The sequence below is a fragment of the Pygocentrus nattereri genome, chromosome 11 (genome assembly GCF_015220715.1).
Source record: "Pygocentrus nattereri isolate fPygNat1 chromosome 11, fPygNat1.pri, whole genome shotgun sequence".
Taxonomy (NCBI): Eukaryota; Metazoa; Chordata; class Actinopteri; order Characiformes; family Serrasalmidae; genus Pygocentrus; species Pygocentrus nattereri.
The window spans coordinates 27,905,731-28,048,944 of NC_051221.1; the positions used below are offsets into that span (position 1 = coordinate 27,905,731).

Here is a 143,214-nt window from a genome sequence, read left to right on the forward strand (position 1 = left end):
GGGAACACCAGGATGGAAGCTGATCAGTCTGCAAGCACAAAGTGTGGTAAGTACTGCATATGTTTTTGCTTTCTAATTGATTGATTTTATTTATTTCTTTTTACTGTATGATTTCTTTTTTCTATTTATTTTTCTCCACCTTTTTTGCCAGGCCTGAATGTTAAGCCTCGAAATCTGAAGAAGACATTGGGTAATCCAGGTAAATTTTTTTTTTTTCATGACGTTTGACCCCCTAATTTGTATTGACATCTCATTTTTTCCTGTTACATTGTTAGGGGCTTGGTGTGTCAGCCCCAGGAGGAAAGGACATCTCAAGTCTACACTTGCCTCAGATGTCTCCGTGTCACTCTGCACATTTCAAGAATTTAAGAGAAGATATGACGAAAAGAAGCAGAGATTGCTTCCAAACACTACTTCAAGGAAACATAATGGGCTAGACATTAGTTGAGACATCAATAAAAATATTTTGTAATAATTCTGGATGCAGTATGTATATTTGATTCCCTCTACAGTCTAAATTAATTAATTTATACAAGAGTTGTAAAACTGCATTGCAGGACTGTTCTCTAAAGGAGTGGGTGAAGCAGGCTCCTCCAAACAGAAGAATGGAGGGTTCATGAAAGGTTGCTAGATCAGACAGCAACACAAACATCTGGGTGACCCAGAATCACGTCTGTTTAGGAGGACTCCCCCACATTCCTGAACTTTGAATCTCAGGATTTTTCAAAGTTCAGACCTTTGCTCAATATATTCTGGCCTGGAATCCAGAGGCAGATTTCACCAAGCTTTTAACTAAACTTGTGAAAGTTTTATAGACTGCACCAATACAGAATTGCCACCATTCAGTGGGGTTCATTTCAAGAAGTCTGGAGATATCAAGAACGAGGTTGTTATGAGAATCTATAACAAAATTAACCTTTTTAGATTTTACTGACAGTTCAGATATGGAGCCACAACACCCCCCAAGTGGTGAGAATGAGGCATACCACACCACCACCATGTGCTTATAAAAGAATCCAAGGAACTTGGGAGTGTCTGCTTGAGTATCAACATTTATATAATCTGTAAGCGATACTACTTGTTTATTAATATTGTTGTATGTATTACCTAAATAGTGCCTGTATCTCTTTTTACTGTTAAGTGCTAGAAATACATGGCGTCTGACTTAAATAACCGACAGAGACAACCACTTAATTGCAATGAGCTGGACCAATGATCAATATCCTGAATATGGTTCTCTTTTCTTTATTTCCTTTGTTCCTTTCCTTTCATTGTCATTATTATTTTTTCATACATTGGATAATATTCAGATATTATAGAAAAAGCATTACCTGTGTTCTTTAACATGAGTTGTGTATCAGGTACTGAAAGGGTTAACTCTGCTCTAAGCTGATTTTGCAGCAAGCATAACTTCTGTCCTTGGCAGTTTGCACAAACAACTTGTCCCTCTTATCATGAAAACATTCTGTCCAAAACCACTTGTTCCCTTTTGTGGGTAAGATTATCGTACACAGAGCAGAAGCACCCCTCCCTTGGGCAGTTCCTGTGGTCCGGGAGTCAGCAGGTGTTTCTGTCAGCTTAGCACTATGACTGTTAGACAAGTTATTGGGTCCACCCTGTTTGTTTGTACGCAACAGGGCAGGGCGTGTTTGTATAAAAGAAGGAGTGCCCTTCTTTCTGTGTGCAGAAGCCTGAATAAACTCTTTGATTGCCTATGACAGTGGTTCTGTCTTCCTGCACCGAGCGCGCTCGCTGAGACTGAGAGATTTTACTGGACAGGTGGTAGCAGCTCTCTGGTTCCTCTTCAACGATCGGACACGAATCTGTTGGTCCGTTCAGGTACAGAGGGTTAAAATGATGTTCATTTCTTGATTTTGAAAGTTAAATCAATTTGATGATATAAGAATGTTCCTTTTTCTTTGTTTAAAACTAACTGAAAGAAGGCAGTGATTCTGGGGAAGGCATTCCTAAAATTATGCACAACCAATCAAAGTTGGAAACAATGACTAGCTAATTAAGTGTTGGGTTAGGAAAACCTATCAGCACTCTGACTCCACCCCAATGGGAATGGCATGGAACTTTTAGAGTGTTTTAGAGTGTTGGAGTTAGCATTCTCAACCAGAAAATAGCTCAACTTCTAAGTTTGGGCCGGCCTTGGTCAGAGAGGCAGGTCAGAATTAGCTAGAATGCTCCAAGATCAGATCTGAAACCTTTGTTGTTTTTGTAATTGTCTGTTTGTCTACAGACCTTAAGTTTAAACCACCCTCAGAGGATGAAGGTAGATGTTTCTCGTCTGGTAAAGAGAGGTAGTTAGTTAAATTAGTGTCATCAGTGTCATCAGCCTCAGAACTCTGATTGCAGTCGGAACCTGGCCAATGAAGTAGAAGTCTCAGCACACGCGACGAGCCAGGCACTAATCTGTGAGCAGATTAACCAGCGAAAGGCTTCACCATTCACTGACGGAAAGGCGTGTGCCCGCACGCTGATGCAGCATCTGCGACCAGCGAGGACACAAACCAATGTGTGAGCTTCAGGCTTTGATCAAGCCGACCTTAAAGATGGCCCTCTGGAAGGCAGCCCGATTCCCACATAAACTGGTTCTATCAATCTGCAGTCAGGGCCCTGATGCCAATTTATTTAATAAGAAAACTTTTAATAGGTACTTCTAACTCAGCCCTATGTAGTTACTCCTGTCCAGACTAATTCTCTTTAGAGACTCTTTCAAGTTTGTTTCCCACGTCTCCCCAAGAACCACACTGCCCCATATCAGTTAACTGTGAAGCACTTTACGTGAGCTCTGTTGTCCTTTTAACGTTTATCCTTTTTGTAGTGTTTTTGTTTTATTTTCTTGTGTCTATCATTGAATGTATCAAGGGTAGTTTGATATTTAGCCAATAAACTCCATTTTTTAAAGCATCCTTGGTGTGAGCGTTTCTCTTAGACTTAGAATAAATCCAGGTTACACCACACCGTCATCTAAAGGTTTCCAGCAATAATAACAACATTAATATTGCTTAGACCACAACAGGCCTAAGTTAGACAGTATTTTGTTACCTTTTATATTTTTTGGTAAAATACTTTGAGAATATTTACCCACTAACTAAATGACATACAGTATTCAAAAGAGCCGCTTATTTAGGAACCATTTTAGAACCAGCGCACAACATGGCAAACATGCTTATTAGATTAGCTCTAAAGAGGACATCTTTACAAACAATGAAATACCTGCTAAACCCTAAATAGACTAATAAGTCGTGGACACTGCCAGATGAGAATCAGCTGGCGCTCATTAAGGGCAGCTGAGCACCAGAGGGAGAGAGCTAGCCGCTCCGCCTCCCCGTTACCGCCCCAGCTGTCATCTCATCCGCCTGGATCGAACGTAGCGGCCTCGCTGTGTAACAGTGGGTGGGGCCCGGGGTCCCGAGTTCGGGACTCGCTCCTTCCTCTGGAGTCTCCAGTGGTCGGCACCAGCGTCGTCCTCCTCCTCCCGTGACACGAGTCCGTCGGGGGAGCTCGGGCTTTTCGCTCTGCCCCCTCCACACTCGAGCTCTCTCCCCGGAGTCCTCACTGAGGTTCGTCACCGCTGAGTGTTCGGCCGCCTTCCTGCCGGCTCTCTGGGCCGTCATCGTCACAGTTCCTTACCTAGATCTATTGTAAATGTGTTAGGGATAATTATACCCTTCAGCATGAATGTCATTTGCTGTCATTGCAGTCCTATTAAAAATTAGCTGAGTGCAGTGTCTGGAGAGAAAGCAAGGCTGAGCTAACAAACCAGTCTGGTTTCCATATCCGCTTACCCCTACCAATGAACCAGCCCTGTCTCCCTATCACTCTACCCCTACCAATGAACCAGCCCTGTCTCCCTATCACTCTACCCCTACCAATGAACCTGCCCTTTCTTCCTAGCCCCATACCCACACAAATGAACCAGCCCTGTCTCCCCATCCCCATAACACTATAATGAACCAGCCCTGTCTCCCCATCCCCTTATCAAGGAACCAGCCCTGTCTCCAAATCCCCATATGCCTACCAATGGACCAGCCCTGTCTCATCGTTCCCCTACCCCACCAATGAACCAACCCTGTCTCATCATTCCCATACCCCTACCAACAAACCAGTCTGGTTTCCATATCCGCTTACCCCTACCAATGCAGCCCTGTCTCCCTATCACTCTATCCCTACCAATGAACCTGCCCTTTCTTCCTAGCCCCATACCCACACAAATGAACCAGCCCTGTCTCCCCATCCCCATACCCCTACTAATGAATCAGCCCTTTTTTCCTATCCCCAACTGAAGCGTTGTGCTGAATGACATGTCATGGCATAATTGCAGGAGATCTTTGTTGTCTACTCCCCATGCCATACACCTACCACTAAACCAACTGCACTCCCCATCCCCTACTAATAAATCATTCCTACTCCCCACCCCATACCTTGACCAATGAACCAGCCCTATATCCTCATCCCCATACCTGTACCAATGAACTAGCCCTGCCTCCCCATCCTTATACCCTCAGCAATGAACCAGTCTTGCTCCCCATTTCATACCCTGGCCAATAAACCAATCCTACTCCCCATCCCCAAACCCCTACCAACGAACCAGCTCTGTCTTCCCATACTCCTTCCAGTAAAACCAGTCCAGTTCCCTCTCCCTCTAACAATGAACCAGCCCTGTCTCTCCATCTCATACCTCTACCAGTGAACCTGCAATGTCTCCCCATCCCCTTACTGATTAACCAGCCCTGTTTCCCCAGCCCCATACCCCTTCTAATGACCCAGACTTTTCTCCTTATCCCCACCCTCAATTAACCAGTTGTTCCTATCCCTATACCTCTACCAACAAACCAGCCCTAATCCCCATCCTCATACCTCTACCAATGAAGCAGCCGTGTCTCCTCATACCTGTACCAATATTCCAGCCCTGTATCCCCATTCCCATATCCCTACCAATGACCAAGCCCTGTCTCCTGTTGAGTGCGCTCTACTATTTCTCCCTTGACAGCACTTGTGTGTTCGTTGGATCTGGTCACAAGGATCAAGAAAACAGACATGCAGTAAAGTTGAAGTTTCAGCAGCTTTATTAGCAGAGCTCTGGGGGCCTCGTCTGACATCTGAACATACACATGTCACAGCATGGGTAGGGAGCAGCAGTGATGTCATCACCAGGGAAACCCAGAGCCTGCAAGAAGAGTGGGAAATAACGCAATCTGAACATGCACATGAACACAAGATGTATGACTGTAGATTACGTGAAATCAGTTTTGCCTTCAGTAAACTATTATGGAACTACAACACATAACCATACTTTTTATTGTAGGACAATGAACTTATAACATGTTAAATTGGAATGGAACTGGAACCTGAACTTGAGAAGACATCAGCTTGTGAATGTTTCCATGTATTCTCATTTTCGATGAGCAGCCTTGAAGCAGTTTCGCTGGGGCACAAAGCACAAGTGGATGTTGCACTTGTCACAAAAGACATGTGTTTTTCCTGTACATTTTGGCATCTTGCATCTGGTAGCCTCTTTCTTTTCATCATAATTTGGCATGTGGTCAACCATGTCATACTGCACTTTAGGTAGAGGCCTTACATCCTGAAATGGTCTGCAAACTGGTCTCTGGGGGACATGCTGTGGTTCTGGAGACATACTGGGTCTTCCACGTTTTGCTGCCATTGTTTTATGGACTCTCACCAGACACTGGGCCACATTCATCTTGAAATGGAGGAGATCCTGGATGTCTTTGGTTTGGATATTGGCCCTCTTGGCATCCAGCCTGTACTCCAACCAACTGTTGACCACAGCCATGTCAAAGGCATGTTTTATCATTCTCAGGGTCCACTTTTTTGACCGAATTTCTGTACGGTACAGACTGACAAGTTGATCAAGCAGGTCATCACCACCCATTGCATCATTGTACAGCTTAACTACCTCTGGACGGGACACCATCACAAATTGGGCCTTCTTTTTGTCCCACCGCTGCACTTCATCCATTGTACCAACACCAACGAAGTTGGAGGCCATGAGAACTGGTCTGTTGTCATACCATTTGACCAGTGCAACCTTACCATCACGGCTTACAACTTCATCACAGCTTCCTCGAGGCTTTTTAGCCATCTCTTTGTCAGACTGTAGAGGAGGCCTGGCAAAACGAGAGACCCTTGCTGTCCCAGCGGCATGAATTTTACTCTAAGCTAGCAGCTCCAGAAGATTGTACGTTGTGAAATAGTTGTCAAAATACAACTTGTGGTTTGCCTCAGTGATTCGCTGGCTAAGATGGTACACCACTCCCACTCCAAGTCCCAGCTGCTTCCTGTGCTGTTGTGATAGCTCCATTGTAGTACCTTGGTGCAGCAGGAAGTCATGGGCCATGCCACTTTTCCCACACAGGAAGTATATTTTCACCCCCCATGGGTGTGGCTTGCCTTTGATGAATTGCTTGACAGACAGAGTTCCGCGAAATGGCACCATTTGTTCATCAATGCAAAGGTTCTCCTCTAGTGGAAGCTCCAAGCATCTACTGCGTATAGCATCATAGAGAGGACGTACCTTGAAAAACACATCATTGTTCTCTGCTGGCTTCTCCAAATTATTGACCAAATGCAAATGTGACCGAAGCTGGAAGAATCTGTAACGGGGCATGGTGTTTTGAAAAATACCAATGTCCATCCCAGCTTCCCAGTACATGGAGACTCTTGGCATTTTCATCACTCCCATAGCAAGGTGGAGACCAATTAAGGTTCTGATTTCTCCTGAACTTGTTGGTTTGAAACATCGTGTAGCACTTTGCAAGGCATAAACATTTGTGTTGTCAGCCATCAAATTGAAGATCTCATCTAGTATATACTGATTGAAGTATTCAAAGGGTCTCATGGGATGATCCTCATGAATTGGAGGATTCTCAAAGGAAGTGTCAATGATTGTAGTGAACGGCCTGTGACGCCACTTGATTTCTTCCTTCCTGGTTACTGTCATCTCCTCCTGTCCTCCTCTATCCTCCTCTGTCCTCTTGCTATTCGCCTCTGTCCCTGCACTGTCTGTCTCCTCTATCTCAACCTCATCTACCACATCAAGTTCTTCTGGCATGCATGTAACCTCTCCATTGTCCCTCTCTAAATCTATTAACAAAACCATCAGATTTTAACTCATTTTATGTATTCTCACTATTGAACTGTTATGCATTCCATTTACACCTTACATATAAGACATTAAATATATGAAAACCACATAAAAATAATTAAATACACCTCTTAATTTCTTACCACCTTATCAACTTACCACCTATCTCAGTCCTGGTCCCATCCTCTTCATCTCCTGAATTCAAGGAGTCAAGTTCGGATAACTCTCCATTTACGAGACGTTCAAGGAAGTCTTCGACTCTATACTCCACAAGAACATTTTGTACAAAAAATATATATTTACAAATTTATAATCATGAATAAATATACTGTGACACCACACTTTACTTATGGAAAGCTTACAAGTATTTTGTTTCTGTATATACTGACACTAAACATATGAGTGTTAGCTAAGCTTGCCCAACTCCTGATGTCCATTGCAATGGACATTGCACTTTAAAAAAATCCTTTAAATTAATGATAATATATTTGTTCAAAATAACTTCAAATATTATCATTTGCAACAGTTACACATATGCTGACAGCAAATTTGTTAGGTTAGCATGAGCATAAATGTATATCTATCTGCAGTTGCTCCGCCATGCTTGTCTTGTCCGATGTCTGTGACTCTCTCAGAGCATGCTCAAAGTCATGACATGATTGTGATTGGATAATCAGGATCCAATCAGTAACCAGCATTACTGACATCATTCAAATACAGGGTATTTATTGGTTTAGAGACAGAAATATGTCATGTCCATTGCAATGAACGTTGGGTCCGAAGGGGTTAAATAGGAACATTTAGGTGCAGCTTATATGCACACACATATTCAGCTTCAGGGTATAAAATGAGTCAGAACACATTGGGAGGTCAGAGCTTACTTGGGAGATACATGATGCATGTTCTCTGTTTGTAACCTCTCCAGAATTCTGTAATAAAACTTTGTTTGTTTCACTTCAGTCTGATCTAATCGTCTCATATTTTGCATCAACGAACACGCAGGACTGTTTTCGTACACACTATGAACCAGCCCTGTCTCATCTCCATACCCCATACCAATGAACCAGCCCTGTCTCATCTCCATACCCCTACCAATGAATCAGCCCTGTCTGATCTCCATACCCCTACGAATGAACCAGTCCTGTCTCATCTCCATACCCCTACCAATGAACCAGCCCTGTCTGATCTGATTTACAGATAGTAAGTATGCACACTTGTGCTAAGTTTTTATGCTGCTGTTGTCATATATAATTAGCAAAATGTGTTATCTGATAATTTACCACAGTTGTGTTTGTCTTGAATATTTTGGCAGAATTTTGGCTTTAGTTAGTGGTCACACAACATGGCAGGGTCCAGTGTGATACTTTTCACGGAAGCCCAAATCCATGGTGGTGCTGCCAAGTGCAATTACCCCCAAACTGAGAGTCTTTCTTTAGTTTACTTAATAATGAAGTATTGTAGTGTCCTCCACAGATGGTGTGTGGTTTTGTTGTAATGTGTAGTTGTTTTTATTGAATTGTGTGTGTGTGTGTGTGTGTGTGTGTGTGTGTTTTCTACCCTCAAAATAAAAGAGCATTTGTCTGAACATGCACTGTTTTCTTGATTTCTTCTTCTCTAATTCTCAAATTCCCTAATGACAGGGTGAATTTTATTTGTGTTTCATTTGAAGGACCACCACTTACATTTCTATTCTAAATAAATAAACAAATAAAGCGCTGTCCGAAACATAACATTGTTCTTGTCTACTAACTTTTCACGATTACATATGAGTTTTTTGGGTTTTTTTTTTTTACAACTGATTTAACATTTGTTTTTTTGGGTTGTTGCTTTTTCACTCAACTTTTATTTTGAAATGACGTGAACGGAGGTCGATCCCACTGTTGCGCATACCCGCGATGTAACCAGTGTGGGTGTGTATAAACAAACCGATTGAAATAAGAAGAGTGGCTCCATCGTTTAAACTATTTAAACGGTTTAGGAATGTAGAAAAGGAAAATGCTTTCGCGCCAAAGACTTTGCGTGTCCGCTGTCTGACTTTAACATTACACCGTTCGTAGGGCTGTGAAACCGACAGGTTGGCGTGTAGAGTCAAGTTGACGTTAAATTCTCACTCTGATCTACATCAACACAACCTGGGTGGGACGTGATGGCAGCAACCGTGGATTCTCTTTTAAACCTGTGAGTTACTCTGCTCAGCTGATTTAAACGGACATCATTAGGCTTTGTAATGTTGGATAACGGAACTGCACAGATATGAGTTTCCTTGCCGAATCAAAACACATCTCTCCCCAGGAGCGCTGTGAGTGTGGCTCGGTATGCGGAGCAGTACAGCGACTGTATTAAAACGTTGCCTTGTAGCGCCAAAGACACGCTGGTTCGAATAATGACGGCTCAGGGCTCCGTCACTGACGCCAACATCAGCCAGGTAACCTCGCCGCTCCCTGCCGCAGTGAAGCTGGCCTGTAGTTAGCGATTCGGTTTTCTGTCAGCTGTAACTCCGGAATGAGTTTAATTAAGCAAAACTCGATTTGTGAGAACATTCACACATGAAGCTCAGTGTGTTTGATCGGAATAAACTCTCTGCCGTTGCAGTTGAATTCCACATACAAACATTATCAGTAACCTTGCAAATTCCCTTGTACATTTTACTTGATTTGGAAAAATATTCACAAACGAATTTTGTGATATTTTCTTGTTTTATACGGGTCTGTTTCCATTACCATGCAGACAAAATTGGATTTCTATCATTTACCCAAAAAGTGACACAGTAATATACATGTGAGGAAATGAAAACAGGCTAGAATTATTTGTCAGTCATTGAGTAAAAAGCTGTTGCTCAAAAAAAGCAGAAAAATGTGGCTTTAACTTTGGAACACAATTTTAAAAATATACACAATAATAATCCCACAGTTAAAGTCATGCAGTGTTGGTTATCATTTGATTTGTGAAAACTTTCACAAACATGGTTTTGGTATATTTTATTGATATATGCAGATCTACCCCCATTTTCACATGTAATAGTAGTAGTACACAAATACACCACCACCACGTCAGTGTTACTGCAGTGCTGAGAATGATCCCCCACTCAAAATATACCTGATCTCTGGTGGTCCTTTAGAGGGTCCTGACTATTGAAGAACAGGGTGAAAAAGGATAACAAAGTATGCAGAGAAACAGATGGACTACAGTCTGAAACTGTAGAACTACAACATTCTCCAACAAGGTAAGTGGGGCTGTTAAAATGGACAGTGACTGTAGATGTATGGAGGGGTATGGAGATGAATGTAGATGATCAGTTATTAAAAATATATGCACTAACATTTAATATTTGTTCCCAAAAGCTAAATTACTGTATTACTAAACTTGAAAATGGGAGTAGAGCTGCATAAATTACTCAAAGATACCAAACTGTGTTTGTGAAAGTTTTCACAAATCAGGTAACGGCTAAAACAAGTGAAATATCATTGCTGCTGTAAGAGTACATGGCATTTCAGAGTCAAGCCCTCCAAATATTCATTTTTGTTGTAAAAAACTGATAAAAGAATTACAGACATTCATGTATTTGTGAAATATTTCACAAATCAGAGAAATCAATATTAGTGTACTGTTTATATTTATACTTTTTCATTTATTAAAGTTATTTGCATTATTGCTCTATATTTGGCCCCAAAAGCTGAACTACTGTTATTACACATGAAAATGAGAGTAGAACTGCATAAATCATTCATATATATACCAAACCATGTTCGTGAAAGTTTTCACAAATCACATGATAACCAACACTGCATGACTTTAATAGTGCATGCATGCACAGCGGGATTATTATTGTGTATATATTTTAAATTGTGTTCCAAAGTTAAAATCTAATTTATCTGCTTTTTTCAGCTTTTTAATCAATGACTGACAAATAATTCTAGCCTGTTTTCATCTCCTCACATGTATATTACTGTGTCACTTTTTAGGTAAATGATAGAAATTTCCAATTTTGTCTGCATGGTAATGGAAACAGACCTGTATAACTGTACAAGGGAATTTGCAAGATTACTGATCATGTTTGTATGTGGAATTCAACTGCAACGTCAGATAGTTTATTCCGATCAAACACACTGAGCTCCATGTGTGAATTTTTTCACGAATCGAGTTTTGCTTAATTAAATATATTTGCATAGATTTTGACATCATTTGTGTTGAAAATCACCCGCCGAGGTCAAAAACTGCTTGTATTTCACTTACTTTCTCTTTCCGGGCTCCCGGTCTGCAAAGGCCATGGACAGGCAAAATAAGCGCTGTGAAATTGTTCACAAAGTGGCCTGGTCAGTCTGAGTCTGGTTTCATTCATCTGTGCGCTCGACTTCTGAAGTTATACACTTTAGAAAAATAAAACTCTGATGTGTAATATTGGCAGATTTTGGCAAGGAACATGACGCCACCTGAATTCACTAATCAGGTCTAACAAAGCCACCAGAGTTTGTGTAATGTACGTTCCTGCATTCCGGAGTTACAGCCAGTTGAAATCCGAATTGCTAACAACGCAACACAATTTTACTGCGGGCCGCTCCCTTACTGTGACTGCGCTGTGCTGCAGGAGGCATTCTGCTGATGACTAAGGCCCAATCCCATTTCACCCCTTGCCCCTAACACTTAGCCCTACCCCTCCGTTTTGCGCGTTCACGTCTAGGGGTCGGGTTGTCCCGATTGTTGTTGAGATGGAGGGGTAGGGTGAAGGGTTAGGGCTACATTTTTTTTAAAAACCAAGATTTTTCAGAGGCGCACTACAAACAGTGTTATGAGAAAATTCCCAGAATGCTCTGCGAATCATTGGCAAAATGGCTGCACAAGCGGCCAGAGAGACACATAAATGTAAGTATTTTCTTTGTTAAAAAGCCGTTGTAAAAACCATTGTAATAGTGTTCTATGGTCATATCCTTCATAACACGCATAAAAATCGGCAGTAAAATGCTGGTGTCTCGGTTGCTACCAGGCGAAATTTCCCGTTCTACCTTAAATAGTGCAGCAGTTACGTTCTGGTACGTGAGGTTGACTCACCATTTATGGTGGAACGGGAAATTGATCATGAAGCTGGTGATTAGAAAGCTAAGTTCAGCTTCATATCACCGAAGAAGTCTTGGTGGTGATAATAATTAATTGTCCCCCTCTTTGAAGGCAATCAAGGCTCTTTGCTGGAGCCTATCCCAGCGGTCATCGGGCGGAAGACAGGATACACCCTGGACAGGTCACCAGTCCATCGCAGGGCAGACAGACAGACACATTCACTCACACCTAGGGGCAATTTAGCAAGTCCAGTTGGCCTGACTGCATGTCTTTGGACTGTGAGAGGAAACCAGGGACCCAGAGGAAACCCACGCAGACACGGGGAGAACATGAGAGGACTCCACACAGAGAGGACCCCAATCGCCCGGCTGGGGAATTGAACCCAGGCCTTCCTCGCTGTGAGGAGACAGCGCTACCCACAGCAGGAAAACACGTCCTGGTTATTTTTACCAGGCTATTTTAAACATGATTCACCTGTCCTGTCATGTGACACACAAGTGAGATCACCACAGGTGGAGGCGGCACATTGGAAATGGCCAGAAAACCTTGTCTCATCTGTTTATGTAAAAGATGCTGACGACAATTGATGACTATTCCAGTTCTTGAAGGGTTGTCTCATTTCATAGGGGGAAGATTTCAACCACTACCCCTTGTAACTCAGTTTCAAGGGGGAGGGGTAAAAAATAAGAAATGGGATTGGGCCTAAGTCACCACTGTCACTTAACGATGAAATCAGATGATGCTGTTATCGCTGGTATCAGCAAATAATTGCTTAGTAAAATGTTCAGATTTGTCTGATATTTCTGATATTTTTGATTTCTTATGCTCTGGATGAGCAGAACATTGGAGCAAGGCTGGGCTACTGTGCTAAAATATCAGCATTTTTTACATTTTACTGCAATTGTAACCCTCTAGAAAAAATAATTTTGTATTTCGTCGTAATTCCAGGTAGATCCGTTTCTACATTTCATTAAAAAAATGATTTGCCTTTATTTATTATTCTTTATTATTTAGATTTTACTATTGACATTTTATTTATTATTTATTTTAATTCATTAATAGTTATATTTATTTATTATTGTCACTTTTCTTGTCTACTTATAGTCTTGTTAGTCTTAATTTGTTTTAACAAATTGATTAAATTTCATTTGAACTTTTTCAATACCTGTTTAAATTTGCTTGGCTACATTGTAAATGTGGGTCACCCACATTGTGGTTGGTTGATTAATCCATCGATTGATTGATTGAATTAATGTGTGTATTGTATGTGTATCAGAATCAGCCCACATTTCCCAAATTGATACAACCAGATTCATTTTCCATATGTGTATTTATTATTCATCTGTACTGCTCTGAAGCATCTTATCCTGTGTTTTCAGGTCCTGCATGCAGGAATCCGCACACTGGACTTGCAGAACTGCAAGATTTCAGACTCTGCACTCAAACAAATTTACTGTCCGCAACTAAGGACTATAATACTCAGAAGATGTGTTCACATCACTTCAGAGGGTACATAAAATTAATGACTGTAGGTTAATGAAGTGCAGAATTATGTTGATTCTTCAGTTCTAGGCACAAATTGGTGATGTTATATTTGCTCTAGGTCTGGAGGCCTTGGCATCCCACTGCCCCTGTCTTCAAGTTGTTGATCTTACTGGATGTTCAGCTGTGACTGACTCAGGAGTTCAGGCTCTGGCCCGAAGCTGCAAATGGCTTGAGGTCATTTCCCTCATGGAATGCTCTGCAGTCAGTGATGTAGCTTTGATTGAAATAGGGGCCAAGTGTAGGTTTCTGTACAGCATCTATTTTGGTGGGACGGAGGTAAGTTTGAGTTAAGATGTTTTGAATGGACTGGAATAAGACAGAGTTCTAATGATAGATTACCAAAATTCTATGCATTTATTTTCATGAATGTTTTACTGGGTACAAAATGACCTAAAGGTCACTTTGTATCTTCTGATGTAGAGGTGTTGAGCATCTGTGATTTGACACAATTGGACTTTCAGCGGTCTTTCAAATTAAGATGTATTCTGTCAGAGTTTGTCCAGTTTTGCTAGAATGACATTTTGTTAGAAACAGAATTGGCTTGACTTACTTTGACTGCGCTTTGGTATTGTAACCCTTGCTTGACTCAAAATGCTCCTAACAGGTCACTGATGCAGGTGTCATGGGTCTTTCAACTGGAGTATGCTGCCAAAGTTTAAAGGTAATGTATGTATTCATACAGTGTGTGTTTATTTAATGCATTTTAGCATTCTTGGCCACAGGCCCTTTAATCACTGAACAGCAAAAACTTTGAAAGTGGCTGATATTGTCCTTTAGTGTATTTCTGTCATTGCCAAATGAGAACATGTACTGGTCTTAGTAAGAAATGGGTGGAGGACATTATTGGCTGATTCCAGTATGTTAGTAGTATGATATAAATCCTGCTCTGAGAAATACCTTCTGAAGATAATGTTAGACTACACTCTCCACACAGGAGTTACAGATGGTACGATGTCGTAACTTGACAGACAATGCTGTGGCTGCTGTTCTGTCTAACTGTGCCAACATCAGAATATTCAATTTTCATGGATGTCCACGTATTACAGGTATGTTGTAGAATTTCTTAACATTTAACACTATCAGGAATGTATCTTCTTTAAAATTGAATCACCTGCAGTATGTTTTTGAATACAGGTCACTATAACATACTTATTTGAATTCTCATTTAGATAAATCTAGGGAGGCGCTTCATAATCTTATTGGGCCAAATAAGATCCAGCACGTCTCCTGGACTGTGTACTGAGTGAGCATCATCATTAGAATGCTGATGAAGTCAGATCTTTGTTGACATATGAACATTCATAGAGTCTGTTATGAGAAACAAATGATGTGTAAACTCTGCTTATCTTTCTAACAAGTCCGGATGAAGTCCGTGTAGATCTGATGTCATTTCCATGATGTGAATATACTTAATCTTTGTGACTTGGTAAAGCACTACATTTTTGTATATTTATTTACTTCACAATTCAGGTTGCTTAAAGCATATATTATTGTATGAATTTAATTATTATATATATATATATATATATATATATATATATATATATCTCTATCTTACTGGAATATCTGCATATATTATCCAAGAAAGGCCAGTAAAAATGTTGGACTATGGATTTTGTCTTGGATCTTACTTGGTGTATTATAAGGGCATGTGAGAGTTGAACTGTTCTGAACTGAGGTGGAAAGACAGCTGACCATATTTAGTTGCTCACTACTACACAAGCTGTAACTAAAAGAAGGCAAATGAAGCCACTTAATTTTAGCTGTCCTTTTATCTTGCATGTATTTTACTGGAAGATTTCTTTCCTTCCTTTGTTATGCTTTATATCCCCTCCTCAAAAGTAACAGAGAGATCCTGTTACTTTCAGAACCTTTTTTCAGAAAATTAAAAATGTTCTGCAGTTTTGTTCAAATTAAACAAATGTCAATAATTTCAGAAGCAGTGCACTTTATTCAATTTGGTTTGTTGTTTTATTCTTTAAAGTCAGCATGAATCAGAAATTATAATGCATCCTACTGGAAAAGATTGAATACAACACTGGCTGACTAGAGAGCTTGGAGCCCTCTTAAGAAGGTGATATAGGTAAGCAGACTGTATGCATTTCATTCTAATGTGGGTGAACGTCTGAGCTCACAGAAGGGAGCTGTACGAGATGACGCTTCAATTTATAGTTGAGGTAAACTCTTGTACGTATATGGAGAGTTACGCAAGATGACCCAGTAAGGAGGAAACAGTCTGATAAGAGTTAAACCAGAGTGGGTTTTTTAAAAAAAGAGACATCATATTTGTTTGGTTTTAAAGGTTTCCAAAAATGTGTAAGGTTAGGATATGATGGGGACTAAAATGTTATGGAATGGTGTGAAAGGGGTGGGGAGATTACCTCATCACCCCTGAGGGGAACAAAAAGGGATGTTTGGAGATGATATTGGCATTGTGGTCGACCAGGAACCACCTTGCCATTTGATGCTCAATAAAGCGAAATCCTTTTCCTTCCTTCTACAAGAACTCAGCAGCTGAAGCCATTTTCATTCCCTTTTATCCTTTTTTATTTTTGCTGATATTCTTTGATTCTTTTCATTCTTTTTGAAGAAGTGACATTACAGACAGTGATTAGGGCAATAGTATAGACAATATTAGAGTTACTTATAAATGTCCAGACCCTGGGCAAAAAGAGAGCTCTTGGCTGCGACCCTGCTGTAATGTGACATATTTCTGAGGGAAACACAATATTGGGTGTCTGAACTCTTGAGGTGGTGGTGGGGGTGGCATGCAAAACATGTTATTATTGGTTAATATTTTTTGTCTTGCCCCTGCTGCACGATGACAACTGTTCAAGTTGTTTCCATAAAAATGCATCCCTAAAGCTTCTCTCAAATTCCCACAAACTTACCAGTCTTTCATACTTTACATTACTGTTACCTATAAAAAATGAACAAAACCTCACTGCTAACGGTGGCTATTTCAGACACCACTAGGGCTGCTGTAGGACTTATCTTGAATAAGATTCCTGTGTATTTATGATGGCTATTATCACAAATATTCTTCTTATCAATACAATTATCGATCAGCAATTCTACATTTGAGGTGATTTAAATAGTATTTAGGAAACTTGTGTAAATTAGACTCAAAGGTTGTCTAAAGGTGGTGCCTGCAGTTTTGTCCATTGTTGTAGTTTATAGTAAGTCATACTGTATCCCAAACCACATGGGCAAATCTGTGCATCTTTAATGGAGATTTTGATGCGGTTTGAACGGGTTGAAAGAAGTTTGGTGACGGTGATGGTATTTTGGTCATTATTGAGTTGCAGCAATTTTAGCCTTACTGCATCAGCTCTAAACTGAAAAAAAGGAAAATTGTGTAAACTAGATTTTTTGATGAATCATTCCTGTCAGGTATTGTACAAAGTGTAAAATGGCAGAGAGATGAATGTATTCAGAAATACAGTGTTTCTGTGACCATTAACATCTCAGGCAGGCCTGTAACACCACACTGTGCTACTAGTCAGTCCATAATTCTCTTCTTTAACTGAGTCGGGTAATTCAAACTGAGCCTGTTCATGCAACAGTTTTTTGATGCTGTGGCTCTCAAACTGAGCTCGTCCTGGATCTCCAATAAGGATCTGCGTTCTATGAATCTTAATGCATGTGTGCAGCCAATTATGTAAGCAGTCTGCAAGAGTCTCATCATAGAACATGTCTCCCAACAAGATGAGGTCCCAGTTCTCTGGTTTAGAACCAATCATGTTCTCAGTCACACTTGGCAGCGGCTCCAGACCATTCAGTTCACAGTTCATTTGAGTGGCAATCGCAGCAACTACAACAAAGATTAGTGGTCATTAATGGTCATTTGGAAATTGAATGAACTTTTTTTTTTTTTTTAAGCTGTGCAAAATGTTTATGTCCAACATCCTAAAACTTACACAACATTATACACATAAAGAGTTCTTTATTATTGGTTGAGGAAATTTCCAGCATACCTCACCTGGATCAATGTCATTGGCCAACACATGAGTTGCACCGCTGAGTTTGGCAGCAATAGCTGAAGCTCCACAGCCACATCCAAGATCCAGCACTCTTTTACCTGCTGACACTTCTGGTTTGTTTAGAAGATACCTGAAAAACACAGTGAGATGCAGAGGTGGGTGATGAATAGTTACATGTGCACTTAAGTAAAATATTGATAGATTTGTACTTTCCTGATTATTTTCAGATGATACTTCTACTGAGGTTTTTCACTTAGTTACATTTCAGTCATTAACATTTACTTACAAATTCAGTATATGCAACATTTTTGTGTTTAATGTTATTATATTATGTTGGAGACGTGTCTCTTCTGCTTTGTGACTGGTCACAACTGTTTTAGAGGTTTTACTATTTCATTTTGACCAAGGGGATGTAACAGAGGATAACTGAACAAACTTTAGTTCCTGCGCTGGCACATGCTGGATGTACACTCTACGGCAAAATAAACAGTCCATGTAAATCAGAGCATGAAATTTAGTATGGTTAATTTAATAATATGAATAAAATGTTAAACAAGAGAAGACTGAAGTAAACTGCAACAAAGTCTTATGGCACACATTTCAATTTAGATGAAAACCATAGTTGTCTTTTGGCTAAACTTGCACACAGTATTTTACATACAGAAGCAACAGTGATGTATCATTCATTTTTACTGGCCTCCCACATTTGGTCAGCAGTGGAAAAACTTTAGTCCAGTTAATTAGTTTGTTAATGTAAGACCAGATGTTCTCAATGTAGTTGAAATCTGGACTTTGGAACAATTGTCATCTCTTGTGTGCAGGATCATTATCTTGATTAAAATATCTTCTAAATGGCCATCTTCTGGACATATTTTCCTTTCTGGAAAGTTGTTGATGCTCTGAGGTGGTGACACAGTACTGCCAAGAGAAACTGATCCATAAGGCCCAGGGCTACCTCCTTATTTCACTGAAGTAACAATAGTTTATCTTGTGTTAGCCAACTCTACCCACCTCTGGAAAGAACTGGGTGAATTTGCAAGCTTTTGGGTTGAGGTCCTGAAAAGTTTTTCTCTGTATTATAAAACTTAAACCGTTCAAAAAGCCCTGCAACACATTAGGGGCATAGAAATGTCTTAAATGTGCAGTAAGTAGACATGTGCGAAGCTGGCCGTATTACCTGGCGAGTGCTTGTCCCCCAGGCCAATATATAGCCCAAAAGGGCTCAGGAAACGGCCACAGTTCTGGTCTTTCAGTCCAAAAACGGCACTTTGGTGTAAAGAGTCTCAAGGAGATTTCTGGTGTTAAACTTTGACCTCTGACTATCTCAGTGTTTTCTGAGATAAAATGCATTATGTCCTGTCCTGATTTACAGTACTGTACATACTGCCGGACACAAAACCTCTTTCTGAGATGCGCGTCACTGAGGCGTAAAGACATAAACAGAGCTCGCTTCATGTCAGTAAACTCACAGATACTGCTGAGCGTGTTTAAGTAGCGAACTAGTAACACGAGCTAACACAATAACTCAGATACCAGAGCGGTTGTACATTTTTAGCTAAAGCTGTATGAAATACAACACACACTCATCTTATCTTTTGTCATGAGGGGACAGACGCAAGTCCGGGCTAAGTAAGCATGCGCAAAACCCACTGTCGCTACAGCCGAGCCAGGCGCGTTCACCTACAACGCTTCCTGCGCAGATTGGTCGAGCACTGACTGCGCCGCCTGCTGTAGCTGCTGCTAACTTTCTCAGTGCATACATAAGGTAGCATCCCAGCTGCATTGGATAAAAAAGGGGCCATTCAATTCCTATTTTTCCATTTTCTAATTTTATGTCTGGAAATATTATTCTTGTTAAAAGAATGTCTTCATTTAGCAGTGCCAGTAATTACAAAGCACACACTTTGGCTTTACCATACACTTTATTACATTTTCTTTTCAGTTCATTGTTTTCATCCCTCAAGTAGCTGACTTCAGCCTGCTATGTCTCTCATATCATATTGTAGCTACTGTTATCTTTCTCAGTGAATTCACAAAGTAGCTCATGAGCTAAATGGAATGAAAAAGGAGTCATTAAAAAATACTAACATGTATACACGCCAGACTCCATTTATTCACTGCAGACAATGTGAATAAATAAAACAGCGCACGCAACTTTTAACACAGTGAACGTGCAGTCGCTTCTGGATCTGCCAGTTCATTGTTAAAGCCTGTCCTGTCCACTATTACCCTGCATTTTTAGGGCAATGTGTTCTATATGGCACAAAAAATGGTTCTTTTACAACAGTGTGACCTTTTTGGTGCTAGACAGAACCTTTTTTAATTTTTTTTTTAAAGAACCATATGCAGCAGGTTTTTTCACCATGGAGAAGAACCATTTAACAATGCAAAGAACCATTTAGAGCATTCAGATGGTTCTTTGAGTTGTGCTGGTTGTATGTATAACCAACCCTCATTAAATAATAATAATAATAATAATAATAATCATCATCATCAGTTCAATTTATATAGCACCTTTCACAAACCCAAGGACGATTTACATCATTAAAAAAATGCTGAAAGAACCTTCTTTTTGAAGGGCATGTCATAAGTGACTTTAAGAAACAGCAGAAATCACTTCTTATTCTGGCTCTCAATTTCCTACATTCACATTTTAAAATCATGTCCGATTCATGGAATCTGTCATGGAGCTCCAGCCTATATCTAGTCTGTGACTAAATGTAAAAGCCTTGTGAGGGTTGTGAAGTGAACTGGTGAGACAGTCCTGGCAGTTATGTGTGGAACCCTGCCCTCTTACACCGTCAGTGTGCTGAGCTCACAAGCTTATTATTCACAAGGAAGGCTGGACACTCACTCTGTGTTCTGTATATGACCATCACCATGGATACCTGCCGCCTAGGCTGGAGCTGCACCAGCTTGTTTGCAGAATAAAGAGTGCGCAGCGACAGAGACAGAGAGAGAAAAGCTGTCATACCCAAAGACAGCAACAGTAAACACTAACCTGCTACTCAGGTTTGTTCATTTTCTCACAGGATATGGAAAATTGCCATTTTTGTCATTGTTTTATTGTTATTCATTTATATCATGTATTTTTGATTTAGGTTTGGCAACAGCAAAGTAGTTTCCACCTGGATTGACCTTTATCTGTCATGTAAGTCAACAGCCAGCTTCATGTCACTTATTCAAGACTGCTGACAGTTTTCTGTACAGAGACTATTGTGCACTTAACCTTGCTGGAGGAAGACAACAAACAAACAAGGTATTCTTTTAATACCATTGTGTTATCTTGCATGTTGGGTGTGAGAACTCTCTGGGTTGTGTGAAATACTACAGGGCAGAGATGCACTGGCAAAACAAGCAACCAACTTTCCAACTGCAATGACAACATCTTCCAGCATTCTTCAAACAGCTGCCTCTAAATATTCTACCAAGCACAGCATATCTTATTTTCATTCAGATCTTCGCCAAGTGGAGCGGTGTGAAAAGATCCTTTACCTTGATGGCAGCCAGGGACAACTGGGAATGGGACTACAGCCTGAATCCTCACAGCCTCCAGAATGCTTTCAGGTCATTAAGCCCTGAGTTTGATTTGTGGGGGAATGCCCTCTTTAAATCTCGGGTAAGTACAGAATATGCACCTGGACCTCTTGTTCAAAATCTGGACGTCTGATGTGTAGAAATTCGATATGTTTCCAATACAGGAACGGAATTTGTACACATGATATAAACAAAAACACAAATGGGAAAAATGCCCATAGTTTGTAATGTAAAAAAAGCTTTGTTATAGCCTTTCTCTAACCGAGTTCCATTGTTCTTTAAGTCCTCAGCATGGAGTTGTATGGGTTTATCTGGATCAGGTCACCGCTCCAAAATCAGCACCAGGTCAGCAATTTTGTCCTGTGATATCAAATAGAAAGCAACTTGATCAATTTCAACACCGTTGAAAGAACCTTTTTAAACTTTAAAAAACCTCTGCATAAAGTAGTTCTATGTCTGTGTCTATAGATCTACCTAAAACTGTAGAACTGTGGCACTCTTCATTTTTTAGAGTGTTCCTCCATCACTCGTTACATTATTTAACAAACCATCCTGTTGCTTTAGCTCTGTTGGCAGTCAGTTGGGGATGAAACAGAATGAATCGGCTGGCATGAGAAGATGGCAGTCTACCTCTCGTCTAGCGCCCGAGGGTGCTCCTCGAGCCTTCTCTACTCAGGGGGTTGAGCTGCGAGCTGCGCTGGAGGAGAGCAGCATGAAGAGGGCAGAGCTGGTCCAGAAGCTCCGGGAAGCTCATGAACATCTGGACACCCAGACTGACCTCCTGAAGGCTAAGGAGACTCAGCTTCTGCACAGCCAGAGCACCACTCACCTCCTGGAGCTTAAGCATAAGGTCAGTATTGGGCAGGCTGACTTTTACAAGACTTTAGTGCTAGAAAAAACACTACTTGTTTAAAGCTGATTCTCAGAAGTCCAGTACTGTCTATCTGGAAATAAATAAAAATCTGTCAGATTAAAAACTCATACCTTATTTTCTTTTTTCCATCATTTGAAAGCAGCAGATCTGCCTTTTACACTGTGTTTACATTTTACAATGAATGTATTAATAGAAATGGTCCTACATTTTACTGGGAAAAAAATGTTACATTAACTTATATTAAAAGTTAAGAATGGTACTGACACTATATACAGTGAAAAGGTTTACCTCTTTTAACCCCAAGAGCTCTTGTATGGGCCCACACTTTAGTTTCTACACAAATTACATTTTAAAGTATTTATGTTAAAATGGAAATTATGTCTTTGCTATTACTTGTTATCTTATAAGATCTTATAATCTTATATTGTCTTGTTTTAATATTCAAAATAATAGTAAGTCCAGGGTCCAAGATGAAATGTGCTAGTTGGTATTCACTCCCTTTGTGTAGGACCAGTGTGCACAGAGTACTTTTCAAGAATGTTTCATTAAATTCTTTAGCCTCTCATTTCTGTATGGCTTCTCCCCTACAGCAGCTGACAAAGGCACTGAGTGCTCTTGAGGAGGAGAAGGAGGCAGCTAAGCTCAGCCGCTTTGAGGAGAGCCGTCGACGGTCAGAACTGCAAGAAAAGTAAACAAGCTAAACATTAAAAGATAGTGTACTGCATTACCTCTATACTGAGCAACTGAATGACTTACAGTCCACATTGATAATATCCAGTGTCTTAGTTGCACTTATAGTAGTAATAGTAGTAGCATTAAATGACCCTTATTAGTCCCACAACAGGGAAATTTCACCTCCGCATTTAACCCATCCGTGAAGTGAAACACCACATACACTCTAGTGAGCACACACACACACACACACACACTTGCCTGGAGTGGTGGGCAGCCCAATTCACAGAGCCCGGGGAGCAGTTGGCGGTGAGGCGTCTTGCTGAAGGACACCTCAGTTATGTGCTGTCGGCTCTGGGGATTGAACCGGCGACCTTCTGGTCACGAGGCTAGTTCCCTAACCTCAGAAGTAGTAGCAGTGATGATAGAAGCAGTAGCAGTAGCAGTAGTAGTTGTTCAGCAGCTGTTCAAAAAAAGTTTGGTTTTTGTATGAATGTATGTTTGTAAAATGATGATTTATGTGTGTGTATGAATGAAGGGTGGTGCAGCTGGAGATGGACTTGTTGAAGATAAAATCTAGCATGGGGAGGAGGAACTCTGATCAAAGCTCAACCTCACAAACAAACCCACATCTCAACAAGACTATGCCTGTAACAAAAGATGACTTCCTCAGAGAGGTAAAGCTCTTCATCTGCTACTGAAAGAAAAGATATTAAAAAAATAAATAATAATTGATTAGTATTGTCCTCTTGGTGAATCCTATATCACAGCCAATGTGAAAACACTTTAAACATTTTTGGGGGGATTCATGATAATATCAGAATCAGATTTTTTGCTTAAAAATGATTGCCATTGGGCAGATGTTTAGATTTGATATTTCATATTTCAAACCTTTTTTTACATTTTTGAGTATATTTATTGTATTCTGGAACAGCGTATTTAGGCAACGCTGGGCTATTAAGCTAACATTGGTGCATTTTATTCATTCATTTTACTGTTTTTGTAACCGTACAGAAATAAATGTTATGTTTCTCTACAAAGCTAATACAAGTAGAGCTTTACATTTTATAAATATTTATGTATCAGCATCTGTATTAAAAGATATGTACATGAAAAATGTTGGAAACTTTGGCCCCCAATTCAGTATCAGTTCATCCCCAATATTTCATTTACATTACACATTTCCACATGTACAAAATACTCAAATGGTGCCTCTTGTCTTCCTAAATGGCTCTAAGAACTGTGTTGGGAAAGCCTTTATGATTTTATATGTAAAATTCTAATCAAATTTTGTATGTTCATGTTTGATCATTTGAATTGTGTGTGGAATGACAGGGACAGAAACACACAGGGAGGGAGATGAAGAAACTGAAAGAAGCTCTCAGGGAGGCTGAAGAGAGAGCCGAGACCTTGGAAGCTGAAAAGGATCATGCTTTAAAGCAACTCTATTCCTCTAAGGAGGTCAGTCAGTTATTTTTAAGGATACTATTTACTAGTGTAATTAGATGACTTAAAATGAAATGAAATGGCTTTTATTGGCAGTAAGGAGGAGAAACACATTCAATATAGAATATTTATAAAAAATATTATGTTTTTTTTTATTTTATAAAATAAAAATATGTGAACATCTCTGGTAATGGCTGTTTAATTCCTTCTCATTGTTTTTGTTGTAGGGTCACCGCAAGACATTGAACCAGGCTGAGCAGTTGAAGCAGAAGCTTAGCACATCTATGCAGGCCCAAAGTGAGCTGCAGGAACAGCTCAGTGAGAGCCAAAGCCGCCTGGGCCAGCTGGAACTGGTGAGATTCACACCCAAGCAACACATTTGTAAATGGTGTTTTATATTACACATACTTTCCCATCTATGTTTTAACACCTTTCCCCAGGAAAAAGCCCTGCTCTCCACCAAATCACTGCAATTAGAGGACAATCTAGAGGACCTGAAAGTGAAGCTGTCTGCAGCTTTAGCTGATAAAGACCGACTGGTGCAGGTACATCCAGTGCTTTTTAACATGGAGTTGCTTTAAGACTACACAGTAAGCACAGCTTCCCTTAAACATCATCATAGTGTGGCACTAAATGGTTAACAAGCTATTTTAGCTAGAAAATAGATACACAACCATTAATAAAACCATTTGATTTGAAGTAATATTTCTAATATGGTAGTCCTGTGCAGTCTCACAGATATTGTAGACAACAAAAAAATGCCCCAAAAACACACACAAAAGATTTATATGAAGAATTAAGTTAGAATAAATTAATATCCAAAATGCCTTGTATGTCACAGGTATTAATCAAATCTCAAGGCAGATTTGCATTATTTCATTATTCTACACAACCAAATACTTTTTTAAACTTCATTTCATAATTTCACATTCTTAAAATATTGAGTTCACCTAAAAAAATACCTGTTGCTATTATTATTAAATATAAATATAACTGTATGACTATGACAAGTGACTCCAAACTTTTGAACAGTAGTTTATGAGTGCGTCGTCTTTTTGCCATCAGTGAATGGCCAGCTGTGTTTCTCATGTGCCAAAAAGCATCAGCCACCACTGTTTTCTAGGCACATCGAGTTCTTGTTAAGGTAAATTATACATGGTTTAATAGATGGCTACATTTATCTACAATAGAAGCAGACCAGGCCTAGTTGGGAATCCATAACATCATCCACCATTATATCACAATCTCAAAACAAAAAGTGCTTTTGTACTGATGTGCATGTAGGAAAAGGCTGACCTGCATCAGAGGACCCAGAGTTTGAAGCTGCAGCTGCAGAGAGCCCAGCTGGGCAGAGAGGGATTCACTGAGCAGGTGTGTGAACTACACGCAGAGCTCAGTCAGGCCAAAAGCAAGACCAGCAGACAACAGCAGAGCACCTTACTAATGAAGGAAGAACTACATTCAGCCAAAGAGGTCAGTCCTCCACCAGACTCACCCCATATATACATACTGGCCTGTTCTTAAAGTGCCAGAGTGTCACGTTGATGGAAAAGTAGTTTTGCTTTGTGTGGAGCAACTTAAATTTCAGATCCTGAGTTCATTGATGGAACTCCTTCAAACACACAGACAGCAATTTTCGAAACTAAATAGTCAGCCATCGTTTCTTAAGAACATTAGCTTGGTGTATGTTCAGTCAGTGAGATGAGTCTTAGGACAAACCCATTTCACCCCTTGCCCCTAACACTTAGCCCTACCCCTCTGTTCCGTGCGTTCACGTCTAGGGGTCGGGTTGTCCCGATTGTTGTTGAGATGGAGGGGTAGGGTGAAGGGTTAAGGCTACTCGGCCCTTCAAACGGAGGTTTTTCAGAGGCGCAATACAAACAGAGGGTTGCGAGAAAATTCCCAAAATGCTATGCGAATCATCGGCAAGATGACTGCACAAGCGACCGAAGAAACACATAAATGTAAGTATTTTCTCTGTTAAAAAGCAGTTGCATTGTAAGAGAACCACTGTAATAGCGTTTTACGGTCATATCCTTCATAACACGGATAAAAATCGCTAGTAAAATGCTGGTGTCTCGGTCGCTACCTGGCGAAATTTCCCATTCTACCTTAAATAGTGCAGCAGTTACGTTCTGGTACGTGAGGTTGACTCACCCTTTAAGGTGGAACGGGAAATTGATCATGAAGCTGGTGATTAGAAAGCTAAGTTCAGCTTCATATCACCGAAGGATTCTTGGTGGTGATAATAATTAATTGCCCCCCTCTTTGAAGGCAAATGATGCCCTAAATGTATTTAAGCAGTGAGCTGAACTTTCCCCGCCTCTGCTGTCACTGCAGGCTGGCAGGGTCGCCTACAGAGCAGCGCGAGCAGCTGTTAATGAAGTCATGTAGTTTGTTATTTGTTCTCTTTTTTATTCGATGACTTGTTTGAATGATTTTTTGCTTGTGCTGTTTTTTATTTGTGACATGTTTGATTGATTGATGCGTAAAACTGAAGTGAATGAATCACGAGTGGCCATGCTTTTCAGTCTCCTTCGGATAAAAGGCAAATGTCAGTGTGATGTACCATTATTGCTATAGTATGGAGACAAAGCAGGAAAACACGTTGATATTTTAAGTACGATTCACCTGCCCTGTCATGTGACACACAAGTGAGATCACCACAGCTGGAGACGGCACATTGGAAATGGCTGGAAAACCTCGTCTCGTCTGTTTATGTAAAAGACGCTGACGACAATTGATGACGTATGCGGTTCTTGAAGGGTTGTCCCATTTCATAGGGGGAAGATTTCAACCACTACCCCTTATAACTTAAGTTAAGTTTCAAGGGGGATGGTTACACTGGAAAACAAGTGGTAGGGGTAAGAATAAGAAATTGGATGGGCCTTACTCACTCACTCATTCACTCATGTTTCTCAGGCTGAAGATTCTCCACAAGGGGGAGCTTCCAGCACCCAGATACCTTTTGGTGCGTCATAAGAGCAGTGCTTTGCATCAGTAGCTGCTTTCACATTTGAACTCTGGAAAATGTCCGGATAGTCGGGTCCGGATGTTATTCGGAGTTGCCCTTTCACACATGTAGGGTGTGGCCAGAGTTTTTATGTGTCAGACGCTTTCTCACTACAGGACATGTTTGGGTGGTTTAGGTGAAGTGCAGTGCCTGGGTATCATGTGCAGGGGGCACATTTTTGCATCAATATAATATTACATAAATTTAATAATAATGTCCCAGATGCCCACTGTAAATTCTCTGGAAAATTACCTGCTCTGTTCACATATGGCTTCACCTGGATATTTTCCGAACTTTGTACAAGGGGACTGGCAGGAAAATGCCCTATACAATTGATTCAAACATTTGCGTTCACATATACAGCTCCTCTAGGTAATGTCTTCAAAGGTTCTGAGTCACTGTGCATGTCTGAAAGGGGCAAATGATACTGTGTGTCCTTATGCAATGTGATGGACCGTCTTCCAAATCTTTAGTGCATTAGTGCTTGACTGAATCAACGTCTACTCAGGTGAGCAAGAAACTGTCAGCAGACCTGACTGCAGCCACAGAGAGGCTTCAGGTGACGCTAAAGCAGTTACATGAGCTGGAAGCGGAGAAGCTGATCCACACCAATCAGATCGCAGCTCTAGAGACTGAGCGCTTGCAGCTGATTGGAGAGAAGGAGGAGCTGATAGATGTATTTGATCAGGGGAATCAGGAAGAGCTCAGGGAACTGAGGGAAAGATGCTATCAGCTCAGGTGAGCTTAAGTCAGACTTACAAAGTTACAAAACAGTTGACTTTAACATACAACAGACTATGTAAATAATAACTTTTCATTTCATGTAAGTAGAGAATTAAAGGAAACTTTGGAGCATGAGAAGCAGGACCTTCAGACGCACTGCCAGGGCCTGGAAAAGAAAGTGCAGAACATGGAGGCAGAGCTTGGCTGTAAGGAGGATGAGCTACAGCGCATGGAGGTGGAGCTAGAAAAAGAGAAGGAGGAGCTGAAGAATGTGGCAACTCACTGGAATGAGCGATGGCTGGATGTGGCGATGACACTGCAGTCCACTCAGGTGCAACTAGAAGAGACCAAGAAACAACAGCAGCATACTGAGGCCGTAAGCACTGTTCACAGATTTAATTTTACCCAAGGCAGCAGGAAATTGAGGCTGTGTAAAGTCACAAGTGTCACATCATCAAAACATATTTAACCAAAATTCACTCTTTCAAAGCTCTGAAGATTTGCTTTCCACAGTTCAAAAGTCTCCTAATGTGTGTTCTCAGCTGAAGGAAGAGGCATCTGGAATGGCCAGCATGGTGGAGATACTTGAGACACAACTGAAGGACAGCCAGTGAGTGTTTATGTGAAGGATGTTGTAGTTGTCTCTGTGGGAAGTGAAGATGCATGTGTTTTCATTGACATTATATATGCTTCATAAGGGATGAGATCCAGAGCTTGCTTGAACAGAAAACACACTTGGAGACAGAGCTGTGCAGAGTGAAGGTAAGCAAACATAAGTGTATCATCACCATCCCAAAATGTATTTCTGTTTAAAATTTATTTTTAGTTTTCTACATCATCTGAAAACAGAAGCTGTCCTTTATATCGTGTGAACATTTTAAGATGAATGGACCAATAGAAATGCTCCATAATTATTTGGAATGTAATTCCTTTACATTAGCTTGCATTAAAAGTTAAGAATGTTCTTTGTACTTCTGTAAAGTTACCATTTTGGAGATTTTTATATATGTTATTTCAAGGGGTGAGAATCTCTGCTGTCACCATGTTATTCGAATATGATTTTGTAGGAAACACAAATCATGAAATATCGAAGTTTAATATGTTTGGGAATTATTATTTTAAAAAGACACTCTATACACAGTGGAACTGGAGAAACAATTAATATATTTGTAGAGTTGACAACAAAAAGTAGTTTTTTGTATGAATTGTACATGCAAAATCAATGTAGTTGAATCTCCACCCTCAGACTGATGCATTTGTATAATCAGTAGAATTTCCCATATGCCTATTTCTGGATTTTTCTATAAAATGTATGATATAAAACTGGAGCAGTTTGTGTGTTTCCATTCAGAAAGAAGCTGGTGCTTTGGAGCGAGTAGAACTAGATGCCTGCAGGCAGCAGCTAGATCTGGAGCGAAGCAGAAGCCAATGTCTACAGCAGAGACTGATGGGAAACCCTGTATGTTCTGCGCTTTTTCCTCATAAACACTACCAAAAGATACTGTCAGTTGCCAGAGAGATGTGCTGTCTTCATCACACTTTAACTTTACTGTCATTTACACCAGAACAGAATTACAAAAATTTCTCACTGTTTTCTTTCAGTTTTCTCCAGTGCAACGTGCAAAGTATAGGCAATAATACAAAAGTGCCAGATGGAACAATCTAGACAAGTGCATGACATACAGTTAAATCAGTACACACAGTAAAACACTGAACAGTCAGAACTATTAGAATAGTAGTACGAAGAATAATATATACATTACATGGAGTTGTGAAGTTAATGACGTTTGGAAGGAGAACCACACGTAGAGTTCTTCCTCCCTCTTTTATCCTTTTTTACGTTTTCCATAACAGAATTTTCGCACCCCATCACCTTCCCATTGGTTCCCTGATCTGCAGTCCAATCCCTTAGTTCTCCCTCAGTTCATGAAGGGGATGCCCAGTCTTTTTATTTGATGCACAAGCCACTGTATAACTCCAGCTAAAGTTGTGAATTCAAACAAGTGTATGTCAACTGTATGAAGTCATGGTGCAAATTTAGTAGTAGCGTGCTGGACACATTTTAAGAGTTTGTGGAACTGTAATGGTGGATGTAGGTGTCTCTGGAGGAGATGGATGGAGAGCTGGTGCAGGTGAAAGCTGAGCTGCAGAAAGTGTGGGACATGCTGAAGAGCCGAGACACTAAGCTGGAGGAGCAGCAGCAGGAGCTACAGTCTGCTCGGGGCCAGGTGAATGCTACCTACCTGCTCAGCCCCGTAATAAGGAGGATGTGGAATGTGTAAGTGAGAAAAATGTGCTGAATGTGGAAGTTATCTTGTAGTTCATCCTCTGTGTTATAATAGGTGACCCAGCAGAGCACTGAGGTACAAAGACTGGAGCAGCAACTGGCTGAGAGAGAGCACAAACTGAAAGAAAGGTGTGTACATATTGCCAGTGGTGTGCTGCTGGTGTACATATTGCCAGTGTTTCCGAATCCTCTCTCCAAGATATTTCCAACAATATATTCTGCAGAAATAGTGTGATATTTTATCACCCCTGGCATATTGTGCAGTCTATTTCTACAGCAGATATTTCCTATTATTTGTCTTTTGGTTTGCCTCCCAGGGATCTTACTCTAAAGAATCTGATGAGTCAGAAAGATGTAGAGAAAACTGAGGCACAAAACAAGATAACTGCTCTAGAGAAAGAGGTACAGTATTAACAATAATGTTTCCTCAGCTGAAAGACTAGCCTATCTAATAGTACCTAACAACATTAAGCTTATTCTTCATCTCTGTCCTCATCCAGCTTACTGGACTTAAAGCGCTGAAGATAGAACAGGCACTGTGCACTGATCAACCAGACACTCAGGGCATCAACTCCCAACTAGAGGGTAACTGTTCAGACTCCACTCTCATCAGACAGAAATAAGGCAAGGGTGGCACTCTAGACAGAAACAATGACTGTGATGTGGTTTGCATTATGGTGATAGCGAGCAGGAAGACATCTGAGCAGCAGAAGCAGGAAAGAGTCTCGGCTCCTCAGAGACAGCATTCACCTGAACATCCCCAACAGGTATGTTTTCTAACAGTATTCGTATGCTGAAATATGTCTGTCTCTAAGGTTTAGATGGCTTAGTTTAACTTTTTCTTTGTCCAGGGTGAAGATCGGCAAGGAACACCATTGGTGACCAGAAAGGCAAAATCAGTCAACTTTGATCTCATAGACCCCAACCATCAGAGGAGGCTAATCACAGAGCAAGTAAGTAATGCACCGTGCAGCCCAAAAGTAACTGGACAGTACTCTTTTTTTTTTTTATTGTTTTGGCTCTGTACTCTAACATATTGGACCAAACTACTTTGTCTAAATAATGCAGACACATTTGTTTAGCAGACTGTAACCAGATGTAAATTATAAGGGTTTGATGATTTCAAAACGTATGGAAAAGTCAAATTTGAAAAATGTATCAGAATTTAAGACTATCAACCATATTCCCCTCTTCTTCTCTCAATTGCTTTCATAAAAACCGCCACCAGTAATCAGAACTAGGCAGCTGGATGCGCTCTTTCAGAGTGAAGCGGACAGGTGGGCTTATGTTATGGACACACTCATACTCCAAGGATTTGGCTATGACTTTTTTTGTTAGCTTATAAATTCTTGGGGTTATGAATCTGGGATTTGTCAATCTTCTAATTTTGTTAGAAGCTAGAAAAGTTCAGTTTCAGAACCTTTGTTCAGTTTAGTTCTCTGATCGGAACTTGTGGGTTATGTATTAGAACTCTGCAGAATCAAGATTACAGTCTTTTCTGTAGAAAAGCGGGATAGGAAAAATACTGATGTCTTTAAACTTTAATATTGATGAAGACATTTGACAGTCGAGAAAAGAAAAAATGTACTTTTGACCAAATCAAGCACTGCCTCCCAAACTCGGATAACCAAACTAAAGCTTTTTCATTTTGGACATATTCTGATAAGAACGAGTTCAGTGCAAAAGACAGTTATGCTTGGAAGAGTTGATGGTAAAAGAGGAAGAGAACAACCAGCAACATGATGGATGGAAACAGAGGTACCATGAACAAACCATTAAATAAGCCTAAAGCCTCAAACAGAAGACAGGATAGGAAATAACATCTATATGGTCAACAGGAACTGGAATGAATTGATAGCACTAACTAAATAGTTAGAATCAAGACATTTTAACACATAAAATATCAAAAATCATATCAGATTCTAACCTCAGAATAAAAAGTCAGATTATACTTTGAACTATGTGTGTTTGGTCAATTTAATTAAGAATGACCTTTTAGCTTTTTCATTCAAGAATCAATGGAGCACCTAGATACAACTAGGCAGAAAACAACAGAAAAACTGTTGTGCTGGAGCCAAAACACAAAAAGTGTGTCTCTGCCCAACTACTTATGGACGTCACTATTACTAACCATCTCATGAGAGAATAGGTAGTTCCTTTATATGACAAATGTGAATTTTCATCTTTGTGACACCTTACCTGTGTCCATTTCTGCTGCAGCTGAAGAGTCTGTTTAAGGAGAGAGAGCAGCTGGGTGATAAGGCATCTCCAGTGCTCCAGAGAAGACCTGCCTCAGTGGTGGACTGTGGCCCAAAGTCTAAAACCATCAAGGTAGGCATTTCTGCTGAGTGCACCTTAGCTGCATTTGTAGGTCCAATCGTAGCACAACACACCAAATAATGTGTTGTATTTGATTGATTGATGGATGATAATGATGGATCATAATGCAGATAAAGGCCTATAATGGAACATTATAATGGTTCTACAAAACTCTCAAATCAGAATTCCACAGACTTACTGAGCAGTGACATGCAGCTGCAGCATGGACAGGGTCTGGGCGTCCAGCAGGGGGCAGGAAAGTGCACTACAGCCAATGCAGTGGGAGCTCAGTCTGAACCACCGGCCTCTGAGAAAGGATTGCAGGGGCAGCTAAGACAAGAGGTCAGTTGCAATACTACCTAAGTGAGTAATGGTGATAATGATTAAAGTGAGGGTGATGATGATGGTAATTTTTAAAGAACTGTGAAGTAAAAATTAATGAACAGTTTAGCATGCTGAATTCACAGAATTGCTCATTTTTCACTTTATTCTTTAGAGAATTTAGGGAAATTATTGTGCAAACATGAGCAGGACATGTAACACAAATCACAGATCGACACTGATTTATTTGAGCTGTCCTAATACTGCATTATGTCTTAATCAAAGTGCTGGTATGGTGTGGGTGGGTAACTGATGTTTAATGCCGTGTGATGATAACCGCACAGTCTCACATAAGCGGCTTTAGTGCCCCTGGATAAAACATAGATAGCCCCCCCCACACACACACCACCACCACCAACAACAGAGGAGCATCTGGAGCATCTAGTACTAAAGGGTCATCTCATCACGTCTGCACTTAGATTGCCGGATGTGAGTTGATTGTTTTAGCACCTGTGCCTCAGTAACAGAGTCAGCTTAAGGACAATGAGAGCAACATCTCTGCTGTATCCCTCCTCAGCAGGTGTCAGCACTGAGTGTGGAAATGGAAGAGCTAAAAGACAGAAATGAAAATCTCCTCCAAGGTGACGTGTGAAGTCCAATCACCATGAGAAATCATCACCATTTCAGTGGTCCTTGATCATGAATCACTCACTATGAAATTGTGTGGACAGCACTGTGTTTGTGTGTCTGTGTTTGCCCATTTCAGTACCACTGAAGTACGGAATACAGTTGAATTTAATACAATATGATTTTTGCCAATTTATTGTTCTCTGCTTTACAGACAAGCTGAAGGTTCAGCAGCAGATCCAGGATGTAAGAGTGACAGAAAGGTGTAGCGAGGACACAGGCTTCATTGATAAGGAAGAGGAGGCTCTGATGACGATTCCACCCACATTATGTGTGGATGGAACATTCCTAGCCAGACAGGTGGAGGTGTGTGACTCTGAGATGGAGGATGAGGAAGTGGTACTCGACTGAATGAATGTATTATTTGTGTTTATAACCTGTGTGGAAGCATCGCTCTGTGCTTTGTGTGATTAACTCAACAGATGCAGTTAAAAGGAAGTGCCTCATAGTTTTTAACAGCAGTTTCACAAGACTTTTAACAAGGCTTTATTACTTGCCTAGTGCTAAAGATTGATCTCAAATGGTGCTCTGCATATTCTATGGGCCAAAATGATGATGGACGATTTATGTCTGTGTATTTTGCTTGTAGTTTGGGGTCACAGTGCTCATGACTCATGGTGATCAGTGAGTTGTGGGATGTTTGTTCTTATTGTCTTATAAAACTAAGACAGAAATGATTCTCATGTTGCACTCAGTCATTGGGACATAAACCAAACAATTAGCATGGCATTTCCGTAAATCATGTTGCTGGTGCAGAGTAATACCTCATTTGTCTCCGCTCTTATCATTTTGTGATTGTGTTCAACTTGTTTCAATGTTCCCTCACCTCACTGTAGACTGTAAAACCCAATGCTGAGTTTACATCTAGCACACACATTAGCCCTCATCTTTTCACTGGATAGTTATTTAAATATATAAATCTAATAGTGAAATATAAATTGTTTCTGTATTGTCAGGCACTTTTTAGTTTTTAGCATGAACCATAGAAAATATTTTTTTGTGTTTTAACATGTTCTCACATTCACAATTGCTAGTAAATGCAAAGAGATATGAACTCAATTACAAATGCATAAAAAGAAGTTACTAAATTAACTTTTTTTTTAACAAATTCTTTACAAGTTAAAACTACATTTTGTAAATGTTCAATTCAAACATATAAGCAAAAACTATAGTTGATAAGTCATTTTCAGCCAATTTTATTTTATAAATATGTCTGTCCCTCATTTATATGTCCTAACCATTACACTGGCCAAATGACCTGAGGTGTTTTTCATAAAATAAAATAAAACACATGGGAAAAAGGTAGGGGAAAACTTAATTTGGGTGTATCCCCTAGAAAAGCAAAGTACTATCTCTCTGTATTTAGTATTTTCAGGATGTCTTTACCATAGTGTTAATGACTAATGTGTTTTAGTTAGACACTTGAAACATTTATTCATGTATTCAAGTCCAAACATCACTTGTTATCATAAGAGCTCAGAGTATTAAATTTTAATCAGTTTTACATTGTACCTATCAATAAATCCATTTTATCACATTATTTTGTACACTTTTTTTCCAAAACTATGTGATTTTCTAAATTGTTCCTATGATGGTCATGACATATTAATATCATATACTGAGGAAAAGCAGTCAGCAGATATTCAGCTGATGATCCATCATTTGCTGAAGGATTAAATTCATCACATTATCTCATATCTGCTCAATGCCTGTACTAGGTCACCATACGAGCTAACCATTAATATTTCATGGAAACGCGGCCAGTGATCAAAGCTGGGCATTTGGATGGCTCAGAATGGGGTAAAATAAGCAAAGAGAGGGGGTTTGCTATGCTATGCATGCACGCATGCTCAAAATGACTGGGCTGTTTTCTGAAGTCATATACATTCCAGGACTTGTGATTTTTATGGTTAATGGATGGTGTGACAGGCCTGGAAAATATTCAGTTTCACAAAGCATTGCCCATGTTTGTGTACCTATGTAAAGAATTCCATTGTTTATTAGCTACTCCACAGTATGTTATTTAGTTCTAAGAAAAATAAATAAATAAATATAATGTGCTAAAAACACACTGTAGTGTCCTTCCATCATGACAGCAATTGCCTGCATGATGGCTGAGCAATATCACTGATGACCAGTCAAAGATAATAGGAGTTTTTCACTCCATGCTTTAACAGCCATAATTCAGTTTTACATGACTGTATATGATGATGTATGTAAATGACCACTGTTCTGATTGGGTGCTCTGTAATGTGTCTTGTTCAAAAACTAGACCAGGGTAAAAACATTCCTAATAACTTTACCGTGAATGGGTTATGATAAACTGCTGTAGGCTGAATATACCTATATATGTATATATATATATATATATATATGTGTATATTTTAAAAGCATGGCATTTTTTTTCCATGATATGGGTCCTGAAAAACATATAGTGCAATAATGAGTGATTACAGATTACAGTAATTATGAAACTACTACAACTGATTAGAACAGCCAGTCACTCTCAGTCAAAAGCTTGGCAAACACTAAAGGCAGAAATTCACACACTCAGTACCAAACATACTGATTCTGTATGTGCTGTTGCAAATCATTAAACATGCATAAAAAAATGTTGCCAGTGCTGTCTGATATTTTGTTATATTATACGAGATTTTGATCTTCCATCAAATGTGCAGATGAAATATTAATGAACGTGTGGTGACAGCTTCATACTGCAGCGGTTTGAGCGGATCAGCGACAGAAAGAGAAAGGATTGGACTGCCGTCTGGAGGATTAAACTACAATGTCATTAAAAAAATGAGATGATCTCCTGTGGAACTTAGAGCCTGTAAGACATTCATTTAATCCAAAACATTAAAAGCAAACATCAAGGCTTACTTAGGCGCTCGCTTGAAAAGCAGAATATGGATAAAAACCCAGGCCCTTGCATAACAGTCTGACATGCTACATTTGCTATATACAATCTATGATTATGATTTCAGTACATTGAAGGACATTTCTATCATGGGTATATTGATGCCTGTATGTAATTCCATTCCATGTGCACTTAATTTGTAGTTCTTTGTTTCACAATGACCAATAAAACAAGATAATACTATGATCAGTGAAACCAGTGAGATATTCAAAGAATGTATCAAATAATCATATGAGACAGATACATGATGGTGTGGGTGTACTGAGTTGGCCTACTTGGGTATGTTCTATAATTTCAGCCACAACCTTCGTTTTATGGGCCAAAGTCTAGTGCTGCATGACTAAGAGCTGCCCAAGGGTCTCCCTGCCTCCCCCTATAGACATTCTGACTAAAACAAATGGGTTTCCAACTCAACAACAAGCTCAACAAAAACACTCACACACTGAGGAGTGCTTTCACAGTTCTACAGTATAGTATAGTTCCCAGCCCTGGTCTTGCAGAACTGTCATTTATGCACACTTAACTAGCTAATTAACCCCTTGTATGGCCAGAGCCCAGCGGCGCGCCCAAAGTTTTATTGCACACTTCTGTTACATAAGAATAGCTCAGCCAGTTTGCAGTGAAGTCCATGCATTTACTGAATAATAAGCCTTAGTTTGTAATAAGCCTGGGACTTCTGGAGTTGAAGTAGGTGTGTTAAAGCAGGAAATCACTAAAATGTGCAGGGGAAATGGCACTCCAGAACTAGGGTCAGGAACCTGTGGCTTAATCCAATACAGGGAACAGCACTGGTGAATTTGATGTGACTGTTTCCCTCTGCGTATTATCCAGAGTTCATCTTAATGCTCTTGTGCAAGTGATGGGTCTGTCTGATATCCAGTCTACTCTCCCACACTGTATTTCCAGGCTCCCTAAAATGGAGGCTTTTGTTCCAGTTACTTCCTGGGTGAACATAATAAGTCTGAGTGTACAGCTCTGAAGCGCTTCCAAAGTGCTGACCTCAAACACCAGATTCTTTCTGTGGAGGTCAGAGCTGAGGCTGTGGTGCTGGTCAGACATCTGCAATAAGCCTGGCCAGAGTGGAGCAAGACTAGCCTGAACCAACAACTCTCCCAGCCTATGCACTGTCCCTGTAAGGCTGAGCAAGGTGATGGTGAGGGTCCGTTGTGCTGGTGAGAAGGTCAGGGTAAAATGTAGGCAGGGATCTGGGTCTTTATAGCTTAAATTCAAACCATAGTTGGGAAGCAGAGGTTTCTCCACAAGCTGGCCTGACAGAGCGCAGAGGGATACTGGACTTGGCATAGTGAGCTGTATGCTCTCACTGTTTGGGCGAGTGTCCCCTGACACAGTGCAGTGGCGCTTAAGCACCTTCTGGGTCTTCGACAGGAGTCCAAGCTTGGGAAAGGAGGGCAGTGAGGATCGCCCACTGGTCACTGGCCTGTAGAGTGGTGAGGAGAGGGTTGGTGAGCTGAGACGTCGTAATGGGAAGCAGGACTTGGGCTGTTCATTAAATTCTGAGGTAGCATGAGGCCTTGAGGCAAAAGATATAGCAGTAAAATCGTCATCCGATGGTGTGGAGCTTCCAAAGGCAGATGGATAGTCGAGAACGTCCCCTTCTAGCTCCTCATACTGCATTTTGGTGGACATGGCCTCTGTGGAGAGAGAGGGGCTTATGGCAAGGGTCACATGATCAGCAGCTGGAGGTGGAGGGGGAGATGCTGAGTGTTCTTTGTCTTCAGGGCATTTTTGTCTCGTCCGTCGCCAGCACAGGACACAGCCCAGGATAAGAGACAAACAGAACATCATCAAGCCCACTCCCAGCAGAATCTGGAGGTGGACTGAACAGATATGACAGTCAGAATGACAAATTAATCTGCAACCTCAGCCCCTATTTAAATGACGGAACAACTGCTTTGCGTTAATCCTTAGAAGAGGAATTCTAATCCTAATTAGAACACAATCCAAAAAAAAGGACAATGACCTTTTTATTTAGTCTTTGGCACTAAAAAAGAGGGAAGAGTGCAGATGTTGATTTAGCTTTGAACTGATAGTTACACAGTGTTTTACTACTTAAAATATGTATTTTTAATTGAAAGACAAAATATCTCACAATTTCTCTTATAAAGTTTGAAAAAAATTCTAACAGCTGCAACAGCAGAGAAATGAAGAATGGTGCACATGAAAAAATTATGGCAGAATGACAACTGGGTTCAATGTTGAATGTTTGAGTCAGAATGAGAGTAATTACCACATTCAGCTGATTATTCTTGAAATAAAGACTAATTTGAGACTGAATGATGTTTAAAGACCTCAGTAGTAACACCACTGAAGGGCAGTATTTGTAGGGCTACTTGACAACTTCATAAACCTTTAATGACAACTGACATAAACGTGCATAATCTTTTATAAAGGCTTATTACAACAAGCATCTGTTATCATCATGTCATTTCACATCAGCTATTATTATGACAATAGATACATGTTGGAACAAGCCTTTACAAATGTCTATACAGGCTTGTGTCAGCTGAAAGGCTTATGTAGGTGTTGTGTAGCCTTATGAATGCTACCCTTCAGTAAAGTGTTACCAGTCTATTTGTCCATCCTAAGTTGGAACAGAACAAGCATTTCTACTAGTCCAGGGGTGTCTAACTCCTGGTTCCTGGAGGGCCACAACCCTGGAGAGGTTCATGTTTTCCCTTTCAACTTATCAAGCCTTTGCTAATTAGCTGAATCAGGCATGATGCATGAGGTAGAACACTAAGCTCTGCAGTATACTGAACCTCTGTGTTAGATCTGTTTTCACAAACCTCAAATAGGACAACAGATCCAGGATAAAATTTCCTACACTCCTTATAGGACTAGTCAAAACAATGCTGGATCAAAAGCAGCACTCCTAAATGGAGATGCTTTGTGAATTTCAATCCAAATGAAAAAGGTAGCATGTAGGGAGGACATACCTTCGAGGTGCTTAGTGAAGAGCACCTGAATCAGCAGCCACATGAAGAGCACAACAATGATGCCCTCAATCATGCCCTTACAGCAGAAGATCAGCACAGAGTGCCACACTGGCTGCCCGGAGTGATCGTCATCCTCACTGGACATGATGACATGCAGACACTTGCTGTCCCTGCTGGAGTCCAGTGCTTTCACTACATCCTTTGATCTTTGAACCCCAAAATATGCCCAGCTATGAATTTTAGACTATTCCAGTGTCTTCCTCCAACTTGAGCTGTGCTTGTTCCATCTGTTATCATTAGTTCTCACAGGACTCTTGTAGAACCGCTGCTCGAGCAAATGACCAAAGGAACAAGCTCACATCACCTCTGTCAAACACATACACAGATCTTTCCCTTTCTGATGTGATTGTTGGTGCTGGTGTGGCAATCCATTTTTGTTCCAGATGAAGCTTGATGTATTCAGCTTGTTTATATGAGCTGAGCAGTAATCCCCTGTGCTGATGTGAGAGAGACTGACTGACGGATTGGCGGAAAGACCAAAATTAGTAACAGAGGTAGAATGTGGGCGGGGTTATGCTACATCAATCACAGGCACCTATATGGATGAGCGCTCTGTATTTATCTACCTTCTAATCTGAACCACTTCTCCTCTGGTGGGGTTATCATTAACACAATCCATGTCAGCTGTCCCTTCCATTAGCAGCTTCTTATGTCATCAGAGTGAGTAGTAAAGCACTTTATAAACACCATGCCCACAAGTACAAACAAAAAAACAACAACTTGCCAGTGGAGCCGGGCAGTAATTTACACTGCAAGAAAGTAAAATTGTGTGGTACAGGGAAAAATCTGAAAGAAAAAAAATTGGTAACACTCCACAAATATCAGCTTAATTGTCTGACAGTGGTAGTTATTGTATAAATGCTATTTGGCATTAATAAGCACTACAATATTGATTATTAACTACTTACTCAGTGACATACAAATAAAGCACTGTAAATGCTTTTCATGGATGTATTATATTTAAGTGTGAGGCACAAAATATATTTATAAATGCACAGGCACAGCTTTGTATAGGGCTCCAATTAATGATTACTGTTACAAAGGCACATATTAAGCACTTAATAATGCTTAACATTACGGAAAGTTTTATGCATCACAAAGTAGCAAGCATGAAAATAAGCAAATGTAATGTTTTGAGTTACATATTTTATGGCTTAAAAGTATCAAAAAACTAAATCATTAATAGCAAAGTATTATTAATGATTAGGTTTCTACAATTCAAAATATTAGTTGAGCATTAAGGCCACTAAACATATGGTTAATAATTCAAATGTTCCCATTTATTAGTGAGGATATTTATTAAATATATTTTTTTTAATTATTAACCATCATTAAAAAACATTAGATGTTACTGTATATTGAGGCCTATAATGTTACACCAAACATAACTGATTGTCAAACGTCTGGTGTCTGAGGGTTTTTTCTTTAGCTTTGCACTGGAGCTAAGAGGCTGTATGTTACCTAAGAGGCTGGGCCCCTCCCAGTCCTCCATGTGCTTTTGTTTCGCTTCCTTGTTTTTTTCCAGACCCTGACCTTAATCGTACCACCTGTGTTTATCACCTGTGTCTTAGTAACCCTCGTCGTTTCTGTATTTAGGCCCTGTGTTTTCCCTAGTTGTTTGCTAGACTTTGTAGTGTATTGTATCGTTTGGTGTTTGTTTAGCCTGTTTTCCTTTGTTGTAATGTCTGTCCCTCGTTCTATTCGTATTGGCTCTCTGACCCTGGACTCTCTAGACCCCAGGAATGGATTTTCCCCTAATAAATCTCAGCACATGCGTCCGCCTCATCATTGCTCCTTGGCGTACAGAAAGACACGCCGCCCAAGGACGCAGTGAGAGAGCGAGACTCCGGTATGTGGTTGTTCCATTGGGACAAAACGGCTGTCTCGATGCAGCTCGAGTTAGACATGTCTCAACCAAGCCGGAGACAGCAAGTCCCCTGGCGCTGAGACTATACGGGCATCTCGTCGTTCCCATAGAATTTTAAAGAAATATCCGGCTTTGTGTTACGCCGAGATTCCAGGTAAGCGCCTTGGGTCTACCTGTCTAAAGCAACGCTGCGGTGGAGGAGCGACCTGTAGCACAAGACGAGGTTAGACGAAAGGAATGCGCAGGAAACCCTTTCTGTGGCACTCGGCTCGTTCGTGCTGTCTCTCCTGTTTCTGTGCCTGTGCCCTTGGCTCCTGTTGTTGTTGTTGTTCCATGTTCTCCTTCTGTGTCTGCTCCATGTCCTGCTTTGTCACCTGCCTCGGCCTCTGCTCTTATTTCTTTGCCTGCCCTGTTCCTTGTGTCCGTATTCTGTCCCTGCTCTTTTCGCCCCAGCTCCTGTCCCTGTCTAATTCTGCCTCTGGTTTTGGTCCCTTGTGTCTGTGTTTGGGGGGGGGGGGGGGTACTGTCATGACTGGCCTCACCCAGTCCTCCATGTGCTTTTGTTTTGCTTCCTTATGTTTTCCTGGTCCTGCCCCCTTGTTTTCAAGACCCTGCCCTTAACTGTACCACCTGTGTTTATCATCTGTGTCTTCTTGTCTCTGTATTTAAGCCCTGTGTTTTTCCTTATTTGTTTGCTCGTCTTTGTAGTGTATTGTTTGTATTGTATCATTTGGTCTTTGTTCTGCTGGCCTCCATTGTTTACCGTCTTCCTTTGTTGTAATGCCTGTCCCTTGTTCTCTCCTTGTTGGCTCTCTCACCCTGAGAATGGATTTGCCCCTAAGAAATCTCGCTTCTCTCAGCACATGCGTCCGGCTCATCACTCCTCGGCGTTACACTGTATAACACAATAGAAGTTATAAAGATTTTCTAAAGACTTCCATTACGTGTTAGCCATGTTACCCACATAGTTGTAAGGGTAATATTTTATTTGGATGGCCCACTGTAGATACGTTGTGGAAGCCCAGTATATTTTTATGTAACATTCAACTAAATATCTATTAAGCACAAGTGAACTTGAAGTGTGGAAGATTCTATTGCATCTATTCCTAACCCTAACCTCAAGGGAAAACCTACTCCTAAACCTAACCTAATGTTACTGATAATCAACTATCACCATAAAGTAATAGTTTAATTATCTATAGATCTACAGGGAACTATCAAATAAAGTGTTGACAGATTTCAGTCACTTCTCAAATCAGTGAAGTGTTACTTTAACACTGAAAAAGAACCATGTTTGCTCAAGTATCAACCTAATGTAGTATGTAAACATTGGTACATTTTGAAACTTTACCATTCACTTCAGTCCATATATGGAAATAAAATGTGCAAAAACAGGCTGTTCTGAGTTATTTTGTAGTGTAAATAAATGTATCCACCCTGATCAATCTAGAGTAGGTTACTCTTGAATATTCAATGCTGAAGTTTTAAGAAGTGATTCAGCCCAGACTGCTTTTTCAATGAGGCATGACACAGGGCAGCCGATCAGAACAGGGCTTATTTACATATAATTAGTCTTAATGGAACGGTACCTGAAATAATCTATTTAGTCTAAAGAAGAAAGAGTTTGGAAAGTGGTCATGCAAAACTGAATTAAGTGTAAAAAAAATAACCAATAAGAAAAATGTAGGGCCTTTTGATATAGTATAAGCAAATCTCTGATACTGTCTGTGCACCTAGTGAAGGTAATACTGCCTCTTGGTGTTAAACATGATGAACTGCATTCTGCTTTTGTTTCACAAAATAGTATGCCAAGAGCAGCAAGATCAAAATCTCCAAGGAACTGTTTAAAACACTCCAGTAAATACCTCAGAATACACAACAACTAACCAACCATAAAAGAACTGCCAACATTAACAAAAGGAAAAAAAAACAAATGACATGGTTTGTTGCATTATCTCAGACTTTAATTCCACTTTGTCAAGCTCCATGTGTAAATAAAGTGAGAACACCAGAGAGCACAGTAGAAATACAGTGAGATGGTCTTTGGTTTTCGGCTGTGTAGTTATCCGTTACAATAAAAGAGGTAATAAGAGATATCGTATCTGTAGGAAATTTTCAAGCACAAAATGTCAAAGTAGGGATAGTAAATATGGTTCTTTTGAGAGGTAACAAAAGCACCTCCTGACCACATCCCTTACTAAAGACTGCTACGTGTTGTAAGATTTGGGGGAATCTAATCTTAATTCAGTGAATCATATAGATGCAACAAAGCTCCATTCAAAATTGAAATTCATCACTATTTACAGTTATCAGGTACTAAACCGACCTGACCGAATTGAAATAAGATCGACCCCAATCCCACTGACACATGGTCTTTATAGAAAAAACAAACACTTGATATGAGATTTCTCTCTTTAACATCATAAACTTCTAATAATTCTCATACCACTGCATGAAAGTTGTTCGGTCATTAGTTATGCACATATTTCTGAGGTATTTTGTCCACTGCTAACCTGAGAACATGTCAGAATTTAATAAGAGGTACTTTCAGAGATAATTCATAAAACTCAAAATATCTTTATTTGACTAACTAGTGTCTGGAGCTAATTCTGAGGTAAATCCTGACTTATATTATACAAAGCTAATTTTGAGGTAGCTATTTCACTTCTCCAGCTGAGGTATATCTAGCCTTGTTCATTTGAGACATGAGGCGTTGTGGTGCTGAGGTAAAAACCCCCGAGATCAATTTGAAATTCCTGAGAAACTTGCTTTCCAATATGGAAAGGCATTGGAGGTCTAAAGTCATAAGAGAGTAAAAAGAAAAAGAAAAAAAACCAAAACAAAACAAAACAAAAAAAAAAGACATTTTTCAAGGAGAGGAGGAATGCCAAAAAAACAAAAAGCAACAACAACAACAAAAAGCCCCAAACTTAAAGCGCTGTTCCTGTTTTTCCTTTAGCACAATGTGATCAGGATCAGTATGCATCGCGAGAACTCGGATTGTATATGAACAAAAACCCTGATATTTCTTTGATTAGATTTCAGCATTATCGTGCTTTTTTGTATCCTGGTTTGATTCAAAAGTATATCTGAACAATTCCTCAAACCATCTCCACATACAGAGGAAATAAAATGCTAATAAGGACCCATATTAATGAGCCTGTAACTGATAGTCTGACGCCATCTAAGTGATTGACTTGTGGAACACCGAGTGTCCCCTCTAATGTCGTGCCTATGGTCAAGACCATTCTTTGGACCAATCTGTCTATAAAATGTCTAGAATAGCAAAATGTATGCTTTAAGCTGTGTAAACTGCAGATTCAATACTCAAAACTCTTCAAAAATCCATACCTGAAAATCAAATTAATATTTGTATATCTAGAAACTAAAACAACTGAAAAACAAATCCACAATCAAATCATGAGAATACACTAAATAAAGAAACAAAGGATAAGGAAAAAAAAAAAGTTTGACCCCACTGTTTACCAAAACAACTGCAAATAACACTTGATGGGATTGTGGTCCATTTGATATCCAGCAAAATGAATAAAAAAGCAAAAACCCTTCTATTCATAGATCAGACAGCAATCAGAGTGCTCAGCCCTGACATACTGGAATCCACTGTTGGCGTGCATAATATAATTACAAAAGAGCACCTACTGATGGGAAAATGTTTAAATGCCCACTGTAGGATTTTGGCAGAGTATTTTTGCCTTGATTGTTTAGCAGCGTCATTTGTAAACAGATGACTCTATGGATGAGTATGCATACAGGAAGGCATACAGTACAGTTGCTAAACATGTGTGGCGCACAGAAACGTGCTTATAACTGCATTTTCATTAAGATAGTTGAGGTCTTTGTTGTGATTTTGGATATGATCATTCTCTTGATCATCCAAGTCCTGAGAGAGTTTGTAGCAGACATGTGGCAAAGGGCACAGGCCATCTGCAACAAGGCAGAGCAGTTATTAAACTCTAAGTTGAGGCCCCTCTCAGCAGGAATGAGCCTGAATGATCTCAAAAGGAGGTAGACTTGGCTTTGATAGTCCACTGGATGGCCAAAAACTCTCCATAGACAGGATGTGCTTCTCCAGGAGAGGGTGACTATAGTTAGTCAGGGCTGCTGGGAGCTAAGGAGAGACAGCAGCAGCTGGCTCCACAGAACCGGGGCCCTTGGAGGAGGATGACGAGTTGGAGGAGGTGGCGATGTTGGGGCTATGGGTGGAGCTCTGGCTTAAGGATGTAGGCATTGCTGCAGAGGACTTCTGAGCATACAGGGAACCTGTACAAATAGAGGTCAAGACTGTTAAATAAGCAAATTACACAAACGTCATTATCCTAAAAAGACCATTGTTTTTCTTCAGATTTTCTATACTAATCATTATTATACTAATCAATGTTAAAAATGTTTTTTCTTCCTCTCAAAGTTACCGTTCTGGAAAGACAAGGTTCTTTTAGAACAGTAGTGAAAGGCATAAAAACTAAAATAACCATAACTAAACACAATACAGATAAATACAGGTTATGACATTTTCATATGGTATCAATTCTGTCACAGACCTGAGTAAATAATCCCATTGACCTCTACGGACACTGTGATACTGGCTGATCCATTGGAAGAGATACTGAGAGACAGATCCTGTTTTTCCTCTATGGAAGGGAGAAGACATAATTATTAAATATTATCATTGTATTCCAAATTTCCACAATGTAGGCGATTAAAGCCTGAAGACTCACCACGTACGCTGGTGCTGTTGACGCGGAGGTTAGCAGGGTTCACTTGTGATGCCATGGCAAGCAGGTTCTGCTGGAAGGCCTGCTGCAGCAGCCTTTGCTGCTCCTCTGCCAAGCGTGCCATCTTTCTTTCTGGCGCCTCCATAGCAGGAGCTGTGGCCAGAGCTGAAGCACCCATGCCAGTTTCCAGCCTCTCACGCAGCTGCTCGAGAGTGGCAGCCCGGGCCAGCTGCTGCTGCTGATGACCCAGAGCCAGAGCTAGAGGGATTCGGCCTGGCAACATGGAGGCAGGACCCTCTTCAGGAACTGAGAAAGCAGACAGAACAGTTATAAGAACGATGAAGAATCATTTTATACAAACTAAAAAGGGCTAAAAGTTAACTACTCAGACCAAAAACTGCTTGCTCATTAGACCAATACACTACTGTTTGGAATTACCTGTGATATAAATAGATTTTTTTATTTTGTAATACCATACAGCATAGACTGAATTCAAAAACTAGAAACCATAAGTACAGTACTATGTCAGTCAATATTCTGCATTGTAAATGCTGGGAACAAATGTTTATTAAATGCTAAATAACGTACTGGAAGGACAGCTCTCTGCCTTAAGATTTGATCACCAGTTTTCAAAAGACAGAAGACGGACATCTTCATTCTTCTATTCTTCAGTTTTCTCAGTAATGAAACCACACAGCTCTGCTCATTATTCAGGACACATGAAATTCCTTCATTTAAAAGCTTCCTAATATTTAATTGAAAGTTAGCGCCAACTTTATTAAATGTATCTGCAAAATTGGTTTAATATTAATGAAAATCATTTTGCAATGATTCCAGACTTTTGAATGGTTGTGTCAATTTTACATTTTCAGCTGAACCACATAATGATATTACATCATTACAATAAAAAAATAATTGCAATGAGTTGCTCTTTAATAAGACAATAGTTAGGTGATGTAGTTAAGCACAGCATGCTGAACTGCAGTCTTGTGTAATGTGTTAACTGGGGCCCCCAAGTTGACTGCCTGCAGTAGGGCCTCAGGAAAACCTTCATCTTAATGGCTTTCACACTATGGCCTTTCCCAATCAGCCCCTGCAGGCCAGGAAAACTGCTCCATTTCCTAGACACATTTCCTGTCTGCTGCAGCCTGCCCTTATATGCAGCTTTCTTAAAAATGCTGTACATGTATTTTGCATATTGGCATTAAAATGATCTAATAGCATGTTTATAGTTTTATCAACTAATTTAATTAATCTTGATAACTGGAAAAGAGAAGAGTATATATAGATACTGAACTATAGAATGTTGGTATTGTGACAGCAGGTGGCGCTTGAATCCTTAAATGCACAATAGCTCAGTTGTGCAAAAAACATCCCTTTTCACATACAATTAACTTGTCTTAATAAACATGTTTGCTGGTTCAGCAAGGGTCACTACTGGATGTGAATTGCATTTACAGCCCCAAAGAGGGTTTGCTAAAACAGTGTAATGATTGTACAGAATAAATACTGACATAGTTAAATAAGGAGAGCTTGGTTCAAAGAACTGATAAGTCGTCAACTTTAGTCTCCTCCTTCAAAATTCACAAACAAGCTGGCAAATAGGAAGCCAACTTCAGCTTCCACACGTTTAACAGGATCCTGGACTGGTTAGTTAGCTCTGCACATTTCACTGTGGACAGTTACTGAAACCTAGGACAATATCCGTCAATGTAGATACTGAAGGGAGGGGCAGTTCAATTTCATTAGCATCACAATCCCAACAGCCATCTGTAAGCAGCCACGCTGCGTGATTTTATCCACTTTTTGACAGTTGACACCAGATTAAAGTTTGATGGTTCTCTGCTACTGTCGAAACCAAAAGCAAGTAGCTTGTACTGTTAGGTATATTATTTGTTGCTTCTGTGAGCCATCATGGAGCCTTGCTGTAAACCAGCAAATCAGAGTTCAGCAAATTATTCTTGAGCCCCCCCAAAAAAGGGTAAACAGTTGGTGTCATTCTAGAGTCAAATCATAGGGTTGTAAATGGGTCTGGGTATTTTTCACCTGACCAGAGTCACATACCTTTTATGCAAACATCAAACACATGAATAAATTTAAAATACTGAATAAATGCATTCTATGGCACCTTTAAGAGCAGCCTGTCAGCTGTAATGGCCTATGACAGGGGTTTTAAACTGCCCAACAAAGCTGTTTAAATGTAGGAAACGGTATTCCCAGCATGTAAATCCAGCTGCATTTACCTGTCCCTTTTTTAAGAGCTGGAGTAGGTGTGCTCTGCAGGCCATTGTGTCCAGAAGCAGGCAGGTGCATCTTTGGAGGGGAGAGGATGTGGGGGGCACCTCCACTCGGCGAGGGAGAGAAGCGATAGAGGCTATTACTGTAGCCAGGGCGTCGGCCCTCCCTGCGGTTACTATCGATGGCGGCCTGTAGCTCCCCAGGAGAGCTAAGCCCTTTCTTCTCACATTCATATGGGTAGAGATACTTCATATACCTACAGAGAGAACACAGATCAAGATACTGTACAATTTCAAACACAACAGTTTGAACACCGCTGAGTGGACAGTAACATGTGAAACGTGAAAAATAACGTTAATCCTTACTGTGTGCGGAGGGTGAAGGCTGCGCTGGTGATGGATGTGGGTAGGTTTAGGCCTTTGGTGATCTCTCGCCAAATTTTCTTATTTATTACCTCTACCAGTCCTCCTTTCTCAGTCACGAGTTTATAGAGCTTATAGAGGTCCAGGACCTGCTTGGCCATGATGGGGATACGATTCACTGGTGTACCTGAAGACAAAACAAAGAATCAGATTCAACTCTAAAGGAGAGAGTATGCTGTGAAGTGCTTGTGATGCGACGTGCAGCATATAGATTTCTATATATCCATGCTTTTGTCTCTCCTTGTGGAAGTAAAAACAGTTGTGGAGGGTGGACACCCCTTTCTTTTAATGACTATGAAGCTTTCAGGACTGACAAACACTTCAGAGCACCCCATCCCAACTGTGAAGCTGTTTGGTCATATAATGTATGCAGGCCCCGACTGACTGAAAAGTTGGTAAATGAACATGGATGTGCTAGTGTCATTCAGTCCTCCCAAAGGGGAAGCATCAATAATACCAGAATCATATCAGTATTGACAGATTAAAAAAAAAATTCAATATTTAGATTTCAAAGTGACATTTACTGTTTCCAGAAAAGAGGAGAATGTTCAAGAAGGCATTCAATGCTGGCACTGAATTTTATTCATTTTGTTGCATTTGTAACACTACAGAAACTATACTCTGTAAGACAAACATCTGTCAGATCATCAACACCTCTGCCTCATCTGTACTTCCCTAGTCGAGGCACAGGCCCCAGGCCACCACTTACAGCTCTACACTTACCACTATGAGCTCTACACATACTAAATAATGCCTATTGTGAAAGCTGTTCCAACGCTACTTACTTTTTTGTCCATGTAAGAGCACTGGGGCAAAACTGCATGAAAACTAAGATGAAGAAGGAAATCTTGACCCAAAGCAAAATACCATGTCTGTGAAACATGGTGGAAGGGACAATGAAACTGATGTGATGATGTGACTGCCAATAGCAGCAGCAGGAACCAGACAAATGTACATATCCAATATCCAACTGTTAAGCATGCAGTTTTAAAGGTCTCAATGGTATTAGACGTATTTCACTTACTGACTTTTACAAGACTGTAAAAAAAAAAAAACAACAAAAAAACAAAACAAGCACTATTAACTAAAGTTAGGAGTGGCCACATCACAAGTCTGACAGAGCACCACCAATGTTCATACTAAAAGTTGAGGGAAACAAAAAAGTCAATGTCAAATTACATATGGCACACCCTGTATACAAGAGTGCTGCAGTGCTAAGTATGAAAGTGGCTGGCAGATGGGAAGGGGTAATGCTGTAAGAAGCTGCACCAGGCATTAATTAAAAGGTTCAATGTGAGACCTGGTGCTCCACACCCCGCCCATCTGAACAGGGATTGGGGCAAGTTTTTAATCCATGAGCGCTAGCAGCAGGGGGACGTGTGGATAGGCCCGTGTAATGAAGCTCATTTGGAAGGATTGTATTCGCTAAATCCAAACACACTCTCTGTTAGCCCAGTGTCTGTGTGGGGAGGTGAGGAGGGGGATGAGAGCGAGAGCGAGAGAGAGCGAGAGCGAGAGAGTGAGAGCGAGAGAGAGAGAGAGAGAGAGAGAGAGAGAGAGAGAGAGAGAGAGAGAGAGAGAGAGAGAGAGAGAGAGAGAGAGAGATCCTACCCTATACCTATACCATTCCCAGAACAAAACCAATTAATGTGTGTGGGGCAGATAGGAATAGCTCTGGTGAGCTGAGGTTAGGATTATGCCCTTCTCAATTACACATCCACATGGATGAACAGGAGATGAGATCTCTTCAGACAGCCATGTGTGAATTTTACTGTAAACCGTATTTTGGATTCCCGGTACTTTTTATTGCACTTTTTCCAAAAGGCACATTAAAACAAACAAAAACAGATGCTTTTCTACTATTAAAGTTTAGTCTATTGAATTCACACTACAGTAGACATTTCAGGGAACAGTTCACAGCATATTATGATTGTCCATTGTAAATATGACTGGGTGGGTTGCATATAAGTATGAATCACCATCACGTCACTTATGACTACATATTCTGTCTAAAGTAATCACATGGGGGCTGATGCTTCCTAAGCCAAAAGAAAAAAGCACTCCAAAAAGCCTCCACCGGTAGCGGTCAATAGGCATTTCAGATGATGAAAACACTCTTAACAGCTAAGCTATTTCATCATGACTACTTTAACAAATGTCTGTTTTCTTACAAGTGGATGACTAGCATGAAATGTGTCCTATAGGCATCTCTGGAATAAATATAGCTTAGACAGCCAAAAAAAAAAAAAAAAAAAAAAAAAAGACCTCTGAAGACAAACCATGATATTTAACCTTATTCTTTCATCAGGCAGATGAATCTGAGCTGTGTTTCTGTGGGGATTTAACAGGAGCAACATGCCTTCATTTGCCTCTGAAGCCCCTCTCAGGAGTATGCCAATAGGCATGACGTGTTAATTTACCCAGAGAGCATGGAGTGATTTAGAACCGCATGGCTTCCAAGACAGGGCCCAGCACTCCCTGGGGAGACAGGAGCAAGGTCTTGCTTTGAAAACGAGTTATTTAACGCTGGGGATGACATTACTCGTTCATCAAAAGATCAGTGAACGGGCTCAAGCTCCAGGTTAACCCCAGGTCACCATGCTAGGGATTTAGAAACAGGTCAAAAGTATGGGATGTGAAGTAGTCCTGTCAAGGGAGAACCCTTGTGGCATGTTCCATAACTGTAAGACCATACTCGCACATGGTGGAAAAGCCATTCACTACTTTGTACATCATGAAAACTTTTTCCAAGGCCTAATGCTTATCTAAAAGCAACTAATCACCTTTCTGCGGCCATTAAGAGGAAATGACATCGGGATAAAAACAGGAAAGGTTAATGACATAAAAGAGTGAGCCCTGACATTAGGCAGAGCAGTGCTGTGATTAGAACCGCCCCCTCAGCCTGACAGTCTGCGTTAGCGCAAGTAGGAACTGACCTTGCTAAGCCTTAAGCAAATCAGTCACAACTAACAAGCCTGGGAAAGAGAGGGGGAAAAAAAACCCAAGAAAAAAACTTCCAGGCACAGTAATATTTAGATAAAAGAATGATGACAAAATAAAAGTTCATTTGTCTTTCTATAAAATTGCCAGTCATTGCAACTACAAAACTTTAAATCAACAGTTGAGCAAAACAGGAGTTTCCAGATTTCTCAGATTAGTTTGTTTTATAGGAGAATTAGACTTTATCTTATTTTTATTCACTTTATTCCCCTTCTCTGCTTTCCCTTCCCCCGTTCTGTCTGTCCTGCTAGGGGAAAAAAAAAGGAAAAAAAAAAAAAAAAGGTCAGTGGATTTGACCCCTGCCCTATAAATGGAGGAAACAGCTGCCCACATTAAGAAGCCTTTACTCTCTAATGAACCAATAGCAGGCCCTTGCGATGCTGACTGGATGAAGGAAATACCACACTCTGGCTTAAACAATGATTGCCTTTCTTACTGTAGGGCTGCAGTGAAAGGAAAGGAGAAGGAGGCAGAGGAAATGCATGGTCTCACACCAGATCAGACATTCTGGATGATATGGTGGCTGAAGACAAGACCCAGTTAGAATCAGTTTCAATAAGAAATGTTCAGGTATCAAGAAGAACTCCAGCACCGTGACTAAACTACGAATGACCATGAAGAGATGTGGGAATATCTACAGAGAAACACACAATTTTTTCTAAATTTTGGCATGTGGTAATAATGTCAAGATAAAATTACATGAATTCAGCTTGATTTTCACACAATTTGGGCGCAGCCAGCAAGTTTCCAGTTTCTGTCCCAAATATGAGCACAGGAACAATAAACAGGTCTTGATATAATCAAAGAACTGCGATGCTACATGTGTCTGGGACGCCCCACAACACGCCAATGAAAAGTCTAGCATGTCAGAATATTTCTAGTTTCGTCTATATATTGTCTAGTTTGACATTTCCTGTAACTCATTCTTTGTTAAACAACAGGATGACAGAGTGCGCACATATGTACACAAGGTAAAGAGAAAGAGGGACGTTGCTGTTGCAACTGTCAGATGGAACAACGAAATAGAGGAAAAGTTCACTGAGCTGTGGCAACGTTTCTATTTGTAACACTAAGCCTTGTAACACTAACACTAACCCTACCCCCCCCCAAACTGCCGGTATCACACGTAATGCTTCCAACTAACAATTTCTTGGCCCTCTTCCCTGAAAATCTATGAACTCCTGCAAGAATGTACACAATGACTGATCAGTGTCAAACTAGTAGTGTTGTCAGCGTCTGACCAAGATATGCTATGAATTAATGGCACTATGATTGCCTAATCTGACACATTGCCTAAAGTGACCACAGTGGAAGACTGATCCTGGGACTGCGTGGTCTGATCCCGGCACAAGAGAACGGGACGTATTCTACATCGGATATGCATAAACATACCCTAACTTTAAAGTAAATGGCAACTGCAACTCAATCCAGGCAGTCGCTAAGCGTGGTATATGATCGAATTATCATGAAACATTCAATTAGCAGAGAGAAATATTTTACTGTTATTTCTGTTGTGCTCTAGTACAAAGTAGGTGTACAACAACAACGACAAAAACAACAAATGTTTGCTTGGCCAAATAACTATTAACTACAAACCTGACAAGTAACTAACTAAGCAGAAAAGAAAACTGGAATTATGTTCATTTTGTTGTAGCTCAAGTCACATTTATATCATCCACAAAAAAATTCTGATGTGAAAAAAAAAAAAAAAAAAAAAAAAGGTAATTTGGTAATTGGTCATCATCTAGAGCAATGAGTTTTATCTAAAAAAGCTTGCATAACAAACATAAATGACAATGCGACTAAATTCAGCAATTGGCTGAAAAGTTGTGTCGTCCTGGGGTTCAAATTTGATGCCAACATCCTGCTGCTTCGGAAGGATGACTTAGTTACTCTCTTTCCTGTTGATTCAAAGCAAAGCTAACCCACTGTAGGTGTAGGTTAGGTTACTTTTACAGAACTGGACAGTAAAGCCTCTAACTCCCACTACAGCTTTAAACTATGCGCTGATTGGCTACACATGTGAAAGAAAAAACACACGCCTGCTACATCCTAGGTTAGCAGCCATCATATGACACAGGAAGACGAGATGGCAGCAGGAACTGGCAAGGAGTATTGATGGGGCAAAACGGCAGGGTTGGGATAGCTACTGAAAAATTAGTAGTTAGCTACTTTATAGCTACTTTCCCAAAAGTTGTAGCTAGCTACAATTTAGCTACTTTTCCAGAAAGAGTAGTGGCTACTTTTTAGCTACTTTCAAAGAGCAATTGTCAGGTGTTTGGGAATCTCCACATCACACACCAAACAGGCCCAACTGAGTGTGAACAAGCCACTGCATTTAATTCTGTGCCAGAAAGAAACACACAATTGAAAAGCAGCAAATGTACAAAAAGTTCACCAAAGTGTAGCCAACAATCAAACTTACACACCCAACGGTGTGATATCCAACAAAAATTAAGACTAAAAGGCAAAGTCAAATCATTCCAGGTTTTTTTCTAACAAAAATAACCGAATACAAACCAGATAATTTTGTGAAAAACACTGTCAACTGTTGAAATAAAACTGCTCCAATTTAAGCATTTCAGCAAGATACACCAATTAGGCATAACATTATGTCCTTGTTTCGACACTCATTGTCCATTTTATCGGCTGCACGTACTACATAGGTGCACTTTGTAGTTCAACAATTACAGACTGTAGTCCATGTGTTTTGCTGCATACTTTGTTAGCCCCCTTTTACCCTGTTCTTCAGTGCTCAGGACCATGGACCCTCAGAGCAGGGTCTGAGAGGCTGAGAGAATCAGGCCTGAATAATCTCTGTAGCAGAGCTGCTGCAGCTCCACAGCAGAGCTAGATTTTTGGAGTTAACACATAACTGCTAATTCACCAGCCTTTAACACTGAAGGCTGACATGCAGACTGTTGATCACAGCAATGCAGAGAACGAAACGAATCGATAATTTGGAGATGAATGGACTTTACGTGAATTTCCATTTATAATCACTCTGGTTTCCTGATATGTTTAATCTGCAGCAACTCGCAAAAAAGTCAGCTTCTGGTTCAAATTCTCCCGTTCCACCTTAAAAGGTGCAGCAGTACAATCTGGCGCCTCTGGCACCATTTAAGGTGGAACAGAACAATTCGAACGAGAAGCTGGAGGATGAGAAGTGACTTCAACCTCATAAAAAGTCAAACATTGATAGATATTTTACAAGAATGTCATGGAGACGTTTCCAGAGAAGCGAGAAAAGTGGCTACAGCACAGCTGAGCTGAAGGTTAAAGCAGATCAAAGTGAATCTGAGTTTGAGTTTATACAGTGAGGAAAATAAGTATTTGAACACCCTGCGACTTTGCAAGTTCTCCAACTTAGAAATCATGGAGGGGTCTGAAATTTTCATCTTAGGTGCATGTCCACTGTGAGAGACATAATCTTAAAAAAATCCGGAAATCACAATGTATGATTTTTTAATAATTTATTTGTGTGTTACTGCTGCAAATATGTATTTGAACACCTGTCAATCAGCAAACATTCTGGCCCTCAAAGACCTGTTAGTCCGCTTATAGAAAGTCCACCTCCACTCCACTTATTATTCTAAATTAGAAGCACCTGTTTGAGGTCATTAGCTGCATAAAGACACCTGTCCACCTCACACAATCAGTAAGACTCCAACTACTAACATGGCTAAGACCAAAGAGCTGTCCAAAGACACCAGAGACAAAATTGTAGACCTCCACAAGGCTGGAAAGGGCTACGGGGCAATTGCCTAGTAGCTTGGTGAAAAAAGATCAACTGTTGGAACAATTTTTAGAAAATGGAAAACATGGTAAACATGACTGTCAATCTCCCTCGGACTGGGGCTCCATACAAGATCTCACCTCGTGGCGTATCAATGATCCTAAGAAAGGTGAGGAATCAGCCCAGAACTACACGGGAGGAGCTGGTCAATGACCTGAAGAGAGCTGGCACCACTGTTTCCAAGGTTACTGTGGGTAATACACTAAGACGTCATAGTTTAAAGTCATGCATGGCACGTAAGGTTCCCCTGCTTAAATCAGCACACATCCAGGCCCGTCTTAAGTTTGCCCATGACCATTTGGATGATCCAGAGGAGTCATGGGAGAAAACTGTGGTCAGATGAGACCAAAATAGAACTTTTTGGTCTCAATTCCACTCGCCGTGTTTGGAAGACGAAGAATGATGAGTACCATCCTAAAAACACCATCCCTACTTTGAAGCAGGGGGTTGGGAGCATCATGCTTTGGGGGTGTTTTTCTGCACATGGGACAGGACAACTGCATTGTATTAAGGAGAGGATGACCGGGGCCATGTATTGCAAGATTTTGGTGCAACCTTCTTCCCTCGGTTAGAGCATTGACGATGGGTTGTGCCTGGGTCTTCCAACATGACAAATGACCCAAAGCACACAGCCAAGATAATCAAGGAGTGGCTCCATAAGAAGCATATCAAGGTTCTGGAGTGGCCTAGCCAGTCTTCAGACCTAAACCCTATAGAAAATCTTTGGAGGGAGCTCAAACTCTGTGTTTCTCAGCGACAGCCCAGAAACCTTGCCGATCTGGAGAAGATCTGTGTGGAGGAATGGGCCAAAATGCTGCAGTGTGTGCAAACCTGGTGAAAAACTACAGGAAACGTTTGACCTCTGTAATTGCAAACAAAGGCTACTGTACCAAATATTAACATAGATTTTCACAGGTGTTCAAATACTTATTTGCAGCAGTAACACACAAATAAATTATTTTAAAAAATCATACATTGTGATTTCCGGATTTTCTTTTTTAGATTATGTCTCTCACAGTGGACATGCACCTAAGATGAAAATTTCAGACCCCTCCATGATTTCTAAATGGGAGAACTTGCAAAGTCGCAGGGTGTTCAAATACTTATTTTCCTCACTGTATGTTCAGCCTGTATCACAACATCAACTCGCACTGAGACATACTTACAGCCGAGACGGTAAAACTGACAAACGTTGTGGCCAAGGTGGTTTGATTATTGCTGAAAGGACAAAACGGCTCTTCTTAACATTTTGGTTGCGACTCGAGTTAAGACTGCTAGAAAGAGGTGATCAGAGTGTGGGGTGTGCGGGCCCGTTTTTGCACGGATTGACTGAAGCCTGTAGCGAAAAATTTGTGCTATAGCTACACAAAAACATTTGTAGGCGCTACAGCTGCTAGCTACTAAAATTTGTAGCTAACTACAAAAAGTTGCGCGCTACTTCGCTACTCCCCCATCCCCACAAAAAGTGTAGAAAAAATGAAAAAGAAAAAAAAGAGGTCAGATTACAGAGGCTACAACATATAAATGTAAAATTAAATTATTTGATGGTATGATGATATGCTCTGGACATAAGTAAGTACAGACCTAAATCACTTCTGCAGATGTGGCCTTGAAGAAGAAAAAAAATCTGTGCAGCGAAGAGGCCAGTCAAACAGTACAGCTGCAAGATCAAAGTGACAAGCATCAGATAAAAGAATCCTTGCTTCAACAATGAAAAACAGCAAGATCCAAGAGTAAAATCTGGCTCTTTTGGTCACATTTGCATCAGTGTTCATGCTGACCCTCAGCAACCTCAAATCGTAATCCAAAAATCCATAAAGAGCAGCAGTTCCTTTGCTTAGACAAAAGGGAGGGAATCTGGATTACTGCAAAAAGAGCCCTGTCAGCCAACACATGGCCTGACAGTACTTTGTCAGCGTCTGGGGCCCACCCACCCACCACAAAATTGGACACATTGGCAGCTGAACCACATCCACGCAATCACATCATGGCCAACATCAAATTTCAGATCTACTCTGAAGCACGATAAACATCCTCCTCTCATTTTCCTTCTAGTATAAACAGGTATCTGGAAACCATCATAACATCTACTTTGGCAGATGTGGCAGCGTAAGAGACTGCGGAGGCTATTCCTTGCGTTATAAAGTATTTCTGAACTGGATGACAAACACCTTTCATTTTGAAGAAATGATTGTCATCTTCTGCCACTCTCTACCCACCTGCTCTGTAAGCTCAACTTGCACAAATATCAGTTGTGTGTGTAAGGTAGACTAATACCAGGAGGTAAGGATTGTATTACTAAGGCAAAGCATTAAGTTTACCTTTCATGCCTTTTTTTTTTTTTAAACCAAAACTAATTTTGTGACTTAACTGACAACAATGACGACGGCAACAACAGTTATTATGTAATGATTATAATAGCACAGGAGCCCTATATCAGTGAAAATGTTCTGCTTTTCTGGAGTGCAACAAAACCATCAAATATCAGTTTGAGTTCATATAAACATCACTGTTAATCAAACAATATGTACATTTGACTGTGACACACTCATACAGTGTGTGTTTGATTATAGCCTCTCCATTTCAGCGCTTTAAAAAGGCCAATAGAAGAAACAGTGAGAATAAAGCACAGGACTGTTCAGTCTACCGGTGTCTGTGTCTATTTAAACAATACTAAAAGGTCAAAAAGTGCACAGTAGAGGAAAAGAAAGCGGTAGAGGGATCTTCTTGTCTTTGAGTATAAATCTCAAGTGAGTCACCATAAAAGAGTAGAGCGCAGGGGGAGCAGCAGAACACATAAAAACACCGAGGAAGTGCATTCAGCAGGATGTCATAAACACACAAGGAGAATAACAAGCCTCAGGATGGCCAAAAGACAAAATGTCCACAAACAGGACATGCCACACTTAACATTAACTCAGCACAATACATGCTCCCATTCTCGTGTGCAGCAGAGAAATAACTGAACTCTCCACAAAGACAAGTGTAACTCTGATATATATTTTTGCAGATAAAAAAATTATGATGGGAAAACGTCTGCCAAACTGTCAATGGGAACAAGTTCTGAAACACAGCAGTAGGCAGCAGGAATCAGTGGACTGACAAAGAAATTAAGACTTGACTTTACCTTACAAAAGACAAAAAAGTGATAAACAGTAAAAGAACATTACTAGAACAGTTATGCATTCTGTCTGTAAAATTAAAACAAACAGCAACAGTAACCTGCTCAAGATTAAAGATTTATCTCTAAATTACATGTTTATCTAAAGTGTTTTTAAAACTATGATTTTTTTTATTATCTTCCTCATAGCTGTTGGAATGCAGCAGTTTATGGGACATGTCAGTTGTTGAATTTAATTTGACAACTAGGTGAACACCTGGCTAATGTTTGGCTATAATGTAAGTGAACACAGACATGCTAATACAAATACTTTAATTAATTAAAAAATCTTCGAAAATATTTCTGAATGTCTATGATCCTTTATTACAAGCAAGAAAAAACATGTCTATCTGTCTGGGTGGGGGCTTTGATAATAAGCAAATTACTAATTCGTTGTCATCTCTTCCTCATGTGTTTGGAATACAATCAACTTTTTGTTGAAACATGACATACATTTTTTCCTTTTTACTCTTTGCAGGCTCTCAGTGTGAGCACCCTTTCATAAACTATGCTTTTTGCTCTTCTATCTAGTCACCATTTCCTTCACCTCCCATCCACTCTACTTCCCTTTTTCATACCCTGCTGATGGTTCTCCAGCCTTTCCATTGTCTCTTCTCTTCCACTGCCTGTCATTCTCCTCATATCAAAGGTGGGGCCCTACATTTTAGGGACTCATTAATCTTTCACAGAAGGACAGAGGGCCCCTTAATCCACCTCTCCCCCACTTCTATCTGATCCAGCCCAGGCCCCGAGGAAGTGGCCACCCCACCTGCCCCCTGTGAACATATATACACACACACACACACACACACACCAAACATCCCTCCCCCGACTGGCCTGCAGCCCCCACCTCTGTGCTCCTCCAGTCTTATCAGGTTTCATAGACTTTGACAAGAAGGACAATGGATAGAGGCCCATGAGTATCAAGGTAAAGTGTGTGTACATATGCGCGCATGCGTGTTTCACTCTGCATGAAAGCAATTTTTGATTGATTGAAGTTTCTGAAATGATCAATTGAGAACAAACAGCAGAGAAAAGCTGTGTTTCTACAAGAAATCAAAGCAAATAGCCAATGACACTGCACAGACACTGTCTGCTAATCCTACAGCAGATACTGCAGACCAAGATACATCGAGGTTGACTGCTTAGCCTACAGACAGTTTGTTGTTAAAGCATCTAACGTTAGAGCATTACTTGTCATGAGTACTATTTGAACTGGGTTAGTTTTCCAAGGTGGAACTGGAATAATGCAATTTTACCATTGGTGGTCGACTGTTTGACATTCTCTCACAGAATAAGAAATCTCAGTATAGATTACAGAGACCGGCATGACTACTCAATTTACACACTTCTACAAATCTTATCAAATTGATAAGAATGTAGAAACCATGTCAAATTTCATAAGGCGTAAAACCGTGTAAAACTTCAAAATGTAATTGAGCCATTTCGTTTACCCTAACCATCTAGCTGTCTTAAATGAATGTGGTATTTTATTAGCATTTTCAAAAGCTTTGTAATTTACACCCCTGGGTGTGAGTGTGTGAGTGACTTTCTGTCTGCCCTGCGATGGACTGGCGACCTATCCAGGGTGTATCCTGCCTGCCGCCCGATGACTGCTGGGATAGGCTCCAGCACCCCCCCGCGACCCTGACGGAGAAGCTGCTTAGAAAATGGATGGATGGATGGATGGAATTTACAATCAACACTCAACACTGCTGCATAAAACAAACTTTGTCATTTACATGTTTCGATGTTTAAACTATATACTTGAGGTACGACAAACATATTGTCTAGATTTGGGCCACTCAGTAAACTATTTTTAATAAAAAATTATGACAGGGCTGTGTTGCATCACCTCTTTTAACAACACGCTGTAAGCATTTGGGAACTGATGAGACCAACTGCTGCAGTTTTGAACGTTAAATATTTTCCCATTCTTGTTTGAAATATGATTTCAGCTGCTCAACAGTTCGGGGTCTTCATCAAATTTTTTGCTTCATAACGCGCCAAATGTTTTTACTGGGCGATAGGTCTGAACTGCAGGTAGGTCAGTTTGGACAGCTGGACGCGTACTATGGTTCCATGCCGTTTTAATACATGCAGAATATGGTTTGGCATCGTCTTGCTGAAATAAACAAGGCCCTCCTTGAATAAAACAGTCTGGATTGCTCCAAAACCTACATATATTGTTCTTGTACCCTCACAGATGTGCAAGTCAGCCATGCCATGTGCACTAATGCACCCCATACCATCATGGATGCTGGTTTTCAAACTATGAGCTGTTAAGCTGGATGGTCCCTCTCCTCTTCAGCCTTTAGGACACAGTATCCATGATTTCCAAAAGGAATTTCAAATTTTAATCCAATACATGTTTTGATGTCCCTTGCATACAGAGATTTCTTTGGATTCTCTAAATATGTTAATGATAGTGTACTGTAGATGATTTAATGCCCAAGTTCTTACTATTTATGAATTGTTGCACTATTCGCCTGTGCAGTCTTTCCCATCTTTACTTCTGAAAGATTCAGCCTCTCTGAAATGCTCTTTTTATACCCAATCATGTTACTGAACTGATGTCAATTAACTTAAGTTGTGATGTGTTCCACCAGGTGCTTTTTTGAAGCATTCCACAACTTTGCCAGTCTTTTGTTTTGCAATGTGTTGCTGGCATCACAGGATTGTAAAATTAACAAACTTGAATATGGTAAGTAATACATACCAATACCAACCGACACTGAAATGTGTGACAATGTGCACCATGGAGAATGGACATTATATTAACTATGACAACTTGGTGTTCAAAGATTGTACTTGCATTAAATGTCATAGTCATCATGTTTCTTCATTCAAATGTTCAAAATATTGTAAACATACTGAATTGTGAACCTAGTATCAATATTCAAATCATGGGCTGAGAGTATCATTAATTCCTTTTAAGTAACTACTACTTCATAATTTCCTAATTAATATGTAAAGTATGAATTCATTAAGTTGTTGCCCACTTTTATAAATGTGCTGACACGTCTACCACCATGCTGGCCACTATTGTGTGTGCGGGAAAAGGAACAGATAAGGCCCCCAGCCTTTGGCGCCCTGTCTTAAGTGGGCTACAATTTAACTACCTGAGAGTTTTCAGGAACAACACGATGACTTATGAATAGAGGTTTGTTAGAAACCCATCTCAGTTTCTCACAGTCTGCTTCAACTGCCATGTCTTTCACACTAAAGCAGTCAAAAAAACACCATTAATCACCAGGATTGCACCCCACTGACAGACATTTGGCATGATCACACTTTTGCCGTCCACCCTCCATTATCAGGTCTCACTTCTTGACACCCCCACTTACACTCCCACACACAGAGCGATGGGGGTTGGCAGAGCAGCACAAACAGCTCCCCATCTGGTTAAGTTTAAATCCTACGTAAGGGGTTAACAGCCCCGGCAAGCCACGTAACTGAAAGCTTAGCCTGTCTGATGACGCTGGCAGACTCATCTCACTGTCACAATATGACAATCACACAGACTCAGGACATATGATTCCACTTAACTAAGTTGAGGGGCAACTAACTCTCAGAAGCTAACCTTATATTATGTTCCGTTTGAGTCAGTGAGCATATTGTGCCAAAGAAAGCTGGAGTATAATTGTTTTTACAGCCATTTGTCTAAAAAAAAAAAAACATTACTTGTTGGGTAATGTGCAGCTACGGTATTATCGCTTTAAGTGTAACAGTGTTGAATGGTAGATTCCTATGACACCTCAGTGATTATAACATTTGCTGGCGATTTGTGTCCCACAACTTAAAATACACATCTAGTTGTTTTCTTGTCCTATTCCTCTATTCCTAAATTGATTAAAAAAAAAAAAAATTAATAATAATAATAATAATAATAATAATAATAATAATAATATATATTCTCAACATTTATACTCCATTTGCCACCATAATGACAGAATAACCCTTCTAATTGTTGCAGATGGGGCAGTTAATTTATCGTGATGTTTTTAAAAAAAAACAAAAAAAAACAAAAACAGTTCTCACCTCTTTTCTGCATGAAAGTGAAAAGATCATCTAAAAACTCCTTCCTGTTAGGGTCATTGTCCAGTTCATAAAGCTACAAAAGAAAAAAATAGCACAATATTTATTATAAATCTCTCACATTAAATTCTTTGGTAGCACTGTTAATATCAAAACCTTAAATATCACCTACAGGCCTCAGCCAGCTTCTTACACTTAAATGTAACACTGCTCTTTTTTTAGTTTTGTCTTTTTCATTGTTACAGAGCAGCAGAGACACTTCAGGTAACAACCTGAAACTGTGTCCGTGTGTCACTAATATGAGCATAAGAACTTAACAGCCATGAATCTTGGATCTTATTGTTTACCTTGGCAAAGTCCCTGGAGGCCTCTCCTCTTCCTCTCCCACCATCATTTTCTTCATTCCAACTTGCATTACCATTCTGTAAGGGGGAAAAAAAAAGAAGAAGACAACTTTAGCTTCAAAAGCGAAGGTGATGAAGAGGAAATAACCTCAGTATATCAAAGAAAGAAAGAAAGCTAAAAAACACAATGGGAAGGGAGGTCTGAGTCAGAAGCTGGGAAGAAAAAAAAAAAAAAAAAAAAAAAAAAAAAAAGTAAACTACAGAAAATTAGTGATGACTTCTAAACTTTGAGTTTCTAGGTTCTACCTGCAGACACACTTAAGAGTTACAGCTACATTAATCAATTCCTGAAATCAAGCTCATTTAATTAATTTTCATGTCATGCTCATAAATAAATTTTTCTAACCTAAAATAATATCCTCTGCAGGGAATGTTAGTGTGTACATCCCTGTAGAGGATGTATGCACGCATACACACGCACACACACACACACACACACACACACACACACACACACACACACACACACACACACACACACACACACACACACACAATAACATTCCCTGTAGAGGACATTATTTTAGGTTAGAAAAATGAAGAAAATAAATAAATAAATAAATAAATAGTATAAAATATATGTAAATAAACAAACCATTAAGTATAACAATTATGCTCCATGTCATGCTTTCACCAATACATAAAATTTAGCAAATAAACAGTTACTATTTGTTTGTTTATTTTTACCTAGAAAATCCTCAAGACATGTAATTTGACCAGGGGCACCCAAACTTTTACATACAACTGAAGCAGAAATGACCCCACCACATAAACAGAATTAAAATTATTTAGACATTTGGTGTTCTTTTTTTTTTTTTGCCATCTGATGATCACTTTCTTTAAGTCCTCTACATCACTTGGCTGAGCTCATAAAGCACTTATAAACTCTAAGGGTCCCTTTGTGCACACACACACTTTGACTGATTACGGGCCATCCAGTCCGCAACCCAGAGCTCATCTGAGAGGAGTTGGAAAAGTCAAGTCAGAGAGGTAATAAAGCACTTTTACAGGAGTTTCCTTCCATCCCCCTCTTTAATATGCTAAGTGAATCACAGCTGGAGAGAGAGCGAGATCTTCAGAGTTTACAGCTAACACACACCAGCTGGGCCCAGAGGAGAGCCCACTCGGCAGGGGACCAACTGTGGAGCGCAGACACACTGTGTGGTATTGTGATGTGTGAGTAAGGGAGATGTCCAGATGCATGTATACATATACATTATATAACGTCAAGAGGACCTTCAGTATTTATGTTATTAGATGCTGCTGTGCTCAGTGTAACCAAACAGAACCCTTAACTGTATTTATAAATACATTTTGCTCTGAGATTACAGTTCCCCTCCATGCTTGGGCAACTACCAACACATTCTTTCATTGAGGTAACCCAGCACTCACACACAGATTGCATAACATTATCTGACACCCAAGACATTTAGAAAGTCTGCAAGCTGTTATCAGGCTTACTGGTCAGGCTTTGGCCTTACTAATCATATTATAGAAGACTGATTGATGAGTGGGCAAATTAGCCAAGAGGAGGAACCAGATGACCATCTGGGTTAGCAGGAGGAAATGAAGTCCCCTCCCCCATCTCAACTCAATAGAAACTCAAATAGCCCAACTGACCATGCCAAATAATTACTCTGAAAGACAGGACAAACACCTTATGTCACAAATGCGAGTGTACTTTCGGTGTGGTTAAGAGCATACACACGCAGAACCAAGAAATATGGGCAAAATCTAACTTTGAATTTATTCAGTAAAGAAAAAAAAAATCTGTTTGTGTTCTGGTGAGAAAACTACCAATACAATAAGAACAAACACTGGGCCAATTGACAGAACCCCAACTATGTGTCCATTTTTTTTTTCTTTCACAACAAAGAAGATTCTAACTTTGAAAATCCAACAGATTTGTTTAGCTGTCAATGCTAACATTACAGTGGGCTGTAAAGCATGGCCAGTATTTGCATTTAGAGGAAATGATGAACCTGGAATCTGGAGCTGACGTAATGCTAACACCTGGAAGGTTCATATAGCATGCAAAGCAAAAACCAGTATCTGTGTCAAACATTTTAATACAAGGCACTCCAACGTTAAATTTCAGCGTCGAGTACAGCCTAAATTACACTTTAAAGAGAAAAGTTATACTTAAAGAAAAAGAAAAAGATTCAGGTTATGTTCCAAAAGCAATGACTGATATATTTATTTCTGTGATACAGCCAACTTCCATGGAGAAGTGGAGAAAATGTAACATACACCATATATGATTGAACAGGTCAGGTTTTTCCCCTTTCAAAGTACCGTGTAATCCATTAAAATAACTGCAGGAATCTTTCCCTTTGTTGTGTCCAGGTTGTGATGAGCGTTCTTACAGTAGCGCAGCTGCTCCAGGAGCCATATCACTGAAATCAACTTAAAAGCCCTGCAGGGGGGCCTCCGTAAATTTTTTATCCAAATCAAATAATTGGTCCTGTGGTTCCCTGCTGAAAGTCAGAGATTATTTATTCAGCACCTTGCTGTGCTTAGGAGTCGAGGGGCTGGGAGTGTGGTTTGTAAAGGATCTCCTCTTTATTGGAGGCAGTGTGCTTAGCTGGCTGAGGGCCATTACACGCAATGTGAAAGCAGTTGCTAAAAGTTGATAGCCAAGACTCATGTAACAAATGTAGGCAATCTACTCGAAAGTATAAAAGTAAAGCATACAGCACAGAAATGATAAATTCTAAACTCAAGGTGCAGTAATGGTAAAATTCACCTTAAACAAATAGGGCCATTTCCCTGGCTACAAAAAAAAAGTGAACAGCCACAACAGAGACAAAGGGCCATGGAGGAGCTTGGAGCTTGTAGGGCCTGAGGCAAGGGTCATATCCACTAGCTGACTAAGACTGGGCGCTACATTACAAAACAGATTGTCTTTCAAAGAAATGGCACAGGTGTGAATGTTTCAGCCCACACAGGTCCATCACTGCCCAACACCATCATTAGGACATGTGGTATTCTCAAGCTAACGTTCAGACGATGAAGGCTTTAGAATATACTGCATCTAATAAAAATATATGGTCAGCTAAAAGACTCTGCTGCTGACGATGTACACTGAACCTAAAGCTTTCCTGAGATATGACTGTATAGACAAACATCAAAGACACCAAAAAGTATAATAGTAATTACCTGAACTACTGCAGTATTTTACTGTAGGCTATATTTTAGTATATTTTAGTAGGCTATATTTAGCTCTTCAAGCATAAATGTGTCCATTGGAGAGGTCCTATTTCATTATGTTTATCTGAAACTATGACAGTTTCATTTTCTGGTACAAGTCAAAATGTTCAGACATTGATTTTACTGCAGAATTAGATCAAAAGGTTTGTTGTAAATACAAGTACAACTTCTCTGCAGAGGTGAAAGGATCCCAAACCTTTCAAAGAAAACAACCTCAGGCAGGTCAGGACAGGCGCTGAAGGCAACAGGTTTTGTGGGCGGGGGGGGGGGGGGGGGTTACCAGACTTGCTGAGAGGTAAAGGAAATGGACAGGGAAATAATAAGCAGCCCCCCCTGCCCTTCCCCATCTACCTTTCTGCTCTCGATTACCACCCCCCTCCGTTACTACTTTTGTTACGTCGAGTGAAATTGACTAGAAAAGGTCACAAATCACAGGACAACTGCAGCACAGCCACTCCCTCTATTCTCTGCTCATGCACAGGCCCCCAGTGGGAATTCTCACCATTTCAAGAGAAGGAACTCTTAATTCCACTTGGAATGTTTCCTTTGGGTGGGGCTGGACAAACTAGACAGACGCACACCAAACCCCTCCCGTGCTTCACATACTCACTTCAAGTCTTTAAAGATTTTTACTATCAAATACCAGGCTTTAAAGTTCCTGCCCAATCACAAAGTTCACGCTACCCTCCTGAAAAAGTCCAGGACAATGACTCATTCAATCTGCCCCACAGTGTTACATTGTTTCCAGTGGAGACATTTGGAGCCACTGAACACTGTATATTGCTTAGACAATATCTCTGCCTGGTCAAAGCATGCAATGTTAGAATCTACAAATGCCAGTCTCAAAGACAGACAGGGCGCAGAATGTGAGAACTGAGCAGGCCGTGATCTCTCTCACAGATGGCTGCACTTTACATTGATGACAGTGTTCACATCTTCATAGGACCCAGGAGAGTTGTCCTGTAATAAGGCCTAGTGCTACCTCTCCATCAAGATGGACCACCAAACAAAGATGGTGTCTGATGACAATGAAAATGTGGTAAAAAAAAAACAAAAACCGTTATATATAGTCAATGAAACTGGCAGCTAAACTATCTGACATGAAACTGCAGTTTAAGCCACACAATATTTATGTAAACAGGCCTGTCAGTCATAAACTTTTGATAATGATTAATGTATTAATTAATTAACAAGTTAATTGTCTTTAATTGTTCACTGTATTCAAGAAAAAGTCTAAATTTGCCATAACAGCTGATAAGCTAGCTGGCTTCCTAACTGCACTCTGTAGCTTCCAACTGAAGACAGACATAGATGAAGTTCAAATAAACAAACACTGCTGCCCTGTAAAGGTGTTATTACACCAGAACTTACAACATTGTGTTTTTTTGTAAGGCCCATGATCTCCAATTACATGCATTTGTCCCAACCCAACTGATACATAAGTGCATCCACATTCAGATCCTATTTGTAGAGATGCAAATTTATGACTAAAAGCTAACCCCTGTGGAAAATGATTGCAATCAGCCTTTAATAAATGCAATCAGCTCAAATGACAGATCAGGTGATCAGGTAATTAGGTAATAATTACGACAGGCCAAAATGTAGGAAGTAAATATGAGTGTATAAATTCAAGGAGCTACACTGTAAATCAAGGAGCTACACAACAAAAAAGACCCAAACAAGGAGCCAGATCTTCTGCCGACTGATCATTTATGTGACAAATCATTTCTGCAACATTAAACCATGATATAAGCTCATTGAAACTGATTGCATCCAGCTGGCTTGTACTGCCAGCACAAGCTTGATGTGTTGCCATGGTGACGGTTAAATAATGCAAGACTGTTGGACAAACAAGATCATTCTGCATCCACAGGAAAGACCCAGTCTTCAACAGTGTGAAAATAAAGCTTAAAGGTCGACCATCTTATGAGACCAATGAGGGACCATAGCAACATCTCATCGATGCCTTGGGTTAAAAGGGCCTTATGTTTTCGGGTACACAATTCTTCCTTGCACAGTAACAGCCTCTATTAAATACAGCAGAAACTGAAACTCTACCAAGCAAGGTTATTGCAGAGACATGCAGCCAAAGCATTCATGTGTCAACTTTGTTTCTATTACTAGTGCTAAATTATGTAGCACAAAAATAGGTAGAAATAATGCATAGCTTGACTGTCATGATTTTTAGAAAGAAAAAAAAAAGGCAACAACCTCACACTAGCTAACACTGGTTGGCTATAATTCAGCACACACGAGGTCCAGTGTCCACTGAATCTGATTAAACCACCATTAATCACTCTAGATTAACATGCTAGGGGACCACAAAAGGGGCATTGTAGCAGCCACTGAAAAAGAGCTTGCTACCAGTGTTTGTCAGGTAGTTTGTGAAACATCAGTCAGCATTACTATGGTGGTGACAAAAAAACAGGCAGCCTCACTGAGAACAATTTGCATTCCTTGAAGTTGTCTGGGTATGAAAAAATGCTTAAATTTATCACTAAACTTTATCACATAATGAAATACCTCATCTCATGATTACCGAAAGGCTATTCCTTCAGCTGTGTGCATGTGACTTCAGTAAAACAGTAGGTCATTCCCCATGGAGACTACAAACAAAACAGGCTTCAACTTGTTTTTATCTCTATGCTGCCAATTAATTCTCTTATTTACTAAGATTGTGTAAACATTAACATGGTCTCTGAGCGTGACTGTGTTTGCCGATTGACTGAGGCTTATCCATTTAAGTGTGAAAGGCTCCAAAAAGCCAACCCCCCACCCTCACTTGAAAATGCCATTTGTGGCATCTGTTCTTTTGTGTAGTCGGTGCCATCAAACTAGTCCCTTCCCTCTCCCAACCACCCCCCCCACCAACCCCAACACACATACTGCAATCTGATACCGTTACCACAGCACAGGATCATTAAATACTAAAGAACAGACATAAAGAAAGGGAAGGGGGAAAGAAAGCAAAACAAAAAGAGAGACAAGGAAATTCTCAGTCAACAATAAATTCCCCTCCAACCATGTGGGAGCCAAGCAACAAGGTCAAACTTCTATAAAGCATGCATCTCACACAACATGGCCAAAGGGTCCTGCTGTGCTCACTGCCATAACCAACCAATCTACACAACATGCTCACTGAAGAGCTGCCGAAAAAAGATACACAACCAATTTCAATTTTTATTTTTAACGGAATAAAGTATGTAACTGATTAAAAACGACCAAGTGAAACATTTTCTGTAGCAATGTTTATGCAGGAATGACTGCTGCACTGCATCTTATCTGTGCATTTGTCTGCAGTGAGATTTTATATATTTATAAATCACACACACAAACACACATATACATATAATATATATATATATATATATATATATATATATATATATATATATATATATATATATATACACACACACACACACACACACACACACACACACACCTATATATATATGAATATGAAATGACAAACGGTTTGAGAGATCAAGGAGGAAGCAGACAGGACTGTACGTGCTTGTATATAATGCCTAAACATAGCCATGGAAGCTACCTCAGTCAAACTGTCTCCAGCTATAATGAAGCCCATATCCAGCTGGCAAGTTTTAAGAGTGCACACAGGCAATTTTATTGCCCACACCCACACACACATCATTAGCCTCTAAATATACAGTGGCTTGGGTGTGACGAAAACATCAGAGCACTGCCCATCAACGTGGAGCCTCACTTCCCTCCATGATAGTATCACAGCTGTGGGCTCACAAATACTACACGTAGTACGAAACCAATGTGTCTTATTTTGAGCTTTAGGAGAAATATGAAGCTTTAAGTCATCTTAGGGATCTAAATTAGTTAAAATGAAAGAGAAGCCATAACTGCATTGAAGAGCATGGGGCTTTATATTGCAATATTTTAGAAGCTACTGGAGACAAAAAGGAAGAAAAAAATAATAATTTCCTCTGATTTATGAACTATTCTCATTCACAAACTACACAATGTAGGCTTCAGTAAATTAGTGCCTAAGAAAGCACTAATGCATGTGTATTCCTTATTCTCTAAATGTAATATAGTCAGGCTAACACTGTCAGAGCTTTTAGAGTTCCAGTCTTTTCTGCTTGTGGTTAGATTTTATATCCAAAGTATTTGTTTAAAGACAAAAGATGTGGAGAAAAACACCACCTCTCATTCTAATAACAATTTAAAAACTCTATAACTTCAAAATATTAGCACATTCAGGTCAGCTTCTAAATCCACATCAATAAGCGTAAACCAAAGGGCCTGGTCTCCTGCAGTGGAGGCACGCGTCCACAACACCTCTGCTCTCTGTCTGGCAGCCCTGATGACGAGCCTCTTTGGACAGTAGCCAAGACAGCATTACGCTGCCAAGTGTCTGTTCCAAGAAAACACCACGGGCCAGGAACAACAGAGGAAAGTGAGATCGCAGGAAGAAGAAAAAAAAAAAGGAAAAAAAAAAAAAAAGAATGAATGAAAGAGAGAATGACATTCCTGGTTTGCTGGGCGGATTGCCAGAACAGCACACTTTCCAGGTATTTAAAGACATAATAGGTCAACACCTGACTCTTACAGGAGCCCGCTAACAAAACTGAAACAGCCACATCACACATGGGTTTGCACAGCAGACGATCAACAGTGTAAAAACGAAGAAAGAAAGGAACGCTCAGGTGAAGAAAGAAAAGGATTATGTAGCAGAAAAGGGTAAAATCAGAAGCATGGTTATGAATATTGCTTTGAGGAACTGTGTGCTGTGGTTCACTAGGCCCTATCCCTGCTGCCACTGAATCAAGTCCTACCAGGAGACATCTTAAAATCAAAACCCACCTTATTCAACGCAAAAAGACATTTAACAAATTCTAGACACTGTGAAAGACTCCTAAAACAACTCAATAAAAGCAGACATGTGAATAATTAAAGAAAAAGAATAAATTTAACCATCAACCGTACAAACAGGTCATCGAAGGTTCCTTAGTAAAGGCACCGGTTATGTACACAACTCAACACTCAGAGAACAATCTGAAAGCATAAATGGCCCTTCTTTATGATAAAACCTGGTGAATATGGTTCTTTAAAGAAACCTCTGCATAGCACCAAAATGGGTTCCTTTATTTTTGCAATTCAAATTACAATTTTAGGGTTCTACATGGAACCCTTTTAATCATCTCTTTTGCAGGTTTCTTTAAATATACTTTTGAACACTGGTTTTACATTGCACCATAAAAAGGCTCCACAATTTTAAGAAGTCAAAGAATCTATAAAACACAAGCCCGAAATGGTGTCACTTCCTTAAAATCCAATTAGCCGTACGGTTATACAGACGTAACACAAACCTGTTTGATTGACTCATCAAAGCTCCAGTCAGCCAGGCCATTGGGTGTAGTGAAGGAGTGCGGCTCAGAAGGAGATGGGCTGTCTTCTGGTTCATCTTTCACTTTGGGTGGGGGTGAGCGGGCCCGCTTTTTGGCAGCCGAGGGAGAGGCAGCGTAGACGGGGAAGGGATACGGAGGAACTCCCACACCAGCCTGCTGGAGGGCAAGACTCTGCTTCCTTAGAAACTCCAAACCCTCGTTTTCTTCATCCTCGCTTCCTTCTTCGCCATCCATCATCTCATCCTCTTCGTCCTCTTCTCCTGCAGAATCTCTCCCTCTGTCCATCTCGTCCTCCTCCTGAAGAGCAGAGTCCACGCTGCTTTGTGTAGAAACCCTGCTGGCTGGAGGCCCCTGACTGCCCTTCGGAGCTCTTTCTAGAGCGCTCTTGCTGAAGAACTCGGGAGTCAGTGGTGCCCCCTGGGCCCTGGCTGAAGCCATGATGGCTTGCTGAGCGGCCAGCTGCTGGGCATAGAGAATGTGGGCCTCCCTGAGGTGCCTCTCTTTTCGCTCCATCTCTAGCTTGGCTTGCTGCTGCCTCTGGAGCTGCTCCATAACAGCTTCCAGCTTGATGCCGGCCATACTTCCCAGTGCTGCCTGAGAGAAGGCTCCTGCAAGGCTGCTGTCCTGAGATAAAATGGGCTGAAGAACAAATAATAACATCAGCATTAGTGGGCAGTTTAGCAGTTTTTCTGAGACACACCGGCTCACATCCATCGTTTCACCTCACCAGCACTCGCTCAAGAGACACAAACGGGTTTTCTCACGAGACTCACTAATACAGTGTGACCTGGCTTAAAACACCACCATGACCAGAAGAAAACGTTAAACCTCGTTCACTGAAAGCTAATCTGTGTGCTTAACAGCTAACGTTAAAACGCACGGGTGTCCTTTGACCCGAGCGGTGGCTATTTGGCAAAGATGACCGGATTTCCGGCCAAAACACCGTGTCGCTTTTCATTGAGCTAAATAATCAATTTCGGCTAAAGCTGCTTAATCCATGGAAAAACGAGCACAGAAGTAAGTTTGACTGTATGAAGCCCTGCGCTCACTTCTGAACGGCGGCTGCTCCAAATTAATGGCGCACGTCCAAAATCAACAGTTAAATGTGACCCACCACCAACACAGAGCACAGCGAGCCCACGGGCAGCCGCGGAGCAGCGAGTTTCACACAAAATAAGACTAAAAAGTGCTTTAGAGTTTTACAGAAGCACCAATTTACGACGAATTGGTAGTTTGAAGCAACTAAAGGGTCCGTCAGAAGTGTATAAACGGGGTGGGGGCACAAAACTGAAATCATGACGTGTCCAGTGGAGATTTTGGCCACATATAAGCCGAACAAGTCAGGGCTAATTAACAAAACAACAACCAAACAAACCAAAACACTAAAAACACAAAAGCCCTTTTACACAATAAACCCGGGTGACTGGATTAAAACCCTTCATGGTTTTATCCTATTCGCTCTGGAGAGCCAGGAATCCAGTTTCACGGCAGGTCTTCTCCAGACTGCGCCGAAACGTGGATCTTGGCCAACAGTCGGGACTCACCATTTGCGCCTTGCTGCTGCCGCCGCTACTGGAATTGTCCACCATCCCTCCTTCCTAGATGTTCCTTTTCCTTTTTATTGCTTTTGTTCTCTCTTTCACAAAGCTGTCCGCGCTTGATCAGTGCACCAGTAATGAGTAATGAGCGTCTAATGTCCCCGATAAGAGTGCAACAGCCTTTCGGTGCTCGCTGGGAAAAATCGATATTTTTTCTTTAAAGGCAGAGGAGGGAGGGGGCAGCCGAGGGGAAATGCCTGCCTGAGCTCACCTCAGCTCCCGGAGTGCCGTTCAAGGGGACTCCCACTATCCTCGCCTTTCCTCCACCCAGAGCCAAACCCCCCTCATGAACACCCAGCTAGAGCCCGCCCCGCCCCGCCGCCGCCTACAGCGATGGAGTAGGCCCGCGTCCCCTCCGACCTGCTACGCCTTCAATGTGCACACGACGGCTGTTTGTATATACGTGGCTGTGGCCCCGTCGTTGTTCTTAACAGTTCAAGTCTTTCGACTTCACGCTGGACGTTTGAACACATTCAGAAACTGTAACTTACATTCCTCCGTTTCTCTTAAATGAACTTAATTATTCTAAACAGTGTGTGTATAGCAAGTCAAAACGTCCACTTGCTGTTGTAGGTGTCCATTTATCAGCCACCGCCGTTTGTTTTCCAGGCGTCAGCCTACTAATTACAAAGCGCGCTCACGTTACGCCCCCTAGTGGCACCACGGTGCATTGAAACTTATATTACAGTTTTCCACTAGTGGAAAAACAAATTGCTGGGTTGAACAAGGGTCATATATCTCATGTGATGTGTGATGTGACATTGAACTCATGGCAGTAAATCGAAAACAAGAGCTTCTGGGCAAAACAGACACATGGACTCAGTAAAGATATATCTCCCTTTATTAAGTCCATCAATATTTTACAAGCAAAAGAACATAATAAAGGCCAATTAAATATAACAAATGTCATGACATGAGGCAAAGACTTCAAGTACAGCGGTCCACTCCTTCTCAACAACAGCAACAGGTCCTCAGAAGACTCTGCAGGGAAGGACAGAGGAGAGACACTGATATGTTAACAATGACTCAAATCACAATGCTACCTTTAAGACAGGGGGTGTCAGAGTTCAGCAGTCTCCCTCATTCAACACAACACATCTGATTCAACTCAGCTAAACACAGAGTCCTTCATGAGATTAATACGGATGTTTAGAAGACAGAAAATACTAATCTCTGCAGGGTGGTTGCGATGAGGACCTGAGTCTGAGACCACTGCTTTAGGAGATAACAATGCTTGGTGCACTGGTTTGTGCAAATGCTCACCATATTTGCAGAAGTCTATGCTTTGTCAATGCCAAGTTCCTCAGGCGTGGGGATTCCTAGCTCACTGAGAGTGGGCCGAAGCTCTTGGACAACATAGGGATAGATCTCTTTGTGGGGCCCAGCTTTGTCCTATGTTAAGTTCAGAAAAGAAATGTGCATAAATGTGACAACGTATACAACTAAAGTGCATGTTTTATAGGCAAAATAATACAAGACCGAATAACTAAGTCTAACAGCGATCAAACAGCTTATAGTCTAAAATAAAAAAAAGAGTTAATACTAGGGCTGGCATGAATCATTTGAATAATTTAAAGTATTTGTTCATTACGTTGGTATTCATTTCCCTATTTATTATTAGGAAGCTTTGCCCTTTTAAGACACAAAATTGTAGCCTAAACTGTGACACATTTCATGATTAAAGGGAAAATGGGGGTCATTAAAGGTTCTGTAAAAAAATAATAAAAAAGTAAGGCAAGATGTTAAAAATAGATTATAGCTGTATTAGCTGAATGCATCATAAATACATGCCCATTATCCACGTTGCCTCACCTCAGAGCACTGTAAATGATCCGATGATAAGAAAAACACTCAGTGTGGTAAGAGGTTGGTATATCACAGAGGCACGGCACGTTGGATTAATCATCTGATATATTTAAGCATAGTGATTATCCAAGTACCATTTTGTAGGCTATGTGCTTTCCTTCATATGCTCTGGAACTGGTACACACTTAGTTTATTGCTGCCACCCACTGGTTATATTTTGAACTGCAAATACTATACTAAACATACTAAAATTCTGAAATGTAAATATTATTGTTCTTAAGTGTGATTTTGCGAATTAGTATTCAAGTACTTGTTCAGAAATACCAATGAGTCCTCCAAGCCTGTAAAATGCTGTTAGGGCCAGCCCTATATAACACAGAAATAGAACATCTATAGTGATGTCAAATGTATTTAACATTTCAAATAGTTGTTACCAACCTTGACCGCCTCAAGAATACGGATGGCACTGGCCAAATCGTTTAACCTCCGACAGGCCCTCAAGGCTGCATCCAGGATCTTGGGCTCAGGTACCAAGTCATAACCAATCAACGTGTTCATACCTGGGAGAAAACAGCAACATTTACCACAGTGACACATTAAGTGTTGGAACTCCAAAGGAATGGCAAAGAATTCTATCCATTCAAAGTACTGACAAGTTGACATACTGAGGTTTCCTGATCATTTCAAGGCATACAATCATGACTGTGATATTCTAACACAGTGGAACTAGGATGTAACAGATTAACTGATCAACTACTTCTTCTTCTTTCGGCTGTTTCCTTTAGGGGTCGCCACAGCGCATCATCTGCCTCCATCTTACCCTATCCACTGCCTCCTCTACTTTTACACCAACCATCTCCATGTCCACCTTCACTACATCCATAAACCTTCTCTGAGGTCTACCTCTTCTCCTTCTACCTGGCAGCACCAATGATTAACTGATTAACTGTTAACTGAAAAACAAGCAACTGTTCAACCAATGATACCAGTAATAAATGAATGAATGAATGAATGAATGACAGTAGTCCATTGAATATACCAAACATTATCAACACTAAGTTTTTTTTGGTGTAATAATGAATATATAACTAGTTTTCAGCCTCTTATGTGAAGTATTTTTAATACTGTTTTGGGCTGTTTTCCCCATATACATGTTATACCTGTTCCCACTTATCAGTATTACATTTCAAACAAGGATCACTTTAATATCTCAGATATCTCTTCAATATTTCTATTTAATGCAGAAATCAATGGATGTGTGCGCTCATAAGTGTGGGTATATCAAATATTTTATAATGGCTGTGAACATGGCTCAGTAAATCATTTTAGAAAAAAGTTTTGATGGGTTAAGTCCTTAATTTTCATGGTTGACATTTAACTGCTGACTAATGATGGTTGATCATTGGTCAAAAGAAATTCCTTTAATTTTTTTCCAAGAAATGATTGTGCAGGATACAACATATAAGCTACAAGAGAAAATGTGTTTTGAACTGTTGCATTTTGTTCTGTGACACATTTTAAAACTGGATGATCAAGGTGATCAGGATGATCTGGATGATCTGGGTAGAATGTTTTGAGCAATAAAGGGAGTCAAAATCAAGAAAAACTTCTTGCAACTTGAAAAACAAGTCAGCAGTTCGAAAAATAAAAAAACAAAAAACAGTCATTTTCCATCATATTCAGAACAAGTTAACATTAACTGTAATAGTGCTCAGGTGTACAACCGATCAAATAAGTGGACTTACTAAACATATGAAACAACTTAAGGTCATCAAAACTCACTATTCTGAGTTAAAAAATTATTTAGAGCATAAAAATAGTTTTACTTTTAGCCTATTACCTGAACACAAGAGTCAATGACAGAATTTGCTGACACTGTAGAATCTACCTTTTCTCAGCTCCCAGGCGTCAATGTCTGGTTTGCTGAAGTAGGTGATCCAGCGGGCATCAAACTCCTCGTCTGTCTCCTGTTTGCCATGAGAGTAGCATCGAGCAGCTAGAGGAGCTATTCAGGAAACAAAACAAAAGAACATCAGTGAAACGGCACTCACTCAGTCATAAGCTGCATGTATTTGAGACAAATTTTTTTTTTTGAAAACATGAACGTGATCATTCAGGCCTTTGGAAGCATTCTCATCACAGCAGGTAATAAAATATGAAAATCTAAAATGTGAGAGCGACTTGAGAATGTAGAATATTTATTGTAAAACACTTCTTACTGTTTTTTGGAAAAAACTAACAAATAAACAAACAAACAAACTAATAACCATTGCTCAAATAGACAAACTGCACAGTAAATTCATGTCAACATACAACTGCTAATGTGGGTAGTGCCTGCAGGTAAGTTGCACACTGGTATAACTAAGAACTGATGTTTATATGATGTGTAGTTAGCTAGCTAGCCTAGCTACATTTGAAATTCTTGGCTTGCAGGAACAAACCTGGTTTGGAGCAAAACATTAACTTTTGTCAGTTTTGTAAGGTACTTGGTTGCTGTGGCATCAGATTATGAAAAAGCTAAGAATGAAAGAGCATTACTCCAAGCACCTTTTAGCAGGTCAGTTACACCCTAAAGCTAAGATTTAGGTCACACTTACTCACTGGGAACGAAAGACAGCACGGTACCGTAAATAGAATCAGCATACATCTCTCTATACATATCATGTGTTATGGCATGTAGGAAAAAATAACAGGTTATCAGTAGGTTATGCCTTGTGGCCTCAATGCATGATATGGCAGTGGTATTGGGGGCGACAGCAGCTTAAAATAGTTTCTACTACTGCAGAACTTTGGGTTCTGAGCTGAATTTCAGGGCAATCAACTATGGCTGAGAGCTTGTGAGTACAACTGACAGAGAAAGGACGGCAGGGTTCCTATCGGCCCGGTCAGGTCACACCATCAAACTTTTGAAACTTTTTCCCGGGTATTTTATTTTACCTTTAAGGTCTACTTATGACATTTGTATGACATTCATGCACAAAAAAGGAGATTATTTTTACACGACTGTTTTCCAATCTCTCTTTATCCCTTAGAATTAAACAGGCTGCTTCCATCACTGTACCTTTAAGACTGTAAATGAGCACTGTTTTGACTGATTGCTCTGTATTGAACCTCATTCAAAAAGCACTGAGAACTGAAATACCGATTAGAAAATTGGTGCAGGCTGAGTGTATATGTGCTAGTTATCATACGAAACTAGTTATCATATGAGTGAATATGTATGTTATAAAACAACATTTACATATTACTTCAAAAGGAAATTAGGTTTTTCACAATATGGGCCCTTTAAGCATCTTGATAACTTTACACTGGGCCCAAATCCTCCCTAGTTAATAACACCCTTGCATAACACAAATAAAGAATGCAAAGGGGGTGTGTGCTCACATTAAAAAAAACAAACAAAAAAAAAACACTATAACAGAAACGACCGCATAGAATGTGTTATTAAGTTTTAAGAAAGATGGTCTGCATCAGTAACCCCAATCTGCATCACTCATACAAAACATTAAAATTATACCATTACAGTTTCAACTAAGGACATTTCAGGAAGTGCAGCATGAACAAAAGACTGATATCTGTAAACACTGTCGTCCCGTTTCGGTTTCTCCAACATCAATTCTGGCTCTTTAATAAACGAATAGATAACAATCATTGGACAGGCACTGCAATGCATGATATGTTGCTTCCTTACCTGCATTAAAAAAAAAAAAAAAAAAAAAAAAAAAAAAACACTGACCAAGACATGTTTGCTCCATTTCTTCACACAGTCTAAATCATTCACACTGCATAAGATAAAGCTGGATCATCTAAAGTTTAGGAACTAGTCTAACAAGTTTATGGGTAGACAGGTACTATGAAGACCCCACAGGTGTTACATTAAGTGCCATTAAAAAGTCCATCTAATTAGTGTCAGTCAGGAGCTACAATCCTCCGCGTGACAGTGAAAGACACTGATTCCTTCGTTCAGATGGAACCGGACCAATATTTTTGTCTGACCTACTGAGCTTTCATAGTTTAGGACACCTGACCTCTGAAACCAGGTTAGACAAAGTTTCTGTAATGAACAACAACACATCCAGCATGCTAGTTTCCGTAACTAAGCGTGAATAACAAGTGATACATTAATTTAGTTTGCTCGGACACCCAGTGGTCAGTGGGTCGAGCTTTACATATGTTGCTCTCGGTAGCATTAACTTAGCCACAGCAGTAATGTCATCCTCTCGGCTCGGCTCAGCTCAGTTGCGCGGCCCGTGGTTTTCATGCTGTTCATTATAGTGTCCCTGCAGAGCACGTAGACGCTCAGTTAGCAAACCGCTGGCTAAGTTAGATTGCGCATTCAGTTATGAAAATAATGATCGCGTATCTTAGGAGCGAATAAATTCTCCACCTATTTACAGTTAAAACGCGTTTTAATACTTGACTGGGGTCCCAAACATATTTAAACTTATAAATGAACAAGAACACTGACTGCTACCGTAAGCTAGGCTAGCACAGATCAGCTGGGCCTGAAATCCTCAACGGGTCATTACAAGGACACAGGCAAACTCCAGCGTAGCGCTGGCTAACATACACAAGTCCACGCTTTTAAAGAGGCGCCGCTACATAATTTATACATTAGATACGACCACAGTAACGGTTATAAACGAGTACACCAGCCCAGCTAGCTAGCTATGAACTTCACACACGTTCCCTAGGCTACCTATGTCTAGCATGCAGGCTAACCAGCTAACCGTTCAACAAGCTCTGATTCAGGCGCCCGGATGAAGCCGTCCGCCTACGGTAAGATAACCAAGTGTGACAGAAAACGACCTTTCTGTTCAGAAGGCATGTTTATAACAATTACCTGTATACTGTGGTCGTGAACGTGTTAGACTCCGGGCACCGGAGAATGAAAGGCGGAGGGCGGCTCTGAACATGATTTCGGGCTGAACACCAGCACACTGGTCTCTGGATGGTAGCTCAGTACCGCTGGAACGGAGGTGGAGGCGGAGGCCCTGTGTCCTGATACGAGCCTAGTTTTTTTTTTTTTTTGTTCTCCACCCGTATTCCGACAGACCCGCCCATTGCTCTAGGATTGGCTAGTACATCACAGTCACAGGAAGTTGTTATACATATATATATATATATATATATATATATATATATATATATATATATATATATATATATATATATGCAAATATACATAAATATATTAACACACATATTAAACAATAGAAATAATAGAACCAATCACCAGTAATAGTAGCAGCAATAGTAAAAATAATTTAAATAAGTAGTAGCAATAATGGTAATAAATTAAAATAAAAGTTAGTAAAAGCAAGGAAGTCAGAATCTCAGAACATTGGGCTGAGCATCCTAGAATCCTGACCCCAACATCACTGAATGATTCTGGGATTACATGGATTGTGAGAAACAGCATTTTCTACGACTTATCTTCTGAGGTGTGGAAAAATATCCCCGAAAGCAGGCCACTTAAAGAATACAAGATGTAATGAGGATGAAAAGTGGACACAATCAATACTGAAATATTAGATATTCTATTTATTTCATTTAGCTGTTAAATTTTCTGAGTAATATTCTGTAAATACTTTTTCAGTTTTTTTTAATGGGCATTTTGTGTGAAAATGAAATGAATAACGAGCGGTCCATGACTTTTGCTCAGTACTCTATCTTTAGCAGCTTCTTAAAACTATATACTGGTCTCATACTGTCTAATCACAGTTGGTAAATTGTTCTATTGTTCAGGTGTATAAAAACAAAAATCTTTATCACAAACAGTGACTCAAATCCATGGAGGAGTACAGCATGACTGTTATTTTTATTTTGTTAGTGCACATATACAGTTGCAGTATCTTATATTACTTGGAAGTTACACTTGATGGCTTGATGAATTGGGTACATCAAAAATTTGCTGAAGATCCTGCAGGGGTCAGTATTGCGCTTCAGTGCTGGGGAACAACGGGGGGGGGGGGGGGGGGGGGCTTTCTTTGGAAGAAAACTTCAGGGAAAACGATCATGATAGATTACATGATTTACAGGTGTTTCATTTGTCTTAACCCTTCTGTTATCTTCAGTTTCACCCCAGCAATTAAAAGATCTGGGAAATAATTTCTAATGGGACTTCTGCCCCCCACCCCATATAGTATAAACTATCGGTGGTTCTCACACTGCTACGGGCATCGTTGTGTTAGATTAGGGCCCTAAAGTTTTTGAAGATTCTAAGATTGCATTTTATTACAACCTCAATATCATCCAAAACAGCCTAAACAAATGTGTGTAAATTGTTGATATGTCTTATGTTTCATACAGCTGAAACAGCCGGGGTCAAACTGACCCTTAGGAATACTGATGAGTACAAAATGTGAGCAGGACATAAAAAAACTAACAAACAAAAAAAAAGATTTACCCAGATGTCCCTTTAGAGAAAGTAATTAAATATGAAGCAAAAATGTCATTGATTTAGAGATGTTAAACATTCAAAAGATTCAACAGTCAAATTGACCCCAAAGATAATAGGAGGGTTAAGCTTTCCTGTTCAAGCATTTTAATAATCCTAATGTACAACAGTGGAATATACACAGATTTGTGCTTTTAAATGAAGACCAAACAGAGAAAAAGTGCATGTTTTAGGCTGTACAAGTTGATTCCCATTAAATTATTTTAGACTAATAATTATTTGCTGGTTCTATGTGTGTTCTTTTTATGCTGGCCTGGGTCATCTGAGAGCTGGGACTTAAGGGTCTTTTTCCAGAAACCTCTGTAGCATCTCCACTTTTCTGTTCCTCTAAGCTGGAGCCTGTCTCAGCAGGGGACTGGTAGCCTAACTCCTGTGGGTCCAGCGGCTCTTTGGAGAGGAGAATGTAAATGGCTGGGACATTTTTAAGCACGGTCATCTGGACCTCTTCATCCTCCTGGCTCTGCCACACTTCTCTCACTGTCCTGTACTGAAGCTTGGACACTTGATGTAACCCCCGGACTTTCCGTTTCACAATCTCTGCACAAGTAATGGTTTTGGTGATAGCACGGCCCATACCAGTAAACACAACCTGAGTCACTGGAACCACGTGTCCTTCCCCTTGCAGACGGGACATAGCAAAGCCCAAAATGTTTCGAATTTTACTTCCCTCCTTAACACGCATCTCTAGGACCCCAGGTCCTACACCTGGGATTGGACATGGACTCGGCTCTCCAGTAGAAGAGATTTTTCGGAGTCCTCCTTGTCCTGCCTTGGTAGAGCAGGCATTTTGACTTTCAGTCATGTTTGTAGCAGATGTGGAAGACTGCCTGCGGACATATGTTAGTTCTCCTCTGGGCAGGAACACACGTGACAGCCTCAGATCCTTATCTTCTGCAGGATGGAAAATTATTCCTCAAAAGCCACTGATGAACAGGGAGTTCTCCAGTTCCTCAAGAGCTCTTAACTCTGAGCTTTGAAGAAGCAACACACAGTCCATTGTCTTACATCTGGAATGTTGTTCTTTATGTGAAAGGAATGACGGGTCAGTTTTTGATTCAGTTGTGTTCAGTGGCTGTAAGAAAATGAAGAGATATCAGAGAACACTTCATACACCATTCTGTTAGAGCTTTGGAACTGGCATGCAGAAAAAGGCTCAGGCAAAATTTATCACATTGCTTAAACTCAGCCCATTTACAATATCTCACTCAAACTGCCTTTGAAGCACGCTCCAATTTCTCTCAGAGGACAGTTACATCGAAAGAGAATAAAGAGATTAAAGATGATTGACAGGTAAATGTTCTGGCTTAGATGTTCTGGCAGGCTAATTATACAATCTTTTAATTAATTACAGATGAGTGTCTCATTTCAAACACAAGTCATTTCACACAATAATTCAGGGTGCACTGAACTAATTTAACACTTGCTAAAAAATGAAGTCACTGAGTACAAAATTACAGGCTTTAATACCAAGTAAAGTTTATCTTGAGAAGATAAATTTACCTTTTCAGCATATGGATGTCACATGGGTGGTTGATGGTTGAAGTCTGACTTAGAGCTGGCTTAGTCCCAGTCTTCAGTAACTGTGTTCATGTTGGAAGTGTCCTCTCACAGAGGCAGACTGCATGTAGCATGAACACAGTTCACCAAAATGCATTAAAGAAGCGTGTGAATGGCTGTGAGGGACAGGGGGCAGGAGGGGGGATTGGAGAGAGACATTGGGACCTCTTAAAGGGATAGGCACTCATTTTTTACCACTGAACCCTTTCCCCATCAAATGACATCAAATTCTTCAAGCTTCATTGAATTCTCCTTTAAGTGGGTCGTGTTGATGAGTCCCTGTCAATCTGTGTGTGTCTGCAAATGATTAACATGCGTGACTGATTAAGAGAGTTCAAATACAGAAGCAGCCAAGCATGAAGGTACAACACAGCCAGGAAACAATTTTCAGCTGTGAAACATGTCTTTGAAATGTATGGCCACTGTTTATATGCAAATAAGAAACTTTTTTTACATTCTTTTGTGACATGCAAAAAAATAAAAATACAGACAAATTTTGTCCCTTCTGCCAGTTCTATTTTCGTATCCTCCTCTCCCACTGTCGGAGCCGTATGGCCTCGTAGCATTTCGAGCCTTGAGGCGATGATTTCAATCAGAGAATAGAAGGGCACACAGTTCTGCTTCACAGAATCCACCGCCTGTATGCTACAGGAAGCATCGAGCACACGCACGCAGAAAACAAGGTCAGACACACTGGGAAAAAAGTGATGTAATGAATTGACTTGCTTCAAATGTGTACATCATTTCCACATAAGTGAAATATATTACATCAACACAATTTTGTATTTCAATTTATGCATTTTTGGCAATAATTGTGCTGATTTAATACAATCGGTTCTTCTGAAAATGTATACATTTGAATCAAGTAAAGTCAATGCCTCACTTTATAGATTCATACTAGACTCACACCCCATCTACTTCACACAGTCACTTGACATCACTAGGGATGCATGATAATATCAGAATCATTGGCATCAGCAGAATACCTAAAAATTGACTGGCATCTGACATCAGTTTTGATTTGGGTAATAGTTCAAACCAATATTGATGTGCAGTAGTATGCAAAAGTTTGGATGCTCCTGGTCAAATGATGTTTTGTTGTTTGTTCTAAGTGAAGATAAGTTAAAACATCTATACAGAGAAATTCTGCACATATTAATGCACACTTACTGTTCATTTACAGAATATAACAGATTGTGGCGTCCTTACACTGGTCGCACTGCTGTAAGTGTGTGTGAGGCATGTCCATGTAAAGTGGCCATACAAAGAGTCTCTTGGGAAAGTGCCGCACTTGTTGTAGAAAAGATATTTATTGTAGGTGAGTAGTTGTTATTAGCTTAAAACGTGCAGCAGTGTTGGTTGCTATAATTTGTGTTGGGCTGTGGGTGGTTGGTGTCTACCATGGAGTAGAATTGTTTGGCCTGAGGTAACCTGCTCACTATCCCAGCAGCTTGGTTAGTGCTGAGCATCGGTTCTCTATTGATGCCTGATCAATGAAAGAGCAATCGCCTTTAAAGCACCATGTTTCCCACATAGTCCCACACTGATGTGAAATATCTGCACTTTATTAATTTTACTGCATTTGTAACTACCTAAAAATGTAAGCTTATATTAATGTAAAGTTAATTTAGTCCCAATCTCTATAATCGAAATGAAAATGTAAACACTGGCATTGGCCAAAAATGCCTGTATCAATGCATTCTATTACACTCTATTCTCTTTATATACAAAGGACACTTTATCTAGAACAGACTATATGCAGTTTAAACATTGCTATCTGCTGCTGTGTTTACTGCTATTATTAGCTTAGCATTAACAGTGTGTAATAATTATAGCACATTTACAAATAATCATTGTTGTTGAGGTTAACCCACCGTACTCAAAAAATATTTTAAGTCATTTTATCATCTCCTTTTGCCTATTGTCCACTGTTTAGTTTAGTCTCTAATGGCCTGTGCCTACAGTTGTTTAGTCTATTTTAGAGAGTTTATATAATTTATTGTTTGTATATATTGTATTTACTGTATTCATTGTCTGCTGCTGTTCTTTCTCAAACGCAGCAAGTGTCCTAAAGGAACTGTATTTGCCCCCCCCCCCCCCCCCCCCCCCCCCCCCTCACGCCCCCACTCATGTCTGTTTTGAGAAGGAATGACAATAAGATTGACTTTGATTCTGACTTTGATTGCTAGAAGCGAGAGTGCATCAACATGGGTGGGTTGATAGAATTGTGGGTTTTCAGATGAATTATCCTTGAAAGAAATCTGGCCTAGGAAAGAGCAAAACAATTTGACCAGACAGTAGATTTGTTGGCTTTTCAGTCCTTGAGAAATAGGTGTACAGCCCTTGTTCATAAAGCAAAATCTAAATTTTATTTTGATGAAACAACACGAAATTTAAATAATCCTTTTAAATTTTGGAAAACCGTTAAAGCATTGTCCACCATCCCAAAATAGCAGTTTACATTTCATTTTCAACCAAGATCCATTTTTAATTTACTGTTTTACATTTTTATTTTTAAATAGTAATAATATTTTGTCCATGTATTTGTCTGATTTTCGAAAAAAAAAACAACAACAAGTACTTAACAACATAATTAATGCTCTTACTAGTAGAAAATCATAACAGATTAAGTAACAGACATTAGCTTGTATGTTTTGATGTTTTTTTTTTGTTTGTTTTTTTTTTTTTGTCCGAGAAGCTCGCTATTGGAACCCAGGGAGCCACAGGGTTGATGATCCAAAAACAAAATATAAGTTATTCTCCAAAAACTTGATACAGAGATCATCTTTGCCACAAATTTGCACACTGCTAGGCAAACCAATAGAAATGGTTTAATTTTATAAATACTTGGGTTTTATGTTAGATGATATCCTGCCTTGTATATTGATCAATTAATAAAGAAGTTAAAATTAGGATTAAAGAATTTAAGATTAATTATTACTGTTATATTATTATTTTGCTTTACTCAACGGGCATGAGAAAATTGGTTTAGATTATGTTGATATTTTTTATAGGCATACTTCAAAGATGGTACATTCATTGGACTCTGTTTATCATTCTGTATTAAGATTTATAACAGGTGCTAGATATTCAACTCATCGCTGTGAACTTTATGAAATGATTGGTTAACCTCCACCATTTTTGTGTGCTGCCCTCTTGGCCAAGGCTCAAAGTGATTACCCTGATTTAAAAAACAAACAAATAAAAAAAACAAAATATTTCTTATTCTGTCAGTCAATGTTGTCATTATAGACATTATTTGAGGAACTGTACTTTCAGCAGTATCATTTCTCAAAGTTCTGTACATGATGGTGCACATAAATATTTGAAGTGCCATTATAGTTCTTTCATGATGCAGGATGTAAGGACTGGGCTTTACACATACAATGCTATGTTAGGTAAAGGTATATAATCTTTATTGTTATTGTTTTCAAAATGTGTTATATCCAGTATTGTTACAATTAGATATATGGCTTTTTGGAAGGAAACTCTTCATGTTTACCGTGTTACAGAAATTTATAGCACGCAGAGTGGCAGAAGTGTGCTACTTGAGTACTTATATAGCACAAAGCACTTCTAAAAACTTTTGTTGTTTTTATTTTACTAATACATTACTGCAGATTAAAAGCATCCTGTTTTAACAACCACTGTTTCAGTTTCTTTATCAAGTGCTACAGACAGCGCACACAGTCAGTTGTTATCTGGCAGACGACAGAGGCTCTGCCGCAGGCCCTCTCTAGTGGCTTTCTCTAGAACTCTTATTAATTTAATTAAAAGGAAATTAGGTCTCAAAGGGAAGCATGGCAGATTGCAGTGCCCTGTGGAAATGAAGTCAAAATTGAGTTAGTTTAATGGCATTAATCTTCTAAGTGAAGCGTCACTTGAAACTTTCATTAAAGAGACATTTGAAGTTAAAAAGTGAAAAAAGAAGCACTGTACACTTCTTACTATACAGGAAATCTAACATTTTATGCTAAGACAGCTTTAAAGGGTACAGTATTAAAAAGTAAAAATATTGTATGAGACTGTCATCTGCACCTTTCAGCTCTGTTTTCCTTACTGTACCAAAAATGTGCTTAATAATAATTCTAAGCCTTACTGAAGCAATTTGTCGCTGATGAAAAACTGGAACGATGTTCATTCATGCTTTACTTACACTCTCAACATGCAATTTCCCCTGTGGGACTACTGGATAGAAATTCTGATGTGGTGTTAACACCCTCAGAAGCAAATTTAATGAAGTCTGTTCAACCTTGATTTGTAGTGGTAAAGCAAAAAAGAAAGCATTCAGAGCTAGACTGGTAATAACAAGAGAAGGACAACACTGAAGACGTGCAGTGAGTACTCAAAATAAAACAAATACATTATATGAAATGACTGATTTGGCAGATTTGGCCCCTTCCTATGGGATTCTATAATTTAATAGCAGAGTACAGAGAAAAGGATTCTTGTATGATAAGTCACATGTTCTATAAAAATAATGAGATAATTGTCATGCCTTCAGAAACAACTTATTTTGTGTTTGGTCACCTATTGGTTATTTAGAAAAAAGAAAGTGTAGGGAACTACCTAGGAAAAAAGGACATCAATCAAAATGTTGTCCTCGTAGAGTGAACAGAGTAAATGAAAACTGCTCAAAATTCTGTCTGAAATATAAGAGAATTTAAAAGAATAAATAATAAAATATTTTTGTGTTATTACAATTTTTATTCTGATCTGCATGTTGTTCTAAATATATTACATCTCAATGATACTGCAATAATGATAAACATGATGATAATTAGGGAGAAATAGGAAGTACTATTTATAACTGTTATGACATAAGTCAATACAGGACCCCCCACAACCCAACTTTGCCCAAGTGGGTGGAATAGCTTTGTAGAGAAGGAGGAGGAGACAGATGTGGAGCTCATATGGGGGTAATGCACTGTTATAAATGATGCGTTTCTGCCTCAGAAAAAGCCTAATTGAGCCCAAACTGCATCAGTCATACTGAGGAAGGACAAACCCCCTGGGACCATTCACAGTTTAACCAGCTATGTGCAAAATATTCACAAAACCTAACACAAGTGAGATGTCATTTTCAGTATCATGCTGTTATTTTATTGAAAAAAAGTGTCTTCATACAAATGTGGGCCATATCCAACCAACATAGCCCCACCTCAGAGGTAAAGCACATGATTAATTATAATTTCACATCTACTGTATGTCCATATCCACCGAGAGAATGTTAAGATAACACATACACTGCAAGTCTCTTTGCTGCACAGTCCAGACTAAGGTTTTGAGTTGTTGGTGTTTGATGCTACAGATATTGCATAAGTTTCAGCTTCTGAACAATAATGATGAAGTGTGCAGCAGGTTTCAGTGATTACCATAGTCTGCTATCTAGTACTTCTTCTTCATCACTAAAAACACAGACCATCTCCAGAACATCATCCCTTCAAGAATGCGACTCGAATCATCTGCTTCACTTAAACTGGCTTCAAAAATAGAAAAGCTTGTTACAAAGGGCAGTGACAAAATTAAAAAGAAGAAAGTAAGAAGAAAAAGGGATACCAAAGCATTCTGCTGAGATTAAATTATTAGAATGAAGTAATCAGAAAACATACGGCACGTTATCAATTTAGAAAGAATACTTCACAGAGTTACCCAAATAATACTGGAAAATATTTATGAGCCTTTTGATCGTTATTATAAATAATAACTGTAGTGTGGTTAGCAGGCCTCCCCTAGAAATACAAACTTCAGCACCCTTTTCATGCTGATGTCTTTTGTAGCACCTTCTTTGTCAAATTCAACTGACATCTTAGGTCTGGTTTATCAGAACCATGGGCAAAGAGAATAAAGCTGACTTGTGCAATGGAATTATTCGTGCTTTTGCTTGGCAACAGAGCCCCCCAGTGGATGTAAGGGAGGGACTTATAACTGCCTCTGCACCATTGATTCATCGATTTATACCAAAACAGAGGACATATGTAAAGCACAGAAAATATAAAGAAAAACACAACAACTTTCCCCGCATTAAATAAGAACCTCTCAAAATTGATTGCTCTGTCATATCCTCCTTGTAATTTGGCCACAATAACATCAAGATGACAAGTAACCTTGGGATAATTTTCCTCTTTGCTCAGATCTGAATCTTTCACAGTGTCAGAGCATCACTTTCAACTTGACTGGGTCACAATCACTCGCAAAATCTCTCTCTGAATTCGGGGCTCCTGTGTGTTAATGTTGGCATCTCCCACCTGACCATCCTCATACCTGTGCAGCACAGAGAGGACATTCAGTATGGTTACTGTTTGTGGACTTGTAATCATTCAGTTTATTTGTCTAGAGAGAATATTAAAATGTAGCTTGATATTAAAATGTAACTCACACAAAAAAGAAGCGTGTGCAGACATGGTCAGGCACGGGGCACACCCATATATTTCCATGTTTCTGGAGGTCTTTGGATGTTATTACTGTATATAACAAGTAAAAAAAATCAGTTTTATTCTAACAACCACTGAGCACAAATTATTCATTTTTCAGTGTCATGAAAAAAGGTAAATATATTCAACAGAAAAAAAGACTATTCAGTATTTAGTGTTTCCACTCTTTGCCGTTATTACAGCTTCCATTCCTTTCAGGAGACTTGCGCTAAGTTTTTCTAGAAATCTGCAGGGACATTTTTCCACACCTTCAAATTTCAGTCTTTGGAAGTTCGTTGCATTTTCTGCTTCTCACAATTGAAATAATCCCAATTACAAGTTTAGACTCATCAGTCCATAAAACCTTACTCCACATCTCACATAGCCAAGTGTTTTTGTTTGTTTTTCTTTTTTTTGTTTCCTTTTCTCTTCTTGACAGCTACTCATCCTTTCAGACTCACAGTGTTGTGTTGTCTTCAAGGATAAACAGAAACACACACACACACACACACACACACACACACACACACACACACACACACACACACACACACACACACACACTCTGTCACTTGTGCTGAGTCAAGGGTATGTTATATATTTCTTGTCTTCACAAAAAAAATACCTGTGCATTTTTTCAGATCTGAAGCAAAAGTGAAGCTTGAATTTCTCCTCTCTCTCAAAGATGAAAGCTTTAAGTTCTGTTTATCTGATGGTGACAGTTTTTATTGTCTACCAGGTCTTGTATGGTTGTTAAGAGTCTAATTTTCTCTATATCTTTCAATAATCTTTTGAGATCCAGTCTTGAAAAGTTTTGTTTTTCATTTATTTTCCTCTGACTTTCACTTTCCTTATGCACATGGATCTAGTCTCCTCAGAAATATCCCCATTATAGATAGACATGAGAAAGAAATCTGCAGGGCAGCTAAAATGTGTTTGTGTAGTTGCTTGTGTGAATGTTAGTGTCTCTGTGAAGGAGGATGAATGTCAGTGGGAGCGTTGGGAACAGCTTTTGTTGAGAGGACACAATTGTAGCTTGTAGCTTTTAGGACGGGAAGGATGGAAGAGTTAAAGTGGCAGTAGAGTGCAAACAAGTAAAGGGTGGACAAATTAAATACTGATAGATTTGAAATTTAGTGTTGGAGGCTTTGTGTATTTTTCTGTTAAATATGTTTTTGTGTTTTTTTTTAACACTGAAAAATGAATACCCTGTTTTTAATGACTGTTTTGACTGGAAATACTAGGACTAATTAGACCTAATACTAATTTGGTAATAAGACAAAATGATTCTTGTCTTACCCTCACAAAGAGCCACACAGTTTAGATTCCGACTCTGAAGAAACCTTGACTCCACTGGGTGAGTCTGCAATAAAGAGAGTAATCAAATAGTACAAAAAGGTGATGTTATTTTACTACATATTAGCTTTTAGTCCCTTTAGTTTAAAACACTAGTAATTTAACTGATAATTCAATTAGCTTTCTCAAACAAAGAAAACACTGCACTGAGCTATAATATCTACATAAATGGTTGTACCTGTGATATGGTGTTAACTCTGTTGTAGTGCTGCACTAGCTCCTCTTTTGTGGGCATATGGTGCTGTCCTTTCCCCATTCCTACACAAAACAAACACATCCCAGACTTAGAGTTGTCCAGTGTCAAGCTGAACATATGCAAAAAGCAATATCAGTGGAAGATAGGAGGGGGAGCCAAAATAAATGATATACAAAAGAACAATCCAAATGACACTAAAACCGCAAACATAAATCACAGCTCACCATATTTTTAAATACACAGTCCAACCAAAATGCAGTAAGCTCTACACAGCACTACACAGTCAGCACCAAGCGTGGCTATATCTGACCTCTGACAAATGATTTAATGCATCATGAAATTTAACCACAGATCACTACAGTCATTTTGGTATGACTCAGTATTATTTTAAAAAATAAAATTTTTTATAGGTGGAGAATTTAATATTTGAAAAATACTGGTAATTTGACCAAGCATTAAGAACATATTTAGACTACCTACTACCTTCTTCCACTGTATTATTTTTGGCCGAACAGTTTGTTTAAGTACACAGTGCAGACCTGACATGTAGCCACAGGCAAAGTTTCTCCTACCTGAGTATCCAAAAGAGATACTTGAGATGGGGCTGAGGTAGATGCCCTTCCCATAGGCTGCCCCATGCAGCTTGTGTTAGAGAGAACAGGAATGCACATTCACTAACACACATAATCTGCAGAACTCAAGTGGCCATCAGTTGATGGTGTAGTACACCTATATTATCTGTTCAAAAAGTCAAAGTAAGATATACTGTACCTGCAGCTTAGTGTAAGAGGCATTAACTAGTCCATTTCGTAGAATAGAGTGCCAGTTTTCTATATGGGAACCACTGGTATACATTGGCATGGAGAGAAAGCAAGAGAAAAACATCAAACCATGCAGAAAATACAGCATACAACAAACAATTCAAATTACAGCATAAAGTGAGCTTTAAGGTGACAGGTTTTATAGGAATATACCCACTGAAAGGCAAAAGTGCTGCCATATAGTTTCCTAGCTGTGCGGAATCGAGCCTCTTTGGCAGGAGGGCTACTGAGCAACAAGAACTGGTGGGTAGTGTGCATGAACTTGAGTTGCTATCAAAAGAAACGGAAAAAAGAGGAAAATTAATTCTCTCATAGGCTTTGTTTGTCTAATAATTGGAAATAGAGGGGTGCAACACCGTGGTGTGACAAATATCCTCACCCTGCTTACGGGTAGCTTGACAATATGTGATCTATTGCTGGATATAATCCTGTATAGAAAGCAAAAAAAAAATCTTACTAAAAATGCCTGGAGCAACCTGATTAGCTCAAAAAGTGCATATCACTGGGGCTTTAAAGGCAAAATCATGCTGACAGATGCCACTATTCTATGGGTTTCACTCACCACTGTAAAAGAGGATGTGCAAGTGGATCTAATTTGTCCATCTGTTTCTTTATTTCTACATATGAGCCCTGTAAAGATATGGCAGTATGATATCAGTCATTGGTTCAGAACAAAAGACAGCGATAAATATGTTATGTTGTCACTGTTCTATGCACTGCTTACTTGTGTTATTTCTCGTATAGACATGATGCTGTCCAGTGCTTTCTGCAGCCTATCATAGCTTCTTTTCTGTCAACACATTAAGAAAAAGCAGGCATCATGACATGAGAGATCGGCATTAATTCTAGATTGAAAAACTAAAACAATTTTGGTTTTATTTTCTTATGTAAACTGTCACACTATCATGATGTCATGATTTCAATTAACATCCTGTACCTTAGGGTTAAATGCCAAAGCTTTGGGGTCAAATGGGTCAACCACAGATGGATAAGGATCAAAGATAATGCTTTTACGGGAAGACTCCAGGGCAGCTCTGCACATTGCCACCAGCAAGTCAACTACCTGTGCAAAAGTCAACATGCAGTCACTAACATCTGTTAGGAAGAGTTTCATGAAGAAAGGAGGACACACCTCAAACATTCTAGTTTATTTATATCAGACTATGTGTGGTTGTGTGCTACCTCTGCTCCTGTTGCCACATCCTCAACAGCTCCTGACATAACTCCTAGTGTGTAGAAAGAGAACACACACAGCTCTCTTGTGCACACTGCAGGCTGCAAAGACAGACAAAATAATTAAAAAACAAAAAAAAACACCATCACATAACATACAGTACTGTACAAAAGTGTGTAAAAGACCACTCTTTGTTTATTTCATTTTCATTCAAAACAGCCATTAAAAACAACGTCTAAGACAAAAAAAAATTGAAAAGAGGAGACATTTTGAATGAGAACACTGAACCTGGACATCTGAGATGTGGAGTAAGGTTTAATAGACTGATGAGTACATTTGTAATAAAGGCAAAGAGTAGACACACTAAATACTGAAAATGTTCATATTAGTTGTTGAGCATTCTGTGTAATTGTCTGTTAAATATATATTTTCTGCTTTTCCCTGACACTGAAAAATAAACTTGCATTCAATGGCTGTGTTGACTGTAAATAAAATACATGAATGGTTTGTCTCTGACTTTTGCACAGTACTAAACATCTAATGATAGAGTGTGCAAATATGACATAACTACACGGCATGCACATAAGGCTTGTCATTTTTAATAATTTTCCAGTATCAGTACTGATAGTAATACCAATACATTGATTTTGAAACTGACTGCTGAACAATATTTTTACAATACTTACATTAAATTACAAAAAGAAATGAATGTGAGATGCTGGATATGGGCATATTTACAGACTCTAACTGACTACAGACTAATCAACAAGTGAAGACATTAATAACAGGCAGAGTGCAAGTATCATAGCCAATCAGCAGTCTACAGATTTTAAACAAGTATCATTATTGGCTCATGGGTACTAAGAATGAATATGTATTGAAGTGAAATCTGTAATTTGTATTTTAATTAAATGTAATATTTAGACTCGAGTAGAATCAAAGTACTCTGATTTACTGTCCATTTACCTTTACCTTCTAACAGCACAAGACGCACATTATGAAAAACTAAAAACAAAATATAGACGTGTGATCAGAATTATCATGCAAGTACCAGTTTTCATACAGTAGAATACAGTTCATATTTTCAGTAAAAGGTAGTTTTGATATTTTTGTCTGAGTTTTGGCACCGTTTTTATTCTCCTATTTTTTAGTTATAAAACTCAACAAATAAATCACAGTTCACAGTTATTATGCCAGAAAATGCATAAAAACAGTGGCAACTAATGTGGAAATTCAGTAATATTTATGTTGTTATGCAATAACGTCATAAAAATAAGATCATTTTCAAACAAGATGAAAAACAGAACTGGTGAGGTTCTGTGTAACTGTGTGCAGCATCATTGATTGCCATCCAAAGAGCATCTTTGGGCTGACACTGATGTACACTTGAATAAACTATCTGCTTCAGAATTGCCCAGAAGTTTTAGATGAATAATTTTTAAATAAATGGGTTCTAAGTGGGGTCAGGAAGCAGACCAATCCATAATCTGGTCATCAGTAAACTCCTTTTTCTTGAACCATTCATGAGTCGGAAGCATGAGATGGGGCAATTGTCTTGCATGAACATGAGTGTTTTCCTCACGACCCTTCCACCATGGCAAGAACATTGTTCCAAGAAGGTACAGTAACCCTCTGAGTTCAGTTTCACTTCATCTTGCACATAAAAAAGGGCAAATAAGTTCCTCACTGATGATACCCTATAATCCTATAATGTTACATGGCACTAGTCAGTAAATACTACCTTTGAGAATTTAGTCTTCATGTATTTTCAGCCTGTTTTTTTCTCAGTTTTCTGTTTTTTGTTAACTGGGGCATTGTTTTCATCTTTTGCTAATTCATATAAAACTTTACAGCGAGTTGTTTTCCTCATTTCTCTCAATCCACAGGCTTCAAATGTTTTCTTGCTGGTTGACATAGATGTTTTTTCAGCTTGTCTTTTTATTCTTCTGAGATCCTGAGCTTTAAGTTTCCAAGAACTGTATTCCACACGTTTCCCGGACCACCTTCAGTTTTCTGCAGAAATTTTCTTAATATAGTGTTCAAATATATCATCCTTTCAGTATGATGATCCCATTAAATTAGATATTTCCAGTGTTGAGGTGCTTTCAGATACAGCTTTCACTATCTTCTTTTCCTCTGCTGTAAGATCTCTTCTTCTGCCCATTTTCAAGCTTTGCTTAATAATTGTGAACACTACATCTACTGAGTGCAAACAAAAATGACTTGGTTTGCTAAAACAGCAAAAGAAAGTCAGGGAACTTATCAGACACCAATTAGGGACCAATTATGAATTAATTTGGAGTAACTGTGCCACTTAATAAAAAGATATATTGCATTGTAGCCAAAAATACATGGATGCATAATAATTCTGAACACACTGTATAAAGATATAAAGGACATAAAAGAGCTTCAGTCTCCGTTTCTCATGTTTAATCAATGTTTAAAATACAAAATTACAACCGTGATACAAATCGAAGGTGGGTACCTTGAGCATGGAGCCGTTCTGAAAGACGTGCTGCTCATCACAGACTACACAGTACTCATTCAGAGTGGGAATTCTCTGCTCTGAGTATTTCATGATCTAGATTTAAAGAGACAGATTTACTGCATTTAATGTACATGCACATGTACATAAATATAACAGAAAAAATAAATAATTTACCTGTACAAGAAAGCCATATTCTAGAGTAGGTATACTCTTGCAGTGGAGAAGAGCTTGTGAAGAGAAGAAGAGCTCAATGAGCTGCTTGGTGGTGATCTGCACTGTGGACCTGGAGCCAGGGACCACCACACTCTGAAGATACATCCCAAGCAAGATGGCACATGTTATATGCATGTACGCACCACACTACTATTAACAACAGACTCCAAACCAGGCCCAGAGTTTGTACTCAAAAGTTCTAGCATAAGCTCATAATTCAACAGCCATTACTGCGAGCTATAATGAAATTAATGTGAGAAAGCACTTTTGTACAGTGTTCATTCATTCATTTTCAGAATTTAGTTCTAGTAATTTAGTAATGTTTAATAATCTGACCTGTCCGTTGGGTGCATAAGTGAGTAACTCTCCTTTGGGCACCTTCATTGTGCAGGAGACAGAGCGGTTCATCAGCCGAGTCACTCTTGGCTCCGGCCCGGAAGCCCTGCCCTTCTCCCCAGGGCCCTGGATCAGAGGAACATTTGGGCACCTGTTGAAACAGAGAGAAACCGATATTGTAGCTGTCCTCACTAATCTTTCTTTTCTTACATTAATAAAGTTTTTTTTATGGTCTTTATATATATTATTACCCTGAGTGAGTTTAATGTGCTTTATGGCTGTAAAGCATTGATATATTAATTGTAATCACAGAAAAAAACTAATTTCTTCTTCTTATTATTATATTTTTGTGATAGTTGCCTTCAAGCACAACATAAACAGCTACTAAACATCAAGTAAATATGACATACATAAATCTGACTAATTCTTTTTGAATGCCAGTGTATATTCAAGAGATCTCATTTAAAAAGTTTTGTATGAGATCTCTTGAATGCACAACAATATCTTTGAACAATGAGTTGAAACAGTACTTGGCTATTGGCGTGAAGATGCTGAGACCAGCGCGGAACTTTTTGATTGTTCCTCCAGCCTTGAACCAGCTGTGTCTCTTCTTCTGCTGAGCTCTCAGAAATTCATTGCTGAGGTGCTTCCATTGATTAGATATGAATGAGGAAAGAATTCTAGCAAGAAAGAAATAAACATTTACCATTATTAACAAAATAATAATAACCCTAATAATGATAAGAAGTCACAACATCAATAAACAAATGTATGTCAAGTAATACTAATATCTCAGGTGCTCATTAATAAACGGACAGGGATGTTTACCTCTTGAGCTGTACACCAAGATTAAAGCCATCTTTACAGGAAGGCTGGAACACGTCCACTGTTGGCTCTAAAAAAATTGGACAGACACATACACATCATTAAAGATGTCATGCACTCAATAGGGATGCACGATAAATCACATTTTTATTAGTATTATGAGGAACACGTTGTTAATGCCAGAATAGATCAAATGATCTCACAGGTTATCTAGGATGGCAGGAACGTAGCAATATAAGCTCAACAACAGTTTCACTAGGTTTAAACCCTGATCTCCCACAAGCAAAGCAAGTAACTGGAATATTAGACTAAACAGCCAGATAAAAGACAAAGGTGTACAGCTCAAAAACTACTCTATCCTGAACGACTAGCCTGTAAAATGCTTAAAACATGATGACTATGCTCACTCTCAAAAAAGCATCATATCAAGGATGATATATGTATATACTTACATTAAAAATATATATACACTACTAAAACATATTAAAAGACATGTTCACGGCCCAATTTATTAATTTCTTACTTAATTTATTTAACTGTTGTATAAAAGAAGTAGAACACTCGAGGCTGTGTGTTATCGCTATAACTCGCCTTCGGCTCGTACCTGTGACCAAATCACAGCCATGATGGTATTTCACTACACCAAGGTTTTATTTTTGTTAGGAAACACCCATCATAATTTTATATAGCACATACTTTACTGAATATTATTACACTAAATTCTAATTTATTCTAAAATTGATGCAGCTGAATCACATTTTTATACCTCTAACATGTATGCATACAAATGTGCATTCCTACCTGGTCCATCTAGGTATTGAGATAATGAAAAGCGAAGTCGTAAAACAATAGGTTCTGTTCTGTTGACTTTCCATGCTGAGGCTATCTCCTCCTGTCGAACAGAGCAGATGATTAGTTCTACTAAAGAGATTTGCTGTAGAACCATTTTTGCAAGTAAGCTCCATGTTTCTTACAGAAGCATTTGAAGGGTTTTCTGATGAAACAAAAACTCACATCCAGAAAGCTGATGTTGATGTGTAGGTCAATGTCAACATCATCAATTGTCTCATATTCCCTAAAAAAAGGGGGCAGGTTGAGCACCTAATTTCCATAACAGCGATTATGATCAAAATGAGCTAAAGTTATTTGAAGGTTGTCCTTAATAATTATATGACTATTAAGCTTATTAATATTAACAGTGTTTATATATATATATATATATATATATATATATATATATATATATATATATATATATACTGTAGCTTATGTTTTCAGTACCTTACAGAAACAGCACTGTCAGAGTAGATGTCTTTCACAGCTCCAACGTCTGTGTCCAACTGAGGGTGGCAATACAGGTCAGCAACATAATGTCCCTGCGTTGAACATGCCTCAGTTATAAAGCTCTGCATATGAGTGATGTATAAGAAATGCAAGGAACTGGCCTTTTCAAGACAGGACTGATATAAGCAATGTATAAGTACTCTTATAGGGTTGGTTTCTCAGACTTGAATTAAAGGGGAATTCCACTGATTTTTGAAAGTTGATTAATGAAATGATTAACATGTAATCAAAGTCATTCAGAGTGGTGTGATGTGAAATTGTTGTAGAGACATTCAGAGTCAGAGTAGTTCACAGTGGTAGTGACAGGAACCAGATTTCTTCTAAAAGCTACAGCAACGTTATCACACAAAATTATTACAAATGTGTTGTTAAGACACTGTTTTATGACAATTGTATAATACAATTTTGCCATTTTAAAATTCAGTTATGGCAGAGATGTGCATGCAGGGTGTTATAAGTGTTATAATGACCATTATCAGCATTACATATAAAAAATCAGAATGTGCAGGTTCACTGGCCTTTTGGATTGTAAATAAAATGGCTATATTTGTGCTGTCATTGCACATTGTGAGACACTGCGACCCCTGGATCCTAAACCATTTCACATCAAACAACTCTGAGTGACTCAATGCAGTTTATACATAATTCTCAATGACTGAATTATGTAGAAACTGCAAACCATTGGGGGAATTCCCTTTCAGCCTGATCCTGGGCTAAACTGCAATCAATGCCAGTGATGCTCCACCATTAAACCCTTGTTTATTCTTTTATGCTTAGGCATAATTATGAACTGCCTTTCCAAGCCATTCATATCAGACAGCATACACACACACACACACACACACACACACACACATACACACATCACAGATCAGACACAGCAGTGCTGCTGGAGCTTTTAAACATCTCAGTGTGACTGCTGACTGAGAATAGTCCACCAACAAAAAAAATTCAACCAACAGCATGACCAACACAAACTGTGCTGCAATAGATGATCTATCACTTATACCTACAAGATGGACCAACAAGATAGGAGTGTTTAATGGAGCAGACACTGTGTTTAAAACGTCCAGCAGCAATGTGTCTGATATCCACCACCACCAAGGAAGTGTACTTAATGAAGTGGCCAGTCAATTAAAAAAAAAAAAAAAAAAAAAAAAAAAAAAAAAAAAAATATATATATATATATATATATATATATATATATATATGTGTGTGTGTGTGTGTGTGTGTGTGTGTGTGTGTGTGTGTGTATGCTGTCTGATATGAATGGCTTGGAAAGTGTGTTGGCCCGTATATATTTTACATTTTGCTATAGAAATACCTGTGCTCCGTAGAACAACTCCTCACAGTCACTGTCTCCATCTGAATCCTCATCAGTCCAGCACTGCTCACTGACACTCTGAGAAACAGGCAGGCCAACACAGGTTACAGACAGGTTAACACATCTAAGGCTTCATCTGTCTCCTTAACCCTCTGTTCTTCTTCCCTCCCCCATCCATTTATTCAGAAGATGCCTGATGGTCTGTTTCAGCCAGCCTGACTAATCTACTCAATGAGGTGAGTGTGTCAGTAGGACAGCCTAAGTCTAGGATCACAGGATCTACAATCTTCATTTAAATTGTTGAAATTATTCCCTAGTTTATATAATTGATAAAATGTCTTTAAGAAACCAATGAATAACACATGAAAAAACACCACAAAATATTAAATTAATTTGAAATGTTTGACATTTGGCAATAGTTATGATTTTCTTACCATGCTGTTCATAGACTTCAGCTCCCGAGAGTCTCTGTCGCCCTTCCCATCTAATCCAGTAAGGAAATAAGAAAGTTAAGTTTGAAAAAAAAAACAAAACAGTATGCTGGGATCTGTCTTAGAATTTCAGATGAGGTCAGGCATTAGGATCAGCTTGAAGATTACTCTCATTCAGTCAAATTCATTCAGTAAAGCTGTCCCCAAAACAACCTGTGGAAATGCAAGGAGAAAATTATATGTTGATTGATTCGTTTATCTTATTTCCATCCTGACAAGATGTTAAAAGCCAGAATTTTTTACAGTATAACATATAAGAAAGGAGCACACACAAACAAAGGGCATACATGGACAATGAAATCAGCTAAATAAGAATATAACCATATTTAATTTCCTACAAATCAACAATAATTTGAGTTTTTCTACTTGAAGGAATTGCATTTCACATGTTTGATGAGCACTTGGGCAGAAAAATGCTTAGGGTTTTTTTTTCGTATTCGTGGATTATTATACTGGCTCAAGCGGACAAGAACAAAGCAGCTATTTAAGAGCCACAGAATCTATGAAATATATCACGTTTATTTAGATAGTGCGTTCATTGCCTTTGCTTTGTCCCTTTGATTGCTTTATAAAAATGTGCACCTGTATCGACACCGATGTCTGTGTCTGTAGGACTGTGAGAAGCTATGAGGAACATTAGGAGCGTTTCAGTTCAGCACCCTGTAGGTAAACGTTAGCCTTACCTCTTGTCAGAACAGTGACGCTTCTTCGTATTTTGTGCGCCTTTAACCGTTTAAAACGTCACCACGACAGACATGGCAGACACCGGCGGTTTTGACTGAGAGTGCCATTATGAGCAGGCTTTTCTGTGTGCTTTTTTGTCTGTGTCTAGTCCCTGTGTCTGGCTGTGTCTGGTAATAGTCGCTGTTTATTTCAGCCTTTACTGACTGGCTGTCTGCTTTCTCCCTGACAACACACCACGACTCGAGCATGCTCAGTGCGCGCTGCCGGGTCACGAGACCGCCATCTGACAGAGAGCATCACAGAGCATGCCCACAGCAGCGCGAGCTCCTCGAGGGACGGCGCGGGAAAAAAAAAGAGCAAGAAGGAAGATGGACGGGTTACTGAAGGAGGAGTCCACTCGGCCCAATCTGAGGATTTGCTCGATATTTGTTGATATTCTATATATTTATTTATTCCATTCTACTCTGCTTTATTCTATTGAGTTCTGCTCTATTCTGCTTTATTCTATTCAGTTATGCTCTATTCTATTCTACTTTGCTTTATTCTATTCAGTTCTGCTCTATTCTGTTCTACTCTACTTTATTCTATTCAGTTCTGCTCTATTCTGTTCTGCTTTATTCTGCTCTACTCTGCTTTATTCTTTTCAGTTCTGCTCTATTCTATTCTACTTTGCTTTATTCTATTCAGTTCTGCTCTATTCTGTTCTACTCTACTTTATTCTATTCAGTTCTGCTCTATTCTGTTCTGCTTTATTCTATTCAGTTCTGCTCTATTCTGCTCTACTCTGCTTTATTCTATTCAGTTCTGCTCTATTCTATTCTACTTTGCTTTATTCTATTCAGTTCTGCTCTATTCTGTTCTACTCTACTTTATTCTATTCAGTTCTGCTCTATTCTGTTCTGCTTTATTCTATTCAGTTCTGCTCTATTCTGTTCTGCTTTATTCTATTCAGGTATGCTCTATTCTGTTCTACTCTACTTTATTCTATTCAATTCTGCTCTATTCTGTTCTGCTTTATTCTATTCAGTTCTGCTCTATTCTGTTCTGCTTTATGCTATTCAGTTATGCTCTATTCTGTTCTACTCTACTTTATTCTATTCAATTCTGCTCTATTCTGTTCTGCTTTATTCTATTCAGTTCTGCTCTATTCTGTTCTGCTTTATTCTATTCAGTTCTGCTCTGTTCTGTTCTACTCTACTTTATTCTATTCAGTTCTGCTCTATTCTGTTCTACTCTGCTTTATTCTATTCAGTTCTGCTCTGTTATATTCTACTTTGCTTTATCCTATTCAGTTCTGCTCGCTCTATTCTGTTCTGCTTTATTCTATTCAGTTCTGCTCTATTCTGTTCTGCTTTATTCTATTCAGTTCTGCTCTATTCTGCTCTACTCTGCTTTATTCTTTTCAGTTCTGCTCTATTCTGTTCTACTTTGCTTTATTCTATTCAGTTCTGCTCTATTCTGTTCTGCTTTATTCTATTCAGTTATGCTCTATTCTGTTCTACTCTACTTTATTCTATTCAGTTCTGCTCTATTCTGTTCTGCTTTATTCTATTCAGTTCTGCTCTGCTTTATTCTATTCAGTTCTGCTCTATTCAGATTCAGATTCTGATTTAGATTCAGATTTCTTTATTGATCCCAGGGGGAGCCATTTATATAAAAGAATAAACACTTTAATAATTTAAAACAATATAGAGAAATTTGCATGTACACGAGATTTAAGTACTTATGAATAAAGTAAATGCTTTATTCTATTCTACCCTGCTCTTCTCTGTTCTAAACTGCTCTTTGTTTAATAACATATATATTTTGTACAATGGCTTGAACAATATCTGTGTGAAAATGACTCATTCAGTGGACAGAAATGCAGAGAGATGTGTGAAGCTGTAGGGTACACTGCGAGGTAGAGGGTCCAGTGAAACAGAGAGAGCCAGAGCTGCAGAGAAAAGACAGGCACATAGCCTGCTAACAGCCTGACTTGTCCTGACTGATTAATGTCATATTCTGCTCCAAGCACAGCCACAACTGTGCTCTCATATGTGGCTGTGAAAGCCATGCTTCCTCTTTGAATTACAGCCACATTCTGGACTTAATTATAGGATTTTTCCCTAATTTCTCTTTCTAACATATTACTGAAACAACAATATTAATTAAATAATAACAGTACATAGTAATAATAAATAAAATGGTAGCTAAAACAAAGGTGTTTAAAAGTAGAGCAATATGTTTGTACAATTGTATTCTATATGTCTCTCACAAAGTGTTCAGTGGTTGTAATACACTATATTGTCAAAAGTAAAGTTGTCTGCCTTCATACGCACATGAACTGAATAACATCCCGTTTTGAATTCGTAGGGTTTAATATGGTGTTGCCCCACCCTTTGCAGCTATAACAGCTTCAACTCTTCTGGGAAGGCTTTCCACAAGTGTTAGGAGTGTGTTTATGGGAATTTTTGACCATTCTTCCAGAAGCGCATTTGTGAGGTCAGACACTGATGTTGGACTAGAAGGCCTGGCTCATAGTCTCCGCTCTAATTCATCCCAAAGGTGTTCTATTGGGTTGAGGTCAGGACTCTGTGCAGGCCAGTAAAGTTCTTCCACACCAAACTCACTCATCCATGTCTTTATGGACCTTACTTTGTGCACTGGTGCGCAATCATTGTTGGAACAGGAAGGGGCCATTTCCAAACTGATCATACAATTGTCAAAAATGTCTTGGTTAGCTGAAGAATAAAGATTTCCTTTCACTAGAACTAAGGAGTCAAGGAAAACAACACCATAGCATTATCCCTCCTGTACCAAACTTTACAGGGTAACACTTTACATTAAGGATCGGCAACCAATCATTAATTGTTTAATAATCAACTATTAATTTCCCATTATTTAGTTATTAATTAACTCTTCATTAAGCATTAACTATTACTAAGTAACTGATTGAGCACTTATCAATTAGTAATTAAGTACATTGTTAGTTGATAAGTTAGTTTGTCATTAGTTTGTCATTTAGTTTAACTTGCTCATTATCTGTGTAATAACAGCTGCTTATTACATTGTTAATGAACTAATAAGTATTTTTATTCATATAAAGAAGTAACTTGATAACTTACAAGCACTTATGTGTTAATTAACTTTTTTATCACCTCCATATATTCAGTTGCTTTAATTTTCTTACATTGGTTCTTGTTCATTAAAGATGCTTATGGCCACATAAGCAGAGCAGAGCCAGTCAGAAACAGAAAGGTGATGAGGAGACTGTGTGACAGAACAGAACAAATGAGCATGTAGTTTAAGCAAGTATATGTTTGGCATTTCTAATGTCATGCCAGTGGCCCACACAGCAGAGAAAGCCATCTCCCATAAAAGGCACAGGAGCCAAACATAGCACACTAATTTCTCCATGAAAGCAATACCCTCACCAGTCCACACTACACACAAGTTACATGTGACATAACAGCATACATGTTCTGGTCCTGGAGGGTGAGTGTCCAGTGTAGTTTGGTAATTTCCCTGTTCTAACACACCTACTAAACCCGATGACTGACAGATGAGTTGCACCAATGTTTCAAACCAAGAGCAGAAAAATCACCAAACTAAAGCTGGATGTATAATGTGGAAACAACAATGGTTTTGCAAATGGAATAAAAATACATGTACTGTTACGACCCCACGGGTAAGCCTAGGGAAAAAGGGGCCAGTAACATATGGTTTCGATGTGATGTTTGCAGCATGAACCAGGAAGGAACAAGACACAACACGTTCAGCGTCTTTTGTCCCGTTTATTTCACTCTGCACCAGCTACGAGTGAGTGAGACCCTCCCCTCATAACAACAATCATCAATATTTACAATATTTACAGTTTTACATTTACAGGTTTGCTGTCAAAAGAAAAAACAGACTTCTGGACCCGGACGGCGCCAAATGAAAGAAATAATCAAAACCAACGAAAAAAAACTACCCTAGTTCGTTGAGTCAGTCACCTAGTGAAAAAACAAAAACACTGACTACACTAGTCTCCCCAACACAAAACCGAAATACTCGGGTTGGCGCCCGCCCCTTACCTAGGGTGTCTATACATTGGGCCGCTACATGATGTAATATGTATGAGCACGCCCTTCTACCCTGTCCAGAACCCCAAGAAAACACAGCAGCAGCGTGAGAGAGAGAGTGAGAGAGTTGAAACACAGGAAAGCCAGCAGGACTATCAGTGCAAGACACTTAAACTTAAACTGGGCCACTTAACTAACCAGACACACACACATCACAGTCCCATGAAAACAACACCCAGCTCGTGTGTTTGTGGAGCAGTAAGGAACGAATGAAAACAGCTTAGAGGCCAGGGGTAACGCCAGCCTCCTCACGAGCTTCGCCGGTCTTCTTTTAAAATCCAAGTCCCTCCTCCAGGGCCTGAACTCTGGTTGATGATTGGCCGCATGACTGACACTGCAACCAACCTGTAACGGAGATAGGGAGCAAAAGAGGGAGGAGACATACAAGCGAGCAAGCGAGAAAGAGAGAGAGAATAGAAAAAAAAAAAACACCGGCCAGAAAAGCCCCCCCTTTCCAGGCTCGACACTTAACAGTACATACAAATTACACTATGTACACCTCATTGTAACTACAGTTATTATTATCTGTTTTATCAGCTTCACTTATCATATAGGTGCACTATGTAGTTCTACCATTATAGACTATGGTAACACTTTACAATACTGTTTCTTAGTTAATAAGTAACTAATCAGGAACTAAGCAGCGAACTAAGCAACAGTATAAAGTGAAATACATGGTAACTCATATCTAATGAACTAGGAGTTAATGAAAATCTGGAACAGTATTATAAAGTGAAACATATGGTAACTCACTTTTTTTTAACTAAGAATTAATCATGATATAACAATATTATAAATATTATATTACAATATTATAAAGTGAGGCACATGGTAACTCATCACTGATGAACTAGGAGTTAATCATGATCAGGAACAGCATTATAAAGTGAAACACATGGTAACTCACTATTAATGAACAAAAAATTAATCACAATCACGAACAGTGTTATAAAGTGAAACACATGGTATCGCTCTATTAATGAACTAGGAGTTAATCATGATTAGGAGCAGTATTATAAAGTGAAACACATGGTACCTCACTATTAATGAACTAATGATTATTATTAGTTCATTAATGATGAGTTACCATGTTTTTCACTTTATAATACTGTTCCTGATCATAATGAACTTCTAGTTCATTAATAATGAGTTACCATGTGTTTCACTTTATTCTGTCCTTGATCATCAATATCTCCTAGTTCATTAATAATGAGTTACCATGGTTTCATTTTATATAATCATCATCATTAGCTCCTAATGAGGAACAGCAACACCTCAATCATTATTTAACAATGTATATTACCAAGTGAATATGAAGGCACATTCAGATATTTCCATGAGCCCTCTGTTCAACTGACCCTGGCCTCAAGGGGATATTAAATGAGAACTACGGTTCAGAAGAAACATTGGTACATGTGCTCCTGCAGAAAACAATGGTGTTTTCTTTTCTAAACATGAGAGTTAAGCAGACTGGTCTACTGAATATTGTAGTATTTTAGCAGTTGTCCCATTTGTAGGCTGATGTGCAAATTAGTTCACACTGCCAAATATGAAGATTAGCCTTTTAGGGTTTCTGATTAAAAGAAACACATGAGGGCCACCAGTCCATACAGTGTGGTGTGATGTACCAGCTGTCTCTGAGCATACCTGTTTCTGTGAATAAAAATGTAGGGTATAATTAATTATATTGTAGAGACTGCACACTCTATAGTGTATTTCACTACTGTTGGAAGTGTTGGAATACACTACATCAGTTTATAGTTTAGCAGGAACCTTGTCAGACTCAGGTAATTTATGAATAGTTATTCTAAGCTACTAAGAAATTCTCTATGAGATGCAGTAGTTATTTTGATCATTAGTTCACTATTACCTACTGAGTAGTTAACTAGTAGTTCTTGGTAGTTAAAAGTAGTTATTTAAGCTTTAATGCTGAATTATTCATTTGCGCCTGCTTAGTTCTTGATTAATTAGTTATTAACTAAGAAACAGTATTGTAAAGTTTTACATTTACGGCATTTGGCTGATGCTCTTATCCAGAGTGACTTACAATTTGATCATTTTACACAGGTAGGCCAAGATGGTGTTAGGAGTCTTGCCCAAGGACCCTTATTGGTATAGTGTAGGGTGCTTGCCCTGGTCGGGGATTGAACCCCAGTCTACAGCGTAGAAGGCAAAGGTGTTAACCACTACACTAGCCAACCACCACGTTCACCCAGATGGTAGTCCATCTGTTTCTCTGTATACTTTGTTAACCTCCTTTTACTGTATTCTTCAATGGTCAGGACCCCCATAGGACCACCACAGAGTGGGGTGGATTATTCTCATCAGTGTAGTGACACTGATGTGGTGGTGGTGTGATGGTGTTTTTAAACACCTCAGTGTCACTGCTGGACTGAGAATAGCCCACCAGCCAAAAGTATCCTAAGCTAACAGTGGCCTGTGACCACTGATGAAAGATTAGAGGATGACTAACACAAACTGTGCAGCAACAGATGAGCTACTGTCTCTGTTTTTACATCTACAAGGTGGACCAACAAGACAGGAGTGTCTAATAGAGTGGACAGTGAGTGGACAAAGTTTAAAAACTCCATCAGCTCTGCTGTGTCTTATCTACTCATACCAGCACAACACTCACTAACATGCCACCACCACGTCAGTGTTACTGCAGAGCTGAGTATGATCCACCACCCAAATAGTACCTGCTCTGTGTCGGTCTTGTGCGTGTCCTGACCACAGAAGGACAGGGTGAAAGGGGGCTAATACAGTGTGCAGGAAAACAGATGAACTACAGTCTGTTAATGTAAAACTACAAAGTGCACTTATATAGTAAGTGGCGCTGCTAAAATAGGCAATCAGTGTAGACACAAGGAGGTGCCCTTACTGAAGCAGCTAGTCAGTGAATATTTGTTCATATTAAAAATACACTATATTGCCAAAAGTATTCACTCATTCATCGAAATCATTGAATTTCAATCACTTCCATGGCCACAGGTGTACAAAACCGAGCATGCAGACTGCTTCTACAAACATTAGTGAAAGAATGGGTCGCTCTCAGGAGCTCAGTGAATTCCAGCGTGGTACCGTGATAAGATGCCACCTATGCAACAAGTCCAGTCATCAAATTTCCTCACTACTAAATATTCCACAGTCAACAGTCAATGTTATTATAACAAACTGGAAGCAACTGGGAACGACAACAACTCAGGCATGAAGTGGCAGGCCATGCAAAATGACAGAGTGGGGTCAGTGCATGCTGAGGTGCATAGTGTGCAGAGGTCGCCAACTTTCTGCAGAATCCATTGCTACTGACCTCCAAACTTCATGGAGAGGAGCTGTAATGTATCTGGCTTGCCATCTATAGTTTAGAAAGGTTGGAAGTTTTAACCTCACTCAAGAAGTGGGCCAAGGCCTCTTGAAATGATTAAAATTTCATTAAAAAAACCAATATAGGAGTAGATTAAGACCAAAATGCATCAATGTTTGCATCACGTCTTTGACAAAGTTACAGCTGTGAACAGAAAATACCACACACTCTGTGGTTGTCACCATCACTGCCACTCTAACCTACTCACAACCCAAAACACCCTCTGCTTTACAGGCCAGAGTACACACACACATCTTCTAAGCCACTTCTGCTTCTGGGTCATGGGGGTGCTGGAGCCTATTCCAGCAGTCTTCGGGCGGAAGGCAGGATAACAAATAATATTATTAAAGGAAATTATATATATACACTCAGCATAGAGAATCAGTTTTATTACCTATTACAATGCTTTTTTTCCCTTTCCATTCATTCTTATCATTGGTGAAATTCCTCTTTAAGCTGTTATTAACACTCTATATGACCACCGGCTACTATATGTACATGTCTGTGTATATAAATACAATGTTTAAAACATTAAGTGTTAATGCACATACTTAGATATGCATGGTTTACAGAGCATCATAGGAGCCTTAATAATAAAGAAATAAAGCTGTATATTCTGCCAACTTTGCTTTTATTCTTATGAATACTTCTTCTTCTTTCGGCTGCTCCCTTTAGGGGTCGTCACAACGTATCATCTGCCTCCATCTTGCCCTATCCATTGCCTCCTCTACTTTCACACCAACCATCTCCATGTCCACCTTCACTACATCCTTAAACCTTCTCTGAGGTCTACCTCTTCTCCTTCTACCCGGCAAGCTCCATCTCCAACATTCTTTGCCCAATATATCCACTATTCCTCCTCAACACATGCCCAAACCATCTCAACCTGGCCTCTCTGGCTTTATCTGCAAACTGCTCCACCTTCACTGTCCCTCTGATCTGCTCATTTCTAATCTTGTCCAGCCTTGTCACTCCCAACGATGTATTCTTATGAATACATTAACAATTATTAAAAACGACACTGCACTGCTGCCAAAGCCATTACTACGTACAGAAAACAATTTCCAGTCGATAACTAACTTTACCTTTTAGTCCAAATGCAGTTACAAGAAGTCTATAGGGAAGCCATTCATTCATTCACTCATTCACATGTTCATCCATCAGAATCATTGTTTAAAAGTTCACACGCTGACCTCCAAATATCCATTTGCTGGATAATACATCATATGGTCCACCGTAGTTGGTCGCTGACGAGGCCTCATAACACTTCTCACCTTGAACGTGCCATTCCACTTCATGAATATGATATAGTTTTAATGTATGCTATTGCTATGCTGTTATTACGGTATAGACTTGTTAACGAATCGTAATATGTATTTATAATAGGCATTCGTTTTTGAAAAAGTAAAGAAATTGTAGTAGGCACTCATTTTCTGTAGTAGCACCCTAAACACTCGCGGATGGATACAACATGGTCCCTCTAAGAAGTAGTGCCGGTCAGTAAAGGGATTAATTTCGGCCGGCGCCTGTTGGAAGGACACACGTCCTGCCAGCGCTCATCTGTGACGGTAGGTGAGAAACAACGACTCTGTAGGCTAACTTTACATAAAACATGCCGTCACATTTATTATAGTTTTAATGTAAGAATACTTCAAAAATTCTTGCAGTCCTGCAATTTGATACAGTGGTGCTTTAATTTAATCCTATTATGGAGTTATATTCGCTGCTGTGTATTTCAGTAGACTGTGGAAATTTAACAGGACTGAACATATTAATATAATAACAGCAGTCTAACACTGCTGGGTATTAATGGTGCGCCTTGGCTGTATGAATGGTGCGTTCTTGTGATTTACGCGTGACATTTCTGTTTATGCTGCAGAAACCAGAATCAGAGACTAGTCACAACTTTTCTGATGCATTGAGGTGAAAACCCGTATCAGGAGGCGTTACTGTGTTTAAATGTTTTTTTTCCTTCAAAACAATAAAGAACAGTACGCGCCACTCTTGCCTGTGCTGGGATTTGTGTGTATGTGTGTGTGAGAGAGTGAGTATATGTGCAGTCATGCATTTAAACACACTCCCTGTCTTTGTTTCACCCAGCTTACATAGCACTGCCACCGGCCTCTAGCGACTTCAGTCGCAGGTTATTCAGCTTGCTTCACCAGTGTTCAGAACTGCAGCCTAAAAACGGTATAATCAAACTGTGTGAAGATATTTCTAGCCCCCCAGATGTCAAGGGGTTTCCCTCAGCACTGCCTGTTAGCTTCCCCGCATGCTGCTGTTATAGGGTATTACATAACTGCTCATAATTCTGTCTTAAAGAATTTTTGCCTTTAACATAGATTTTTTTTTGTATTTTGTTTATTATATAATCTGCTAAATCTACAGTCTAAAGTCTAGATGGTAGCAGTCTGAATATAATTTGAGTTCAAGCCAATTTTAGAAGCACTTCGTTATTCTAAAGTCGCTAATTTTTATGGAATAGACACTGCTTTGGGATGGAAAAGTGTAGGTTGGGTGGTGGTGACTCTCATGAAGATTTTTCACACCCGGACAAGGATTAAGCCTAGTCTTGGACTGCACTTTACTTTCAATGGAAAATCTCCATTCAGAATGCTGTCCAGTCCAGGAGTAGGCTTAAGTACTCCTTACACCTTTGATTCAAGCCAAACTTTGTTTGAGCTGTTGTCCATCTGTCACTGTATAGTCAGTTCACTTCTTGTCCTTTAGCAAGAAGCTCAGATGAGAACAGATAATTACTAGTGACTTATTGTCATATGCTATTTACTTATTGACATATTGTAGTGAAATGTACACAAAGAGGTTCTACATCATACTTTTCTCCTTTTTTTACCTTTCTTATTTCTGTGTACATGTTTAGGTCTACTGATCACAGTACTACTCTCTCTCATCAGGACTTTTCCAGCAGACACAGCTCCAGTCATGTCAAAGTCTAAGGATATGGGTTCTTCCATCATCCACACCCAGCAGCTTCATGCTGCTATGGCTGACACCTTCCTGGAGCACTTGTGCCTGCTGGACATCGACTCAGAGCCCGCAGTGTCCCGCAACACTGGCATCATCTGCACAATCGGTCAGTGGCCATCTGCAACACCCTCACCATCAATTGCTGCCATTACCATTTTCTTGTGAATGAATTAGGTTTTCTCCATTATGCATACTTTCTAAGCTTACTGTCTTCTGCTTAATGTTATGGACAACATATCATGCTCATGCCAGACAAAATGAATGTAAGTTTGAAGTACTTGATTTGTGTCTTCATTTAGGGCCAGCCTCTCGCTCTGTGGAGAAGCTGAGGGAGATGATCAAGTCCGGCATGAACATTGCACGTCTGAACTTTTCTCACGGAACTCACGAGGTTGGTTCTCTCAGGGAATGAATACAGGCTCTCTGCGTCTTATTACTAAAACAGTTACTTCTAAATCAAAATTAAGTCATTCCAACACATGTGGCCCTTTTTGTAGAAATTAGAGATTCTAAGCTTATCTGGTTCTAAGAGAAGCTCAGAATGATTACAAGCAAAGTCACTTATTCTGTAACTTCAGGTAGTTCTCCAAAGTCTCTCCTCATGTTTCTTATTTACTTCAGTTCAAATTTATTTATATACTGCTTATTTACAATAAACATTCTCACAAAGTAGCTATATAGAAATACAGATCCAAGCCCTCTGTAGTGGAGCCTCCTTCATAGTGACATTTCTCTTCCACCTCTGAAAATGTCAGCAGCTGTAAGCTGATCTGCTTTCTCACCCTCTGATCTCTGATCTCTGTACAGTGACTTTACTCTCCAGAATAGTACGGAGAACATGGGCATCATTCTCAACGTTAGTGTAGACTTCTGACCTCTTGCTTTTAAAAGCTGAGACTTTTGCTGCTTTTGCATGTCATCACTGCTTGAACTTCATGTGATACATTTGGCATTTCAGTTCAAGGACTCCTAAAGGTTCAGAGCACTCATTATCTCTTAATACTGAAGTCGTAGCCAGTTGCTCCCAGTTCATTTGGTCATATCTTGTTCATACAGAAAGTCAAAACTGACTTAATTTATGTACGTAACGTGTCTGCTTTGCTGCTCCAAGTCTAAGCAGCAACCACACTGAATTTTATTTATACAGTGACCCATTTACTGACATATTGATTCCATGTCTGCAATGCATCTGATAAAGATGAAGAACTTGGTATCATATCCTGCTGGCTAAGTGTGACCTCAGTCTCAGAAGTTCTTAAAATGGTAGAAAATGATGTTGCTTGTTCTGACTAATGTGTAGTATGTACTATGACACACTGTAAGCTTTGAGTTTGACCCACTGTGAATTTTCATGGCCGTTCTCATTTTCTTTACAGCCAAATTGGCTGATGGGTGAATTTTTTTTTGCCTGATTTATTAGCCTTTTTTAACCTGAAGCTCATTCTCTGTGAGGTTAGTGAACACATGAAACTATTTCCAGTTGTTATTATTAACCAAATTTGTAACATTATTTGTTACTAAATGGGCCAAATTTCCATTTTAAATGTTTACATTTTATATATAACAAAGGCACTACATCAAAGTAAGAGGCAACTGGCTGTTTAGCACAATGAATCATGCATAATGATGCTATGGCATTTTGGTAAGGGTGCAGTAGCAGCATTCAGATACAACACAAGTGCACATGTCTGCCTCATGTTATTTATGTGATACATAACAACAACACAGATATGCCAAAATAAAAATATCTATCTATCTATCTATCTATCTATCTATCTATCTATCTATCTATCTATCTATCTATCTATCTATCTATCTATCTATCTATCTATCTAGTGAAAGTTGATGGAAAATGATGGGGCCAGTTTAAGTGCTGCAGACAGACTTTCAGCCAGACATAGCGAATATAAAATGAGCTTAATCTATTTCTTGATTTTCTTGAACTCGACTGAATTAATATGAAGCTAATCAAATAGTGCTTGATATGGGCTTTGCACCTCATTTGGAAAAGTGAGAAAGTGGAGAAAGTGATGATAAATCTTTCTAATGTGGGGGTCAGCTGGCCTGATGATTACAGCACAGGAAAAATTACCTCTAGAGACACACTATACTGATATATGTATACACACACACACACACACACACACACACACACACACACACACACACACACAAACAGACACACACACACACATATATATATATTGCCAAAAGTATTGTCAAAAGCTTGTCTGACTTCACATGCATATGAACTTGAATGACATCCCATTCTTAATCCATAGGGTTTAGTATGATGTAGATGCACCCTTTGCAGCTATAACAGCTTCAACTCTTCTGAGAAGGCTTTCCATAAGGTTTAGGAGTGTGTTTATGGGAATTTTTGACTGTTCTTCCAGAAATACATTTGTGATATCAGACACTGATGTTGGACAAGAAGGCCTGGCTCACAGTCTCCACTGTAATTCATCCCAAAGGTGTTCTGTCGGGTTGAGGTCAGGCCACTCAAGTTCTTCCACACCAAACTCACACTTCACTGGAGCTAAGGGGCCGAGCCCAACTCCTGAAAAACAACCCCACACCATAATCCTCCCGTCACCAAACTTTATACTTGGCACAATGCAGTCAGCCAAGTACTGTTCTCCTGGCAACAGCCAAACCCAGGCTTATCCATCGGATTGCCAGATGGAGAAGCATTATACGTCACTCCAGAGAACACGTCTCCACTGCTCTAGAGTCCAGTGGCAGTGCTTTACACCACTGCATTCGGCGCTTTGCATTGCGCTTGGTTATGTAAGGCTTGGATGCAGCTGCTTGGCCATGGAAACCCATTCCATGAAGCTCTCTACACTGTTCTTGAGCTAATCTGAAGGCCAAATGAAGTTTGGAGGTCTGTAGTGATTGACTCTGCAGAAAGTTGGCGACCTCTGTGCACTATGTGCCTCAGCATCCGCTGACCCCACTCTGTCATTTTACGTGGTCTACCACTTCGTGGCTGAGTTGCTGTCATTCCCAAACACTTCCACGTTGTTATAATACCACTGACAGTTGATTGTGGAATATTTAGAAGCAAGGAAATTTCATGATTGGACTTGCTGCAGAGGTGGCATCCTATCATGGTACCATGCTGGGATTCACTGAGCTCCTGAGAGCAACCCAAGCTTTCACAAATGTTTGTAGAAACATGTATGAGTACATCCCACAAAATCTTACTTTACGCCAATGATATTTTGCTTTACATATCCAATATTACTGATTCTGTTCATGAGTGTCTAAAACTTTTTGAAAGATTTGGCAAACTTTCTGGATATAAAATTAACTGGAATAAATCAGTACTACTAGCCCTAAATGATTAAGTGTAAAATCAGTCATAGATACTATTCCCACCCAAATTCCAATAACCAAGAACTTCACCTACTTGGGTATTTAAATTTTTCCAACATTATCACAAATAACTGAATGTAACCATTTTTCTATTATAGATAACATTAAGAATGATCTCAACAGATGGTCCCCACTGTGTCTAACTCTGCATGGTAGAATAGCAACGGTTAAAATTAATGTTCTGCCTAGATTTCATTTCCTTTTCTCAATGCTTCCAGCAGCACCACTTAATGGGTATTTTAAGGAACTTAATTCTGTGGTGAGTAAATTTATATGGAACAACAAGAGACCCAGAATTTGACTCAAAAACATACCACCTAAAAATATAACACCTAAAATGTTATGGAGGATTATCTCTTCCAGATTTTAAATTATACTATCTGGCATTTCAAATTAGACCTCTGAAGACCTAGAGTAATGTTGATTTCTCTGTACATTGGCGCAGTCTAGAAGCTAATATTGTTCACCCCATTATACTTCAAGACTTGCCCTTTACTGGCATCCCTAAAAAACTTTTGAAAACATTTGGCTGTTTTTGGAAAACAGTTGCCCACTCTTTTAGAATTTGGAAGAAGGAGGAAGCAATTATGGGAGGCCCCTTTCCATATACTAGTAAAACACAGCTCTGGCATAATAGTGACCTCAATACAGGCAACAAACCATTTATATATAAAGTTTGGTCTAAACAAGGCATACATACCCTAAAAGATATTTTAATGGTGAGGGTTTGAAGTCATTTCAAGATTTAATATCTAAGACTAAGATCTGCCCTAAAATCTTATGGTGTCCCCTGGTCCAACCAAATCATCTCTCACCCTCAACAGAAATGGATAGATTCTACTGCTATATCAAGAGGCATGGTATCTGTGCTGTATATGTCACTGCTTAAACAATCATATTCTAATCCTTCAGTGTCTTTGTTTTGGGAGAAAGAACTTAATGTTATATTTAATTGGGTTACCATGTGGGAAAATTGCTTTATTACTTCAGAAAACCCAGCACATCATGTAATTCATTTTAACTTCATACAAAAAGCATGTGTCACTCCTAATCTACTGGATAAATTTAAAGTTAAACAAGATCCTTATTGTCATTTGTGTAACTCAGCAATAGTCAGTACATATATGCATATGTTTTGGGCATGACCTTTGGGCATGAATGTCTTTTGGTCATATGTTCAAAATACTCTCTCTAATATTTTGGGAAAATCTATACACAAAGATCCCTGGACCTACCTCCTACTTGATGACTCTGCAGAATTGTTTTCTGTTCATCAAAAAAGTGCATGTGCATCTTCTTTGCTTACTTATTTTTGAGACATCACTCTTTTGGAATGTACAACAGCCAGGATAAATAAGGCCAAAATAAGAACAATTGTGTCCTGGTCTAATACTGAGAAAGAGTTGTTAAAAGCAATGAGAGCGTAGCAACCTTTGCTAACTGATATGAGGGTGGGACCTTCAGTATACTGAATTTATTTATTTATCCATTTGGGTGTTCATTTGTTTATATGTCTTTTGCATTGGTGTGTATGTCTTTTCCTCTTGTGTGGTTGTGCCACTGACCATCACTGCTGTCATTGCCAGTGTTGCTACTTTGATGTCTAGCGATGATTGTTGACTCTGTACTATGTTTGTTGTGGGAAGCTGTATGGGCATGTCCTGGGCTTTTTGAACATAGTTCTTGTGGGTTTTTTTTTTGTATGTTGTGTTTTTGCGTCGACTTGATCACAATTATTACACAAATATTGATCACAAACAAATGTTTTTAGAAGCAGTCTGCATACCTAGGGGCTTGGTTTTATGCACCTGTGGCCATGGAAGTGATTGGAACACCTGAATTCAATGATTTGGATGGGTGACTACTTTTGGCAATATAGTGTATATATATATATAAAGACCAATGTCTCAACTTCAGCTCAGATATAGGGCTGAAATACTAGTCAGGTCATCCCAAGTCACATTACACACCACTGTACTCATAGTGCCATTCAAATATGCCACTGATGTGTATTTATAGACTGACCAGTAAAAGAAGATGAGAGGACTGGGCAAACATGCTTAGTGCAAACTTGCATGTCGGTCACGTGAGGATAAATTGCTTCTCAAAAAACTTGTGGCATCTATCTTGACATGCCAAGATGAAGACACTACATTGGGATTGCTTTAGATTACATAACAACTATAGCAAGGACTGTTTAACCTTTAATATCAACAACACTGGATGTCCAGTATAAACAAAAAAATGCCTTACTTTGGATGTGGCCATCATAGGTCACTGTAATCTTTATTAAGTTATTATAGCACATTGAATACTGTACATGAAGTGTGGTTAGTCAGTGCTAGTCAGAGGCTCAGTGAATCTGAGTGTCTTTTGTTAATTCTGTGCATTTTAGTGTTGCACTTCAGTGAGACAGATCTTCTTTTCTGTTCTTTAGTACCATGCTGAAACCATCAAGAATGTGCGTGAAGCCACTGAGAGCTTTGGGTCTGGGAGCCTTGAGTACAGACCTGTGGCCATTGCCCTAGACACCAAAGGTCCTGAGATCAGAACTGGGCTCATCAAGGGCGTGAGTGTTTCTTTTAGCCCTCAGCACCCACCACCATATCCTATCAGCTGTTTGGCTTATAATTATCACTGACACATTGTTGCTTTAATCCCACTTCCTACACTATTCAAGAGTTTTATTGTCATATGCACAGCAGAACAGGCAGTTATACTCTACAATGAAATTCTTACTTTGCTGTATCCTCCATTCACCAAATATAATCTCAAGAGAATAAAGAGAATAATAAAAAGGAAAATATAAGAATAACTCTAAAAACAATAGTAAAAAGTAAAAGTAAAATTGTACAGTATGAAAGTTGAAATAAAATTAAAGTTAAAAGTTTGAAATCAGTGTTTTTAACAATATAAAAGCAATCTGTTTTATAGATAAATGTGTCCAATTTTGTAGCTTTCAGATAATTAATAGGAAGCTATAAAGCAAAAATGAAGAAATGTTGGATGTGTCAGGAATGATGAACAGAGCTGTAAATGATCCTAAAAAGAACCGAGAAAAGTGTGTAGCTCTGAGTTTATATATATATATATATATATATATATATATATAACTATATATGTATATATGTATAAAATATAAGTATATAAAGATACTTCACACACCTGTGTGTGAAGTATCTTTACACCAATTTGAAGGTTCTTCTTGGACCATTTTATGTGTTTTTAATCTTTAAAAGGTCGTTCACATTCACATATATTATTTACAAACCCAAACCCATTACAAATCTGCACAGAACAATTACTTAATTTTTTTTAGAGTGGTTCTTCTATGGAAACATGAAAAGAACCCTTTATTCTTAAGAGTTGTATATAATAATTAAAGATCTGCAAAATATTGAATGAAATGTCTGAAATAATTTTTTTGCATCTAGTTCATAACATTTAAATTTACATTGTGCAAGTTATTATTGAATATAAAATATGAAGTAAAATGTAAAAGGTAATAAAACATTACATAAATTAATAAAGTGATTCCAAATCGTGAATGGTAGTGAATCTTCCAATCTAGAGATACCTGTAATGGAGAAGTAGATGCAGTAGCCATATAATATTGACAGTTTTGATAATGTTTTCAAACATCTATGCATATTATGTTCTTTCTCTAGAGTGGCACTGAGGAGGTGAAGCTCAACAAGGGTCAGAAAATCAAGCTGACACTGGATGACAACTTCAAGGACAACTGTGATGAGAAAACCCTGTGGTTGGATTACAAGAACATCACCAAGGTGGTTCAGAAGGGCAGCAATGTCTATATTGATGATGGCCTCATTTCGCTCAAAGTCCTGGAAATTGGTAAGCTTCAGTTGCTGGTTCAGTTCTGAGCAAACAAACAAAAGAGAGAGATGCTAACTGTTGTAAATATATAACTTTGTCCTTAAGAAAGACCTTGAAAATAGTTCATAGTAATGAGATTTGGAGATTACATTAGATCGGGTGGACTTTGTTCCAGGAGCTTTCCAGGATTTTCTCTTCCTCTGTGTTTATTTGTGCAAAATCGAATGCATTCCATGGCTTTGCTCCAGGTGACAACTTCCTGAACTGTGAGATTGAGAATGGTGGCATGTTGGGCAGCAAGAAGGGTGTGAACCTGCCTGGTGCAAACATCGACCTGCCTGCTGTCTCAGAGAAAGACATGCAGGACCTGCAGTTCGGTGTGGAGCAGGGAGTGGACATGGTGTTTGCCTCCTTCATCCGCAAGGCTGCTGACGTGCAGGCTGTCAAGAAAGTGCTGGGAGAGAAGGGCAAGGACATCAAGGTCATCAGCAAACTGGAGAACCATGAGGGTGTGCGCAGGTGAGAGTTCCTTGGCATTGTTCCTAGAAGAGAGTTTGTTTAATACATCATGTCTGACAAAATAGATAACTCAGCAGTGTGAAGAGGCTAGGTTTCCTTTTGATTCTGTTCTTTTAAGTAGGATCTATTTTTATCCTTGTTGCCCAGATTTGATGAGATTCTGGAGGCTAGCGATGGTATTATGGTTGCCCGTGGAGACATGGGTATTGAGATCCCCACAGAGAAGGTGTTCCTGGCTCAGAAGATGATGATTGGCCGCTCCAACAGGGTTGGCAAACCCATCACTTGTGCCACGCAGGTGAAGAAATACAAATTACACACTATTTAGTAGAAGTAGAAATAGAATATTTGGTTATTGGGCATTTTTGAATTGAAATGTTTGTATATTATGTGTTCTGATTGTCAATTCTCTTTACATGGCAGATGTTGGAGAGCATGATTAAGAAACCACGTCCCACCCGTGCTGAGAGCAGTGATGTGGCCAATGCTGTACTGGATGGTGCTGACTGCATCATGCTGAGTGGAGAGACAGCCAAAGGAGAGTACCCTGTGGAGTCTGTGAGGACACAGCACCAGGTTAGAATGACTGTGCTCTTTTTTGAGAGTCTGACTGCATCTTGATCAATTTACTAATGCTTCTGGCTCCTGGTATATAAGGACCTATCTAAAGCTTAGCTTTAGTTTAGTCTGTAGTTATGAGGAAACATGCCTTTTCAGCTCTCGTCCTGGGGCAGATTTACTAATTGAAGTAGAGCAGTGGTCTGCTGACACTTTGCATTGGTGGTTTGGCCAATTTATTGGCTTGTGTACTTCCGTGCAAGTGAACAGCATCATAATTAACGTGATGCTCATATGCTTTTTGTAAGAAAGCCTGTTTCTGAGAGATGGGAGAAAAAGTAGGTGTTGAAATAATTACTTATTTTTTCATGATTTTAAATATGTAAGACAAAATAAGGAAATTAAGTCAACAAAGAAATGGGTCATTACTTGCTGAGAAAGTATTGTTGCACATCCCTGAGAAAATAAGACATAATATGTAAGAAATTAGAGAAAATGTAATTTTCTGCTTAATTTCAGTGAGTGCATTCTGGTTGTTTGGGCATGCTTTTGAAGTAACTTCTTAGCTAAGGGCATTACCTCAAAGAATGACTGTGTAAAGTGCTAGCACACACAAACGCCACAGCAGGCATCAATAACAAAGTGAGTAACTTTAGAAAAGCAGAACCAAAGAGTTTCAATATGTGCTTTTAACCATTGTGTGGAAAAGAAAACGGTCGAGTCATTATGTAGGCAAAACCCACTCTTGATATTGTTGCAAAATATGCCTACAGTCTTCCAATGTGATATGGAATTAGTAAATCTGACCTCAAGAGTCCCCAAAATTGTCACTAAGGTAGCCTGTACAAAAATTAACATAGTCTAAGAAATGTAAAGAATGACATGAACAAGTGCTGTTGCCACTTTACAGTGTTTACTAACTGCTCATGATCTTCATAATCCTTTGTTCTATGTGTGTCTACCTTCCTCTTCTTCTTTCTGTCCATGTCTTGTACCCTTTTTTGTGTGTTTTGATCTCCTCTGTCGAACATGCACTCAGATTGTCCGTTAGGCAGTGGTGGTACTGATCTCGCATGCTTTTGAGGAGCTGCAACAAAACAGGCCCCACCGCTCCGAGTACTTCACTCACAGCCTGGCACGTTGTCAAAGGTTTTTCATCATTTGATACAACTTCAACAAGTTTCAAGCATGAAGAGAAAAATGATGGTTGCATATTGCATGCTCTTACTAACAGTGGCCTCAAAAAATATTTGGACACTTTATGGACAGTTTCATGAAGTTTCTTTAGGTTACTTTGCTTAACATGTAAACTGCTTAACAAAATTATATTCATTTGAGAGAAAAACACTTTTAGCCTGACATCAACCTGAAGAATTCCAAGCAGACTGCACTAAGGGTAAAGCCTGGGGCTGTTTTTCTTACAATGGTGTTGATTAGCTTGTGTTCAATTATGTGATTGTCAACTCAAAGGCATTTTGGATGCTAACCTGCAGAAGTCTGCAAAGGAAATGCTCCACAGATGATTGATCTGAAACACACCAGAAGCCTTTTGATAAAATACTTAAAATTGTTGCAAAAAAAAACATTTAAAATAAATACCACTCGATTTGATACTTGGTTTCCTAACACAATGAACTTGGGCAGTTAAAAGTATGGCTTAAATGTTCAAATAGTTTTAGAGGGCCACTGTATGTAAAAAGTCTCATATTAGTGAATATCCATCAGTCCATCAAAAAGTATAGCCATATTGCACACAGAAAACTACATTTCTTAATTGAGAAGTCGTCCAGATGAAGGCATAAGTTGAGTAACTGTATTTGCCAGTTATTCATATGTACAGTATTCTAATCTGCTCTCATTTGTGTGTGCGTGTGTTCAGATTGCTCGTGAGGCTGAGGCAGCCATGTTCCACAGGCAGGTATTTGAGGAGCTGCGCCGCATCACCCATTTGACCCGTGACCCCTGTGAGTCTGTGGCCATTGGAGCTGTGGAAGCCTCCTTCAAGTGCTGTGCCAGTGCCATCATTGTTCTCACCAAATCTGGCAGGTATGATCAGAAGCACAGTGTACTCATGTGCACACACTAACACATATTTACAGTGTAAGTATAGTTATACACCCTTCAGTTTTAAATACAAACATGTTATGCACAATATATACACAAGCCTATATTAGTATGTGCACATATGTACTTTAGCCAGCATAACTGTATTATATTCTATTAATATAAAGACACACATCTTCTGTGTTGTTTCATGCCAGGGTGAGATGTGAAACTTGACCTTTGCTGGCATGAACCCTGACATTTTGCAGTCTAATTTAAACTCTTCATTCAGCTGTTGCAGTGCAGCCGGTACAGTCAGTTACAAACAGTATCTCAACTTCATAAAGGACATTCAGATGCACGTTTGTCTTTATTACACTACTGAACCACTTACTAATAAAGCAGTAGAAGAGAAAAGCTTCCTGTGAACATTATCAGAGGTCTCTTAATGCCTCAAACTAGAAACATGAAACTTAAAGGATTCTATATGAAAATAGTACCCTTGTGCTTTTGACACTGATCACACTTACCAATCAGCGTACAGCGATATATACACTATGTTGCCAAAAGAATTCGCCCTTCTGCCTTCACACGCATATGAAATTGAGTGACATCCCATTCTTAATCCATAGGGTTTAATATGATGTCGGCCCACCCTTTGCATCTATAACAGCTTCAACTCTTTTGCGAAGGCTTTCCACAAGGGTTAGGAGTGTGTTTATGGGAATTTTTGACCATTCTTCCAGAAGCGCATTTGTGAGGTGAGGACTCTGTGCAGGCCAGTCAAGTTCCTCCACACCAAATTCACTCATCCATGTCTTTATGGATCTTGCTTTGTGCACTGGTGCGCAATCATGTTGGAACAGGAAGGGGCCATCCCCAAATTGTTCCCACAAAGTTGGGAGCATGAAATTGTCCAAAATCTCTTGGTCTGCTGAAGCGTTAAGAGTTCCTTTCACTGGAACTAAGGGGCTGGGAATTTCAGGAGCCCAACTCCTGAAAAACAACCCCATACCATAATCACCCCTCCACCAAACTTTACACTAGGCACAATGCAGTCAGACAAGTACCTTTCTCCTGGAAACCGGCAAACCCAGACCATCCATCGGATTGCCAGATAGAAAAGCATGATTTGTCACTCCAAAGAAGACGGCTCCACTGCTCTAGAGTTCAGTGGTGGCGCTTTACACCACTGTATTTGACAGTTTACATTATGCTTGGTGATGTAAGGCTTGGATGCAGCTGCTCGGCCATGGAAACCCATTCTATGAAGCTCTCTGTGCTGTTATTGAGTTAATTTGAAGGCCACATGAAGTTTGGAGGTCTGTACTGATTGACTCTGCAGAAAGTTGGTGACCTCTGTGCACTATGCACCTCAGCATCCGCTGACCCTGCTCTGTCATTTTACATGGCCGACCACTTCGTGCCTGAGTTGCTGTCATTCCCAATCGCTTCAACTTTGCTATAATACCACTGACAGTTGACTGTGGAATATTTAGTAGTGAGGAAATGTCACGACTGGGCTTGTTGCACAGATGGTGTCATATTACGGTACCACGCTGGAATTCACTGAGCTCCTGAGAACGACCCATTCTTTCACTAATGTTTGTAGAATATGTATATATATATATATATATATATATATATATATATATATATATATATATATATATATATATATATATATATATATATATATATATCCACACACACACACATTTGGAGAGACAACAACAATGGCCTAGCACTACCTTAGCAATTGCTTTAACAATATTTTAAAATGATATTTTAAATTTTAAAAGTTAGTGTACTCCAAAAGAGCCAAATATTTAGGTAATGCTGAGTTTGAATATCTTAATTTTTATTCATTTTGCTTTCATTTGCAACCTCAAATGTTGCATTTTTCTGTAGTGCTAATTCAGGTGAGTATAGTTCCAATTTCTATATTTTATAAATGTTTTTGTACATAAAACATCAAATATTGGCCTCTACAGTTCCAAAATCAGTGCATCCCTAATGAAAATAAAGTTATTTTTATCTTTTTATTATTTAGTTTAGCTATAGCTGTTTTTCCCATTATGGCTAAAGGCTTGTCTTCTGTCCTTCTGTTTAGGTCAGCTCATCTGCTGTCTAAATACAGACCTCGCGCTCCCATCTTGGCCGTGACCCGTAATGGACAAACAGCACGTCAGAGCCATCTGTACCGTGGCATCTTCCCCATCTTCTACACCAAGCCAGCTCATGATGTATGGGCTGAAGATGTGGATTTGCGTGTCAACTTCGCCATGGAGATGGGTAAGGACACAAATATCATGAAGGGTTGGTGAAGGGCTTTCATGCTGGAGCTGTAGGAACAGAATGTTTCATCATCAAGTGTGATCTGCACTCCTCAAGGAGACAATTGCAGACACTTCTTTAAATTGGGTGAAATGGTATAGGTGTAGCCAGGGAATAATTACCTGTTGGCTCTGGAACAGGCATGGAGGACTTTAGTCCAGCAGAGCTTGGTGATCTTCCTGCTCAAATATGTTTGTTAGCAGGTCTAGTTTGTGTGTGAGAGCTTGGAAATCAGCAAACTGCACTGAACTCCGGCCTGCCAGGACAGAAATTGGACGTCCCTTCTCTAGAGACTACTTGCACTACTTCCACTTGTGTTTCTGTATTTATCTAGAGGCTTTTGGTTAACACTACTTAAATGTTTCGGTGGTCTGGATGCTAACCATCTGTTTTTCTGTGATTCTGTTTTTCAGGCAAATCCAGGAAGTTCTTCAAAACTGGTGATGTGGTGATTGTTGTCACTGGCTGGCGCCCTGGCTCCGGCTACACCAACACCATGCGTGTTGTTCTGGTGCCTTGAGCTCCACTTCAAAAACTGTACCTCTCTCCTCAACCCCCATTCCCAGTTCTCCCTTTCCATGTAGATACCATTTCCCTCACCAGCCAGTGCATATATTTAAGTAACAAACAAACCATATACATTTAGCCTGGTTGTCTGGAGTACATCATAACGCCGCTCACACTGTGACTGTTACACTACTCTACACTCATCTTTAATTCCTTTCGACCTGGTGAGTCATCCCTTCATATCCAGAACCTCTGAGTGCACTACAGTAGAAATTGGGAGTGCAGTCTTCTACACTGGGTTTTGCATCTTACACTTTTTGGGAAGCTGTGTTGTGGCTGATAGGAAATTCCATTATCAAAGAGTTGTAATAAAGCTCAGGGTGCCAGCTATTGCTCTGTGGGAGACGGTTGGCTGTAAATCAACATAAAGTCCTTTATTGTGTGGGGTATGGTGAGGGATTTTGGGACTTCAGAAAGCACAGAATACTCCCCTGCCCCCCAATACACACACACACACACGCTACTCCCCTCTAGCACTCTCACACTGTTCCTATACTCATTGACTACTGGTGTACTGAGACTGATGCATATCTTGTGAAGAAAGTGCTCTTAAGCTGGATTACCATCCATTAAACTGATGATCACCTGAAATGCGAGTTTCTTTCTTGGCTGCAGTCAAACCTAATATTACTCACTAGGATCAGAATCATAAGATGGGAGCATGTGGCAACACAAGACTCAACTTCTTAGCATGAGTGCTCTTTGATAGGCTAATGTAGGACAAAGATTTGGTTCCACACTGCATGGTATCACCATCTAGTGGAGCATTAGGGAAGCACATCATTGACATTCATACCAATGCCCAATGTCACTGCTTAAATCTCTGCAGATCATTCGTTGTAACCAGTATGGTGCAGTTCCTCTTTCCCTGCCTATATCAGTATACTCAAGCTCAAATGAATCACAGGATTGCGATCATGCCTATATTTTTGTCATATGTTTGTCGACAGTAAGATGATATTATTGATTTTAACAACAAAATACTTTATTTCGGCTCTTTATTACTCTGTGCTTTCACCTGCAGTCAAATCATGTTTTTCAATCCAGAGTTTTAAATGCACAGCAAATCCTCAGCACAAGAATTACCAAACAATTTCATTTTAGTAAGTGTCAAATTATGTAAATGAACACTAGATGGCAGTATGTAATTAAACACCAGCCATAATGCAGCACTTCAGAATTAAGCAATAAACATATTTTGCCTTTTTTAGCCCAGTAAAATGCTGATATCCTAAACTACATACTGATAATAGGTTTTCAGTACGAGAAATTAAAATGCCAGTAAGAGGTCAAGTATATATCAAGTTCTTAACTCATGCATGCGTGTGTTCAAGCAGCAAGTTTCAGATGCAGAATGAGTCAGCACTCTGATTTCCCATTAATATTCACATCACTAGGAATGTACTAGGAACATTCAAACTTTTCAAACTTCCAGAGGAACCTCCAATAAATCAATGATAACAGAATTCTCCAGCGCTTCTTCGTGGGCATCAGGCTATGCGCTCAAATAAGAGGCAGAAGAGGAGGAGCTGTGTGCAGTGCAAATGCTCAGAGATTTGAAAATCTTGGTCATAAGAGGGGAAATGTTTGATCATGCCATAATTAGCAGAAATAGCAGTGTGCATATTCACAGACTGCATTGTCAGGATGGCAGGGTTCAGCTGGTCAATTTGTATGCAAATAGGGTGAGGCTTAGCCTGGCTAGCACTGTACAGCCCTTCTCCCAGGAAGAGAGCTATTTTAAGAAAGATTTCCAACCAAAAATATAGACACTAACGTAAAAGCACATATATATCTCTTCATTTTGAACAACATATTAACCCAGGTGTCACACTGCATACACATTTAGAATCTGTTTTGTCTATTACCACCTTTTGGGCTCTTTCAACAGTGATCACTCCTTTCACTCCTTTCCCAGACACATCCAGATAGAATCCCCCTCCTCGCTGTATGACTCTGCTCTGGTGATGCTGTGATTTGGAGTGTAGGCTAAACATTCAAGTGTGTCAGTCAGTGAGCTCAGCGGGGGGGATAGAGAGAGAGACAGAAAGAGAGATTGATCCAGAGCTGCGGCCGCTGTGTCTGGGAAGTGGATGATGCTATCTCTATCCCCTATTGGAGCAACATCAGAAGGAGTCGGAGGCTCCAGAACATGCCCTAAAGCTTCAATATAAAGGCCCTATAACTGAAAGAGTACACTGAATTGGATTCTCAAGGACGCGACCTTCTGACTCGCTGTATGTGAACGCTTAAAGGATCCAATCATGAAGGCCAATGCAGGGTTTAAACACATGCATACACTCAGGGCCGGATTAAAAGAATGGGCTGAAAGGGCTGCAGTCCCGGGCCTCGCCACTAGGGGGGCCTCCGGTCGCTGAATGTCAAATGACAAAAATTAATAGAAAAAAAAAAAACGAAACAAGCGAAAATGTCGGGCCAAAGGAAACACGAGAGCGGAGCAAAAAAACGAAAATTACAATCAATAAAAAAGGAAAGAGCGACAGAATTATTACAGAAAACACCCAAATTAACCAACATGTGGAGTAGTCAGCCTGCTGTAGCAGCTACCACCAGCAAAGAGGCAACTGTCAGTGATGGACAGCAGCCAACCACCGCTAGCCAACTAACCAGCCCAACTAGCCAGTCTGCTAGCAATAGTGCTACAATCTCTGAGGAAACAAGTGATGGAGAAGAACCAGTGGGTAATGTAGCAGATGAGCCTGTTGATTCTGAGGCAGGGGCGAAAATAGATATATCAACAGATATTGCATGCTGGGGAGAAGTTAATGAGGAGATGCGAAGCTATTGGGTCGGAAAGGGAATTGAAGCACCCACACAATGTCAACATAAAGATGCCGATTTTTCGGCTTCTGAAAGGAGCTATAAAAATCAGAAGCGATGTCTGAGCAAAACATTGTTCAGTCGCTCGCTCAGAAATGGAGAGAAGGTGGCAAGAGAATGGTTGTCTTACTCCCCATCTACTGGAAATGTGTTTTGTTTTTTTTGCAAACTATTCAGTAACGATTCAGTAATGATATTAAAGCTACCCTTGAATTGAAATGAATTGAATTGAAGTGAATTGAATTGAAATCATAATACCAGTTCACTTTAAACGGTAGTCTGTCATAGATTGGTACTGTGTACGCTGATGTGTCAGTGGGTTTGTGTGAGGTCATGCGTCAGAACATCATATGAAGGGCCTCATCCTGGTAATTAGCCCCGGGCCTCAGGAAGTGTTAATCTGGCCCTGCATACACTAATATGAAGGAGAAGGAGAGAGAGAGACAGAGAGAATACAAAAGAAACAGAGAGAAACAGATAGAGATAAAATCAGAGAAATACAGAGACGCGGAGAAATACACACATAGAGACATACAGAGAGAAACAGATAGATACACGTAGACAGAAAAAACAGATAGAGAGATACATACAGACAGACAGAGAAACAGAAAGAGATACAGAGAGATACATACAGAGAGAAAGATAGAGAGACATGTACAGAGACAGAAACAGACAGAGAGATACAAAGACATACAGAGGGACCCATAGAGGGAAAACAGAGAAACATAGAGATACAGACACAGAGCAACAGAGTGAAAGAAACAGAGAGGGGGCTAGAGGTGCAAAACAATGAGTGAATGAGAGTGAGAGAGAGAGAGAGAGAGAGAGAGAGAGAGAGAGAGAGAGAGAGAATAAACAACTGACTAAATAATGGGGACATAAAGTTTTAATTCTTACAGTTTCTCAGTTTTTAAACTATCAGTACAGTTAATTCAAATAAACTTTATTTTGCCTCATGTAATCATGTAATTTATGTAAGTCATCTGTATTGTGATAAACATTTATCATGATATATTATCATTGTCATTATTATGTATTGTGTGTAAACTGTAGTTGGCCACGAAAAGCCAGAGAGAAACAAACATTTAAAAAAATGAGTTCTGATGCACCTGGTCTCTTCCATATGACCTTGTTTAAAGCCAGTCTGGAATAAAACTCTGGAATGTCAATGGAGATGAAAAAAAAGGGAAAAAACCCTGTGTGGTTACAGCCATTAAAGCTGCTACTATAGCATCAAGAATGCTATGCTTTTTTCATGAGAAATAACAGATGCACATAGTTCTATAATCCCAAAAAATATTGCACAAAATAATGCACACACACACAAATACACTCTGTCTTTCTCAAACACGCATACAAAGATGCACATATAATAGTCTATGAAGAGCAGTATTTCAGTTAAACACTGTACTCTCTAGTACTGACAAATAGGCTCTTTGATGCTGGAACAGTTAAACTATAAATATTCAATATTCCACGTCTCCCCTACATTTGCATTTCCCTTGTAGTTCTCTGGATGGAAATGTGCAGACTTGAGGTAGTGTAAAAGGTAATCATAGTATGAATACTACAATGACACGATGATTTTCAAATGCAAAATGCAGAAGAATCATAAATGCATAAAGCAAAAATGACTGCAAGTTCTCAACGATATACATCTTTCTCACAACACCTGGTGGGAAAAAACAAGATAAATAAACAAGTACATATATGAATATATAAATACATACATACATGTATGAATACATAAATCATTTAGCAGAAATTGAACCTTATAACATGAATGGACTGTCCTAGATTAAGATTCCTAAAAGCCTTTTAGGCTCAAGATCAACTGCCCTATAATATATTCAGATGATGTTTATCCCCAGAATGCTTTTGGAAAGATCAGCATTTGCATGGGAGTTTTCACTGTTGTATATGTGATAGTCAAAGGGAAGGACACTTAGAAAATACTACCCCTTCATTTAATACTGTATCAATTAGACTTTCCACGTCATTGCAAGGTCTAAGCCAGGTTAAGACTTTGGCTACAAAGGCTTTCTACCAATTTCCCATTGTTTCGGATGTACCTGTGAGGGTCAAAATGATATTTTCTTTACAAACAGATGTGAAATATATTGTTCAATTAGCCAAACCAGAACAAAGCATTGTGTAACCAGACAGTATACCGTGTCATGCAAAATGTGGAATATGCATGTGTGCATTTTGCAAAATGTGCAAGTCATTTCAATACCAGAAAAATAACTTTACAACACAAATTTACAGCTGCAGTTCCAAAAACACAAGCTTTGGCATACCAAATGGGCTCATATCACTGTGTCAGTACGTAATCATTTTTATGGATCAATATCTTTTGTTTGCTAGGAAGAAAGCTGTAATGTACAAACCTGTGCATGTACAAAATCAAGCATACAGTTTTATTGCTTAGGTACCGCACGAGTACACATAGAAAGCACATACAAAATGATTGCCATACATTCTTTATCTTATCTCTTTTGTAGTGGAAGTGAGGGGATCGTTCCCTGGTCTTTCAGGCTCTAAGGCAGTTTTGTTAAAAAAGGAAAGGCCATAGATACTGAGCAGTGCGCCTTGGTCAACAAGGAAGTATGGTTGGGGACAAAGTCTAGTAGAATAATCAGTCTGTGTCTGATCATTAAGATGATGAGGGTCAGGTGTGTGCAATTGTATGTGTTTGTGTGCAACCTGATAAGTGAGATCTGTACTATATGTTCTTTTACAACAATAGATGTCATGATGAATAGCAAGGAGTATATTTGCATCTTTCCCCAGCATATTTTCCTCCTCTGAAAGGGGCATTTTTATTGGTACAATAACACCCATAATTCTGTTATTACTGTAATGATTTCTTCTTTTTTTTTTTTTTGGAAACTGCTATTTGTTGCATATCCCTACATAATCTCACTGCCAGACATTAGTATTGCAAAAATTGCTAAAAGAACTTGGAAGACACAGTCAATTTGTATACTTGTACAATCAGTCACTCATACATGCTCGTTCAGTCATCAGCCAAATATCTATTCCTTCATTTGGCATTATGAGTTGAAAAGTAGTCATTGCACGGTTATAAATGCAGGTAGACAAAGATCCTCTTCTCAGTCATAAAAGTTTTTTTTTGTTCATAGATATCACTAGATGATAAAAATAAATGCAGTCTGTACAGTAGACAATGGTACAGTCCAGTTTCATAAGTTTGATGGGAGTTTGGGGTGTAAGCTTGGCGTCCCTGGACTGGATCTGTCTCTAGACCCAGGGGCTGGTGAGCCACTAGAAGAACCAGTCTGAAGAACTATAGATGCTTTTGAAGTCTGTCTAGATAGGGCCACATGGCCTGGTATTGAACTGTAAGGTTTGGTAACTGGGGTAGGTGAAGGGGTCTTGGAGAAACCTGACGCTGAAACAAGATGGGACTGATCTGGGACGTGGGAGACTTGTCTTACCAGTTTGGGTCTCTCAAGAGGTCGTGGAGAAGGGAGTGAAATGGAGATGGTGCTGACGTCCTGAGAGGGGAGATCAATCAGTGACCCACCCCTCTCTCGCGACTGGGGGGGTGGTGGACAGAGGGTCTGAGGGGACAGGAGAGAGCTTTGAGATCCGGAGGTGCTGGAGGGATTGCTATGAAGTGGCGTCCTCTTCCTCTGCACCAAAGGACTCTGGGATATGGGGCTCCAGGCTGGTGGGGTACTACACGGGGAGGCACTTCCAGACCTGTACTGGGCTAGCGAAGCCAGGGCAGATGGTTCCTGGGACAGTTGAGGGAGATAATCAGGCTGGAGACTGCTCTGAGGGTCCTGAGTCTGGGATTTTGGGGAAGACTGCTCTAAAAGATTCTTTGAGCAAAGTGGAGAGCCGGTAGATGGTGATGGAGCGGCTGTCCTGACTGGCTTGCTTAACTCCTGACTGCGTTTGATTTGAAGAGGATTAGGTTGAGTGGACTGTAGTTGGGTCAATATAGGACTAATGGAGTGGGCTATCAAAGGGGTGAGGGTAGAAGCAGGGGGAATGCCAAAGTGAGACGCTTCTCCGCCTATTGCCCCCTGCTGGAAGAACCCAGGCAGTGGAGCAGTGATGTTAGAGAAGGAAGCTGGTGGAAACTGAGGTTGGGCGTGGAGCTGAGCCACACTAGAGTCTCTAGAAACACACGCAGTTAGGGGCCTGTGGGATAAAATGGAAGCATCACTGATGCTGGATGTAGTGGTGGTGATTGTGGTTGTGGTAGAAGACGGCAGGGAACTGGAAGCAGAAGGTGGAAGAGGTGCTGCAGAGTTTTTGGCTCTGAGAGAATCCAGAATAGGAGTTTCCAGACCAGAGCCAAGCTGAGAACTAGCTCCAGAAGATGTGCCACCCATTGTGGAAGCACCTGAAGCCATTGTTGACATAGGGAACCTTTTCAGATGACCTGGTGGGTCTTTGAGTGAACCTAGTAAGGGCACAGGAGGTCGGAAGAGGGTGTGGGGTAGATGCGGGTGGCGAGTAAGGGCGATGGCCACTGAGGTGGTGGCAGCAGCAGCTTGAAGTGGAGCCTGGATGAGAGGAGCCCAGATGACTGGGGTATGTGAGGAAGGAGGTATATGTGGAGCTGGAGGTGGAGTCTGCATTAAGTGGGCACAGTGAGCCATGTCTCTGTCATGCTGCACGATCTGCTGGATGATCTCGTTCTCCTGGTAGTTTAGCACACCTGAGTTGAGATCCCGCTGCACTTTGTGCTGAAGAACAGAGTTTCTTTTTCCTGTGAAGATAAAACAGCAAAAATTACATTACATTATATCATGGTTCTCTTAATGCAATATTAATGACACAAATGTTTGAATGCCATTAATACATTTTTCTAGTTTGCCCCTTCAAACCATTCATGGTAGTAAAGGCTGAAGCCCAGCTGCTCATGTTTGTTTAGTTTTTTAGGGGTCCAAGCACAGTAGGTGCATGGAGCCCTATTGGAGTTTATGTTATGTTAAATTATGTTATGTTAGATTGTACAGGAATGTGCAGAGAATGCCACATTTAAATGTGTTCTCTGTAGAGTATGTGTTCATTTATATTCACTTAGAAAATCAACAAAACATGAAGTGTGTATATACGTGTATATATAGGAGCTGATAGTGCATTACACTGAGAACATATATATTTTCTTATTAAGTATTAAGAATTTGCTTAATTCCATGGTCTGCTTCAACTGAATATCAACAAAATGTACTGCTGAAAAGCCAAGCGGAGCAGAGTGAGAAATTTATTTCAAAAGTGTGTTGACATTACTGCAACTAAAAGTATTGCTGAGGCTCCTTGGCCTTGACGTTTGCTGAAATTTCAACAGAGAGGTCTGACATAATCTTTATAGCAGCTTCCACATGATGCTACCTTGAGACTCTATCTTGGCAGTTTCATGACTACAACAGAAAGATTAAACCACAAAAGCATGTCTGCTCACGCTCTTCAGCTAACTGATGTTTGCCATCTGTTACAAGATGGTGCATTAATACATTTCAGCTGATCAAAAGAGAACATTACACTTGAAAATGGAGGCAGTATTAAGCAGTTGTGTGGTTTTGAGGGCACATCCTAATAAAACCCTGGTCTTGGCTAAAATCAGGGTGAAAAGAAAGGCACTTCTTATCTCTAATCACTGTTTCTGTTTTTATATGTTCCAAATGGCATTTTCTATTAATGACAGCTCTCACCAATGCGGTCAAGACGATCGAGAGCTACAGTTTCGAAGGCACGCCGCATCATGGGGTACTCTTCCAGCACTTCGTTAAAGTGGTCCACAGACAGGGAGTACAAACGACAGTACGTCTCTGCCCTCACGCTGGCTGTCCTCCTGCCACGGGTCAGCAAACAGATCTCTGCACAGGATATTAAACATATGAACATCAGCAGGACCATGCGATATGGGGACACACAATAATAATTCAGTGTTTGATTCAGTGAGCAGCAGAGTGATTGAGAGTGTCCAAATGTTCACTGAAAGGCCAAAAAGCAAACTCATAGAAATGGCTTTTTTCCCTTCTTTTTTTTTGGTAAATCCATAATCGGAGCACTAAAATGCCATTTTCAAAGCTTAGAGTTACTAACGCATGATCCGTTAAGGCAGGTTACAGAAGAAATCACAGAGTAAAGCTCCAAAAAATCACAGAGTAAAGTTGAGGAGGACTACTAAATGGTGGCATGGGAGGGAGCGTGGGGGGAAGCCTCAGCTGCACAGCACCCATCAGCTTCAACACTGTAATTGGGGTCCTCAGTTAACCTTTCTTTTCAAAGGGTGCAGCGGGTGACTTCTTCACCATCTGCGGTGCTCGTCCAAAAGACAAAGGCCTGCAGCCATGCGACTGCAGCGTGCAAATGCATGTTACGAAAATGAGGCGTTTCTTGCAAATGAAAAGCTTGTGGTGGTCAGAGCCGCAGGTCTGTGATTGATGTTGCTGATTGGTACAAGCTGTATGTTTATGAATAAAAATACAGTAGGGCAATAAATAAGGTGCCTGTGGGCCTTCAGGGCCCTGGAGCAAGATAGAGTGCGGATGTTTGGATAAGATAGGACAGCAGACATGGCCTAAGGGATTACTCTCTCTCTCCATCAGTCACGGCCAGAGTCATAAACAACAAGCAGCCAAGAGCCACTCCACACACCCGCTATTACATACACAGAGGGAGGGAGGAGGGACAGAGAGATGGAGACACAGTGAGAGAGAGAGAGAGAGCGAGAGAGAAAGAGAGATAGCCAGAGAGAGAGAGAGAGAGAAAGAGAGAGAGAGAGAGATTAAGATTGAGATTGAGATTGAGATTGTGGTGGAGGAAACACAGAAAAGGGGGCACATGGAGAGAGAAACAGAGAGAGAGAAAGAGAGAGGGAGAGAAGGAGAGCAGCAGACAGAGGGGAGAAACAAAAATGTGTACAGAGAGAGAGTAAAAGAGAGAAAAGAGAGGAGAAACAAGAACAGAAAAGAGGGAGAAAAGAGGAAGGAAGAAACAGAGAAAGAGAAAAAGAGTAAATAGGATAGACAAAGATAGATAGGGGAGAGAAATACAGAAAGAAGAGAAAAGGGAAGGAGAGAGAGAGAAGAGAGTGAGAGAGAGAGGGAGAAGACAGAGCTGCAGAGACAGAGGAGACAGAGATATACAGACACAGAAGAGAGGGACAGAGAGAGAAAGAGAGAGGCAAAAGAGAAATAGTGTTGAAGCCTGAGTAAGCTCTGAACTACACCAGACTGCTTTTCCCCTCTTTCTCTCTTTCTCTCTCACTGTCACACACACACACACACACACACACACACACACACACACACACACACACACACACACACACACACACAGGGTTTATGGGGAGAGAGATTATGAGCGGCTTGTTGAACATGTAATGACCTCAAATGAGTCTGGGCAGAAGGAAGGGGTTTTTGCAAAATATGACTTTTTTCCTTGAATAAATCTGCAGCTCGCTGATAACGGGGTCTACTTAGCTGTGATCCTGAAACTACAGAGGAGACGGTGACAGAGCTTCACACTGCACAGAATGCTAAAAATGAGCCTACGGTATGTTTTCAGAGCAGGTGGGCTACGATTTGCCAGGAAATATTTGTATGAACATCATCCTCTTGAAATAGAGCAGGTTTCTGTATCTGCTACCTTCACCATCTGCAAGGACTCTGAATTGTCATTTTAACTGCCAAGCACGGCTGCTTTAAAATCCATTCAATAGCTGACATTTAAAATAACTGATGCTTTTCCACACGTATGCTAAAACCTTTGCAGACATTTTAGCTCAGTTTAAAATAATCATAAGTCTGAGCTGTAATGAAAAGCTGCAATGAACAGCCTGATAACAAGTCTCCACGTCAGCTATCCATTATCAGCCATTCATTATTTTCCTTTCGCTTCTTTCTTCATCTATTATTTCAATCGTAAGGTTCCCACTGAGCTGTCGTCGCAAGTCCCACTGATCGACAGTTGAGGAAAATTAATTTCATGAATGGCTAACTGATGTTGGGTGAGGAATTTCCCAAGGCTCTTAAAATGTACTTATTTGCTGCATCTGCTCCCCCCAAAGGACTAGCTGATAACACTGCTGGCACACCACAGTACCGGCCTGCACACTTAAGCTCATTACAAACACTGCAGCTAAAAACATCTTAGCTCACTTAAAGAGCAGCTCTGCTCAAAATGTTATACATAATGCATAATATGTTGGATCCTACAGTATTTGACTAGAATACATCATTAAGTTAGCCTGCAGTTCAGACTTCTCTTTGTGACTAGCTGGGTTTTGATGTGTTTGATGTTAATACCCAGGTGTATGTCGATTGGAGTGAATTGAAAAGACAACACATGACTTCATCCACTTCAGATGTAGTGGGCTTCAATTGCTGTAGACAAGGTGTAGGCCAACAGCTTCTTTAGCACAGTGAGTCATCACATTGTCAGTGCTCATGTTGAGTACTGCGTAATTGTTGTCTTTTATTGTTGTTTGTTGGTTGCACTTGTGACCTGCTTATTCCAGTGGTTATTCTGCAATCATTTTTGTGACATACTTAGAATGACTGTGATTTGCTCACCAGTGATAGAATTATGCAGTAAAATATAAGATGGAGTGTGGTATCGTGAATAACATCACAGCTGTGATATGGTCACAGGCACAAGCAGAACGTGAGCACCACACTTCATCACAGCTGTGATAACACATGATGTGGTGTGTTTTAAGTTAAGTCATACTTTTTTAATCCTACAACCAGGGAAATTCCACCTCTGCATTTAACCCATCCATGAAGTGAAACACCACATACACACACACACTAGGGGGCAGTGAGCACACTTGCCCGGAGTGGTGGGCAGCCCTATCCACGGTGCCTGGGGAGCAATTGGGGGTTAGGTGTCTTGCTCAAGGACAGTCAGTCATGGACTGTCGGTGCTGGGGATCGAACCGGCAACCTTCTGGTCACAGGGCCAGTTCCCTAACCTCCAGCCCACTACTGCCCTTCCTTTATTACTTTTTATAAACAGTTCTACAAAATAAAGTAAAAAGTAATGGAAAGAAGTCCTGCACATTCAATCAAATGTACCAGCTGTACCAAAACTGTATCAGCCTTTTTCTGTATGGATAGAGCCATAAAACAATATCGGGTTCAGCTCAATTCAATTTGCCAGATTAACATGAATGTTGTTTTGCTCCAGATGGTCTGTAGAGTATCTCACAAACCCATGCCTTTTACTGATTACTTAATTTCTAGCTAATTCACATTAATTGTTCCACTGTCACAGCTGCTGACTGAAAAGCTTGTTTAGGGACAGCGACAGATTTGGAATTTCATGTAATCCTGCACTCTTTTGCAGAGTTTGATCAAACAGAGTGTGGGCCAAATATTTTTAAATGTATCTTAGAAATTTTATCTAATGTATCCATTTTCTGTTTTTGCAAAAAAACGTAGAAAATAAGTTACAGTTACCTGCAGCATAAAGAGAGTTGTTACTTAGCAACCAGTGCTCAGCGTAATATCGTTTTGTGATATCGTTATTTGTGATGGTAGAAACTGCAACTGTTATATAGTTTGTTATAATTTGTGACAACAAACTACATTATTTTAAATTATATTATTTCAAATGAATGTTTTTAATACAGACCTTTACATGCTTTTTGCCTAAAAAAGCAGTTATAATGACCAGTGGCGATGCATTCCAGAACGATGGAAATTCTAGGTGTAAACCGTTACACATCTCACTCTTAGAACAGATCACTGGAGAAGGAGCAGGTAGGAACAGGCCTTACAGTAAAGTGATCACTGTTGTCAAGTATGTAATGCTGGGGAACAAAACGCTATTTACCGTTATCATGATTAAATACATCACAATATGTCAGAATATGCTTTTCTGAGTATTTTGTGGATATCAACAGTACTTAAAACACTTTACCAACTGCATGTTTGATTACAAAGAGAGCATGATTAGTCCATTTTAAATAGGATTTAGTACAGCTCAGTATAATGCTAGTGAAATGCAAATCATTGTTTTCATAGTTTTTGCTGTATTTTTTTCAAATGGGGCACTACTTTATCTGTTACAACTGATCAGACATCAGAAACAATGAACATTGTGACATATTATGTATCGTAAAACCTTAAAGTATTGCGGTATTACTTTTTTGCCATGTTGCCCACCTCTGCAAATATGATGGTGAAAAAGTGAAGTTATCAGATATAATAACATGTAGAATACTTTTCAACCAATCAGACTGTGTGCATAGAACTAATTGTTGTATATACATGTGAGCTTACACATATAAGTAAAACACTGGAAGCCTCTCCTTTAAAGCCACAGAATCAGAAAGCACCTAATCTTCAGGGTCATAGGTTAAAGGATTGGAGCCCCAATCACTTTACTTATGACCTTTCAATCATAGTTGAGCTCTAACCGCCGTAGCTACTCACCTCCAAAGTAAGATCCATCTGAAATCTTTGTTTCTTTGCTGCCCTTGGTCAGAACTGTGAGCACCCCATGCTGGATGAAATACATCTTCTTGCCCACAGTGCCTTCTCGAATGATGTAGTCTCCCGGTTGGAAAACCTCAAAGCGTAACTTGGTTAGCATGGAGGTCACAAAGTTGGGATCCGCATTGGCGAACAGGGGCATGGTGGCCACCAGCTTTCGACAGTTAAAACTGATGATCTCCTTTAAGAGGAAGCAAAAAATAGATATAAGACATATACTTAAATAAATAAATTAATAAATAAATTAATAAATAAGACATATACTTTGAGTAGACTGTAAGAATCACACAGGGCTAAAGTTTAGGAAAAGATTCAAAGCACCATGAAATCACCACAATCTGAATCTATTTTTGATTATTTTGATATGATTCATAGCTATTTCTTATAATGCTCTGAATATGCAAATGTGACTGGAAAAACTTTTTGCACAGTAGTGGAGTATAGTAAGACCATTACACTATGGGTTGATAACTGATATTATTGAATAACTCTGGTACATGAGATCTGCTCTCAGGTTGAGAGTAAAATGGAAACATTTGTCCAGAAGAAGTTTGGCAATATTTTGGTTTTCAACAAAATGAACACAGAGAACCAGTGGATGTTATGCAGAACATGTAGTATGTAAAATCTGAATAATATTAGATGCTGCGTAAATGGTAAATTACATTACCATCAGGGAAAATTCAAGCCATGGAGTCTGGCTCTGTAATGTTGACATGTTATTTTGTTTCTGAATTTGGATAATGCTGAGCTTGTTTATCACAATAGTTCTGCAAATGATAAATGCTATTTTACACTACTGTCCAAGCTTAAAATACATATATATATATATATATATATATTTGACAACAAAATGAGGGAATAATTCATTTTAAAATCCTCATGATCATTTACTAAATGAAAAAAACAAAACAAAATTGAAGCAGATGAATTACCATTTTCAGATCAATGCCTCACACCACACACATATGTAAAGTGTATAATGTGCCAAGACCTCACCTCTCTGAGTGGCTCATTCAGCTCCCCAAGAATGCTCTCCTCATCAAACATCTTGCCCTGGTAACGGTGCTCGTAGTAGTCATGGATCCTTTGGCGCATGTCTGCAGGAAGCTTGTGGAAGGACATGTACTGCTCCACCTGTTTGTACTGTAGGCCAAAGAAAATAGTAGCCAGTGAGACATCTGAATGGGCAAAACAGAATCTTAAACTGCACAGAAGGTGTGAGTTTCACAGCTACACTGTTTACTAATACATCAACATTGACTAATACTCTAATACCAAAACAGATTGAGGAGTGTAGGAAGCAAGAGACTTGTTTATGTGGCTTTCCCATATTGCTCCTGAAATCAGCGACCCAGTCTCTCTCTCTCTCTGTCTCTCTCTCTCTCTGTCTCTCTCTCTCTCTCTCTCTCTCTCTCTCTCTCTCTCTCTCTCTCTCTCTCTCTCTCTCTCTCTCTCTCTCTCTCTCTCTCTCTCTCTCTCTGTCTGTTTGACTTCTAGGAAGAGCAAATAGTATTGATAGGGTTTGTTTCACCCACTCTCTCTTCTTGCTGTCTCTTTTGTTATTTTATTCATGTCTCTGTGCAAGGCAGAGCGTTTGCAGCCCTGAAACATTCAGCCTTCCTCCGCACCTCCTCCTCACTCTGCCCTTCTCTGTGTCGTTTCTCTCTCTCTCTCTCTCTAACTTACAAACTTCCCACACAGAACACACACCTTTTCCCTATTCTCTCTTTCCTGTCCCTCATCTCCCACTCATAATAAGCCACCTTCTCCCTCCTATGAACTCCTGTCCTGACTGTCGACTGCAGCCTGGCTCCACCGTGCCCTTCACCACATGCTAATGTTTCTGTCATATCAGCTGTGACTGTTTCAGCAGTGCTGTATGCAGGCCCGCTGCCTGCCCACATGTACCACCGCCGATTCTCCGTGTGGGCCCGCTATTATCATATTCAAGGACAGGAGACAAAGCCGGCAGGGATGACTCCAGACAACAGGAAATAATGTCAGACAATACAGTTGGGCTCCACTGCGGAGAGTGGGGGGGGGGGGGTGGAGCCACATACAAAACTGTCAGGATAAAGTAGGCTAAGCATGAGTCATGGTGTCAGAAAAAAAGAGGAAAAAAGTGTCATTGGAATTTGTCCTTTTCACGAAATGAATAATGTTATTGTCAGCAGGTTACTGGTAATCGCATTGCCATCAAGGAAGGATATCCAATCAAAGTGTGAAAAAGCCGGCTACAGCAGGTAATGAAATAAACGGCTAACTTCGCTAAGCATTAGGCCTCTGTTGAAGCCTCACTAACCCCTGCAGCTCTCTCTCACTCTCTTTGCCTCTCTTCTCCTTTCCCTTGAGCTTTTAGTGCTGAAGAAGAGTGAATTCTGCATTCTCACATCAGAATCAAAGTCATCAGTGTGCAAGCACCATCTCAGAACAAGAAAAAGAACAAGAACATCCTTCTCCTTCTGCAGGAAATGAAACATAAAGAAAAAGAAGCCAATGTCATGCGATATTTGATACGATACTTCACATAGCATGCTTAGAGGACAGCACATCAGGCGAGCTGAAGAATCCACAAGGAAACCGCTACAGCTCCATCAATAAAACCGTCCTGTATCAACAATGCATGTTGCTATAGCAACTGCAGCAGGGATGAATTGACTTGAGTCTTTTGACACAGCAGAGGTCAAAGCTCTTGTGTCTCCTTCTCATTAAAAATGGCAACAGTTCAATTAACACTCCAAATGTACTGGGCATGGAAGACAAAACACTGCGCATTGATCAGCAAGGAGGTCATCAAAAAATGTGACAATAGGAACCAACATAACTTTGCATTTTAGCTGTTTGTTACACATACTGTGTTGTTATATTTCTACCTGTGAGCAGTTAGACAAGTTTTCCTTTTATGACAAGTATTATAAATTTCACAATAGAGTATGCATTGTGGCTTTTGCACCAAGAGGATTTTTGACAGTAAAAAAGAACTACCAGCTTTAATTTTGCTTATTTTTATACAATTGCCAAAACAAAATGTCTGGTGAAAATCAAGTAACACAAACAAGTCATTTTTTAGTTGTCCCTTTTTGAAATATCATGGCACAAAATAACATAAAAGAACAGCGGAAAGCATTTCAGTTTCTGTCACATCAGAATACATTAGTAGAATCACACTCTTCTGGTTCCTGTGTTTGGGTTTGGATGACCATGAACAATTCTGCTTAAATACATATCACTAGAACAGAGTATTTCATAATAATTCTCTCTGAATGGCTTTATTTATGTTTCAAAACATTTAATTTTACAGAAATTTTGAAGGAACAGTGAAATTTCCCTTCACATATGTGTATCCTAACAGCCCCTATAAAACATATGATCAGTAGCTGTTGCTTGTATTATATTTTGCTTTTGTATTTTCTTTTAAGATGAATATTATAAACTTTGCATTTCCTACACTAACCTTCTCCTGGTATTGCCTTCGTGAAGAATCCAGTGATTGAATGAGGGCAGTGGCATGACCCACAAACATGGCGTAGCAGGTGGCACCTACGATCATGCTGAGGATGGTCAGCCAAACGTCCGTCATGCCTACGGGTGGGTACATGCCATAGCCAATACACAGCATGTGGCTCATGGCCTTAAACAGAGCATAAGAGTACTGCTGACCCCACGTATCATTCTGCAGAGGAGGAGAGAGAGAAAGAGAGAGAGAAAAAGTTACAAGAGAAAGTGGAGGAGTAGAAGAGAGTCAGAGGCGGAGGAGAGAAAAATGCACAGATGAAAGAAGAACACAAATAATGTATGCACACTATTTGAAAGACAGCCAGTGCAGAAACAAATGCAGGATAAATGAGGAATAGATACCATGGAAAACACAACAGAAAGAAAGAAAAAGAAGAATGGAGACACGTAGGTAGATAGATAGATAGATAGATAGATAGATAGATAGATAGATAGACAGAGAGAGAGAGAGAGAGAGAGAGAGAGAGAGAGAGAGAGAGAGAGAGAGAGAGAGAGAGTTTGTTCTTTGCTGTCAGGACTCTAGAAGAGCAGAAAGGGCAGTAAGAAAGTGAAATATCATGTCTTCACTGACAGCAGAAGGAGGTGCTTCCTGTGCTTCAAGTGATTTTGGGACAGATGATCTCCAGAAAGAAAGGGAAGGAAATGTAAGATTTTGCTTTATTATTACTTTCAAGCATTTTGAAAAAACAAAAACAACAACAACAGCAACAAACTGAGAACTTGGTCTGAAGTTCTTTGCTGGCTTCTGCTTAATGGCAGACCCTCTAGACCCCCTCTGATGAACAGAGACAGGACTGAGAGATGTGACTGAGAGACAGGGAGGAGATGATGGGATTCAAAACATCATAGGAAGCACACAAAGTAGATGTGGACATATTAGTAAAACAGGAGGGAGGGGGAGCTTCAGGTAAACCCGATTTGGGAATGCCAGCTGCCCTTTACCTTGTCTACACATTTCAAAACAAATGTACCAAAAGCTTTTCTGAAAAACAAACTATTTTAAAGTTATATTAACTGACTCATTTATTTTCCTTTATACTGTTACATAAGGTTTTCTTATGGCTGACAATACTGGAATTCATATAGAACTGGGCAAAAGTCAGAGAATTTCCAGTCAAAACAGCCATTAAGTACGATCAAATAACTTAAGCCATTAAGTTATTTATTTTTCTGGAGATATTGCTGAGGAGATTAGATATTAGATAATCCACTTGCATAAGGAAGCGGAAAGTCAGAGGAAAATAAATGAAAAAAACTGAAGTTTAAAAAAACGGATTAAAAGAAAATGGGACTCCTAACAACCAAGCAAGATCTGGTAGACCACCAGAACTGTCACTATTAGATAAACAGAAAGCTTTCATCTTTGAGAGAGCAGAGAGAGTGAAGCTACACTCTTATTACAGATCTGAAAACATCCACAGGTGTTTCTGTCCATCCTTCCATTGTGAGAAAACAACTCAACACTATGAGTCTGAAAGGATGTGCAGCTGTCAAGAAGACATAACAGAAAAGGAAATAAACTTTGAAGTCCCCTACTTTTGAAATTACCCCTACAGAAAGAAAACCCCAGAAAGCTGTTTTCTGTTTTTCTGCTTTTTCCTGACACAGAAAAGTCAATATTAATAATATTAGTAATAAATATTCATACCTAATGACATTTTGATCCGAAATTAAACACATGAAGGGGGTCTCTGACTTTTGCACAGTACTCTGTTTATTTTAGAAATGTGTGTTTTACATGTATATGGTACCAGGTTTAAGAGTTTGTTTAACTTGATGTTCCAAAATGCCTGAAATGCTTTGAAAGAAGAACTAA

General features: G+C 39.6%; 11 protein-coding genes across 17 annotated transcripts in view; 4 read left to right on the forward strand and 7 right to left on the reverse strand.

Annotated features, from left to right (window-relative positions):
- The window catches only part of si:ch211-106e7.2, a 16,106-nt gene extending 13,190 nt beyond the window's left edge, over window positions 1–2,916 (forward strand). Inside the window, exons 2-5 of one of the 3 annotated variants that reach the window (XR_005130965.1) lie at window positions 1–46; window positions 152–199; window positions 276–1,839; window positions 2,362–2,916. The exon at window positions 1–46 is cut by the window's left edge and continues 3,706 nt beyond it. Coding sequence is in view for 2 of the 3 variants with exons in the window: in XM_017713688.2 (XP_017569177.2) it covers window positions 1–46; window positions 152–199; window positions 276–448 (267 nt within the window). In the remaining variant the exon portion in view is untranslated. Of the gene's footprint in view, window positions 47–151; window positions 200–275 lie in introns of all 3 variants that reach the window. The other 2 variants (XM_017713688.2, XM_017713689.2) reach the window with 2 other exon arrangements.
- Window positions 2,917–8,992: 6,076 nt separating this feature from the next.
- Window positions 8,993–15,653, forward strand: amn1 (antagonist of mitotic exit network 1 homolog (S. cerevisiae)). Its single transcript, XM_017713690.2, has 7 exons — window positions 8,993–9,298; window positions 9,413–9,545; window positions 13,552–13,681; window positions 13,776–13,993; window positions 14,322–14,378; window positions 14,652–14,763; window positions 14,887–15,653. Exons 1-7 carry the CDS (start codon window positions 9,267–9,269, stop codon window positions 14,958–14,960), a joined length of 756 nt encoding a protein of 251 aa, XP_017569179.1. The 5' UTR covers window positions 8,993–9,266; the 3' UTR covers window positions 14,961–15,653.
- Window positions 15,654–16,240: 587 nt separating this feature from the next.
- On the reverse strand, window positions 16,241–19,306 carry etfbkmt (electron transfer flavoprotein subunit beta lysine methyltransferase). The gene is made up of 3 exons (XM_017713691.2): window positions 18,878–19,306; window positions 17,700–17,830; window positions 16,241–17,531 (listed from the first exon to the last, which is right to left on the reverse strand). Exons 1-3 carry the CDS (start codon window positions 19,153–19,155, stop codon window positions 17,185–17,187), a joined length of 756 nt encoding a protein of 251 aa, XP_017569180.1. The 5' UTR covers window positions 19,156–19,306; the 3' UTR covers window positions 16,241–17,184.
- A 1,331-nt stretch (window positions 19,307–20,637) lies between these two features.
- Window positions 20,638–35,119, forward strand: LOC108436937 (myosin-9). Of its 2 annotated transcripts, XM_017713692.2 has the most exons (26): window positions 20,638–20,712; window positions 20,802–20,959; window positions 21,158–21,319; window positions 21,521–21,582; window positions 21,802–22,087; window positions 22,702–22,799; window positions 23,322–23,460; window positions 24,119–24,244; window positions 24,457–24,582; window positions 24,670–24,774; window positions 25,514–25,702; window positions 27,751–27,980; window positions 28,074–28,341; window positions 28,508–28,575; window positions 28,664–28,727; window positions 29,317–29,424; window positions 30,062–30,193; window positions 30,308–30,381; window positions 30,570–30,654; window positions 30,753–30,837; window positions 30,937–31,019; window positions 31,104–31,205; window positions 32,473–32,583; window positions 32,755–32,913; window positions 33,470–33,533; window positions 33,734–35,119. In XM_017713692.2, the coding sequence occupies exons 3-26, from the start codon at window positions 21,200–21,202 to the stop codon at window positions 33,928–33,930; spliced, it is 3,081 nt and encodes a 1,026-aa protein (XP_017569181.1). In that variant the 5' UTR covers window positions 20,638–20,712; window positions 20,802–20,959; window positions 21,158–21,199; the 3' UTR covers window positions 33,931–35,119. The 2 variants fall into 2 exon arrangements, with proteins under 2 accessions (XP_017569181.1, XP_037398346.1); XM_037542449.1 differs by lacking the exon at window positions 33,470–33,533 and having other exon boundaries at window positions 28,071–28,341; window positions 33,734–33,874.
- Window positions 35,120–36,396: 1,277 nt separating this feature from the next.
- On the reverse strand, window positions 36,397–39,890 carry syt18b (synaptotagmin XVIIIb). The gene is made up of 2 exons (XM_017713626.2): window positions 39,454–39,890; window positions 36,397–38,334 (listed from the first exon to the last, which is right to left on the reverse strand). The coding sequence occupies exons 1-2, from the start codon at window positions 39,596–39,598 to the stop codon at window positions 37,331–37,333; spliced, it is 1,149 nt and encodes a 382-aa protein (XP_017569115.1). The 5' UTR covers window positions 39,599–39,890; the 3' UTR covers window positions 36,397–37,330.
- A 3,438-nt stretch (window positions 39,891–43,328) lies between these two features.
- On the reverse strand, window positions 43,329–73,612 carry arid3b (AT rich interactive domain 3B (BRIGHT-like)). Its single transcript, XM_017713697.2, has 9 exons — window positions 73,310–73,612; window positions 71,727–72,404; window positions 63,115–63,189; window positions 62,771–62,843; window positions 48,717–48,900; window positions 48,357–48,607; window positions 46,117–46,419; window positions 45,940–46,029; window positions 43,329–45,661 (listed from the first exon to the last, which is right to left on the reverse strand). The coding sequence occupies exons 1-9, from the start codon at window positions 73,352–73,354 to the stop codon at window positions 45,510–45,512; spliced, it is 1,851 nt and encodes a 616-aa protein (XP_017569186.1). The 5' UTR covers window positions 73,355–73,612; the 3' UTR covers window positions 43,329–45,509.
- A 574-nt stretch (window positions 73,613–74,186) lies between these two features.
- On the reverse strand, window positions 74,187–80,185 carry LOC108436939 (cytochrome c oxidase subunit 5A, mitochondrial). The gene is made up of 5 exons (XM_017713698.2): window positions 80,013–80,185; window positions 77,058–77,174; window positions 75,608–75,729; window positions 74,627–74,755; window positions 74,187–74,344 (listed from the first exon to the last, which is right to left on the reverse strand). Exons 1-4 carry the CDS (start codon window positions 80,083–80,085, stop codon window positions 74,642–74,644), a joined length of 426 nt encoding a protein of 141 aa, XP_017569187.1. The 5' UTR covers window positions 80,086–80,185; the 3' UTR covers window positions 74,187–74,344; window positions 74,627–74,641.
- A 954-nt stretch (window positions 80,186–81,139) lies between these two features.
- On the reverse strand, window positions 81,140–83,440 carry rpp25a (ribonuclease P and MRP subunit p25, a). The gene is made up of 2 exons (XM_017713627.2): window positions 83,130–83,440; window positions 81,140–82,701 (listed from the first exon to the last, which is right to left on the reverse strand). Exon 2 carries the CDS (start codon window positions 82,429–82,431, stop codon window positions 81,838–81,840), a length of 594 nt encoding a protein of 197 aa, XP_017569116.1. The 5' UTR covers window positions 82,432–82,701; window positions 83,130–83,440; the 3' UTR covers window positions 81,140–81,837.
- Window positions 83,441–88,256: 4,816 nt separating this feature from the next.
- parp6b (poly (ADP-ribose) polymerase family, member 6b) lies at window positions 88,257–101,085 on the reverse strand. Of its 2 annotated transcripts, none has more exons than XM_017713701.2 (23): window positions 100,851–101,085; window positions 100,111–100,320; window positions 99,677–99,754; window positions 98,290–98,348; window positions 98,023–98,083; window positions 97,810–97,900; window positions 97,012–97,078; window positions 96,714–96,863; window positions 96,184–96,334; window positions 95,809–95,940; window positions 95,632–95,727; window positions 93,155–93,247; window positions 92,910–93,035; window positions 92,697–92,762; window positions 92,535–92,602; window positions 92,352–92,400; window positions 92,130–92,242; window positions 91,923–91,995; window positions 91,724–91,793; window positions 91,134–91,213; window positions 90,899–90,962; window positions 89,566–89,650; window positions 88,257–89,450 (listed from the first exon to the last, which is right to left on the reverse strand). In XM_017713701.2, the coding sequence occupies exons 2-23, from the start codon at window positions 100,120–100,122 to the stop codon at window positions 89,354–89,356; spliced, it is 1,881 nt and encodes a 626-aa protein (XP_017569190.1). In that variant the 5' UTR covers window positions 100,123–100,320; window positions 100,851–101,085; the 3' UTR covers window positions 88,257–89,353. The 2 variants fall into 2 exon arrangements, with proteins under 2 accessions (XP_017569190.1, XP_017569188.1); XM_017713699.2 differs by having other exon boundaries at window positions 98,290–98,384.
- Window positions 101,086–109,836: 8,751 nt separating this feature from the next.
- On the forward strand, window positions 109,837–125,139 carry pkmb (pyruvate kinase M1/2b). Of its 3 annotated transcripts, none has more exons than XM_017713703.2 (11): window positions 109,837–109,886; window positions 111,234–111,412; window positions 111,606–111,697; window positions 117,125–117,256; window positions 118,356–118,542; window positions 118,773–119,043; window positions 119,191–119,341; window positions 119,467–119,619; window positions 121,481–121,647; window positions 123,758–123,939; window positions 124,395–124,501. In XM_017713703.2, the coding sequence occupies exons 2-11, from the start codon at window positions 111,262–111,264 to the stop codon at window positions 124,499–124,501; spliced, it is 1,593 nt and encodes a 530-aa protein (XP_017569192.1). In that variant the 5' UTR covers window positions 109,837–109,886; window positions 111,234–111,261. The 3 variants fall into 3 exon arrangements, with proteins under 3 accessions (XP_017569192.1, XP_017569193.1, XP_037398322.1); XM_017713704.2 differs by having other exon boundaries at window positions 109,859–109,886; window positions 111,200–111,412; XM_037542425.1 differs by lacking the exon at window positions 109,837–109,886 and having other exon boundaries at window positions 111,262–111,412; window positions 124,395–125,139.
- Window positions 125,140–129,788: 4,649 nt separating this feature from the next.
- Window positions 129,789–143,214, reverse strand: part of hcn4l (hyperpolarization activated cyclic nucleotide-gated potassium channel 4l) — a 29,457-nt gene continuing 16,031 nt past the window's right edge. The window contains exons 4-8 of the mRNA XM_017713706.2: window positions 141,337–141,555; window positions 138,879–139,025; window positions 137,820–138,060; window positions 133,086–133,250; window positions 129,789–132,139 (exon numbers count right to left, since the gene is read on the reverse strand). Of these exons, the coding sequence (XP_017569195.2) occupies window positions 130,596–132,139; window positions 133,086–133,250; window positions 137,820–138,060; window positions 138,879–139,025; window positions 141,337–141,555 (2,316 nt within the window). The 3' untranslated portion in view covers window positions 129,789–130,595. The remainder of the gene's footprint in view (window positions 132,140–133,085; window positions 133,251–137,819; window positions 138,061–138,878; window positions 139,026–141,336; window positions 141,556–143,214) is intronic.

Coding starts and splice junctions, on each gene's coding strand:
- LOC108436937 (XM_017713692.2), top strand. CDS start 21,200: ATGGCAGCCAGGGACAACTGGGAATGGGACTACAGCCTGAATCCTCAC. Junction 28,728..29,316: donor CAGAGCTGTGCAGAGTGAAG/GTAAGCAAACAT, acceptor GTTTCCATTCAG/AAAGAAGCTGGTGCTTTGGA. Junction 31,206..32,472: donor GGAGGCTAATCACAGAGCAA/GTAAGTAATGCA, acceptor TTTCTGCTGCAG/CTGAAGAGTCTGTTTAAGGA.
- amn1 (XM_017713690.2), top strand. CDS start 9,267: ATGGCAGCAACCGTGGATTCTCTTTTAAACCT. Junction 9,299..9,412: donor GTGGATTCTCTTTTAAACCT/GTGAGTTACTCT, acceptor ATCTCTCCCCAG/GAGCGCTGTGAGTGTGGCTC. Junction 13,994..14,321: donor TCTATTTTGGTGGGACGGAG/GTAAGTTTGAGT, acceptor TGCTCCTAACAG/GTCACTGATGCAGGTGTCAT.
- etfbkmt (XM_017713691.2), bottom strand. CDS start 19,155: ATGAAGCGAGCTCTGTTTATGTCTTTACGCCTCAGTGACGCGCATCTC. Junction 17,831..18,877: donor GGGGGACAAGCACTCGCCAG/GTAATACGGCCA, acceptor TGTGTTTTTCAG/GTATCTTCTAAACAAACCAG. Junction 17,532..17,699: donor GGCCAATGACATTGATCCAG/GTGAGGTATGCT, acceptor TCTTTGTTGTAG/TTGCTGCGATTGCCACTCAA.
- LOC108436939 (XM_017713698.2), bottom strand. CDS start 80,085: ATGTTCAGAGCCGCCCTCCGCCTTTCATTCTCCGGTGCCCGGAGTCTA. Junction 77,175..80,012: donor TTCACGACCACAGTATACAG/GTAATTGTTATA, acceptor TTTCCTGAATAG/CTCCTCTAGCTGCTCGATGC. Junction 74,756..75,607: donor GTATTCTTGAGGCGGTCAAG/GTTGGTAACAAC, acceptor AACTTAACATAG/GACAAAGCTGGGCCCCACAA.
- syt18b (XM_017713626.2), bottom strand. CDS start 39,598: ATGTCCAGTGAGGATGACGATCACTCCGGGCAGCCAGTGTGGCACTCT. Junction 38,335..39,453: donor CTTCACTAAGCACCTCGAAG/GTATGTCCTCCC, acceptor ATATCTGTTCAG/TCCACCTCCAGATTCTGCTG.
- pkmb (XM_017713703.2), top strand. CDS start 111,262: ATGTCAAAGTCTAAGGATATGGGTTCTTCCATCATCCACACCCAGCAG. Junction 119,620..121,480: donor CTGTGAGGACACAGCACCAG/GTTAGAATGACT, acceptor GCGTGTGTTCAG/ATTGCTCGTGAGGCTGAGGC. Junction 121,648..123,757: donor GTTCTCACCAAATCTGGCAG/GTATGATCAGAA, acceptor CCTTCTGTTTAG/GTCAGCTCATCTGCTGTCTA.
- arid3b (XM_017713697.2), bottom strand. CDS start 73,354: ATGGTGGACAATTCCAGTAGCGGCGGCAGCAGCAAGGCGCAAATG. Junction 63,190..71,726: donor TTGATGAGTCAATCAAACAG/GTTTGTGTTACG, acceptor TCCCCCTTACAG/AATGGTAATGCAAGTTGGAA. Junction 48,608..48,716: donor GCCTTCACCCTCCGCACACA/GTAAGGATTAAC, acceptor TTCTCTCTGTAG/GTATATGAAGTATCTCTACC.
- parp6b (XM_017713699.2), bottom strand. Junction 96,864..97,011: donor CTTGGTGTACAGCTCAAGAG/GTAAACATCCCT, acceptor CTTTCTTGCTAG/AATTCTTTCCTCATTCATAT. Junction 91,996..92,129: donor GGCAGCACTTTTGCCTTTCA/GTGGGTATATTC, acceptor AATGTATACCAG/TGGTTCCCATATAGAAAACT.
- rpp25a (XM_017713627.2), bottom strand. CDS start 82,431: ATGACTGAAAGTCAAAATGCCTGCTCTACCAAGGCAGGACAAGGAGGA.